This window comes from Benincasa hispida, chromosome 12, assembly GCF_027475165.1.
Source record: "Benincasa hispida cultivar pf3 chromosome 12, pf3_genome.v1.1, whole genome shotgun sequence".
NCBI lineage: Eukaryota > Viridiplantae > Streptophyta > Magnoliopsida > Cucurbitales > Cucurbitaceae > Benincasa > Benincasa hispida.
Window position 1 is genome coordinate 62,476,582 of NC_143489.1, and position 144,179 is coordinate 62,620,760.

General features: G+C 33.2%; 6 protein-coding genes and 1 non-coding gene across 17 annotated transcripts; 4 read left to right on the top strand and 3 right to left on the bottom strand.

Annotated features, from left to right (window-relative positions):
* The first annotated feature begins 10,556 nt into the window (after positions 1 to 10,556).
* On the top strand, positions 10,557 to 16,776 carry LOC120067217 (F-box/RNI-like superfamily protein). Its single transcript, XM_039018728.2, has 8 exons — positions 10,557 to 11,014; positions 11,757 to 11,984; positions 12,836 to 13,242; positions 13,569 to 13,754; positions 14,011 to 14,203; positions 14,735 to 14,811; positions 14,908 to 15,058; positions 16,048 to 16,776. The coding sequence occupies exons 1-8, from the start codon at positions 10,589 to 10,591 to the stop codon at positions 16,342 to 16,344; spliced, it is 1,965 nt and encodes a 654-aa protein (XP_038874656.2). The 5' UTR covers positions 10,557 to 10,588; the 3' UTR covers positions 16,345 to 16,776.
* An 18,574-nt stretch (positions 16,777 to 35,350) lies between these two features.
* LOC120068166 (clathrin adaptor complexes medium subunit family protein) lies at positions 35,351 to 41,778 on the top strand. Of its 5 annotated transcripts, none has more exons than XR_005479113.2 (10): positions 35,351 to 35,590; positions 36,008 to 36,154; positions 37,170 to 37,478; positions 37,576 to 37,856; positions 37,972 to 38,867; positions 39,653 to 39,709; positions 40,523 to 40,570; positions 41,056 to 41,130; positions 41,280 to 41,340; positions 41,692 to 41,778. XR_005479113.2 is itself a non-coding variant. In XM_039019872.2 (9 exons), the coding sequence occupies exons 1-8, from the start codon at positions 35,523 to 35,525 to the stop codon at positions 41,125 to 41,127; spliced, it is 1,878 nt and encodes a 625-aa protein (XP_038875800.1). In that variant the 5' UTR covers positions 35,351 to 35,522; the 3' UTR covers positions 41,128 to 41,130; positions 41,280 to 41,538. The 5 variants fall into 5 exon arrangements, 2 of the variants coding, with proteins under 2 accessions (XP_038875800.1, XP_038875799.1); XR_005479112.2 differs by lacking the exon at positions 41,692 to 41,778 and adding an exon at positions 41,442 to 41,611; XR_016525206.1 differs by lacking the exon at positions 41,692 to 41,778 and adding an exon at positions 41,442 to 41,611 and having other exon boundaries at positions 41,056 to 41,340.
* A 28,608-nt stretch (positions 41,779 to 70,386) lies between these two features.
* Positions 70,387 to 72,145, top strand: LOC120067996 (S-adenosylmethionine decarboxylase proenzyme 4). Its single transcript, XM_039019654.2, has one exon. The coding sequence runs from the start codon at positions 70,533 to 70,535 to the stop codon at positions 71,580 to 71,582; it is 1,050 nt and encodes a 349-aa protein (XP_038875582.1). The 5' UTR covers positions 70,387 to 70,532; the 3' UTR covers positions 71,583 to 72,145.
* A 5,848-nt stretch (positions 72,146 to 77,993) lies between these two features.
* LOC120067189 (putative protein phosphatase 2C 35) lies at positions 77,994 to 82,030 on the top strand. 7 transcript variants are annotated; one of them, XR_016525072.1, is made up of 5 exons: positions 77,994 to 79,882; positions 80,707 to 80,838; positions 81,103 to 81,263; positions 81,391 to 81,451; positions 81,544 to 82,030. XR_016525072.1 is itself a non-coding variant. In XM_090307796.1 (3 exons), the coding sequence occupies exons 1-3, from the start codon at positions 78,962 to 78,964 to the stop codon at positions 81,259 to 81,261; spliced, it is 1,212 nt and encodes a 403-aa protein (XP_090163922.1). In that variant the 5' UTR covers positions 78,132 to 78,961; the 3' UTR covers positions 81,262 to 81,422. The 7 variants fall into 7 exon arrangements, 3 of the variants coding, with proteins under 3 accessions (XP_090163922.1, XP_090163923.1, XP_038874601.1); XR_016525073.1 differs by having other exon boundaries at positions 78,125 to 79,882; positions 81,378 to 81,451; XR_016525075.1 differs by having other exon boundaries at positions 78,132 to 79,882; positions 81,107 to 81,263; positions 81,378 to 81,451.
* Positions 80,776 to 83,215, bottom strand: LOC120067191 (Cox19-like CHCH family protein). The gene is made up of 4 exons (XM_039018675.2): positions 82,973 to 83,215; positions 82,817 to 82,862; positions 82,523 to 82,591; positions 80,776 to 81,975 (listed from the first exon to the last, which is right to left on the bottom strand). The coding sequence occupies exons 1-3, from the start codon at positions 83,090 to 83,092 to the stop codon at positions 82,536 to 82,538; spliced, it is 222 nt and encodes a 73-aa protein (XP_038874603.1). The 5' UTR covers positions 83,093 to 83,215; the 3' UTR covers positions 80,776 to 81,975; positions 82,523 to 82,535.
* A 22,584-nt stretch (positions 83,216 to 105,799) lies between these two features.
* On the bottom strand, positions 105,800 to 105,873 carry TRNAD-GUC (transfer RNA aspartic acid (anticodon GUC)). The gene has a single exon. It is a non-coding gene; the product is annotated as a tRNA-Asp (tRNA).
* Positions 105,874 to 138,806: 32,933 nt separating this feature from the next.
* On the bottom strand, positions 138,807 to 140,850 carry LOC150032120 (proline-rich nuclear receptor coactivator). The gene has a single exon (XM_090307798.1). It carries the CDS (start codon positions 139,910 to 139,912, stop codon positions 139,313 to 139,315), a length of 600 nt encoding a protein of 199 aa, XP_090163924.1. The 5' UTR covers positions 139,913 to 140,850; the 3' UTR covers positions 138,807 to 139,312.
* Between the last annotated feature and the right edge of the window lie 3,329 nt (positions 140,851 to 144,179).

A 144,179-nucleotide genomic window follows, 5' to 3' on the forward strand; every position in this document is an offset into this window, starting at 1 on the left:
ATGTTTAAAAAATCCAATGACCTAAAAAAATCGATTAACCCAACTCAATCCGTACGATTTTGGTCGGATTATCAATTCATTTGTGTTGAGTTAGGTTCAAATAAATGAAAACTTTATAAGTTGGGTTGGTTCACGAGTTCAACTAATTTATCCAAACGAACCTAAACTTATCATTAACTTTAAACTGTATATTTTTTTGTACTCATGGTACAATTATATATACATTTATTTTATAGTTTCATTTAATTATTTATGTTCGGGATAATTCATTATCCAACAACTCTTAAAAATAGTTTTTTAGCAACATGGAAAGAAAATTTTCATTATATAGATTGAAATTGAGTTTTTAATTTTAGTTCAATACATGAAAATAATTAAATCAAACTTTTACATATTAATATTTTACCTTTTTAGAATAAATATTTAAACAAATGACCCGAATAACTTGAACCAACTCAAATATTTAATAGTAGGGTTGGGTTGGGTTCATTTTTTTTATAAGAGTTATTTTGGTTAAAGAAATTTACAACCTGGACAATTGGATTGGGTAAGTCCTTAAACCTTTAAACCCAACCCAACTCATGAACACCTTTAATACTTGTTATAAAAGAATGTTGATATGCCAAATGATATGAAAATCTTAGGACGTGTTTGCCCAAGAAATTTAAAAGTAAAAGTTGTGAACTCTACTCATTGTTTGGCCTAAAGAGTTGGTGAACCCTACTACTAAAATATATTGATTTTATACCTTATTAATTCGTTACACTATGAGTCCCAATATTTCACAACTCCCTAGTTTTCATAACTCTTTACTCCTCAGTATTCCATTCATCACCCCCAAACACTATTTTAATAATCTGAAATTAGAAAACTTTTTTAATTGTGTGAACACATAATTTTTTAACACTAGAGCCCAAAACTTAACCATAACAACTATAAGAGAGAGTGTAAGATCAATAGCATACCTAACATCCCATGAAGCATCCAACCCTAAAGAAGAGGCATAATGGACAAGCCAATCAATTTTATAGTTATCACAATGTCAACCACTCTTGAAGGATATGAACGACCATAAGATAGCTAAAACACGTACATATGAAACAATAGTAGAGTTTTTTTTTTGTGTGTGTGATAGGATTTACACTTAGATTATTTATCAGGTGGTGAAATTTTGCGATTTATATCCAACGATTAAAGAGAAACTAAGATCACTAATGCCCTCCAGACCTATCTTAACAACTGTTGTTTTAGGAAAATGATTGTGAAGGAAATCACAAACAGAGATCTCCATGAGCAGCGGAAGTGGATCGTTCTAAATTCCATTTTGAATGTACACAACGGTTACAGTCTTAAACGGAAACATACATATTATGCATATACAGAAATTATAACATGCTACAATAGGATTCAAGGGATAGAGTATGCATACCTTTGAAAAATCATTTTTCAAGTATCCCTCGATCAGTGTCCAATGGGTCCAACACAACACTCGAACACAACGAACAAAATAGCCACCTCCACGAATGTTTGAATGCTCCTCGAACCTAATCAAGTCCAACTCGATTCACGAACTGAGTTAGAACACTACCACAAGTGTTACCTTGGTATTTTCAGTGTGAGAATTCAGGAGTTGTGGGCTCTGTATGATCTTGGATTGAGGAAGATAGGAGATATGTGATCGAGTAAGTGAGAGAGAAGAACATTGTCTATCGCATAGACGATGTACTCGATCGTTTAGTAAATGAAATCTATCGCATAGACTTTGCTACTCAATCGTGTAGCAACGATCGACGAGTAACTATTGTATAGTCAACTTTGATCGACCGTGTATGCTCTCAACGACTATCATTTAGTAAAAATTATTTTTATTTGATAGCCTTTTTTGTGAGATTCTTTCTAGTGAATCAACTACTAGTTTTGGAAAACAGTTTTCCTTTTATCTCATGTTATCATAAAACTTTCAATAACCTTCCACTCAAATTAGTTATTAGAAAAAAAAAAAAAGAATTAATTAACTTAGAATTAATATATTATAAATAAATATGATAACCAACTTATCATATTATATTTATAACCTGTAGTTTTAATATTTCATCATATGAAACATATAGACCATATTTCTTTTTCTATTTTATAGTACTTAATATAAATCATATTTATATTAAATCCTCCAATTAATGTATCTAATACATCACACCAATTATATCACATATAATTGAATTTCCTCTTGTTAATTTGAACACTTCAAACTAACCCAAAATTTGATTCTCTTGAACCCATTGAGCTACCACGGGGACTTCATGGACCTGTAGCTTAAAGCTCTAACAATACGTGAATAACTAACTAAACTCTTTAGTCACGAGATTCACCATCCGTCAACTGTCAGACACTTCACTAAAGACCAATAGATGCACTATTCGCACTACATATATATTTATGTGTCCATATAACCAATCAACAGTGCGATAACCCTTCACAAATCGCTCGTAAATACATCTGAGCTAATTTACTATTTTGCCCTTGTAGTTACATTTAACTTCTTAAGTACCACTGATTCCTCTAATGAACAATAAGTCATAGTCCTACTATGACTGAGTCATCTTTTCCAAAGAAAGAGTGTGACCACTATGTTCAAGACTTGGAATCAGCCCTTAAGGGAGAAATTTATCTATTTACCCCTGTTTTGAGGAATGAGTGAATTCCGTCTTATGTAATTAAGTTTCCAGCTCCCCAATCAGACGAATCCCTAAAAAGGTAGGCTTGTTGAGTTGGCAATCTGGCCACTCTCACCCATACTAATCAAAGGACCGCTCTCATAAGCAGGAGTTCCCAAAACACTCAGGATTAAGGTCATGTCACCTATGGTCATTTTAGTGAAATGTAAGTCTCAATTATCAACGGCGTTATATAAAGAGATTAATCATCTCGTGGTCCGGTCTTATACAAACTCTTTGTATAGGACACCCCCGCTCGCATGTCTCCACATGAATGGTCAAAATCAGACCATTTGTAGCACTTTACAACACTTGTAAATATCTACAAAGTGGGTTGTATCCGTAATGTCACAAGGATAAGGTATCCCCCTTTTATCCTTATACTACAGACCATTTAGATTATTACTTAAGGCATGATCCACTTATACGTCTCATATACTATTGGGGTTGATTCTCTAAAGTCTCGTGTCCTGTAGTTTATAAACAGTTTATACGAATGCTTGTGATGTATAATATATAATATTTTACTTCACTTCTTGATTTTGCTCAGTTGTTTGTTTTATTTGCTTTGCCACAAACCAATAAACCTAAAATCCCTGGTTATTTGTATGTAACTTAAGCATGTATGTGGTGACATACAAGTGGATCATGTCTTAAGTGATGACCAAAATGGTATGTAGTATATGGATATAGGAGGGAAACCTTATCTTGGTAATGCTACGGATGCGGTCCGCTTTGTGGTATGGTCACAAGTGTTGTGACTTGTCACAGATGGTCTAATCCTGATCATTCGTGTAGGGGACATACGAGCGGGGACGTCCTATACAAAGAGTTTATATAAGACCTGACCACAAAGTGTTAACGTCTCATTATATAACACCGTTCATGACAGAGACTTCACTTCACTAGGATGACCATAGGTAACATGACCTCAATCCTGATTGAGTTGGGAACTCCTGCCATTGAGGGCGGTCCTTTGATTTGTATGGGTGCAAGTAGCCAGGTCGTCGACTCAAACCTACCATTTTGGGGATTCGTCTGATTTGGGAGCTAGGAACTCAACTACACAAGATGAAATTCACTCATTCCCCGAAGCATGGGCAAGTAGATAGATAACTCTCTTAAGGGCTGATTCTAGAGCTTGAACGATGTGGCGCCACACATCTTCTTTTGGCCCGAGAGATGTTCACACATAGTTGGACTATGTTGTATTGTTCATTAGAGGAACCAGTCGTACTTAAGGAGCAAGATGTAACTACAAGAGCAAAACGGTAAATTGACCTAACTGTACTTACGAGCATCTGTGAAAGGTCATCGTACTCATGATTGGTTATATCTGATGAACATAGAAATATATCTATGGTAAGAAGAGTTCAGCTGTTGGTCTTTAATGGAATGCCTGACAGTTAATGGATGATGGATCTGGTGGTTAAAGAGTTTAGTCAGTTTCGTTGTAACATCCCGAATTTCAGAAAAATTTAAGTTAATTATCTAAAATTATTGAGTTTAAATTCCCCCTTCATTTGGAAAATTGGGGTTAAATTGAAATAATTGAAAAAATTTTATTGATTAAATTGAATTTAATTGATTAGGTATTCGAACTGATTATCTTGAAAATATTGAATTTTGCTTCCCTTTGATTTTGGATTTTAGGGCGAACTTAAAAAAAAAATTAAAAGAGATAATTAATCTCACGTGGTTTTGAATTGATTTAAATATTTGGAAGGATTTAATTTGTATCAAATTAATGGATCTTATGCCCTTTAATTTTGGTTTTTGAAGCCTAAATTAAGATAATTTAAAAAGTTAATTGATTTATAAATTTAATATAATCATTAGAGATTTTGGAGATATTGTGATAAAATATTTTATTTATCTTTTTATAATTTGAAAAAAAATAATAAAAGAATTGAGATTTTTTTTTCGAAATTAAATGAGAGTGAAAAGAGGCAAAAAAAAAATTGAGGGAAAGCAATTCGGTTTTTTAGTGACCGCTTCCACAAAATTGTCGATTTTCGAAGTTTGAACAGTTGGATTGTACTCAAATTTGGTCAGTCGATTCAAGACATATAGATTTGTATTTTGAACGGTTGGATCGTTGTTTGAAGCTCTGGTTTGTTCATAATATCTGCTGAATAAAATCTGTAAAATTAGAAATTTCCCTTCTCTCCCACCCTCGCAAACCCTCCTCATGCAAGACCCTCGCTACCAGCCGCTAGCCTAAATAATTTATGTCGTCCGAAAGAAACACCCGTTGCCTATCTATAGTATCCACGAGCCGACACGCCATCTATCGCCACTGCTCGATCTTTGCCAGAATCTTGATAAAAACTTTGGGTAAGACTTATTTTCCTTATAATTTGGGAGGTGAATTTCACCCATTTTATTTTGGGTTAAATTAGTAACCTCTCTTTGGTGTGAAACTTATATTCAAAATTTGGAAGTTTTGAGGCATTGACCATCAAGCTAGAGACCATTTTGTTTTGCAGAAAATTGGTGAAGATTGGTAAGTTTTGTAAGTTGTTGGATGATTATTCTTTTGGATTGAGAGTAATAGTGGAAAATTAAGTTATTGATTTTGGATTTAATTCTTGATCAGTGGCTAATTGAATCAAGTTTTGGAATTTGTCTTGGACCAAGCCACAACTTTAGGTTGATTCAAGTGTGCTAAAGAAGTTCTAAGGAGATTTTGTTTTGCGTTTTTTTCCAAGTTGAGGTAAATGGTACTTATCGGTGCCTTTGTGCCAGGCGACCTAGTCTAGAATTATAAAGTTAACTAATGGACTCTTGAAACATGATTTTGTCATTATGTCTTATTTGTTGCATGACAATTTTAAGTATAATGAGCATGTTCGAATTTCTAATCAGTACTGATATTATGTATGTGGTGCATGAATAGACCAATAGAGCGGTTTACTGTCTCGCCTTGACACATGTTTTATTTCAGAGGACATACGAGTCTAGTTTTATGTTTGACGGTATACTTACTGGCCGCTAGACATGCGTGAGCCAACAGGTTTACGTTCATGTTACTTTTATTTTCATGTTCCATGTTTGACGGTGTGCCTACGGGCCGCTAGATATGCGTGAGCCGACAGATTTACGTTTATGTTATTTTTATGTTTGACGGCGAGCCTATGAGCCACTAGACATGCGTGAGCCGACAGGTTTACGTTCATGTTATTTCCATATTTGACGGTGTTCCTACGGGCCGCTAGACATGCGTGAGTCGACGGGTTCACGTTCATGTTATTTTCATGTTTGACGGTGTGCCTACGGGCCGCTAGACATGCGTATTAAGGCAAGATATTACGTCTTTTGGTTTTTCTTTCATCATAAAAAATCAATGTAGCTGTATGAACCACGGGCCATCATTCTCTGCTTGTGGATGCATAGCCTGATCCTTGTAATGAGATCACTTACTGAGTATTTTATACTCAACCTTTCTTAATTTATGTTTTTCAGGTAATGATAGGAACAAACCGGCGGGTGACGAGAGAGATCTGTGATCGTGCCATATGGGACATGTAAATCGTTTCTGCTCAGTTTACGTTTTCAAGCTATTTAAAAAATTTGATTTGAAACTCGATGTTGGTCAAAATTTTATTTATTAAGTTTTTTTTCACTATTTTAGGGGCCCCGAACAAAGGTTTTACTTATTTGTTATTTATTTTGTAAAACCATGTTTATTATGTTAATGAAATTTATTTTCCTCAATGGTCAAAATATTTTGAATGTAAATGTGTAATTATAAGTAACAACCCTTATCAGAGTATTAAAAGGTCGGGTCGTTACTGATAACTGGTATAAATGCCATTTATTATGAGCCTTTTATTTAGAATTATGAGGGCTAACAAGTAGAAAACGCGATGATAATACTTATAATTTGTGAAAAATTGAGTTTTGCGTCGATTAGCACCTAAATTCTCATTGACCCAATATTATGCGTTACTCCATGCCAAAGTATCTATTTTTGTAGTTATCACAGCAATCAAATGCATGCACTGAAACCGGGCGAACGTAAAGACAAAAGCATGCGCTGAAAACCTAGCTATTGCATAGACGAATGCATGCGGTGATCGAATGCGTCCATCAAATGAAAGTTGCAGTGATCAAGCGAATGCGATAATCACTTGGAGATTGCGGGCACGGAGTGATAGCCATAATAGAAGATCGTAAGATGGGTAGAACGCGTTGATAACTTCAGCTGAATCAAGCTCGAACGCATACCTTGGGAGTATCAACAAGATAAGACGATGTGACAATACCCATATCGCGACAAAAGTAACAGTGAGCCATAATGAAATCATGATAGCTGTCGGCGTTTAAACTTAATAAATAACCCCTTGGATCTTTATTTCAAGACATCCGAACTTCTGCCTCAAGGCAGAGGTTTGCATTCACAGATGAGAGCTTGAGCAAGATTTTCAGTGAGAATTTCTCACCTCCTAAAACCAAACCGAGTGACGACCGGAGCTTTCACCGGAGATAGAGCTCAAGAGAGACATCTCCACCATTCATCCATGGCACCACCGGTAGCCTTGATGCAAAGCCCTTCATTTCCCCTCTAATCTCTGTATTGTATTACATTTTAGCTTAAGATATTAAGACATTTTGTAATCAATGCATATCTTAATTCCTTCATTGTCGTCTTCTTCATCATCTTTATCTATATCATTGTTTATCTTCAGCGTTTATTTATCAAAGGCGATCGTATACTTAATCGTGTAGCCTAAAGATAGGACGCATGTAGCAACCCACCGAGAGGTGTGCGTTGTGCGAGCATAGTGAGTTAATCCTCTTTACTTAGTGAAAGACTGTAGCAACACTTGTCTATGGGTTGTTGCAATGCTTGTCTATAAGTTAATTAGCTGCGTCTAACTGCCTAAGAAGGTAAGAGATGGAACGCACTAAAGCAAAGTATGCATTGTTCCTAGAGATAGACACAATCTTATGCTCGACACAACCATGCATTATAGAGATATAGTCATGCGGCTGACCACCGAGAGGTGTGCGATGCGTTAGTGTGACGAGCTGGGATTACTCGATCGATTAAGATAATAAACATTACTATGCGTTATTGGTTGTTGTGTATCTACCTATTCTCATCGCAAGTCTTCTATTGCTCAATTTTTTTAGTTAGGAGTAGGAGTAGTGTGTAAATCCATTAAACTTTCTTTTTTTATTTTTATTTATCGCCTCAAATGCATTACTTCACAAGCATTATTGAGTGACAAGTCCCTGTGTTCGACCTCGGATTACCCGAGAAACTTGGGTTCGCGTTATACTTGGCGCGAGCGTAAGAAAACTTGTGATAGAAACGCGCGGTCATTGAATACTAGATTAATGCATTTTCATTCCAACGCATGACCTCAGACGCATGGGCGTAAACGCGTAGCTTAAGCCATGTCTAACGCATGAGTGCGTGCGCAACCCCATCTCATAACAATTTCCTCCAACAGTTACACACGTACCGTTGGAGCTTCAAGCCACAGGTTCATAAGGTCCCCTAGGTAGTTTGGATAAAGTCAAGAATCAGTTTTTGGGTCAGTTTGAATGTTCAAATTGGAGTTCGATTATATATGATATAATTGAATTGGTTAATTATATATGATATCATTGACTAAATGTATGATATACATTATTTTGGAGAAAATTAGATACAAATATGATTTATATCAAGTAGAGGAGAAATTACTATAGTAGATATATGATATCAGACTATAGGTTAAGAATATAATATGATTATGTTTATTTATTTATTAATTGGTTGGTTATGTGATAATTGGCCAGAAATTTCTTCTGAATTGTGCGTTAGTGGGAAAATAAATTTCGATTATTGTAACTAAAGAATAAAATGATAACGCCTTATCGCCTAAATGATCGCACACCTCATGTACTAAACGATCGCACACGTTTTCTAAACGATTGTTCACTTTCTCTATACGATCACTTAACGCGCCGAGTTTTCTAATCGATTGCTGACTAATTACTAAACGATCTCTTAGTAAAATTTACACGATCGTGTATTTTTTTTTCTAAACAACAAACATCCGACTATATGATAGCTATCTCCCACTTGCTTGTCGTTCTACACGATCATCTCTTTCCTCCTTCCTCTACCATTACCATCAAAGTCCATTCTTTGGGTTCTCACTCTGAGAATGCCAAAGCTTCAAGTGGTGGTGTCGTCCCCGGTTACTGCTTGTTCGTGTGCTGTCATTTGTGTAGACGATCATGCTGCTAGGCGACTGTTTGTTGGGCGATAAAGACCATAAAGGGTTGCTTCCGTTGGATTGAGTTCGAAGTGAAGACAGTCATTAACTGGTACGTTTACTCAATCTGTTGTTATTTATTTGTCAAAGCATGCCTATAATTAGTGTTAAGTTACATACCTGTTTGTTAGCATGTTTGTGTGGTTATTTGGTCACAATGAAATAGGAAAGATCCGAACGCGCTCATGGATGCTCTTGTTTAAGAGTTCCTTCACATACATGCTTAAGTTACATGAAATAATCACGGATCTTAGTTTATTGGATATGAGTAAATGCAAATAAAGTAACATTTATTTTATTAATAACAATGTGTACAAACTGTTTACAAAATACAAGACTCCGGGAGAATTATGACACCAATCCCAACAAATTGATCACCAAAATCGAACACATCAATGTCCCACACATATCGCTTTTTGGGTCCAATCATAACAATTGAACCCAAACTTTCACGAGACTCATTCTAAGCACCATTTGTATCGAGCTTCCACACATTTGGAGGAGGCGAAATCGACTTAGATTGCAACAAAAGAGAAGCCTTAATAGGTCTATCAATACTATCTCTAGCAAGACTACACGTTTAAAATGTTGTATATTAATGCCCAATAAATTCATAAAAAATGGTTATTTCTAAGATGACTAAATAACAAATTTGGTCCTTTCGAAGAAAGTGGGAATTTAGGGTTTTAAAGGTTAGAATTCAGTATATATGACTTGATATCGTAAGGACCAAATTTGTAATTTACATTTTCTTGTTGAGAAAACAGACTAATCAAACAATTAAACAACATCCTAGCAACAAGTAAAACAAGCTGCAAACCACTTTGAATAAGGAAAAAAAAATAAATAAAAGATATGACTCAGGCTCAATTAAACTCTATTGACAAGGGAGTGCGCCAAGGAATTTTAACTCCACGAGAAAGAAACACAATAATAATGCAACTGAATGAGCTTCGTCGATAAAAAAAAAAAAAAGAAAAAAAATGTCTGAGAAGTTTGAAGAAACATCATTAAGGAGATTGTCCATTTCCCGACAATCAAACTCATTCCAATTATTTTGCATAACGATAAAAATTTGGGCCCCTTTGGTAACAATTTTTTTTTTTGTTTTCGTTTTTGAAAATTAAGTTTGGACATTACTTCTGCCATCAACTTTATTAATTTATTATCCACTTTTCACCAATGACTTAAAAAAACCAAGCCAAAATTTAAGAATTAAAAAAAAGTAATTTTCAAAAAGTTGTTTTTTATTTTTGGAATTTGACTCAGATTCAATCATCGTAGTTAAGATAAATACAAATTATGATAAAAAATGTGAATGATATAAGATTAATTTTTCAAAATAAAAATAAAAATGGTTAGCAAATGAAGTCTCTAACGATTGAATTCCTCACACATGGCTATAGCTTTAAGCACCTTGACCGGACCTTTGTAATGTTGGCAATTTAACATTTAAAAAAACATATAATCAGGCTTAGCCTAAAGAAACAGAAATCGAATTTTCAGACAGAAAACGCCATGGGACGAAAGGGAAATTACGAGGCGAAACACGTGGACACGTCGCTTGAATGGCAGTTATCGACACAGACGTGGGGTATTATGGTAAATCAATTATTACCTCTCCAACGAAACCGCCGACTCCCACCGATTCTCCATCCCCGTCATTTATGGATACTTCTCTCTGATGCCATCAAATTCCGCTCTCAAATTCCGCTCTCAAATTTCACCGGCGAAGAGATTGGAAGTTCTTCAAACAAAATGCGAGGCCATGATTGGATCAATACGGTCCTTCCTGATGAGTTGATCGTTGAGATCTTTCGGTGCCTTGATTCGAAGCTCAGTCGCGATGCTTGTTCTCTCGTTTGCAGGCGTTGGCTCAAGCTCGAGCGCCACAGCCGGACCACCCTACGAATCGGTGCAACTGGTAGCCCCGACCTCTTTGTTCAGCTCCTTGCTCGCCGTTTTGTCAATGTCAGAAATGTCCACATTGACGAGCGCCTGGCGATTTCTTTTTCCCTTCATCCAGTAAGTAATCAACGTTCACTTCATTTTTCTACTTGAAATTCATTTAGGTTTACGGATGATGCTGTTTTTCTGTCTTTATGTGTTCTGCAATGGAATTTGGTGTGTTGATTTGATTTCACGCGTGTATTGTGTGTAATTGAGGAATTTGATTCGCTTATCGAGCACTCTGGAGACTGAATTAGAATACGAGAACATTTTTTTTTGGGGAAAGGTGGTGTGAAATTAGGTCAGAGGATAAGGAGAAAGTAATTGGCAGAGTGGTTCAGTGTTACACAGGGCGATTGTTCGCGTTTTATTTCGGTCATTATATCATTTTAAGCTAGATAGCTCAGGAAACAGTTTTATTCAGGGAGGTGAAAATCATTATTAAGTTGTGTGCAACTTCGAAGTTTTAATTCCATCAAATCAGACCCTGTACTCGAATGAAACTACCTTTGTTAAGTTATTATCTTCTAGATGTATAGCTAGGAGTGGTATTTTCTATTAATTGGGTACTGATTATTGTTGGGGCAAAAAATTGTTTTGATTCAGTTTTGTTTGATCTATTCATTAGTTTCTTCTTTCTTTCTTTCTTTCTTTCATTTTCCCCCCTCATTTTTTAATCTTGATCGTGAGGAAATGATATTAATTCCACTGTTCGTTTGAGTTGAAGATCAAATTTAATGAAATTAAAATTGAAGGGATCAAATTGAATCAATGCATCACATAGATTTATCAGAATTTATTGGGAATGTTTATGCAGGGAAGAAGACGTCGCAAGGAAACCATGCGCTTGCCATACCTTGCAACTGATAGTACTGGGGCTGAAGGTGCGTTGGAATCTTGTCTGTCAGATGCTGGGTTAATTGCTCTCTCCGTAGGTTTTCCGAACCTCGAGAAACTAAGCTTAATTTGGTGCTCTAACGTTTCAAGTCACGGTTTGACATCCCTAGCTGAGAAGTGTAGATTTTTGAAATCACTGGATCTACAGGTAATTCTTAGTTTAGATTCTCATTGTAAGGAAGAATAATCCCTAAATCCATTGATTTTTGAATTTTAATAGAAATGATACCTTGCGATACCTTTAAAGACCATTTTTCCCATTTAAAAACCCATATAATTGAGACATATGTCCCTGGTCTGTTACTGTTGCAAATCTATGGTGTTCAGCAATTATTTTATGGAAATTCATTCCAGTAGTAGGTGTGCCTTGTCCTTTTCCTTCTCTTTTTACCTTATTATTCGCTTAACTATCATGTCCATGCAGGGTGACACCCAAACAATTGGGGATAACAAAGACTAGGTATTAAATATTGTAGGTAGGAAGGTGGCCATCACGACCTTACTTGAACAGGATTTGTTCCATGGATTGTACAATTATGTCATTGAGTTCTAAGGTAGGAAGGTGGCTATCATGGTTTGGGATGTCCATGCCCTTACATTGTGTCATTTATAATTTTAGATATCCAATTTGGCTTCAGAAAAGGCAGATGGCACAACTTGCATATACATGATCTTCACTTGTTCAAGTTCTGGGAATTATAGTACTTGTTCTCTTATGTGGCTAATGGCTTTTATTCTAGTAGGGTAGCTGTGTAGGCAATATATGAGTCGGGCTTTAGACTGAAATATTGTAATGAGACGGGTTTTATTCAGCTGGAATTGCTAGCTGAAGTCGAGCTCAGCTGAATCAAATTTATTTTAAGACTTCCTGTGTCAGGAGGCTTCTATCGATAATAATCATGATTTCCCCAATGTTTAACACCTATGCTTCTTTGTCCCAAGGTTACTTATGATGGGTCAATGTCCTTTATGAGAAGTATTTTTTCAACTCTGATATAGGGCTGCTATGTTGGGGACCAAGGTATAGCTGCAGTTGGGAAATTCTGTAAACAACTTGAAGATGTAAATCTGCGTTTTTGTGAAGGGTTGACTGATACTGGTTTGGTTGCATTAGCCTTTGGTTGTGGAAAATCATTGAAAGCATTTGGTATTGCAGCTTGTGCCAAAATAACTGACGTCTCATTAGAAGCTTTGGGTGTGCACTGCAAATATCTTGAGGTCTTGTCGCTAGATTCAGAAGTTATCCACAACAAAGGGGTGCTTTCCGTAGCTCAAGGCTGCCCACATCTGAAAGTTTTGAAGCTACAATGTACAAATGTCACAGACGAAGCCTTGGTAGCTGTAGGCGCCTCATGTCCTTCTCTGGAATTATTGGCTTTATACAGTTTTCAAGAATTTACCGACAAGTAAGATTCTTTTAAATAGAAAAAATAGGAATTCATAATTTTCCTCAACATGGAGACCTAATTTTTGTGATAGAGATAATTTAACCTTCTTCTGACCAAACGGCTGCTAAATTTGAAGTCAAGGGAATTTGTCTTTTGGGATTTATCTCCTTGATTTAAGATAGGAATAATACAGCCTGTCTTCATTGAACACACAACATTATCTCTGATATTTTTATCAAAATTATGTGTGTATTAATGGTTGACAGGAACTAGCATCATGAAGAATCTTGATCTCAGCATTATTCATTTATTTACCCTCCTACATTTTTCTAATGATGATACAGGGGTTTACGTGCCATTGGAGTAGGCTGCAAGAAGTTAAAAAATCTCACTCTAAGTGATTGCTATTTCCTGAGCGATATGGGTTTGGAGGCTGTTGCAGCTGGTTGTAAAGGACTAACACATCTTGAAGTGAACGGCTGCCACAACATTGGAACCATGGGACTTGAATCCATCGCAAAATCTTGCCTGTATTGTTTCCTTTTAACTCCTTTGAACAGTCTTTTTAGAGTATTCAAATGGATGTACTGTCTAAATTTATTATCTGCAATACTTGCTGGCCTCCTTGTTGTGGGGTGTCTTGTGGAGTTATTCTTGTTCATGGCAATTTGTTTGATTGGTGCATTACGGGTCACTTCCATTTAATCACAATGATTCTTTCCACTGTTGATGATCTAATTTTTATTGTTTTTATTTGAATCTATCTTCATTGGTTCTCTTTTTCAGCCAACTCACTGAATTGGCTTTGTTGTACTGCCAAAAGATTGTCAACTCTGGTCTTCTTGGAGTTGGTCAAAGTTGCAAGTTCTTACAAGCGCTTCACTTGGTAGATTGCTCAAAGATTGGAGATGAAGCAATATGTGGCATAGCCGAAGGATGCAGAAATTTGAAGAAACTCCATATTCGTCGATGTTATGAGGTCTCTTTCTCTTATCTCTCCCCATTTTTTGTGACTTCATCAATCAAATATATCATCATTGTTACAGGTCACGAATATTGCTTCAAAGGCAGGTTTTTATATTTTTGTATGATTGTTATTCTTAGCAACATGGTTAGATTGAGTTTAGCAGGATGACTATACGAATTTGTTGATTTTTGAAAAGGAGAAATAAAGAGCAACTAATATCATTCTTTATATTCTTTGAGTCATACTTTGCAAATTTGGAGTTCCCATCGGTGAAAAGTTGGTGACAATTTTATCTATTGATTTTAATGTTGACTGCCGATGTTAACTTTCAGTTACTAAAGAATTTGATTCTCTTCCATATTTTTATCTGTCTAGTTTCATATGAAATAATTAATAATACTATTTGTAGAAAGCTTCAGCCCCTAACTTGGTAAAACTAGTTGGGTGTGGTTTGGATTTATCAATCTATCTGCCTTAAGTATTGACATTCAAGTGGGAGGGAAGAAGACTAAATATTAATGAAGATTTTTCTTTTGAAGCTAGATTGGGAATGCAGGAATCATAGCTATTGGCGAGAATTGCAAATTCCTCACGGATTTGAGCCTCAGATTTTGTGATAGGTACATTTTTATCTTCTCCAACATAAAGAAGAAAAAGAGAGGGAGAATTTTTTTGTTTTTCCTCCCCTCTCTCAAACCCTATGATTTAATTTTTAGGGTTGGTGATGAGGCGCTTATTGCCATTGGTAAGGGTTGTTCCCTTCATCAGCTGAATGTTAGCGGGTGCCACCGTATTGGTGATGAGGGAATTGCAGCCATCGCTAGAGGTTGTCCCCAACTGAGTTACTTGGATGTAAGCGTTCTCGAGGTATGCCCCTTGTTTCTCTCTTTCAGTGGAAGTTTGAAATGAATATCTCGGGGCATAAAAACCACCTTAAACCTTAATTAATCCTTTTAAACACTAGAAAAGTTATTCTTTCAAACAGGCCCCGACTTTCGTTTGATGTTCACAAATAATGCATTGGTATACATTTGCAATTTCTGCTTTCCTCCTGGTTCCTAAACTAAAGCTTCTCATTTGGTAGAATTACAATTTTACACATTAATAATTTCATTAAAATAGCTGTATAGGCAGAACTTCGTGCTTCAAATGGGTCAAATCTTTCCTACAAGAAAATTTCCTTGGATGCCCGCACCATACCACAACACATTTCTCTTTCAGAGAAAATTTAGGTCGGAAACTTGGAAATGAGTGACCATATTGTATTTTGTTCAAAGCCTATACCATTTTTTTCTTCTAGGAAACAGATGTTTATATAATTATATTCATCAGAAGAGCAAAAAGAACAGCTTAGGGGTAGAAACCCCCTCCCACAAAAGTAATAAAGGAGAACTTCCAATTGTTAGTAATCGTTAGAAGACTATAATTACAAAAGAATTTGGTGTAATTTGTACCCACCACGAGGCTGTATGTTGAACAAAAGCTAAAAAAGAATCCAAAGAGGCAAGCTTATCTCGCTATTTATTTCTTTCTAAAGGCACCACAAAAGAGTATGGGTAGCACATCTCCATAGGATTTTTCCTTTGCCATAAAAGCTTTCCACCATGAAGGCCTTCCAACATCCCATCATCTTGGGAAGACGGCCAGCCAACCCAGAAGTACTAAAAAAATTAAGCCAGCCGCAAACTCACAATGCAAAACAAGTTTGGTTTCTATGTTTGTTGAACTACAAGAAAAAATCCCCACTCAGAATTCTACTAATATTTGCATTTCCTTGATAATCTGCATGTTCTAAAATTATAGTTTATCACTAGAATTGCATCATTTATCCAAACAAATTTAATATTCGTGGACAGAACTTGGGTGATGTGGCAATGGCTGAGTTAGGGGAAGGCTGCCCCTTGCTCAAGGACGTGGTGTTGTCTCACTGTCACCAGATAACCGATGCGGGTATAATGCATTTAGTGAAGTGGTGCACCATGCTGGAATCCTGTCACATGGTCTACTGTCCCGGTATTTCCGCAGCTGGGGTCGCCACTGTTGTTTCTAGCTGCCCCAACATAAAGAAAATTCTGGTTGAGAAATGGAAGGTGAGTGAGAGAACGAAACGACGTGCTGGTTCAGTTATTTCATACCTTTGCGTGGACCTCTAGAACACATTTTCGTGTTCGTGCTCATGCTCGTGTTGGTGATAGTTGAGTCAAGTAAGTCTATCTGAATTTGTTTTGCTGTCACTTTTCAGTTGCCCTTCGTGGTTTTTTTCTTGTGCTGCATCTCTTGTTGTAATTCTTAAATTCAGAAGATGACGACCATGGTTTTGTCAAAAGAGAAATATTGGCTGAGCTCAATTAACATCGTTGATAGTAATAATATTGTATAGAAAGCCCAATAAAGCGACAATTCTGAATTTAAGAAAAATCCGCCGGAATCCCCCGTTGGTATGATGTGAACCCAATTGAGGCGGGGAGGATGTATTTCTTATTGAAAGAGTCATTCGATCATTGAGTTTTCAATATGTTATTGCTTGATGAAATGTATTCGTGTAATCAAACTAAAGTCTTTAACTAGTTCTTTTTTCCCTCTTACTGTCTTGCACTAACATAATACTCCAACGGTAACTATTTAATCTCGCTTTTCTTTGGACACTCAAATGTCTAGGGTTAGACAGGTTTGTCTTGTCCTAGGAGATTCTCGTCGAGATTTTTCGAACTTTAAAGATTCTGTTTTGTTTGTTTGTGCGAAATTTGGATGACTGGCATGACTTATTTTTTGAGGAAAATGTCAAATGGTCATGGTTGAGCGAGATTACGAATGTCATTGATTTATTTCTTCCTCTTGCTTTATTCTTCTTCGGTGCAACCATCAGTCTTTTTTCTTTTCTTTTTTTTTCCCCCTCTTTTTCTTTTGTTTTCTTCTTCTCCAGTGGACTTCTAGTTTTTCCTTTTTAGGATCGAGGGGTGAATAGGATTTATTAAAATTAATAAAATCTTTTTACAAAGTGGGCCCAATTAAACATCTTAAAAAGATACTTTTTGCTAGCAATTAATTTAAACAAGGATTTTATCAACCCAAAATAATCGAGAGTTTGATATAAATTAATTGCAAAATAAAATAGGAGGGAATAGAGAAGCTGACATTGGTTATTTTATAATGGCACAATTAGTCTACATCCATTTTCTAAATTTTTCTTGGTATGTCATTACAAACTTGACCCTTTCTACAACTTAAAGTTATATTGCTACAATATTTTTTTTTGGGTAAGAACGAATTCGATCTTTTTCATGGTTGATGATCGAATCGTTACAATCCTTTTTTTAGGGATCAAGAGCAATCTTTATAATGAATTTGGAAATGATGAACAATATGAGAAAAAAATTCTCCTGAGGAGTAGATATACAAATTTAGAACTCATTGAATCAATTCTCACAACATAAAATCTTGAAAAAAATTGAAGCTTGGGGAGAGAGCAATAATGATGGTTTAGTGAGTTATGGAGGATTGAAAATAATAAAAATTGTTGAAATTTGGAGAAGAATATTAGTTTAAATGAGGAAAAATTGTTGAAAATAACATTTAGTTTGGGTCACTGGATCTTGAAAAAAAAAAATCAATGGTGGAGATTTTAAAGCGGTTAGACATACAAAAAAAAAAAAAGAATTTCTTCTATTTTTAAATTTATCTTCTTTTTAAAAACCAACAAAGAGCAGAAACCTTCAATGTGTTCAAAATTAGTTGGTAGGTACGAATATAAAATAATATTAAATTTATTTTTCTTTTCCAATCATTTTCTTGTTTTCTAAATCAACCCAAAACACCACAAGTTCACCACGTGTTCTTTCTCTCATGTTTCAAGTACCACCTTTTAATTGGTTCATTTTGATGAGAAAAATTATGTAATGTCACCAGTTTGGGATTTTTTTTTAAGCTTGTTTCGGCTATTTTCATCGTTTGAACTCCGATTTGAGTGATTAAAATTGCTTTGGAACCCTTGTTCCAAGCTCTACACAATGAATACTTTAAACACTCGAATTGTTAATAAATAAAAGCAAGTTTGTTATCATCAAAATGTTAATTAATTAATTAATTAAAATAAAATAATTTGAGATTAAAGGTAAAAAGGCGAACAGTCTCTCCCTTTTCTATGATGATAAACAAGTCAATAAAAATGAAATCCAAATAGGTATGTGATATGAAATATGTTCATGATGCATAATTAACACACATATAATTTCAATTCACTTTAATGCAAATAATATATTTAACAACAACACACTTTCATTTTTCTTATTATTTCTCCCCTTTTTGGAATCAATAAAAAATGGAAAATTAAGAAAAATAAACAATAACATGAAAGTTCTTTGTAAAACATGACCGTGCAATTTGTTTCTTCTTCTATCTACATGTTTTCTAAAAGAAATATAACAAGTAATAACATTGTAAATTCTAGAGGCATCATAAAGAATCAACCAAGTTTAGGCTAATTCTATTTAAGACTAATTTCACAAATTTCTCCCAATTTTGAAATCAAGCAATCTCCTTCTAATAGAAATATAATAAAAACCAAGGAGATGAAATCAATCATATAAAATTCAAACAATTGAGATACCAAGATATCATATATTATAATTAAACATCAATTGTTAAAAAACAAGTAATGATATCAAATAAAAGTAAAACAACATTAGCCAATCAATATAAACATGGTATCAACAAAAATGAATTTATACCAATTTTAAACAAAATGCTACCAGGGATTCAAGAAAGTACTAATTTCATAAATGCTCCCCTATGAAAAAAAATTTAACAACTCTTTCAAAATAACATGCTCAGATCAATTCTTCTCAACATAGGACAAACATCACACTCCAAACAATTTTCATGCAACACATTATGAGCCATAAAATATGCATAACTCATGTAAAAAAGTATTTAATAAGAATTTGATCTATTCCAATCAAATAAACATAAACAAAATATATCAATCATCAAAACAATAACAATCTTTTGTAAGACTCAATTTTTTTCTTAAAAAACTTTTCATGAAAAACACAAGGATAGAGTAAACATCTAACTTGCCAAAAAGCCGAATCATAAGCAATAAGGGCAAATGTCATATAAATAGATATACAAAGATTTCTCTTGACATTAAGTCAAATAATGAGCCAAATAATCAAATTCATACTTTTTCAAAATCATATAAGAAATTTAATTTTCATAAAGATACCAAACGAATAAATCTCAATATATAATTCAAAAATCAAAGTTACCAAATAATAAGTTATTTTCCTTTCTTAGATTCAAGCAAGTCATACTAGTTGCTTTAATTTGGATTAAATCTTTATTTGGAGTCCAAGCTACAATTGCTTCTTGAATCATATCTACGAAGAAAGCTCAACTAAAAGGTTTTGGTACCTATTTCTTGGGCGCTTCATTGTTAGTAACCAAGGATTTTGGAGTCCATTTCAAATTATTACCAATATTACTAGTATTCATTTTTCTCAAATAACAAGTATAAAATTTATGGCCAATTTTGCCACAAGAATAACAAACAACATTAGACAGAGCTTCTTTTTAACTAACTTATTTTGTACCTTATTTTTATTCAAGTAATTCTTTTTAGGAGCATTTTTCAATTTGAAGCAATTTGGTCTAATATGACCTTTAATTCCACAAAAATGACATGTAGACACAAATTTGGAATTCACGTAGATTTCTCCAGCATTTTCATGTCTAGTAGTTTTAGCATGGGAATGTTTAGCCATAAACTTTGATTTTTCAAATACATTTCTAGCCTTTTCATGCTCATTTACAAAATTCACATTATGAGCACATCTTGATCTAGTATGAAATTGTTTAGGAACAAATTTTGATTTTTCATGCTTTGACACATATTTAAATTCAACATTAGGCAAACTAGGTAAAACACTTTGAGACATATAAGGAGTGGCTGTAACAAAAATACTTTTAGAACTAGATGAAGGAATTTTATCAACATAGCCAAATTCCTTATTGTCACTACAAGGTCTACCTTTATCTAATTTTTGAGTACCTATAGTCAATTTGTGACTACATTATTTAGTATATTCAAGCACATTCACAAGATTGACCTCTTTTTCTCTTAGAACTTTAACAAGTTCCTTTTTATCAAAAACATCATGCTCAAGAAATTTAATTTTATCAATTAGAGAAAATTTATCTTTTCTAAAGATGTATTGCTATTTTCCAAAATAAGAATTTTGTCTTTCAAACTAGCAATTTCATCTTTCATTTCAAAGAAAAGATTCAATTTTCTCATTTACATTCTTCAAATCATTCAATTCAACATTTATTTCACATGTTAAAGATTTGAGCTCACTATTTTCAATTTCAAGAAACTTAGTTCTATCATTTAAGACTCATTTCCCATCACCACAAAAGTTATCATCATGTAAGATATTATTAGTTGCTCTATTTTCCAAACATATATTTTCATCTATCAAAAATTTATTTTCAATAGATAATGCCATAAACTTCTTTGAAAGTTTTAGATGTTTAGAGTTAACTTTTTCTAAATCATGTTGCATACTTTTAAATGCATCATATAGCTCATCATAAGATAGAGATTTGTAACTTACCTCATCTTCATCAGTCTCATCACCAGAGTCATATTTCAAATGGGCCATCATGCACAAAGAGGGAGGACTTATCACATTTTTCATTTTCCACTTCATGAAACTTTTCTTGATTATTAGAATTATAATTATCCTTCACATCGAATAAATCATTAGTACAACAAGGAGAATTTTCAATACTCAATATATTATCAAGAAAATTCCAAATATCATATGCATACTCAAAATGTAGAATTTTATCACATATTTGTTTATCCAAAGCACAATATATGATATTCATGGCTTTGGCATTTAAAGGAAGCAACTCATTGTTCAATTCTAATTTCGACAAATCCTGCTCGCAAACTTATAAAATGTTAAAATCCATAACAAGCATAAAAGTTTTCATTCTATTTCTCCAAACATCATAATTTCTATTACTGCCAAATAATGGAGATCTATCAACACAATAAACTTCTAAAGTTGTCATAGATTTAGCAATCAAGCTTTTCAAATACTTTTTCAAAATATTAATAAGATACTCTATATATCAAAATCATATTTAAAAAATGATTTATTTAGAAGAACTCCTTGTGCGGTACCATAGGATCGGTATGACAACCCTAAAGGGAGTGAATAGGGCTTATTAAAACTAATAAAATCTTTTATAAATTGGGCCCAGATAAACAAGTTAATACACTTTTTGCTAGCAATTAATTTAGATAAGGATTTTATGCAAATAATATCAACTCAAAATAATCAAAAGATTGGCATAAATAAATTGAAGAATAAATTGTAGCAATTAATTCTATGCAGTGAAATCTATTAGCAAATTAATTGCAAAATAAAATAGGAGAGGGATAGAAAAACTGACATTTATAGTGGTTCGGCACAACCGCCCTACATTCACTTTCCAAGCTCCTCTTGGGTATGACACTACGGACTTGACCCTTTCCACGACTTAGGGTCAAACTGCTACAATGTTCTTTTTCTTGGAGCAAGAACGAACTCGATCCTTTCTTGGTTGAGGATCAAACCGTTACCACCACTTCTGGATCAAGAGCAACCCTTATAATAAATTTGGAAATGAAGAAAAATATGAGAAAAACTCTTTGAAGAGTAGATTTACACATTTAACACTCAATGAATCAATCCTCACGACATAAAATATCTATTTCAAGAAGAAGATGAAAAGAATAAAATTGAAGCTTGAAGGGAGAGGAACAATGGTGGTTTAGTGGGTTATGGAGGATTGAAAATAACAAAAACTGTTGTTGAAATTTGGAGAAGATTATTAGTTTAAATAGAGAGGAAAAATTGTTGAAAACCATATTTAATTTGGGTCATTGGATCTTAAAAAAGAAAAATCAATGGTGGAGATTTCCGTTATACACAAACAAAAAATAATATAAAACTCTTCTTTTTAAAATCATTTTCTTTTTAAAAACCAACAAAAAGCAAAAACCCACAATGGGTTCAAAATTAGCAATTAGACACAAACATAAAATAATATTAAATTCATTTTTCTTCTAAAATCATTTTCATTTTTTAAATCAATCCAAAATCTCAAAAGCCCACTATGTATCCTTCCTCTCATGCTCCAAGTGACATATTTCAATTGATTCACCTTGATGAGAAAAATTCGGTCAAATCATCGATTTTTTCGTTAAGCTTGTTTCGGTCATATTTTCTTCATTTGAACTCCAATTTGAGTGATAAAAATTGCGTTGGAACTCTTGTTTCAAGCTCTTCACAATGGATACTTTAAAACACTCAAATTGTTAATAAATAAAAGTAAGTTTGCTATCATCAAACATTTAATTAATTAATAAATTAAAATTAATTAATTTGAGATTAAAAGCCAAAAAACCAACATTTTTTTTTCTTTTTCCCCTTTCCTTCCTCTCTCCTTCAGGCTTTTATTCATTTTCCCCCCTCTTTCCTTCTTATTGGCCGCATTGAAAAACCAACCTATAGGGCATCGACTATTCTTCTTCTCCATCAATGATGCTCGCAACTTCTTCTCCGACCAACTTTGGCAAAACCAGAGTTGATAGAACGGAAGAAAGCAAGACCCAGAGAGAGCAAGACAGTGAGATTTTAAGTCAGTTTTATGGGGATTTGTTTTAACGTCGGCATTAAAGCTGTTAGTAAGTACAACTCTCAAAAAGCTATAGAGAGAGAACGAGAGATACAGGTAGAGCTAGAGATAGTGAGAGATATGTAGAGAGAGTGAGATATATATATAGAGAGAGACAGAGCGAGAGAGTGCAAGAGATATAGAGAGAGAGAGCGAGAACGATATACTTTTCCGTGTGTGCACGAGTATATTTTGGTAATTTTATCCGAATTTGAGTCAACAAAGAGTCATTAGTTGTTCTTTTTTTTTTATATTTAGATAATTTGACATTTTTTACTCAGTTTTTGGATCATCCATATAAAAATTTGTTAACATTGGCATAGTAATTAAAGTGTAAAAATAGATTAGGTAAATGGTTTTATTGATTTATCTTGAGTTCAGATAAATGGTTTTATTGATTTATCTTGAGTTCAGATAAATGGTAAATAATATATCACAAGTAATGCCAATTTCCTTTTTTCTTTTTTTGACAGCAAGGATGTTTTCTGAACAATTTCGTAGTTATAGGTATTTTTCAAAACAAAATTTAGAATTTGTGGTAAAAATGAAATTCTCAACAGATGGTCAGACTTTTCTATTCACATGTTTAAATTTTATTTTAGGGAAAAATACTTTTTAGTCTTGGGTGTAATTTCTATTTGGCCTCTAAGTTTAATAATATTATATATTTAGCTTTTAATTTTTGAGTCTGGTTTCAATTTAGTTTTTGGGTTTTGAAATGTTACATTGATTTTCTTTTTAAATTTGGTCCTTAGAGTTCAAAATTTACAATTTTAACATTGATTTTTCACTAAATACTTGTTTTCATTTTTAGGATTAATTTCTAATAAGAGACTTGTAATCAATTAAGTTTCACTATTTTTCATCACTATTAAAATTGAATTTAAAATTTTAGTTCATAAATATTTTAAATGAATTAATAGACATTGACGTCATGACTGAAATGAGTATCTAATGAAAAAATTTAAGGTTAAAAAATGTAAATTCTTAAAATCTTAGAACCAAATCGAACTCAAATCTTAAGGGTAAGTTGTAACATTTTGAAATTTATAGTTGTAACATTTTGAAATTTATAGAGAAAATTAAAACTAGACTTAAAACTTTAGGGAGTGTTTAACTCACCAACATGAATTGAGTTGTGTTGGTATAATATACTAACTCAATGTTTGCTCACCAACTTTAAATGTTGGTGGAGTTGAGTTGGTATATTTTACCAACTCACCACAACTCTTGCTTCTTCCAATATTTTCAATGACTCCATCCATCGATCATTGTCGGTGACTCTCGCTGTCACACTCTGATAACCAACTCCGGGCTCTGACAACCACCTTTAATAACAACTTCGTGACCAATTTCGGGCTCTGACGACCAACTTCACGTGACAAACTCCGATGACCAATTTTGGGTTCAAACAACCACCTTCGATAATGAATTTCAAAGATCAGCTCCGACAGCCACCTTCGTAAGCTCCGTCAACCACCTCTGACAACAAACTCGGACTAAAATCACCTTCAATGACACTTTCAAGCGAACAATTCCGACGATTAATTCTAAACTTTGATAACAACCTCCGAAGACAAAACTCCGGCAACCAATTCCAATATCAACTTCAAGTGACCAACTTCGAGCTCCGACCACCACCTCTAACAACAAACTCTGGTGAAAAGCATATTCGATGATCAACTTTGACGATCACTTCGCGTAGCCAACTCCAACGACCAACTTATGACTCCAAAAACCATCTCCAACGATAAACTCCGGCTACAAACTCCAATACCACCTTCATGCGCCAACTTTAGGCTCCAACAATCACATCGATGACTATTTTTGTTTTGAAACATTTTTATTCAATAATTCTATCCATGTATCTTTGTGTTGAATAAAATATGGATTGATTTTTTTCTTTTAATTTTTAAAGTTCTTTTCTTTCTTTCTTTCTTTTCTTTTCTTTTCTTTTTTTTGGTAATGAATAACAATTAACTCACTACATTTCTTGTTGGAATATAGTTAAATAAAATGAAAAACCAAAGAAAAATAAAAACTCTTGATCAATTTTTCTCCATGAATTTCATCACTTCTTGTTCATTTTCTTCTTCTTCCTATTGTTGCTCTATATTTTTACTCTATATTAATTTTTTTTTAATTAAATCACCCCTCATCATCTTAGCAGCTAATGGAATGCTATCACATTTTTTTTCCACAATTTGACTTTCAAGTCTCCAAATTTGGAGGTTCATCAGAGATAAATCTCAAATTTTCACTATTTCTTGTCAGAAAGCGTTCTAGGAAAAAATTCCTGTTTTATGATTTTTTTTTTTTTGTTATGTGTTACATACTATTCAACTGCATACATGTTTTTCCAAATATTATTAACACTAATTTGATATGTGAATTCAATTAAATAAAAAAATATTTTACAAATTTCTACATATCAATATTATACTTAGTGTAGACAAAATACTATTATTTATATAATCAACAACCCTACAACATACTTTAATAATCATCGGTCTAATACTAGTCGAAAGTAAAGATGACTTTCGCTGGAGTTTGTAGTGCACTACTGGAAATTTGGCTTTTCCCAACGGTAAAAAGTGTTAGAAAAAGTCAAAAAAATTGTCGGAAAAGGCATTTCTGATGCCAATTTTATCGTCGGCATAGTCGTCGGGAAAGCCTCTTAGGAAAACCTTCTCCAGACATAAAAAAAATTCGTCTTCGGGAATAGTTGATCTCCCAACGAGAGAAGTGGGGTGGATTTCTCCCGACGCTTAAAGAGTGTTGTCGGCACAAGGCACTTCTTCCGATGCCAGAAATTAGTTTTTTGGCGTCGAGAGAAGTGCTTGCTGCCGACGACACTCTCTAAGCATCGGGAGTAGTCCAGATTTGTGTGGGAATGACTTCTCTTGATGCCAAATTCACGATTTTAGCGTAGGAAAAAGTTGCCTTTCCCGACGTTAACCTATTTTAACGTCGAGAAAGGCTACTTTTCCTGACGACATATTAGAATAGTGTCGGAAAAAGGTAAAAAAAAAAAAAATCAAAATAATGTTTATTTTTCTTGACGTCTTTAAAGTTGGTGTCAGAAATGGTCTTCTTTTTGTTTTTTATTTTTTTTCTTCTTAATTTTCTTATCTACTAAAATGTCAAACCTATTTGAATCTTACAAATTTAGTCAAATAAACTAAAATAAAAAACTAATACATTTATTTAATTTTCTTAAACATGACATAATATCCACAAAACAACTAAAAGTAAAATGATCTTAAACATTACGTTATATCCACGAAACATAAACATCGAAATAACGTTACATAATGCCGATAAAATATACACTGCAAAATACTTACAACATATAAATCTACAACCTAACTTTCATTGACCAGAGATGCATCTTGAACACAAACCTTAAAATAGCTACAAAATACAAATTTAAATGATGTCAATGTTGCCAAATATTCACAAGTCTTCCTTTCTCTACCATTGAATGACTTGAAAGAGAAAAATGTGCTTCTATGTATTTTTAGGATTTATGACAAGAGGTAGTGAACTTCCACTTATTCAAATTCAATATTCAACAATTCCAAATATACATATAATTCAATAATAAATTAACCCAAAATTATTTCAACAATACTCAAATATCTCCACACCTCTCCTATTAATCTCAAGCATATAAATATAATGACTAATCTAAAATTTATCTAACACAACTTGAAATTAAGGAGTATTAGAACTAAAAATAAAGAAAATAATTAACACGTAAAACTAATATCGAGTTCATTTTTTACTCACCCACTACCTACAAACAAATAACAACAATTAACTAAAATATGACAACAATCAAACTATCTCAAACCAAATCTTTCATCTCAACACTCACTTATGCTAAAGGGTTTATATTGTGTTTTTGCTATCAGATTTGTAGTATTAGAATATATCAATTCAAAACACAAAATAAAAGACTACAAAATTGTAAATCACTAAAATTAGTAGACAAATCACTTCAAATTTCCAATACTAATATTCAATCTCATCTAAATTATTTCAAATTTCTAAAATAAACAAGCTAAATAACTAAACTTAGGTAAAACTCTAAAAGAGAAATTTAAAAACAAAATATTCTAAACACAGATATCACAAACATATAAACTCAACTCTGCACCCTAAATATAGATATATGAATTCAGATCAAATAACTCTGCACCCTAAACACAGATATATGAACTTCACACACAAGAATTCTAGATATCATATTTCAACTCAGCATCCCAAATATATACCACTACAGAAATTGGATTACTTGACGTTTTTCCAATGTCAAGTAGAGGATATACTTGATGCTAATAACAGCGTCATCTATTCGACTGTCAAGTATAATGTCATAACTTGATACTGTAAAAACGTTAAGAGAAATAATTCTTGACGCAATTTCCGTGTCAAGAAATATAATACACTTGACATTAATGACATGTCAAGTGTATTAATTCTTGAAACTTATTATTGTGACACATTTCTTGAAACTTATTATTGTGACATTAACGACTGTCAAGTATATATATATATTATTAAAATTAATTTTATTAATTTTTAATATGTTTTTTGTTATAAAAAAAACTAATTTTGGGAGGGAATTTTAACTCCCTCCTCACCTTTTGCTCTCAAACGTGAAAGTGGAAGGTTATCCTCATTCTGTGCTTTTTTGGTGAAAAAGAACATAGAGTTCTCTCAACACACACACACACAAAAAAAAAAAAAAAAAAAAAAAAAAGTGAAAAAATTCATCTTCCTCTTTCTCATTTCTTTCAATAATCTATCACTCTCACAAATCCAAAATTAGGGGGGTTGGGTTGGGTTGAGGTACGTCTTAGACTACCTCAACTCAATTGTTCGGGTTGTAAATTTCTTCAACCCAAATAACCCTCATTGAAAAAAATGAACCCAACCCAACTCAACCATAAAACATTTGGGTTGGGTTAGTTCGGGTTACTTAGGTCATTTATTTAAATTTTTGTTATAAAAAGAAGTAAAATATTAATACGTAAAAATTTAATTTAATTATTTTCATATATGAATTAAGATTAACGACTCAATTTCAATTTATATAATGTATAATCTCTTTTCAAAGTACAAAAAAAAAAAAAAAAGTTGTTGAAGAATAAATATCCAAAAATTGATAAAATTAAAAAGAAAACTAAAATAAATATATGTATATCTAATTGTACATAAGCAATATATATATATATATATATATATATATACATTTTAAAGTTAATAATAAGTTCGGGTTAGTTTGTGTTATTTTAGGTGACCCATAAACCAACCCAACCCATAAAATTTTAATTTATTTGAATCCAACAAAATCCAAAAGAGTTCATAACCCAATCCAAACCGAATGGATTGGTTTGGGTTGATCAGGTTTTTCGGATTATCGGATTTTTTGAACACCTTCATCTGAAATAGCCAGAGCCCCACATCCTCCTGTATTCTCACCCAGAGAATACCGCGAAAGCCATTGTGGTGTTGTCCATTTGTTCGAGAGATTTTTTTCATTTGAAGAATCATTCTTCAAAAGTAAGGATTTTCTAACCCATTTTATTTTTTTGTAATTTGATCAATGCATGCTGTATTTTTTGGATTAAATGTATATTTTCTTTTTGTCTCTATAAAATTTTACATTCTATAAGATTGGGGAAAATTAGGACGATCCGCTTATGTTCCCTTCACAGAGTTTCTTCACCTAAGGCATGTTTCTTATAATATTCACATTATTAGGTTCATAAAATCATTTACATGCCCCTAAATTAATGCATGACTCTATTTCCCAAAAACTTATACTCTGATACCAACTTGTCACACCCTCTCCTAGATTATCCTCTAAATCCGAGAAGGGATATGAAGACAATAGTCATCAACATTCTTATGACAATTACTATCCAACCTGTTCCTGTGAACCTGTCTCCTTCACACTTGTTAAACCTGATTAGTTGTTTATAATCTCTATATCTTACCATAATTTCGTCCAGTTACCAATGCACATATACACACACAGACATACACACATATATATACTGTTAGTTAACTACCAAATCAATATACATTAACAGATTTTGGAAACTTAAGTTTAACACAACAACAGTTTGACATAAGTTCTACCATTTCTCCCATGACATGTACAAACAAAAACCAGGGTCTAAACATAACATAGTGGACCACCTAAACTTCAAAATTCTTGTAAGATCCTGAGTAGTGACGGATTGGAAAATCTGCTAGGCTTCGGGACGTCGACCACTACCTGTGGAGGAAAACATTTGAAAGTATGAGCTTTAAATGCTTAGTGAGTGACTACTTAAAAAAAAAAAAAAAAAAAAAACATGCTTTCCTATATACATAACATAGACAAGCTTATCATAAAACATTAGGTTTGAAAATAAAATTGAAAACATGAAATCATGACATATAAAGTCCTTGAATTAAAACTCATCATTATTTATTGTAAAACACCTCTACTCCTCTACCTGAACATGAGGGAGAGCCTTTTTGCTCAATCCCTAATAACCTTAGTTGAGAGAGAGCTCTTTTGTTCCATCTCATTAATGTCAATAATATGGGTCATACGTGTACGTAAAGCTGAATCGAAACCTGACCACCTTACCATAATTTCGGTGTCAAGGATTTCTTGAAATCATGGTACCAGCATTGAATTAGGGTTGTACAAGGCATAAAATATCTAAAAATGTTAAATGAACATAAACCAAAATACTTATAATAACATGATTAAAGTTTCATGATAACATATCATCACATAATGCCCTATAAACAGTAATATGCTTATAAAATTCCTTTGCTGACATCATCATGCTTCATCTTATAAACATAAATCTATGGAAATCATATGCTAGTTTTTCATTTAAAACCTCATTCATTGATATCACGGATCATGCGATTAACGCATAAGTAAAGCACGCATTGAAGAAATCATGGTATTAAAATAGAATGCTTGTCTTGCTATGTGTTTAAAATCACACGTAAAATTTGTCGATTAGAACTCATTTATAAAACTTGCCACTCACTGTCTTAAGCTACTTTCCAAGGGCTCTGTAAGCCTCTCCAATTTGTGTCTACCCTGAAATAAGGAAAGGTCCATTGGTTAGCATCATTAGCTCCATTTTGAGCTTAACATATAAACTTAATTTCATCGCATACTAGTAATTTCATTGCATTATGACTAAACTCATTGCATAGTTTATACTTAGCCAATTTAACTTCTACTTGGCTCTAGATAGGTAACCCCTGCTATTGGGTGCTCAGAGATTCATGAAGACACACCTTTGTGCCTATGTGATGAATGTTTGTTGCCTACGATCGCATAAATCTTTACTAATTGCCTATGCGCTTTATCACATTCTTTGCTTAGTCAACTACTTGATTATCCCTTGGATGCAACTACCTGCTTATTCATCCAAATTCCAGATTTCAACTTCCACATTCATAAATTTTTAATCCAGTCATTATTTAACTAAATTTCTTCAAGAATTTTCTCATAAACATCTTAACTCTTCTTACCTTAGAGTTTGAGCATTATATTTTTTTGAATAGGCTGGAAATCCCCTTAACCTCTTGGGCTTGCTGAGAATTTCTTCAACTCCTTCTGAGCTTTCAAATGCAACCATACTTCCTCTTAGGCGTAAGAAAATTTTAGCAAAACTGATTTCTTCTTTGCAAATCCTATTTATACTTGAGCTTGTATGTAAACTTTTCTTAATTATACGCCACCTAGCATGCTAATCCTCCATTAGCGTTTCTAAGGCTACCATTCAGCTCACTTACTAATTGATTAAGCTGAACTCTTCAGCTTAACTTTATCACATAGGGCTTGCAATCATTTACTCCTTCCCTGTTCATCGTATAATCTAGCCATCGTCGCATTATCTTACCTTAAGCATTTCTGGTAATACTTACCTAAATAGTCTTCCCTCATTAACTTCATCACATCACATGAGTGACACCATCATCGCATCAGTCGATGGTCGCCTCGTTTGCCAACTAAGCCTTTAGGTCAGTACTTACTTTGCGATCCTTCTAATACACTGCCCTTGCATCCTTTTGGAATGCTTGCTTAGGCAACTTGGTCGCTCACACACTGCCTACATTGACCTTCACCAACCTCATATGAATTTGGTCGCATACTTCTTTACCAACTTCAGCCAACTCTTACTCACACGAGAGCCAGCTTAACTTCTTCTATGGCTTTCACCATACTTCATGGACCATACTTAGCTATAATGTCCCCTTCTTGGACTTCTGGCCACATAACTTAACATGTATGGGCTCATAGCTTGACAACACTTCGTCGCATCGAACTCCTTATTTCCTTTTAAGTGTCAGTTCTTTTCTATACTAACTTAGAGCTCATCATTCCAAACTTAGAATATTTTTCTGCTCTATAAGTACTCGAGAGCATTGCTTTCTAACACTTAGAATATTTTCCTCATTTGAACCTTTACATACAAACACAATAAACCTTCCATATATTTAAACTAATATAAACATCATAAGTACATACTTACAAAAGCTTAAATACATAATCAAGAGGACTTAAACATAATTAACCAATAAAAAAAGCTAGGGGTTTACATTAAGTACTCGTCGTTACAATTAACTTATGGCCATGAGCCAAATATTTCCCATCTAAGAATTTTTGGATGTTCAATTAATGTTCCAATTGCTCCACCACAACGTACTAAGATGGGTCCTCAAATGTTGTTAGGAATATATATTGGCGATGATTCCCCATCAATTATCAAATATCATGAACCCCTAACGGGTGATGTGTTTACTACACGATTTGTCGATTGTTATTTTAATGAGACAAATTTTCCAACATTAGGGAGATGAATTAGGAAGTTGGAAAAAGAAATTACATGGAATGCATCGTTATTGTTTCATTTAGATCCCTGTAAAGATCAATGTAAACTTGAAGTTCAGAAGATAATTCATTAGCAAAATATAACAATCAGTTACCAGATGCATTTATAGATGCAAAGAAAGTAACTAAGTCACATATACCGGTTGCAAATGTTTCATCAAAAATTGATATTCCAACACAGCAAGTTGTCACTAATGAGTCTAGAACACGCTAGAAGCGTGGTAGACTAGTGGGTTCCAAAGATAAAAATCCTCAAAAAAAGAAAAATAACTAATAGTTAAGAAGACTTGGTTGAGGATGTAAATACCTATGAAGAAATTCATGACATGACTAACGAGAAAGGTGGAATACATAAAGATAATAATGAGATATCAATAAACTATGTCATGACAGGAAAAAGATGGAACCGAACTCATGTAGTTATTGATAACATTTTTACGTATAATGTTGCTTTTGATATTATATATGAAAATGAGGATTCTAAACAAAATCTGTTAAAGAATATCGATATAGAAAAGATTGACTTCAGTGGAAAGAAGCAATCGAGGCAAAATTAAACTCACATTCAAGATGTCAGGTTTTTGTACCAATAGTCTGAACATTAGAAGGTGTCAAACTTGTGGGATAAAAATGAGTATTTGTGAGGAAAAGAAATGAAAAATAGTAAGGTTACAAGATATAAAGCAAGATTAGTTGCACAAGGTTTTTTCACAAAAACTCGGTATTGATTATGGGGAGACGTATCCTTCGATGGATGCAATTACACTAGGATATTTAATTGGTCTGACTGTGTATGAAAGTCTGGATATACATCTTATGGGTGTAGTCATAACATATTTATATGGATCTCTTGATAATAATATTTATATGAGAATCCTAGATTTAAGGTACCTGAAACATATAGATCAAATTTCCAGGAATTGTGTTAAAAAAAGTTATAGAGATCGCTATATGGATTGAAACAATCAGGACGAATGTGGTACAATCGCTTGAGTGGATATTTGTTGAAAGAAAGATATCAAAACAATCCAATACGTCCATGTGTTTTTATAAAGAAATCACAGTCCGAATTTGCTATTATACTGTGTATGTTGATGACTTAAATATAAATGAGACTTCTGAATAACTTTCAAAGGCAATGGAATATCTTAAGAAATATTTGAAATGAAAGATCTCGAAAAAATAAAATTTTTCCTTGGTTTGCAAATTGAACATTTAGCAGATGAGATGCTTGTTCATCAATCAACTTATACAGGAAAAGTTTTGAAAGAATTTTATATGGACAAAACACATCCATTGAACATTGTAGTGGAATTTCGTTCACTAGATGTGAAGAAAGATATATTTCGACCTCGAGATGATAATGAATAACTTCTTGGTCTTTAAGTACCATATCTTAGTACAATTGGTGCACTTATGTATGTTGCTAATAATACAATACCAGATATTGCATTTTCAGTAAATTTATTGGCAAGATATAGTTCTTTTCCAACAAAAAGACATTAGAACAGAATTTAACATATACTTCGTTATCTCCAAGGAACGATCGACATTGTTTTATTCAAATAAATAAGATTTTGATCTAGTTGGTTATGCAAATTCTATATATTTATCTGATCCACACAAAGCCAAATCTCAAATAGGTTATCTGTTTACATATGGAGGAACTGCTATATCATGACGATCGGTAAAACAGACCATAATAGCCACTTCCTTAAATCATGTTGAAATTCTTGCAATTCACAAGACTAGTCGAGAATGTGTATGGCTAAGATCAATGACTGTACATTCGTGAAACATATAGTTTATCTTCTAGTAAAAATCTTCCAACGATATTATACGAAGACAACGAAAAATGCATATCCTAAATTAAAGGGGATATATTAAAGTAGATAGAAAAAAACATATTTTACTGAAGCTTTTCTACATCCATGATCTTGAAGAAAATTACGACATCACCGTACAACAAATTTGTTTGAAAGATAATCTAGTAGACTTATTTACAAAGGCATTACATGTTGCAACCTTTGAAAAACTGGTGCACAACATTGGACAAGTGATGTTTCCATGAGAGGGAGTAAATATACCTTTTAAAAGTACCAGATTATATGAAATATGTATTCTTTTTTCTTCACTGGAATTTTTTTCCTAGTAGGTTTTTTCCTAGTAAGGTTTTAACGAGGTATATTTCATATAGACATATAAGAGAGAGTATTATAAATATGTTAAATTAGGTATGATGTAGATGCCCATTATTAGTGTCCATTGGCTATGTGTTATTTATCCATTATCCTGTGTGTTGTCCATGTGTTTCAAGATTGCGTACTATTGGTGTCCATGTAATCCATCTCATACTTGCCAAATTGCTTATAAATAATGACACTTGGTGGGTTTTAAAAGACAAAAATATTGGTAATCAATCTAAAAAGATTGGATAAAGTGGAGAAATAAATTATTTGTTAATTTATTTACCTTTGTTATTTATTTATTTATATATTATATTATATTTATTTATTTTATTATATATTTGTTTGCACGAGGTTTTCAGAGAAACTTGTTTCGCAGAGTTGAACTTGGATTTTGTATTAATTTTAGTATAACGAGCACAGTCTCTAATACATAATCCTTTACTACCTTCAAAATAAATTATAATCTTTAAGCTGGTTGATTTTCTTGAATGATCGACTTTTTGGTTTGTCGATTTTCTTAGATGATCGACCTTTGGGTTTGATGATCTTCTTAGATGATCGGTTTTCAAGCTTGATGATTTTCTTAGATGATCGGCTTTCGAGATGATTTTCTTGGAAGCCTTTCTTAGATGACTGGCCGTAGGCTTAATGATCTTCTTGGATGAGCCTTTAGGCTTGATGATCTTCTTGATGATGGGTATTAGAAGCGTATTTCGTGGAGTTAAACTTGTGTTAATGTAGATTTGATGCGGATGTGGTTCGATTTTTAATACTTTATCCATTGACTCCGCATGGATATTCTTGAAGTTGGAGTCTTGGAAGAATACTTGCTTCAGTAATCATGGGATCTTCTCAATTGGTGACCCCCATAAATGAAGAGAACTCCTCTATTTATAGTGTTCTCAGGTAGGTTTTGTGGACTTGGCTTGGTGGTACATGGACCTGACCCTTGGGCCCAACTAATTAAATTTGGGTCTTATTTGACATTTGGGTCAAATTAAACATATTTTTGGGCTAATATTTAATTGGGTCAAAACAATTAATTTGATCAAACCGTCAAGAAAAAAATACATACAACATCTGGACTCACTAATTTATATATTCAATTTCAATTTGGGACATATGTAAATCTTCAATTGGTCTCAAATTTCATTATTTATATTTTCGTCTAAATGACATTAAAATTTATGATTGGTCCAAATTTTTTTATTTAATAATAATATTATTATATTATATTTTCTCCCTATTTATATTTTCATGTGCGCTTCTCAAATTCATTTTTAAATTTGGATTTTTCTTTTTTTATCTTGAATCGTTTTTACTTTTAAGTTTTATCCCTACCGAGTCTTCCACAAATGAAAAACCAACGAATTTGCCAGTTCCCAAACCAATAGACAGCACCGCTTCCTGGCCATCATCTGCATCCATCTTTCTAAGCCATTCTTCAAACCGATAGTTATTGAACATCCGTCGCGGAGAAGAAGCCATGCCTGACGGTTGCAGCATCAGAGCCATTTGGATCTTCAGCAACTTCGACGCTGTTATTTTCTCCAGGTTAGCTCTTGTTCTTTTGATTTTCCTTGAACGCATGAACAAGAATCGATGTAGTTTGGATTTTTCTTTGGCGTCGCAATTGAATTGCTCGATCATTTCTTTTCATTTTAGAATTCATCCGTTTGTTTTCTTTTCGAATTAGCGATACTTGCTTGATACCGTTTCTTCTCTCTATGGAATCGTACTTCAAATGTAGAACTACTTCCTCACTGGTAATTAACTTTTGGTTTTGATGTTTCTGGTGGATATTTTTGGTGAGGCATTTGAGAGAAGGGAAGTTGAGAAAAATTGCTACAAGGCAAACGATGTGGTTGTATATTTAATAATGCCGGATTCTTCATAATTCAGTAGCCTAATATTCGAATTTCACCTTTATTTCATTCTCTAAGTCCTTCTTCGATTGCCTTTTCTTTACAGGAGGTTTCCAGTGGTAGAGAGGCGGTGGCGAACTGCATGCAAGACCGAGAATGATAGATGTACGTCAGACGACATAACATCTAGCGTGTCTCCAGTACTTCCTAATGATTCGGAGTTAGCTGCTGCATTTGTTGAGAGAAAGAAAAGGTTAGTTGAGATTGTTATTTCTTTCTTTCTTTCTACTAAGTCGATGTCCTAGTTGTAATGTACTTGATTTTAGTGTCACTTTTCTGATGTACATCAAATGAAATATCAATCTCCCACAGATCTTTGTGATCATTAAGTGTTTGGTGTGATCTTAGTCTCACAAAACTTTTTCATTGCTAAATGTTATATCAATAAAACACATACAGTAGATATACAGTAGATTTTCTGGTGTTACAGAATATACTAAATACAAGCCGTTTTCATCACTAAGTGTGTCATGTAATATTGTTCTCACTGGTCTTTGTCGATACTTGATGTAATATCAATCAATTGCAGTAGATTTGCTGGCGTCATTGGTTTCATGATATGGTTGTATCTGTCTTTGTTATCATTAAGTGTGTGGCATGATCTTCTTCCCACAAGTTACAAGTCTTTATCATCGTGAAATGTAATATCAATCTATCACTTGCAGTAGATTTATTAATGCTAATGGTTTCATGACTTAATAAGTGCAAATCTTTGTCATCACTAAGTGTGTGGTTTGATCTTATTCTCAGAAAGTACTCTGTTGTTGCTTTTGATGAAGGCTGACTATGAATCAAATTTATGGAAATATGCTGTTATTACTTGTTATTTCATGCACAATTCAGAAAGGGAAACTTTCACAAACAAAAAAAAATGTCAAATTATTTACAGAAATAGCGAAAAAAACACTGATAGATTTCTATCAATATCTATCACATAGTATCAATAATAGACTTCTACCAGTTTCTGTCACCGGTAGATACTAATAGACTTTTATCATCCTCTATCAGCCTCTATAAAAAAAGTTTGAATTTTGCTATTTTGTGTAAATAATTTCTTTTATTTTTCTATTTTTGAAAATTCCCCATTTAGAAAAAAGGATTTTTTGGTCATAAAAGTTCTCAAGTTTTGATTCTCAAATTTGATGAGTGCTTGGTACTCCTCTCATCCTCCCCCTCTTTATTGCTATCAATTTTCCATCTTTGTACAGAGAGGGATCTGCCCATGGGTTTGGCATTCGCGTTATTCAGTCATCTGAGGGAAGTGATTCTTGGATCGATGACCCTATTACACGACATATCATTGGACTTCATGTGAAGAAAGAAGAAGGGAGTAGCATCTTTATATGGCCCCTAATACTGAACATAAAGAGTCATTATTCCATTCTTGTGTTGCCTTTGGTTGAACCACATCACATAAAACATTATGCAAGTTTGTGCAGAAGATCTGATTGTGGTAGTGCTATTGGAGCAGAAAGTTCCTTATCTTCCCTACTGCTTGATCTTCCTTCCATTACAGGGTAAGGTAAGTTATTTGCTCTATTTTATTAGGAGTAGAATACCATCTCTAATATTTCAATGGCCCTGAAGTGGACCAGTTTTATAATTATTCTACAGGGCATTCGTGGTTGCTCTTGCTATTGGTGATGTAATCACTGGTGATGTGGTTGAACCTGATGTCCTCGTCAGTTCATCTCCATCTGTTGGGGGTTTATTGGATTCATTAACAGGCAGCATAGGAATATCAGGAATCTCTGCTAGGGCAAAACCTGTACCCTCTCCCAGCACATCTGGCACTCCTTCTAGCAATACCGTGGCAGGAGCTCTTAATTCAGATGTCCCTAGGCCTTTGGATAAAGATGCACTTAGATCTTTCATAAGCAGTTCAATGCCATTTGGTTGGTATTTGGTATTACTCTATATCACTTTTTCAAAATTTATTTCTTTGTTGGTGCAGGTTTATGTATCTGACTGGCCTCCTGTTTCTCTCTTTTGGTGCTAATTATATGCTAGGAACACCCTTGGATCTAAGCTATACCAATATATTTTCTATCAAAGTAAATGGTTTTTCTTCATCAGATCTGCCTCCTGCTGATGTTAAACAACCAGCATGGAAGCCATATCTGTATAAAGGGAAGCAGAGAGTGATACTTACGATTCATGAGATCATTAATGCAGCTATGTATGACAGGGATGAGATTCCAGATAAAATATCAGTTTCTGGTCAAGTAAATTGTCGAGCTGAATTAGAGGGGTTGCCTGATGTTTCCTTCCCCTTAGCAGGGTCGAATAAGGCTCGTATTGAGGGCTTATCATTCCATCCTTGTGCCCAAGTTCCTGAACACGGTGTAGATAAGCAAGCTGTGATGTTTTCTCCCCCTCTTGGTAATTTTGTTTTAATGCGTTATCAGGCAATATGTGCTTCTGGACCTCCTGTTAAAGGATTTTACCAATTATCTATGGTCTCCGAGGATAAAGGTGCTTTTTTGTTCAAGTTGTGTTTGATGGAAGGTTATAAAGCTCCTCTGTGTATGGAATTCTGTACTGTGACTATGCCTTTCCCTAGAAGAAGGATTGTATCTTTCAATGGAACTCCTTCAATTGGAACAGTTTCTACCACCGAACATTCAGTTGAGTGGAAAATTTTAGCGAGTGGACGAGGGCTGTTGGGAAAAAGCATGGAGGCAACTTTTCCTGGAACAATTAGGTTTGCACCATGGCAGATCCAAAGATTGCATTCTTCAAGTTCTGTCACTGCTAGTGTAGAAGAGGTAGATAGTGATGTCGAGGCTGAAAGTGCAAGCAACGTGGTCAATATTGAGGAATTTTTAATGGAAAAAATGAGTAAGGATCTTCCTCCAGTCGAACTAGAGGAGCCATTTTCCTGGCAGGCGTACAATTATGCCAAGGTCAACTTTTCTATAATATTAAGAATTGCAACATTTATTTGCTTAAAGTTTGAAGTTAAGTCTTTTTTTAAAACACAATTTGAAGTTAAATCTTATCATAAAGTATCCGTGATTACATTCTCCTGTTAAATTGAACAACCTCATGTTTCCTATCATTATAATTTATTCTCAAATCCTAGAATTCGAATGTTAACACTTGTTCTGTCCCAGTGTGGCTCTATTCCTGTAATACATTTACTCCAGATGGGTGTTTCAGTGAGTTTGATAACAAACTAACTCGAAATGGAAGGAATTGTTGAATTTGTGCAAGGACCGATCATGGTTTTGAAAATATTTTTTTCCCAACACTTTTTAATTTTGTTATCATTTAGTTCCAACCACTGGTATAGCTTGAATGCCATGGCATGAAACCTTCTGCATCTTCTTCTTGCCTAGCTCATATTAAGAATCAAGGCATCAGAAAATGATTTTTATATAATTATCTTCTTGTGGTTAAGTGAAATGTCCCACTTATCTGTGCTGTCTGATGGCATGTTGGAAATTTTTTGTCTACTTACATGGAAATGCTGTTGTGAAGGAAGCTGCTCTGTATGATCATCAATATTTTTCTTTTGTTATTTTGTGTTCAAAAGGCATTTATGCTTATCCCGTAGCTGGGAAAACCTATTTGTAGGATTAATGATGGTTGGCTGGTACCGATTTGAGACATAGTTTATAGCAAGTTGTCTGAAACACTTTGTCTATTGATTCTTATCTCAAGTATTGTCTATTGATTCTTATCTCAGGTATCGTTCAAGATTTTAGGGGCATCGTTATCAGGAATATCTGTTGATCCTAAATCTGTGAGTTTCTGATCGTGCTTTGCAAATCTCATTCTGGTTTAGTAAGCTAGGCCACTTGTAGTACCGGCACTCATGCAGTGGATCAAACTGCTGAATGCATGCATTCAGCAGTAAATATAGATATTAAACCAGTATGGTTTTAGGTGTAGGTTGACGTACATGGAGTTTTTTTCTTGGGTTGTTAGAGCTTGCTTGCCCAGATTTATTCCACCCCCATTTGAAGTACATTTTCAGCATTCTTTGACAGCCACCTCTTATGTTTATATCATTGTTGAATCTCTTGAATCTCTTCTCATTTTTGTCCGTGCCATTCTAATTCAACTAAACCCTAAGGTTACCAGACAAACGATGTACAATTTCTTTTCTCCCTCAATGTTGAATTCTCTGGTTGTCGATGACAAAATTCTTCAATTATTTGTTAAATCTTATTTTGCTCCTTTTTTTTTTTGATGGTTGCTCCTGCTTGTGGGTTTTGTTTTTTTGTTTTCTTTTATTTGCCTTTTATTCTTCATTTTTTCTCAATCAAAGTTGGTCTTTTGTAAAAAGGAGAGGAAAGAAAAACTTTCCTCCCCTTTGATTTAATTGAGTTGTGAAATGGTTTTTTCTTCATCTTCATTCTTCTCCCATTACGACTCTTGAAGTATAACTTCTTGACATCCATTTTGCCTATCTCCAATAATGCCCAGAATATTTATTCTTGAACGAATATCTTCCCCTTCCTTGCACACAGATAGCTTGTTTTGTGTTTGATTTTATACCATATGGAATTGAAATATATGTTCCATAACTACTTGAATTTTTGTGCTCGTTCAGGTTAGCATTTATCCCGCTGTTAAAGCTCCAGTTGAATTTTCAACCCAGGTTTGTAATTTTACTATAGTGGGCTATTTTTTTAAAAAAATATTTTGTTTTAAAAAATATATTTAAAGTGTGGTACTTTTTTTCAAAAGTACATGTATAATAAGAGTGGGGGACTAGAATCATAGATCTCTTGGGTAGCTAACACATTTGTATGCCAGTTTTTTTAAAGTTTTTTCCCCCACCTACTACTATATGAATCAGTCATATAGTAAATAAAAGGAGAGAGGCAAAAAAGAAAAACCAAAATGTCTTTTTTCCTCTGTTCTACAACTCCATGTATAAGCTTCCATCACATAGCACATTCTTCTAGTATAGTCAAATTCGAACTTTGCACTTTAAACATGCAAAGCTTTTAAAAAAAATTTCCCTATAATGAAATGAAAAGCACTTCTTGTCTGTTAGCTATAATATTGTCGGGTTTCTGTTTATTGAGTTTCTAAAAAAATGTGTTGACCTATTTCTCTCATTATCTAAATGCTGCACAGGTAACTTCAGGGGATTACATTTTGTGGAACACCTTGGATAAGTGCCCATCTGTTGCCCCAGAAAAAATATAGCTGGTAAATGCCACTTTGTTACACAATTTTCGTGATTTTCAGTGGCAACCAGTCTATTACGATTTGGTCATCTCTGCACTTTACGAAGATCTTCTATATTTGCTCTAATAAGGACTTTGTATATTCTTATTGAATTATATTATTTGTTCAAGATTTGTCACACCGGTCAACAAATGATTCCCCGCAGCAGAATTCTGCAGATATATCCTTCTGGTGAGCAGAATTTTGCGCTTGTCACTTTGTAGTCTTTGTTACATTATTCTCTTTTGTACTTTCAACAGTCAAATCTTATTTTACATGCACCGTGAAATTAGGGGTCCAAATAGACGATCTTGTGCTTGTTGAAGACTGCCCTTTTGAGATACTATAATGGTTCTAACATTATAATCCACCAAGATTAGTTTTAGAAAACACTGACTATTGTGTTAGGTTACTATTCAATTTTGTAGTATTCTGATTTGTTATGAAGATGAGTTTTAGAAAACACTGTGATCCTTGTGTTAGGTAACTATGCAATTTCGTTGTACTTTGAATTGTTATTTCATTCTCTATATATTTTGATAGAAAAAAAAATATGCTCTTGAAAAAGAGATGACCCAATTCGTCGCTGGAGTTGGGCTGAAAATGGGCGTCGACCATCCAATTAGATTCATGGTGAATTGGTGAGTGGTTGAAATTATCTTCATGCACACGCAGTATTAGAAAAGCAAAGTTACTACTTTACCCCGTCGTATGGTGTCATACATTTTAGTATTAGTAAACACAACACATTGTTCGTCCATGTTTTGAAATTTATTTTTAAATACTTCTTTTGTCTGCAAAATTAGGTAACTCACATTCTTTTGTTATTTTAATAAGAATTGCTATTGGCTATTAGGTGATATTTTTGTCGAATAAAGTCGTTAATACGAGGAATGATTGTTCAAAACTTTTTTTTTTTTTTAAATGTGATAAGAAATTAAATTGAGGATTTTTGAAATTGTATGACTAAAAAAAATTGAAGAAGATAGATAGATGTATGATTTCCGTCATGTCATGCACATAAGCTAATGATTACATAAGAACATCAAAATCATTGTGCTGAATTTTCTTTATATAATAGATTTATATGTTTCTTTTGATATATATATAAATAATTCTTATTTTGAAGCAGTGGGCACCTGCTTGTCCCGATCTCATTATCAGTGCATGCAGAGGAACTTTTTGGTACTCTCTAATTGCACTTGTCTGCCTGGATGGCTATTTGATGCCCCTCACAATCAGCCTCTCTGGCTTTCTTAAGGTACTCCTTGGTACCCTCAAAATCCTCTCTATCAAATCCTACCTTAGACCACCCTAGAGAGAGAGAATCGCTCATAATTCATACACATATTTTTTTAAAAAAAAATAGATAAGGATAAAATATATTTTTTTTGTTGTTTAGTTTCTATTTTATTTATAAGTTTCTATAGGTTACATATTTAGTTTTTTAATTTTGAATTTGGTTTAAATTTAGTCTTTCGAGTTCAAAATGATTTTACCTTTGAAATTTGAGTTTTGTTTCAATTTGGTATTTAGATTTCAAGATTGATACGTTTAACCTTGATTTTTCACTGAATACTCATTTTCTATCTTTAGTGTTAATGTCTATTAATTAATTTAAAATAATTACGAGAATGATGATGAATTAAGTTTTACTATTTTTTATTTTATATTAGTTTATAGACATTATCACTACCGATTGGAAGTGAGTATTTAATAATAAAAAAAAAATGTTAAAAGTGTAATATTGAAACATTACTCAGATTTCAAGGATATAGTTGTAACATTTTGAGACTTAAATTTAAACTAAGTTTAAAACTTCAGGACTAAAAGTGTAACATTTTAAAATCTACTGACCAAATGAAAATTTTTCCCAATACCTAAGGATTAAAAGGATATTTTTTTAGAAAAATATATGAAATTTACCAGAGAAAAGACATCAATTTAAATTTTAAAGAACATTTTATCTAAATTAAAACATTACCATGGATCATTGTTTAAAAAAAAAAATGAATAAATCTGATTTCAAGTTTAAATCTTGTTTTGTTCCTGAACTTTCATAGTTCTTTATGGTTTCCAAACTTTTAAACAATATGTTTTAGTGTTTGTATATTGTATAAAAACCATTCTTATCCTTTTATTAGTATTATTTTGTTAATCATTTTAACTAGAATGTGATGTTCTTTTCTTCTCAAAAAAAAAAAAAAAAAAAGTGATGTGCTTTATATAAAGTAAGAATAGATTTAAGTTTAGTTTGTAATGATTGTTTGGGGAAGCAATTAAAATTGTAGAAATTGAAATAAAATACCTATGAAGTTCAGGCCAAACCAAAATATTATATAAATTTTTTTCTTTAATTTAAAAAAATTAAAACAAATCTTCGTAATTCTATTGATGCAAGTATTTAAAAAGGCACATTTATTTTTGAAAATTTGGTAAATTTCTTGAGAGAATGGAGGGAGGATAGAGATGCGCTTGTCACACTTTCTTATTCTCAAGTTGAAAAGATAGGGAGTAATCATTAATGTTGCTCTAAAGAATCTTATTTGTTACATTAAGAACCTAAAAAGAAAAAAGAAAAAAGAAAAAGAAAAAGAAAAGTATTTTTAGAGTTCCAAGACGTGGGTAATGGCACATTAAAATATAGCACAATCCACGCTTTTCAATGTTAAAAAAATCTGAATTGGGGTTGGAGTTTAGACTTTACCCAAATATTTTTGTAGAGAGAATGTTTTAAGAGGGATAAAAGTGGAATTGATAAAAAGTAATTAAACTTTTGTGTAGAGGGTTTGGAACAGAGGGAACATGATGCCCTCCATGCGTACAACTCCATGCCTTACTCTCTCTTTACATTATAATATTGCTTTCCAATTTCCATATGGTTTCTTGTCACAAGATGGGGTTGGGAGAAGCTTCTCTCTCTCTCTCTCTCTCTCTCTCTCGGGCTTTTGTGGGCCTAAAATAGGGCTTTGAGAAGCAATTGGCTGCCCTTTTTCTCTCTTTTTAAGCTTTGTGGGCCCACTCAAATGGGCCCCACAAAAACACCACAAAATGACAGCATCTTTATGTCAGCAGCTTAGTGAACAGAAGCCTCTAGACTCTAGTAAGCCACGAGAAAATATTCCACCTTTTTCTGAAAAAGTTTCATATTAATCCAACAAAATTTATAAACTTTAATAAATCTCTCTTCAATATTTGTTTTTCCATTAAAAACACATGAGAATGCTTCTTCTTTTTTTTTCCTTCTTTCCAATCTTATCAATTTTGTATTATACATATGTTCTATACATAGTATTAAATTTTCATGAATTCAATATCGACACGAGAAGTGAATTGATATTTCTATTATATCATAGAAAATTTACAAAACATAATAATTAAACAACATCATTTAACATAGATAAAAGATATGTTAACTTATTTAAAAATTATAAAATATTTATTTACTAATTTAATTTTTAATATTTTTCAAAATATCCATCAAAATCAAAATTTTATCAAAATTTTTGTAAAATTAAGATCTCAATATTTCTGTCGTTATCTATATTTAACGTTGGTTCTATAATGCGTTAAAAACACAACCCTAGACTTGGTTAAATGGTTGCAATTTTTACTCGATTCATTTTCTATTGATTGACCTACTAAATTGATGTCTGTAAACTCAACATATTTTGCACCAATTCAAGTTTTGATTGATGCAAATTAACCATGGAAACACCTTTGCTAAAACTTATAGATTTTAATAAAAATCTCAAATATTTTTTTCATTAAAAAGTACACGAGACTGAAAGCATTGAGAATGTTTCAAACTAAAACTTATTAGAGAAAATTGCAACAAATATTTAAGTTTAAGATAAAGATTAAAATATTTATGTTAGATTGAGGTGCATTTGGATTATTAAATTAAAAGTTTAGGTAAAAATGATACAATTTGACAAGTACTTCAAGGGTAGAAACTCTCTTTTTTTAAATATATATATTCTTATTAATTATTTAAGAAGTGATGTTTTACTCATAGTTTGAATATGTGGGATTTTAAAATTATAGTAATAAATTGTAGAAATTTGATTTGAGTAAGTTTGTATTTATTGTGGATGTAAAAGGTGAGTTCCAAAAATCTGGTATCTGACAAATAGATAGTTTAGAATAAGTAGAGGTATACACCAAATGGTCCAACATCTTTAACATAATCTATTAGTCTAAGTGAGAAGTCTTATATATTATATATAAATAACTTAATTAGAGTGGATAATTGGAGGTTAAAAATATAGTGGATATATATATATATATATATATATATAGCATGGTCCTGATGGTATAAGTAGCTTGGTCCAGGTATCCTTGAGTTTAATCTTTCCCAAGCATTCACGTGAAAGGATTTTGAACCATAGCCTTGCTCTCATTATGGCCAAAGATTCTCTTCAATCATCATTGGCTATGTTGTTTGGCTTGTAATCTTGTCCATATTCTACTCTAATATCTAATATCCTCCTTTCAAATACTTTTTTTTTTTCTTTTTTTTCTTTTTTTTCTTCAAAATATGACTCGGTAAAAAGTAGACAATAAAAGAAAAATTTGGAGGTGGAAGAAATAAAAAAAAACGAAAGACGAAATGGTTACAAAAAGAGGACTTAACATTGAATTTTCAGGTTTGGACCTAATTGAAACCTTAAAATTTCGATTTTCTTTCTAGTGGTTCTACGGATTTTTAAAAGATATCGAATGAGTAGAGAATGTATTAATGAGGACAACGAGATTTTCACCTATCTCTACAATGCTATAATATTGTTCAATTAGGCTATAAGCTCTCGTGGTTTTGTTGTTGGGTTTGCTCAAATGACCTTATACAAATATGATGAAAATTGTCCTTACTTATATATCATGATCTCTCTTTTTCCTAATTAATGTAGAACTTTAGACACAATTGAAAATTTAGGGATTTATTGGACACAAAATTGAAAATTTTGAAATTTCATAAATCAATTTGACACGAACAAATTTGTATTTAAATATAATTTTTCAATAAGTTAGGTTAAGAATGTCATAAGAGTATCACTATATGGTATGTATGGTGAGAATTTAAAATTTGAATGTCTAATCGATGTTATTAGTTCAAATTATGAGGATTCATAAACTCATAAGAACTCGTGAGTTTTCGGAGATGTAGCAATTAAAAAGTAAATTTAAATGAATTAGGTAAAATATTAATTTCATTATAGAACAAATTTTATTTTTAGTTTTAGTTTTCTGTTTTAAAAATTAGGTTTATTACATTATAATTTTTTTACGTAGTTTTTCTTTTTCTTCAAAAAAAAAAAAAATCGAATTTTTAATCAATATTTCAAAAATAAAATTATTTTTTAGTTTTCAAATTTTAGTTTGGATTTTCAAAAAAAAAAAAAAGATTACAAACAAGTAAACTCATAGAAAGAATTAATGTTTTATTAGCTCTAACGTTCTTACAAATCACACCACATAACAAATAACAAAGGAACAATGCCTTGAAACCACCCAAAAATAAAATAGAAAAATTTATGTGTAGATTAAAAGATGGGTTAAAAATCAATTAGTCCATGAATTTAGTTTATAATAATTTAGTCCTTTTAACTTTCAATTTTTTAACAATTTAGTCCTTAAACTTTCATATGTAACAATTTAGTCCTTATACTTTAAAACGTATAACAATTTAGTTCAAATTATAGAAATTAGTATTAAAATTTAATAAAATTTCTTACACAAAATAAACTGGTAAACTAATTAGAAACTCAATATTTTTATAAAATACAAAGTTTACATCATAAAACAATAAAAATTGACGTCAATTTTTGATAAATTTTTTTTTTTACGTGAAGGACTAAAGTATTACAAATTCGAAGATTACAAAGATGAAATTGTTACATACTAAAGTTTAGGAACTAAATTGTTACTTTTGTGAAAGTTTAAGAACCAAAAGTGTTTTTAAATTTTAAAAGATGTGCATAAAACACCTAAGATTTGTGATTTAAATTTGAGTGGAACGAGAGATTTTGGGTTCTTTACATAGACTGGTTTGTTTGAGGATCAACATTAGAAATATTAATGAAGTAGAAAAATAGGAAAACAGTACGTATTAATGATTGGTTGTAAGAAAAAGGGCAGAACGTGAAGCTCTAAAAAAGAAAATAAAAAATATATTCATGTAAAAGGAAAGGAATGAAAATAAAGTAAGGAAAAGAAAGGCATGGTGAAAAGAAAACCTTATTGAGTAAGGGAAAGGAAAGGGCACGCTGTTGATGGCCTTCCACACCCCAAAAGTCACACACCAAAATCATACTTCTTTGCGTGGAGTAATTGAGTTTGATTCTCATTTTTAACATTTTACAAATACTATACATTTTTTTAAAAAAAATTAAATAATAAAAAAAAAACATGCATGAGAGAGAAAGTAGATATATGGATTTGGTTGAAAGCAATAGGAGCATTTCGAAAAACGGTATAGTTATAAATTTAGGAGGACGTTCGACCTACTGAGTGAGATTAATAAGATTGGAGTCGGTAAGTTCCTTGATACAAATAAAGACGAGAAGATGAAGTTACTCGATAAATATGTTACTATTGAAGTTGAGTTGTTTATACTAACTTATGAAGTTGGTAGACCAAACGACTCCTTAGTCCCTATGATTTGGAAAAAAAAAAAATTAGAATTTAGATTCTGTGATTTTGGAAGTTGGAATTTAGTTTTTGTGATTTGATAAAACCTCATGAATAGAACACCCACAAATAGTTCTAAGGACCAAATTCTAATTATAAATCATAGAAACTAAATTTGTAATTTAACCTTTAAAAAATGAAATGATTTGGGATGTTTGAGAGAGAAGAGAATTGCATGGTTCTCTTAATTTCGAGACAGATTTTGCATTCTTTTATTTCTAGGAAGCCTCAAAGTCTTGTGGGGGTCTCCTATATATCTTCTTGTGAGTATAACCCTATATCACATCCATATTTATAGAGAGATTATATGGTCAACTTAGGGTCATATCTAAGTTTCTAGAGGGAGTTTTATTGTTATTCAATGATGTAACGTCCTCTCTTAACAATTTCTCATTGTAGTATGTATTGAATTAATTATATGATAGATTATTATAGATTTAAATTTTATTTTGGCACTTAAAATTTTAAAATGTAAATGTTTGATATTTGGATTTCCAAAATGTCTCTACTTTTTGTTTTTTCATGCATGCATTTAAAAAAAAAAAAAATATTTTTTTCAATATTTACAATGCACCATTTGAGAGCATATATAGATTGAGCTTGGTAACAAATATGAGATGACTGAGTAATACTAATAACAAAGAATACATAATATCAATAAAATAGATATAGTCACTAAAATGATTAATTTTAAATTGTACTAAGAAACTAGGGGTTTTAAAATTTTAGATACTAAAGCGAAAAAAAAAAAACTAGAAAATTAAGGGGCAAAAGAGTATGGAAACCATTAATTTATTTTGTTAAGTGCAAAATCATTCTTAAACGTTGCTATTTGTTTAACAAATAATGAATAAAAAGATACAGTATTGTAAACTTTCTTGAAAGGCCAGCTGGGTCATCTTGGATTTTATCTTTAGAGAGATTATGAGTGGGGGTGGATTAAGTTAAACGAGTTATTTATTTATTTATTTATTTTAAAAAATTAAATAATGTTATTTTAGTAATTAATGACAAAAAGATGTAGATGAAAAAATATTTACAAATCTAGGATGGATAAATCGTGGACCCAGTACACGCTTCCTAGAAAGTGTAAGGAGTCTACATTTTTGTCAATGAAGCGTAGATCGGGTCCACGATTTCAGTCCATGTGTTTTTCCACATTACCACAATATCGATGTCACATCAGAGTGGATGATGAGGTGTCATGAGTTTCCGCCCTACTTGTGTATCACGCACTGAAGTCTGATATAGTTTGCACTCTGTGTGGGTGATGAGGTGGAGTATTAAAATCGTGTTACACGATTTTCCATCCAATAAAAACTACCTCAAAATTATCCATAGTTTCCACTTCAAACCCTAAATCAAGAATTTGTTTTTTTAACAACATTATTTTAAGAAAAATTTCACCCTTACTCTATTTTTGACATTTAAAAAAACTAATTATTGTTGAAATTAACCCAATTAAATGACGTATCATTCAGAACTATTTTCAAACATAGTAAAATTAACTAAAATATTTATTAAATATAGTAAAATTTTACTATCTATGTGTGATAGATCGCGATAGACTACGAGACACATATAATAGTATATCTATTATACGTAAATTTTGATATTTTGCTATTATTTATAAATATTTTTTGGTAGTTTCTTTATTTAAAATAAATTTTCTATTCTTTATTTATTTTATTTTTTATGGTAGAAGGTATTATTTAGTTTTTAAAAAAAAAAAAAAAAAATTGGGTATTATTTAGTTATAAGAATATATGTTAGTGGGGACTAAATTGGGTAAGGCATGCAAGATTGTGGCCACCAATATAAATAAAAATCTGACTGACATCTCATATCTTTAGTTTGCCTTTCAAAATCTTTTTCCATCGAACAAGGTAATCATAAGATACATGCATGGTTCTTGTTTTTGTCGTTTTCCATTTACCATTTTTAACTCATATTTTATTACATATTTATATATATTACCATAAATTTAATTAATTAATTAATTAATTACTCTTTTAATTTAATGAAAAAAAATTCATTGGCTGCACAACCAAACATTATCGGGAATGGCCCCAAGATTTTGTCAAAATGGGAATAATAATTGTATCGAATAAAAATGTTCATAAAGTTGTGTGTGTAAAATGAAATTAGTTGAAATAAAGTCTTCCTAAATTGGAAGGTTTTTTTCCCCCTAATTAGTGTATATTGACCTAACTTTATAAAGTTTTTAGAAAATTATAAAACCTCTCAAATTATGTGTGTTTAAATTTGATATCATTTGATGCAACCATAATATATATACTAGATGTATTGTCCCCAGTTCACAGCACGCCCCATTCAAATACTACAATGTATTTTATATTTTAATTTTTAACTCATTTCTTATATATATATATGCAAATATAGACAGTAAATCAAAAGTATTAGCAGATATAACATAATGTAAAAAAAATTATAAATATAGCTAAATTTCAATAGTCTATCAATAATAGACCATATTATTGGTAAGAGTCTATCAACGATAAAAGTCTATCGCTGATAGACTTGGTTATATTTGCAATTTTTTTAAAAATAATGTTATACACTTGGTTATTATTTCTAAAAATGATACTAATTGCAATTACTCATATATACATTTTCTTATTGGTCCATAACGCCCCCTAATTAGAAAAGATAAGAGTGGTTACTTTAAGGCTAGGATGCTGGGAAAAGGTCCTTAGCGTGAAACAAAGTAGGAACAATATTTAGGTGCATTAAAAAATGCATCAATCTTTATACATCTCATTTTCGTTATAGATAAGATTGTAATAAATAAATAAAATATGTCTAAAAAAAGAAGTGGGAAAATTTGTCATGTGACAAATTTTAATTGAGCAATTTGGTGAGATATGCAAAGATAAGTGTTCGGGATGCATCTAACTATTTTTCTAAATTTAGTTGGCAAACTTTTTTTTTTTTTTTTTTAGTTTTGTGTTTATTTAGTTCAAAATTTGTGAAATGTGTCTATTAGATTTCTTAACCTTCAATTGAGAGTCTAATAGTTGCTTGAATTTTAAAAGGTGTTTAAATTCTTAAACTTTTAATTTTGTTTAATATGTTTCTAATTTTCATTTTTGTGCCTAATAAATCTCTAGGCTATTCAATATACTTTTTGAAAAGTGTAAGAACATAATAGATACAAAATTGAAAGTTTAAGCCCCGTTTGGTAATCATTTTATTTTTGAAAATTAATCCTATGGACACTACCTACATCTCCAAATTTCTTTCTTTGTTATCTACTTTTCAGCAATGGTTTAAAATAATCAAGTCAAATTTTGAGAACTAAAAAAAATAGCTTTCAAAAAGTTGCTTTTGTTTTTGGAATTTGGCTATGAATCCAACCATTGTACTTAAAAAAAAGACACATCATTATAAGAATGTGGATATGAAATAGGCTTAATTTTAAAAAACAAAAACAAAACAAAAAAAATCAAATGATTATCAAAGAGGGCCTTAGGGTTCATAAAAAAAAAATTAATTATATATATGTAGGAAGAGATAAATTAATATTAATTTCTTTTTATATTGTTGGAACCCTTACAGACATGATACAACTTATAACTTATTAGATATTTTAAAAATTAAGGGATCTATTAGACACTTTTTGAAGTTGAGAACTATTAAATATATAAACACAAACTTAAAATTTTAGGACCCGTCTTGTAACCATTTGGTTTTTTATTTTTTAAAATTAAACCTATAGACAATACTTCCAACTTCAAGTTTCTTCCTTTATTATCTACTTTTTATAAATGGTCTAAAAAAAACTACATCAAAATTTGAAAACTAAAAAAATAGCTTTTAAAAACTTGTTTTTGTTTTTGAAATTTAGCTAAGAATTTAACCATTGTATTTAAAAAAGATGCAAATCATTGTAAAAGATGAGATGAAATAGGCTTAAGTTTTAGAAACGAACAAATAAAAACGAAATAGATACCAAAAGAGACTTAAGAAACTAAACTTCTATTTAAACTTAAACTTAGTTCATTAGAGGAGCACATGAATTGTGCTTGCAAGTTTGCAACCTTAGTTAGAAATAAGCTTCTATTATCATTGTTTGACCTATTATTGAAGGTTATTATTTAACCATGAGCTAGTTAGTTGTGTTGTCACCTTTTGATGCATACCAACTTGAGAAAATGAGAAATAGGCTTTTAGCAAACTTAGCTTCACAAATATACCAAGTTTATATTGGTAGAGAAAGCAACTTTCATTCACAACATCCAAAAACTTCATTCCTATTTCTTCTCTTTTGTTGTTTGCACTTTTAATGTTTTTTAAAAATTAAATTGTGGGTCCCACAACGCAAATATTAGAATAGCAATAGGCAAAATGTGCTGAACATGAGTGCAATTGGGAGTCACAGAGGAAAGGGGGCTGGCTTACTAGTTATTAAGGAGTGTTTTTTTCCTTTAGGGTACGCAAAAGGTAAAAACCATCCTTGAAATATAGTGATGATTGCAATTACACCTTTAAAATTTCAGTTAGAATTGTTGAATTGACAATATTTGTTTAAGTTGTTGAGTGATATTACTGTAGTAGATGTTAGACGAAATGTTTTAATACTTATGGTTTCTGACAATTTGTTGTTCTCTCAAAATGTGGTTCATGCAAACCTGTTATTTTCTTATCGGGAAGATTTTGTTTTTCCTTCTTTTGAGTTTATTTTCTCCTTTTCTATGGAGTCAAAATTGTGTTAGGGTTTCCTTATCCATTTCGCTGCGTATTTAAGAGTTGTAAATCTGATTTCTAGGATTCACAATTTTATGAAAGCAATAGACGATTATTGCTGTCATGTGTGAATTCTTTAAATTTTGTTTCTTCCGTAGGAGAAGAGTGTATGTTTATTGTCTGAATGTTCTCATTTAGAGAATATAATCCAAGCCAATAGTGAAGTTGAAAGTGGTTCCTAAACCTAGGAGGAACCTAGGTTTATATAGTGAAGTGATCTTCACTTGAAAGCAAGAAAGATAAACAACACGTTGTGAAGGAGTCTCTCACTTAGGGGGAGCCTAAGTGTATGTCCACTATTGTATCAGTTCTTAACACTACAAGAATATTGGGCTTTAATGTCTGGTTTAAAACTGACATTAAAAGGCTTTAATATCGGTTGTCAACCAACATTAAAAGGCTTTTATGTTATAAAAGGTCTTTAATGTCAGCTATCTTTAATGTCGGTTTAATACCGACATTAAAGATCTTTTATAACACGATCTTCAATGTCGGTTGTCAACCGACATTGAAACCTTTTAATGCCAGTTTTAAACCGATATTAAAGCCTAGAATTATTGTCCATTTTTTTCAATTATTATCCATTTTTTTAAATGTCATTGTCCAATCTACGTTTAATGTCGATCAAAAAGTTAAAAATGACATTATAATAATTTATCCACAAATAAGAATTGTTTTTATATACTAAGATCTCAACAAATACAACTAAGTCTTGCTCACAAAATATGAATAATAGTTAGCTCCTAAAGAGAAAAACAAAATCGGCTGCTTACAAAGTAGTAGTTGGTTGCTTATGTATCAAAAAAATCCCAAAATAAAATCTTAATTGCTTTTGTATATACAACTTAACTTTCAACAAATACAAAAAAATAACTAAAGAATGAGAGAGTTGGTTGTCTACTTTGGAGTGTCATTACTATCCCAAAAAAATCTCACTACAAGAATTTTGAGCTTTAATGTTAGTTGGAAAAAACTAAAGCGAATGTACAATATCGGTTTCTTAAAAAAAAAAAAAAAAGGTTCTTTAATGTCAGTTTTAAACCGACATTGTAGCTCTAATTTTCACTTTTTGTTTCCCTCCTTCAATTTTTTGCTACCCTTTCAAATTTTAGGATTTGGTTATATATAGGAAAACGAAAAGAAAGAGAACTTCAACTCTAGCTGTACGACTCCCTTCTCCCTCACGAGTTCTCTCACCTACGACCTTCGTCGTTTTCATCTCCCTCAGCTGCACAAGTGCCGTCGGCCACATCTACGCCGCCACCTTCGTCGATCATATGCAGGTCTTCCTCCGTCACTGCCGTCGATTGCAGTAGGTTTTAATTGGTGTTTTCCTCTCTCCTTCATGAGTTCCCTCACCCACGCCTGTGTTTATATGGAACTTCTTCGCTCACCTTTGCCGCTCGTACGCTTCCCATCCGAACCTTTGAATGCAGTGGATTTTCAATCATCACCTACCTCGAACGATAGGTTTTTGTTTTTCTCTCATTCTCTTAGATTTTTTTTCTCTCTCTCTCTTTTTAAAATCTCCCTCACTACCGCACAGATCTGTGGATTTGTGGTTGCACTGTTCTTTGAGTTGCCACGTATTCTATTGTGGGTGAGAGTTTAGTGAGTTTTTCTTTGATTTTTTTTGTTTGCTCTTGAATACCTACTAAAATTTTGGCCTAATCTTGAACTACCTATAATGTATGGATTATAGATTTAAGGTTTGGAAGAATTTTGAGTTTGGAAGCAGACTGTTCTACAGTATTAAAAGATTTTTCAAGTGTTTTAACAAGTTCTTAATATTTTATAAACTTTTTGGATTCTTTATTAAGGCTGGAAATTGGGTCATGACCCCTAAATATTGTGTTTGGATACACTTGATTGGAGTTGTGTCCTTTCATTGGAAGAAAACACCAGGTACCATCCAATACCTCAGAGCTCCAACTACTGCAAGTGTTGATCTCTTTTTCTATAGATTTTTGGTTGAATATACCTTACCTTGTATGTGTTTAATGTAGCTTTGTGTGCATAGGTATTATGAATGCCTATAGTTGGAGACCATAGAAATTGGAAACCATTTCATTCTAATTCCCACAAGAATCAAGGAAAGAAACAATTCCTCCCTTTTGGTATTGACTTTGAAAGTGGAAGTATTGCAAAAAGTAACCCTCAACTACACCTTCAAGCAACTGACTTTACCAGATGTTTCTTTTACACTGTTTAATGAATCTAAAAAAAGTCTTGTACAAGTAGCTCCTCTATTAGAATAAAAAAAAAATTCTTTTGATTTATTTATTTAGTGCAAATGAACTATTTGATTGTGGTTTTTTATAAAAAATTCTATAAAGGATATTGTATCTAGTTTTTAGATGGTGCTATGCTCAAAGCTCTAGTCACTTATGCAAAGTTAAAGAATCTTTTGTTGTTCCCTTTCTTGTTTTTCACCATTTTTGCTTATACTACTTGTTCATTTGCAAGTATTGTAATTGTTTCGTCACTGGGATGTATTTTCCTGAGTCTTGTTCTTGTCAAATGTGCTTTAGCAACCCCGATGATGTAAATATTGTTTTCCAAACCTTTCTATAATAATAGTTTTTCTATTTATTTTTCCTTCATGTCCAAGAAAGCACTCCATATTTCATCTATTATTCTTGTAGGTTCTTGAATATATGTACTAGAAGAGTTTTATAGGGGAATGAGAATAATCAAAATGTTTGACATTGTAAGCCTCTATTTCGTTTGTTTGTTTGTTGAGAGAGGGAATGCTTTGGTATTATAAGAATTTAAGAGAATTGTGCCTGTTTCAAGAAAACTCCTGCTTCCTTAGTTATACTCCTACAAGTTTAGGTTTAGTTCATATTGATTGAAGTTGCCTCACATTTGTGTTCTCTCAATCTCTTCCTCTACCACAACATGATGTATATTGAAACTCTTCTTGTAGGTTGGTCTTGGAATTCAAAAGAAGGTAGTTTTGTTATCCATTATATCATCTCCCTCACCTCACTCTAAATTCTTAGACTTTCTTTTTAGCATTATTGATTCATCGTTCGCATATGTTAAAATTGAGATAAGAATTAAACTATTTCAGAGTAAGGTTCTTTTGGAAACTAGTTGGATTCGAATTTTTGAGCTAGGTTCTTTTGGAAACTAGTTGGATTAGAATTTTTGAGCTAACTCATTTGAACAATAATGAAATAATTTTGAGTGAAGTTTTTCATTTTGTTAGGTTCAAGTTTGATGTATAAGACTAAATTTTGATTCTTGGGGATTTGAAAGGAAGATAGGAAGATTGCATTAGACATGTTTTAAGAAGTTGACAAGTGGAGAAGGTGCACCTAACACAAAAAGAACTTCATAACAACATTAATAACAAGTACAAGGTAATATTTATAAGATGTTTATCTTAAAAGTCTATTTGTTCTAAAATTTGGATTAGATTCAGTGTTGGAATGATATGATTATCATGGTAGTCATAGTTTAGTTGTTTATGAATTCCATTGAGTGGTTTATAGTAATGGAACTTCTTAGACATCCTTTGGTAGTTCGGTTGCACTATGGTAGTTTTTGGGTTATTCATGCATTGTGGGTTAGGTTCATTCTTCATTATCATCGTTGAATCTTTTGTTATCTCTTGTTTAACCAGATATGTGCTTCTTCGTGAAAGTTGTCCCCACAAACCAACACGGGTCACCCAACATAGGATTGCTCCAAGCTAAGCACACTTAACTTTGAAATTCTTATGATTGAACCACCGAAAAGGAAGGTGCACCTTGTTGGTATAAGTAGTAACTTTCAATTCTTTTAAGCCTTTCTTAACCATACTTTCATGTCCTCAGGATCCCTCTCATTCAGATGTGATATTGGTTCATTCATGTACCCCTCATGAACTCGGGTCGTTACAGTGTGTGCATTTTTTTTTTTTTTTTTGGGTGGGTGGGGGAGGGAAGGGTATTTACAAGTTTTAGTTTGTATTTTATAGTTTAAAAGTAAGTTCTCGCACTTTTTTGATACACCAATAAAAGTTGTTTGAATCTAACAAAATTTAAATTTTGCTATGTAACCCTTATGAGTTTTGGTAATTTGTTGATTACCTTGGTTTTAGAGTTAAATTATTATCCAATTCCTCTTTTGTGACTTATTATTATGGATTTGTGAAAGCAATTAAGAATTTATTTTGTGCATGGACGGGTTGATTACCTTGTTTTAGGGACATGTCGTTTTTAACTTTTTGACCGACATTAAAAATGGATTGGACAATAATTATATTGAATACATGGACAATAATTGAAAAAACAGACATGGTATTTACAAAAAACGCATAATAATTGAAAAAAATGGATAATAATTATGGGTTTTAATGTCGGTTTAAAACCGACATTAAAGATATTGTTATTAAAGCTCTTTAATGTCAGTTGACAACCGACATTAAAGATAGTGTTATTAAAGCTCTTTAATGTCAGTTGACAACCGACATTAAAGTTAGTATTATTAAAGCTCTTTAATGTCAGTTTTAAGTTGACATTGTATACCCTCTTCAATGTCGGTGTAAAGACAACCGACATTAAAGAGGTTTAATAACACTATCTTTAATAACATTAAAGCCCATAATTCTTGTAGTAGTTGTACTCATGCGAGCGATGTCATATGAGAGTGTATATACAAACAAGTATAAGTTATGTTAATATAAACAATTTATAAATAACAAATGAAATGAACCCAACCCATAAACAACTACCATAGTTGCACAATAGTCATTGTAATGATCTCAAATTTCAATGCTAAACTAAGGAACATTACCATATTTTAACCTGCAACTAACTTTATAACTCTTATGTTTTAGAAAAATTTCGGCAATATGACAGCATTACCGCAACAATACAAAAAAAGTTTTACTTTAACACCTGTTCAAAGAAATGCACTTCCAATAATATTCAAACAACAATATTCTCTCAACAGAACAAACAACATAAACAATAATGATTTACAAAACTCAAATCTGATTACTCACTTAACTTCAAATCTCAAAAGTTGTCACATGGGCATTCGATCTTATACCTCCAAATTCATGGACTTAGTTCCTATCAATGAAATGAAAAGCCAAAAAACAAAAACTTAATAAAATTCAAAATTCCATCAATCCAAACAAATATCACAATAAACCACAAAATCTACAGAAAGAAGTGATTTCAAAAGGCAACAAACACAAGTAGTTAGCATAAGAAATGAGAAGCAAGCAAGCATTGGAACAATAAATACTAAACAGTAAGCTAAATGAATGATAAAAGGAGAAAAGAGAAGAAAAGTAAAAATGAGAGAAAGAGAGAGAGAGATAAACCTTGCAGAATGTTACAATAAAGAAGTTTGGAAAATGAATGAACTCTTAATCTTTTCACATAGGGTCCCAGGCCACGGATCTGACTAAGGGTATGCTTTGTAGGCTCCGCAAACCCTTCAAATAAAACCCTTTTAATCTGTAGGGAAAGTCTTAGAAAAAGAAAAAAAGGAAAAAACCTCTGTGATATTGTTGTAAATAGATCTTCAAGATCTTGAACAAATGGGAGTTTGAACAGATCTTAGTCGGAGACTTATAATTTTATCCCTAAACTAAATTCCAAGTAATATCAAAGCAAACTAAAAAAACAAAAAACAAAAACCTCCCCCAAAATTCCTACACTACCCTACGTGAAGAATGTCTAAAGAAACCTCCCCCAAAATTATATATACATACAAAATTATTAAACTAACATTGCCAGACTATAAGTTATAGCTTGAAATAAACATACTCATGTACTAAACTAGAACAAAAATCTTGAAGTAAACAAACCCAAATACCCATTTTGCCTCTTTCTTTTTCCACTTGTTCAAAGTGTCCACTATAGAAACATACCCATTTTACCTCTTTCTTGATGTCTTTTCTCTACAATCAAACAATATAGAAACTAAAAAAAAAAAAAAATCCACAGGCAAGTTTTAGGGATAGAAAACAAGAACAAAGAGACATTTAAGCAGAAAAGCACCTTTAAGAACTGTTCTTTAGCCAACTACGCTAGTCCAATGCCCTCTAGACCCAATTGATACTACAAACGTGTACTATTGTCCTACAACAGAATCAACTAATAAGCAAAACATCCAAAAACATGTCATATCATAAGCACACACTCTTAACGAAGGGACATTCAAGCAGAAAAGCAAATGGTCCTATTAACACTAAATATCCAATAGAATGAATATAAACTATTTTGTTGATGTCATAATGGATAACCAAATTACCTTTTTTAAAATTCAATAGATCATGGAGGTGAGGGAGATGACATAATGGATAACCAAACTACATTATTTTGAATTCCAAGACCAACCTACAAGGAGAGTTTCAATATACATCATGTTATGGTAGAGGAAGAGATTGAGAGAACACAAATGTAAGGCAACTTCAATCAATATGAACTAAAGCTAAACTCGTAGGAGTATAACTAAAGAAGACGTGGATAATTTATTTAAAAGTATAAAATTAAATATGAAATTGATTTTGGGTCAATAAAGATGTATTCTGGAATGATTTTCTACACAACAAGAATTATTTTAATCTAAAACATGCACTTTGTGCCCTTCATGCAAGACGTGGATAAATCATGGATATTTAGCTACTTGACCATCATAATTCAATCATAGCATGCAAGAGTTTTACCACAATAATTTACTGCTACTATTTTTTATATACATAAAAAAGAAGGATAGATATTGTGTTAATACAGAACAATAGATATTGTGTTAATACAGAACAATACTATGTTATATTAAGGGTTAATATAGATAAAAAAACTAGAAAATTTGAAAGCTTATAACTTAACAAAACTAATATGTTATTAATAGTAAAATAAGTATTAACTGCTACGCATTGCAATTACTCTCTCACAATTACCTTTGCAATCAACAACAGTTGGGATGTGAATGTATAGTCGAAACCGATGGCGTTCAAGCCGGAGAGATTCTTGAATGATAGGTTAGAGGGAGGGATTGAGTTGGAAGTTGATATAACAGGGACTAAGGAAATAAAGATGATGCCATTTAGGGCTGGGAGGAGGATATGCCCAGGATTTACATTGGGGTTATTGCATTTGGAATATTTTGTTGGGAATTTGGTGTGGAATTTCAAGTGGAAGGCTGCTGGGGAAGTTGATTTGTCTGAGAAGCAAGAATCTTATATTACCATGAAACATCCATTGTTTGCTTTCTTGTCTCCTAGTGTTGTTGCCTAGTTCTTTTACTTCTTCAGATGTTTGGAAGATATATATTTGCCTTTACCCATGAGGTTGCAATAAACTTCTTTATTAATGATTTGAACACAAGTGCTTACTTTGAGTTTGCTTGAATTTTTCTTTGTTTCTCCATTTTCTTTTATACATATTGGAAAACTTCATCTATTATTGTGTGAGAGGTTTGAGATAGTTAGAGATATTCACAAGGTGGAAATAAGAATGTTGGTAAACGTCTTCCATTTGATTCTTCATCCTAGCTTAATTTTTCGTAGGATCAAGATAGAGATTTCTGACGTAATTTAAATTAATGATGTGGTAATTCTGATTGGTTGAAGTTTATAACATTGACAAGGTTGAAGACATTGTATTTCTAAAAGTAGGTATTCAGACAAAAACAGTGACAACTAGATGAAAATATGCAAAGAGTAAGCTTCCTTTCTCTCGTGTTTAATTTAATTGTTAAAAGTAAAAGAAGATCACATTGAAAGACTCACAATGAACAATAATATCTTCTGGGTATGCCTTCAAAAACTCCTCCGCTGCATATTTCCAATCTTTAGTATATTGAAAACTATACATACTTTATAGTCCTCTCCAAATTTCCAACACGATAGACAACATGAAGCAATCTCCTTTTATCCTTTTTTACCCACTCAAGAATATTCTCAGAAGTGGTTGTTGTGCTAGCCTGTGCTGCATATCCATTTATGATCACCCTCATGGTGTTATTACACTTCTTCAACAACTTCGAAGAGTTTAAACCAAAGAATTGTGCCTGTGGAATAGCTATATAACAACTTAAAATCATTCTCCCGAGACATTTGTTTATAAAATAACATAATATTCATATCGTCGAGAATCAAAGTTTGCAAATGAATGAAAACAAAACATATACCAAATCTCAAAACAAAATATTCATAGCTTTTTGTTCGTGAGCATCATATAGATAGCAAACAAGACAAGCTTAATTTCTCTAATGTCGTGTCTTACTATTTTTGCTATCATTGTACCAGAATTTCATATGAAGATTAATAACAGGCAAATGATTGAACTATCAGAGAAATGCTTCTGAGTTCTTGTTCAAGACACTTGAGTTCGGTGAGAATGCGATGCTTTCCTCTGGAAGCTTTGGAGACGAGCTATTCATCCAGAGACGATGCCATTACCGTAAACCAAAACGGGCGATGGAGAGCTTGACGAATCTGACGAACGAATAACACCTGATGGATCTAATGAACGAACCATGGTAGATCTGACGGAGCCGGTGGAGCTTGATAGAGTTGATGGAACAGATGGTGAGGGCAACGTACCGACGAAGATAGTGGGGCAAGGGTAGAGAGTTTTAGGGGAGAGAAAATTTATGAGAAAGGAGGGAGAAAAAGAAATTTTGAGAAATGAAATTTAGGGTTTTTACTAAAGGGGAAGAATAAATGGGGTATAGCTACAATGTTGGAAGAGAAAATATATTTTCAAAAATAAATGGGTATTTACAATGTCAATTTTAAACCGACATTGTAGCCTATCTTCAATGTCAGTTTAAAACCGACATTAAAGATCCACTTTTTTATTAAAAAAAAAAAACCGACATTATACATCCAGTTTTCTTTTTTTCAACCGACATTAAAGCCCAAAATTCTTGTATTATAAGAGGGGCCTAAGTAATATAGAGAGGGAGCCCAAGTATTAGTTTGAGAGTAGAGCTATACATGTATCACTATTATTGTCATAATCAACAAATAAGTATAACGTTGTAATTGTTTTACTTTACATTAGTAGATTTATCGTTTTTTGGGCACACTGCCTCCTGAATGTAGGTGGTATTCACCAAACCAGGTTAACAATTTTTTGTGTTTGATATGTCTGATTTATTCTTTTCTCTGTGTTGTGTTAAAAAGTGTTAAAACATCTTATTTAACATCTTCATCTAGCGTAGCATTACCTTCATGTATTTTTCACTTTCAATTACATTAATTAAGCTCGCAAGTTTGTATAAGTATAAACTTGAATACTCAAATTTACAATAATTGTTGAAATTGAATCTCTAAAAGATAAAAAAAAAAATTGAACCTTCAAACTTATACAATTTGTATAATTTCTACCGTTATGCAAGTTTGATGGCTCAATATATATATATATTTGAAAGATAAATGACTCAATGTTTACAAATGAAAGTTTTAGATTATAATTATAACTATTACGGTAGGAGTGGTTTTTGTAATTTGTTAATTCTCAATTGTTTTCTTTAAATTTTTTTTGAATGGGAGCAAATCGGCACATGTGTGTGTTGTTGAATGGTGTTTTAAGGCGTGCAAAACCCAAATCCATATATGGCGGCTATCAGCTAAATTGTTGTTAGCACTGTGCCGATTGTCGCACAAACACAAAAGTGTCCGAAAGTGGGGACGACATGTCGAAGTGCAAAAAGACAAAACAGGGGCGTCTGTGGGCCCACTAAGTTGAGCTGTTGGGACACACGTCGGATGATTTGTGGTTATCTGGGCCCACTTATGGTGGTTGTCGGGGGCACATAAGGCCGATTTGTGGGACCCAATCATAGAGTTTGGAGATGGGAAAATCCATGATTTTTGAGTGTGCTAAATCCTTATGCTGTTCCCAAAAAGCCAAAAGTATGCCTTGTGGGACCCACCACCCCCTCCTTCACAAAACCCAAATTATATTATTATATATATATAAAATCTATAGGGTGAATTTGAGAATAGAAAAACTTAGGTGGCGTCTACACGAAACTTAGATAATTGTCTCATAAAAAATTTTCACATAACAATTTTTTAAATAATTTTTTTCTTTTTATAATTATGCTTAAAGGAAAGCATGAATTAAGTGTAACCAGTAGAATACAAATTTTATTGTTTTTTTTCCTTTATGTTTTAAGATTTAGTGTTTTTTGGAGTTGGACTTTTCATGAAAAAGATTGATAACCAAAGGTGGTTTTTAGTTGACCACTTTTTGAAAAAAGAAAAGGAAAAAACAATATTATTATATATATTTAAAAAGGGAAAAGTCCACTAAATATTTCACATTATCTATATATGCTAAATCAACAATAACATGACCTTAAAGTAAATTGACATGTATGATATAAGTTTCATTCTTTAAAAGAAGAAGAGAGCATTTAAAAACATTGGTTAATCTTTTCTAAAAAGAGGTATACACACTTTTATCTTAACAAAATTGGGTATATTTTTTTTTTTTTTGTTTAAAAAAAAACTAGAATATATAAAGTATGTTGGTAATGAAAAGTAAAATCATTAGAATTAAATGAATTTGAATTTATTTAGTTTAATGGGTTATAGAAAAGAAAGGGGTAGATTGAAGTAGAAGTGGTTTGGGTTGGATTTGAAGAATTGGAGTATTGGCATTTGAGTTTGGTGGGTGCGCATGCAGTTTCAAATATCAAATAAGATGAAATTTGTGGTCATAATGGAAGATGCCAGCCACACCCCATCTCACCTATTCATCACTCCATACATTTTTGCATCATTCCCCCAAACCTAACCAATTTTTATTCTATAAATTTAACACTCAATAATACTTCTTTTTTTTTCTTTATTAAATGACATGTAAATTATTCAAAGCAAAGTTGGGGGCAATTATTTAGATTAATTTAGTTTTATTTATATATGACGTACGAGTAAATCTAGACTCACTCCTTCAACTGTCTCTTAAATGAATAATGGTCTTCTCTTCGAAAATTTATCCTTTTCATTGTTGTGTGTTAAATCATCCATTGACATAAAAGCTTAAGTTGATGGGTAAAAGGGTTTGAATACATTACCTCTTACTTTGATACTATAATAAATCACATATTGACCTAAAAACTTAAGTTGGTAAATAAAAGTAAATTTAATATTATATTTAATACTTCATATCCTATCTCAATTAAACTTTAAGAAATTATCTCGAGTAAAATGTTTTATAAGACATGTAATAGACAAGTAAATCACGAGTCATGTATAGATCCACTTTATAGTTCCCTAAGTGTCATTTGTTTCTCCCTCGAATGTCTTCTCAATCTTTATCCAAATATTTTTATATTCTCTCATATTATGAAATCAACGATTAAATATAAACAGAAAATGTAAATAATAGATAATCAACACAAAGATTTATATGGTATACAAAAGTGTCTTATATAGCATACATCTCAAAACCCTGAAATTAAAAACGTAAATAACATAATTACGAAAACAACAATGTTTTCTCTAGATTTATGACATAAATATGTTATACATAACAATAATGAATGGAAGAAGAAGAAGCTTGTTATTTCCAAGGAGGGGTTTTTTTTTTTTTGATGATGGTGGAGAGAATAATTCAATAATTGACCTAATCTTTGTGTGCTATAGTCTTAAATTAAAAGCTAAGAATTAATAGGAAAACGAAATGTCAAGTAGTAGCACATTTTTGACGGCACTCAATAATCTTGTTCCAAAAGCTCTTCAAAAAAACACACTCATTTTACTTCCTTTTCGCTCTCCCTTCTCATTTACACTGTTCCCCTCCCTTAATAACTTCTCCTCTTTGTTTAATCAGCTTTTTAGAATCATTAAACTCATTGCTTAATTAATGAAAAATCTCCCCCACCATTTTAATTAACCCATCAGTTTATTTTGCTTTTATAAACCCCTCCTTTAATTACCCAAAATATATCATGTGTGTTTGGATTGCATGGGGAAAGAGAGGAGAGAGAGAGAGAAAAAAAAGGAGAAAAAAATGTTTTTTTTGCTTGTTTCATTTGACCTAATTAATTGGATGTTAATTAAATGGATTAATGTTGTTTTTATGTTTCCCCTTTGGTGGGATATTTGTTATGTTATTTACATATATATGTATATAAAGAGAGAGAGAGAGAGAGGGCATGCATTTTGATAATGTTTTTGGGCACGTCTTGTTTTTTTTTTTTTTAGTGAATTGATAATATATATATTCTCTTTGCTTTCTTAGGAATAGACAAACATATGTTGTCCCTCTGAATTTAGGTTCCTTTCATGAATTTGTACTGTTCCTTCATCACCTTGTCCCTTCCTCTCTCTCTCTCTTTCTTTCAAAAGGGCATAGCCTATTCTATTTCATTATTGATTTTTCTTTTATTTTAAAATCACATATATATATGTGCTCATAATTATTTAGGTTTTGATTCTGATTTTGGTCTCTAGATTTCCTACTACTTGCTTTTTTTTTTCTTTTTTTTTTTAAGTATTAAAACTGCACGTTGTTAGATAAGTCCATATTGTTAGAGATGTCCATTTAACTTTCATAATAAGAGTCCCGTGTGACCTACCTTAAACCGGATAGGGAATCTCCAATTAGAAGGAGAATGGGAGGAAGTGAGAAGAATCTTTCCCTCATTGGTTAAAGGTGGATGGAGACGGGGAATATTCCCCGTCTCTGTCTCCTGCATCACCTCGATTAAAAAAATATAATGTATATATACTACTTTGAGAAGTTATATATATATATATATATAAAAGCCTACTGTGGGAGTGGAGTTAAATAACTTATAACCCACTGTTTTTTCTTTTGAAGCTCTATATATACCCACTGTGAGAAACTATATATATATAACATTACTGTGAAAGTTTTTTAAGTAAGTTATAACTGACTTTATTACGATTTATATGTATAGGGAATAAAAAAGATTGTTGTAATATTTAAATTTTTAATTCTTAAAATTATGAAAATTAAACATTTTAATTATACGATATCTATCTTTGTCACAAATTAGAGAAAAATTTAATTAAAAATTTTCCATAGTGATTTAAGTTTTTTTTTTCTTTTTTTTTTTTTTTTTTTAAAGTGGGGAACAGTTGATCCTCGTAAATTCCATGTGAAGAATTTAGCGAGGATAGAAAATGAAATGGTTGGTAGGGATGTGATGGGAAAGCCATCTCCAATCTTACCTCACCTCATGGACATCTCAATATATTGTATCGTGAAATTTATTAGGGAAAAACCAATTTAATACCGTCTGAGGTCATTTGTTTTTTGGAAATGTAGATTATCAAAATCTTTAGATGTCCAGAATTATAGACATTCAAAATTACAGGTGTCTGATATCTTTAGATAAGTATATTTGTTTTGTAGGAATGTTTTTTTACAGATATCTAGAAACACTTGGATAACTATGTCTATTACGTAGTATTTCTACTTAAGAATATCTCATTTACATAATGGCTATTCATTAATTTATAATTAATTTAATACAATATGAACTTATATAATATATCTATTTTTATTAATTTGAATTTATTTTTAAATTAACGTAATTTATATATTTTTATATGTTTTTTTCTCAAGAAAATAATATATATTAATTTAAGATCTTTTTATAAAATTAAATTTGAATTTGAATATTTCTAAAAAAAAATATATAAACAACAATCATATAACAAAAAATAGTGATAAATATGGTTGAAAGTATTTATTTTCGTTATAAAATGTAAATAAAAAATAGTGGTATATATAGAGAGAGAGGGAGAGAGAAAGAGAGGAGCAAAAAGTTTAAAAGGGGCTGTTTGTTGGGTTTTGGTAAAATATTAGAATTCGAGTTGTCTCATATTTATAGAAAGATTAAAAAAAATCATGGGCTCAAAGCACTATAAAAAGAAGCCTATACCTATAAATACTTTAACTTTAAGTATGCTAACTGTAATTAAACTTCTTTTTGTATTCTCTAGTTTAAGAATGGAAAAAAAATGTAGTATAAAAACTTTGAGAGAGTGCTCTTATAATTGGAATTGGGAGAGAATTATTCTATGTGATTGTAATAATTTTTTGTACATAGTGAATGTCTTTCTATTGGGTCATGGTTTTCCTCACAGTTTTGGGTTTTCTATGAAAATTTTTGTATTTCTAGTTTTATTACTTTATTTTTAATTTCTTTGTTATTTTTTTGCTCATTCATGCAGTAAAGTGGGAGGTTGTTTTTTTTTTCCCCCCCTCCAATAAGTGATATAAAAGCCATGCCTCTAACTTAACCAGGTAGAATCTTCAAGTGTTGAACAGAGATGTATGGAGCCTTGACAATAGTCATGGTATGATCCGTGGTTGAACATTATCGAATAGGCAGGATACTTCGTTGAAGAGGGGTTAGCCTAGATAAGAGTTAGATAGATGGATGACTGTTTGAGGGGAGGCTTGATGGTCTTTTGTTCGAAGAGAGGATTGTTGGGAATGCGACCAAAGTCCTATATTGGTTAAGTAAAGGGATGATCATAGGTGTATAAGTAAGGAAAACTATCTCCAATTTTATAAGATCTTTTGGGAAGAAACCCATAGCAAAGTTATGAGAGTTATGTCCAAAGTGGACAATATCATACCATCATGGAGGTATCACATGTTAATCTAGATATCCACTCTATGAGAATCTTGGATTCCCACGAAACAAAAGACCACTTATACTTTGACGAGTTGTATCAAATAAAATCTCAAATTAATAATTGTATTAATTTAAGCTCTAAACTTTCCTAAATAAATTAATTTAGACCCATTAAAATTTCGTTTTAAAATTATCCATGCATGATTTTGCCATGATTGTTGTACATTAGAGACAAATGAGGAAAAAGAGAATCCCAAATAGATAGTAACTGATTTTTTAGAAGAATGTTTTTGTTGGGGTGATTTGAGTTTTTTTGAAATGGAATTAAGTAAAAATATACCTATAATTCATTAATGGAATCTAATTTGATTTATTGATAATTTTTTAAATGATTAAACTCTAATCGTTTCTTAATTAACCAAAACAATAAAAACTAAAATACATTTTTTTTAAATGTAAGATTGGGGATAAAATAAAACAATTTAAAACTAATAAAATACAAAATAAAACAAGTCCAACATTTTAGAAATTAAAATAAAATTTGAATGTTAATTTTTCATATTTTGCATCTATTAATCCAATTATAAACTTATTTAGGAAATGTATTTCCCCTATCATTTTATTAAATTTTCAACTTTGTTTTATATAACTTGGTGAAAAGTCTCACTTTCTTAGGGACCCCCGAACCCCCCCCCCCCCCCCCCCAAAAAAAAAAAGTATGAATTATACAAACTACTTCTAAAAGGAAAATTTTGATCATGTTGTTTTGAGACACAAAAACATCAATTAAGCTCTATTTTATAACATTATATTATCAATGTTTGTTCTTTGAACATCAATTCTCATGCAATTTTAATATGAAAACTAGATCCAAATTTCTAGGGCATTGATAGAAAAAGGAAGAATATGTATGATATTGTCACATTAATCATCACAATTTTTTTTCCCTTCACACAAGTTGAAACAATAATAAATATTTTATTCAAAGGAAATTACTTATAACCAGTACCATAATTAACTAGCTACACATCACACATAAAATAATTATAATGTAAATTAGTTGTTGGGTATTGGAAAAACATGTTTCTGTTGAGAAATATAATTGAGTTAATCCAATTGCCTTAACAAAACAAAACCAAAAAGGTGAGTGATTAATCTAATTTAAATTAATTAAATTACTAGCTAGGCAATTTTGGATGCATATATGATGGTTAATTAGTAATAGTTTAAATTAATTAATACTAATCAAAGAAACTAATGGAGTGATTAGTTTAGTTTAGACTGTCCACTTTGATCTAATATCAATCATTAATGGATGGTTTATGCATTATAGTGCTCCCAAAGAAAACCAATTTCCAAGTTTGCCTAGAATTTTTGTTCATAATTAAACATTTACTAAATGTAATGACTTCCTTTTAAGTTAAATTACAAGTGTTTAGTCTAATCAACTTTTAAGATTGTATTTAAAATGTCTAAAAGATCTATATCATTTTAATTTTGTGTTTAATAGATCAATGAAGTAAAAAAAAAAAACTTTACTTAATATATACAAACTATAAAAATAAAAAGGTAACAACGTATAAAATAGTTTAAAGAATAATATAAATAGAAATTTTAACACAATAATGGTAAACACTTCTTAGAATTCAAGAAGTTTGTAAGCACAGTCCAAAATTAGAAAACAAATTTATAATTTAACCTAAAAAAAATTAGGAATTAAAATAATTTTTACTAGGCTCTATCAATTTGAACCCTAAATTTAAATCAATATTAACTTTGACCTTTATTTCAATTTCTACTAACTTACTAGCTAATTAACCACAAAAAAGTAGTGTAAAAATTCTCCAAAACTCATTAATTTCTATAAATAAAGTTGTGCACACTAGATAAGTTTAACAAATTATGCCCAAATTTAACTATTGAATGGGTCACAATTCAATATATACACAAATTATGTTAAAGTGAGTTTAGCTCAATAGTATTGACATGTACTCTAATCCAAGAGGTTGAAGACTCAATCCCCCACTATGTAATTATTGTACTAGAAAAAAAATCAATATAATATATATAATTCATTCAATACCTAAGAGAAAACTTTTTTTAATAATTTTTGGATCGAGAACTCATTAAAGGGTTAAATTACAATGCTTTTTAAACATTTAATGTAAACTTATCTAATTTTGATGTGCAAATTTCTAAAGTTGAAAGTTTATAATTATCACACTCCTTATAAGATAGATGGATCGCCAATTAGTTTTGAGACGGAACCCTATACTATCGAATATGGTATTAAAGCCCATAAAACTCAAACAAGTGTTTAGTTCAATAAAAAAAAATTGAGATTAATCAAGAAAATGGTGAACCCAAAAGAGGTACCATCTTGGAGGGGCATGTTAAGAATATCATATTGGACAAATCAATTAGAGATATTACACTTCTTATAAGATAGATAGACTATTCCTCCCATTGTCAATTGAGTTTAAGATAAAACCCTATACTATCAATTAATAATGGTAATTGATACAAATTCACAAGTTTAAATGTCAAAATTGAAAATTTCCTCTCAATAAAGAAAACTCTTTTTTTTTTTTTTTTTGTGTATGATGAAAGTGAGATATATTAAGATGGATATCACAAACTCTCCACTCTTTCTTTGAATTGTTTTGGTCATTTTACCCTCTCTCCCTTTGCTTGTGTATAATACATAACTAGAGAAATATAGAGAGATCAAATTTGTCAAAATGCAATACACACGTATATATCATTTAACACATAAGAGAAAACAATTTTAACAATATTTGGAGGAGCAAGAACTCATTAAAGAATTAAACTTGCAATATCTAAACGCAATCTCTTGACACTAAATAAAGTATAGTTTAACCGACATCAAATATATACTATCAATCCTAGAGTCATAAGTTCGATCCGTCATCTTACGTATCGATAAATATATATATATATGTATATCAAACTCTCCACTGTTTGAATTGTTTTGGTGAATATTTTTCCCCCCTCTCCCTTTAGTTGTGTATAAAAATAGTCAGGAAGCAGAGAGAGATGAGATTTTGTGTGTTTATTTTAAATGTTTTTTGTTCATTGTTTTGTAGTTGTAGCATTATCATCTCTTATTTTCACTTCATTATAATGCCCACAATCATTATTCTTGGTTGCCTCATCCGCATGCTCTCTTAAACCCAACCCCTTCCCTCTCTCTCTCTCTAACCCTTAACCCATTTTCCCCTCCATCCCCTATAAATTTCCCTTCTCTCCCTTTCCTCTCTCTCTCACCCTAATTTTTCCCATTCTCTCAATTTCCCCCCCTCTTCTTTTCTTATTTTACCATAATGGCCCTTTCCGGTTTCGAAGGCTTCGAAAAACGCTTAGAACTCAATTTCTCCGGCGACGACCCAATTTTCTCCAACATGGGCCTCCGCCAACTCCCCTTTGATTCTCTACAACAAGTCCTACACGAAGTCCAATGCACCGTCGTCTCCGCCGTTGGTAACCATTACTTTGACGCCTACGTTTTATCCGAATCAAGCCTTTTCGTTTACCCAACCAAAATCATCATCAAAACCTGTGGGACCACTCAACTACTCAAATCCATCCGTCCATTAATCCATCACGCTCTTAATCTCAACCTTACACTTGTCTCCTGTTGTTACACTCGCGGTAACTTTATCTTTCCTCTATCACAGCCTTTCCCGCACACTTCCTTTCACGAAGAAGTTGTGTACTTAGAAAATTCCCTTCCTAACCATCTCTGTTACCGTAAAGCTTCCGTTATGCCTTCTAATCTCCTCCCCTCACATGCTTGGCACGTGTTCTCTGCTTGTGATCAAACTCGTTTCGTTCATTTCTCGAGTGATTTTTACACCGTCGAAGTTTGTATGACGGAGCTTGATCGGAATTTGGCTAGGAAGTTTTTCCGTCGTCCTGGTGATGGGAAATCCGGCGATGCTGCTGGAAAAGAGATGACGGAAATTTCTGGGATTAATAAGATTAATCCTAATGCTCTTGTTTGTGATTTTGCTTTTGATCCTTGTGGTTACTCGATGAATGGAATCGACGGTGATCGGTATTCCACGATTCATGTTACGCCGGAGGACGGGTATAGTTATGCTAGTTTTGAATGTATTGGTTCGATTTACGACGGCGATGATTTGGTTCGGACGTTGAAGAGGGCGGTGCAGGTTTTCCGGCCGGCGAAAGTGTCGGTGTCGACGACTACGGCATCGAATCGGGTTTGGGCGAGGGTGGCCGGAGCGTTGGAGCCACTTGGGTTGAAATGTCGGAGTTGTACGGCGGATGAGTTTCCGGCACTCGGAAGCGTTGTGTTTCAGACATTCACCGCTCGCCGGAAAAAGACAGGGGAATGCGGCGGCGCGCGGTAGATAAAAAGAAATATTCTAGTCAGGGAGTTAGATGGAATTATAATTATGTAGGCCACGTGGCAAAAGGGAAGATGATGATGATGTGGAGGAATTCAATTGGTTAATGAGAGTGAATGAAATGTGGGGTTGACTTGTTTTTTTTTTTTTCAATTTCTTTTTCCTCTTCTCTTTTCAATTAAAAAAAATCAAAAAAATGAGGAGAGAGATATAGGGATGATGACGTGGAAGTAGCCAGAAGCTTGGGGGGGCTTGAAAAGAAAAAAAGAAAAAAAAAAAAAAAACATAAAAACAGAGAGATCATAAATATCATGATAATGCACCCCACTTAGGCTTGTCACGCCTAAGATTTTTGAAGCATTTTGTGTAGTGGAGGAAAAAAAAAAAGGAAAAAAGATTTTAGAAACTTGAGATTCAAAGTGCGAGTATTCTTCTACTTCGTCAGCCTTATATCAAGTAATTTTTTTTTCTCCTCTTCTTTATGTAATTCTCCTTATTTTCTAGCATGTTTATTCAATAGAGATTACAATAAATAAAACTTTTAGATCTCTTTTTTTCTTTTTTGAATTCAATGAGAGGCTAAAAGCAAGAAAATCGAATTGTTTTGTTTTGTTTTTTTGTTTTTTTTGTTTTGTCGGATGCATGTATCTTAACGATTTAAAGAATCTTTAGATTGGAAAAAAAAAGTTTTAGACTTTGATCCTACTTCATCAACCTTATATTAAGTACTTGTTGTCTCCTCTTTCCTTATGTTATTGACCATATTTTTAGCAAAGTAATTAATTTGATAGATATAACAATAAATAATTTTTTTTCTTTTAAAGATTTTTGAGTTTATTGAAATATATTCATGTGTCAAGACCAATTAAGTAATGCTTCTATCGAGAAAAGCTTATAGACTCGAGTAATTTCCTTCTTCTTTCTTATGTAGTTCCCTCTAATTTCTAGTAAGTTTAATCGATAGAGATTATAATAAATAGAATTATAAGGATGGAAATATCCGAACATCTAACATTTTAAAGTCGTTGAATAAGTTGAACTATGCTGAGACTAACGATGGTTTTAACTTGGGAGGGAGTTGAATTTAATGATTTTCATTTTTGTTTGGAAATAAAATTGATGGGTTATTTTAGTTATGGTTTTGGATTGGATGATGAGTTTGAAAATGTTTGCATGATGAAGGCTGGCGTGGAAGGCACCCACCTAAGGCAGCGGCATATGATGATGGAAAGAGGGAGAAAATAGTGAAATATATGGTTTCCCTTTCAGACATTTTACCAAACAGATTCTGCACGTGCCCATTATTCCTTTCTAATGCTTAACTTATTTTCTGGCTCGCCCACCCATTCCTATTACCCAATACCCTTTGCTTAAAAACCCCTGCATCAATGTAGGGTACAAAATTTGTGTACCATGTAGGATCGGATATTTGAGGTATTTAGTTTAATTATGAAATCTAGAGTTAATATGTTGGAGTTACAAAGTATATATTCGGAGTGCCAGAAGCGTTTAGTTGAAATTAGTAAATATGTGTTTCGAATACAGAGTTGAAATTCTTCGATAATTGTTCAAAAGAGACAAAAAGAGAAAGATGAAGTTTTTTGGTAAATTTACAAACTTCAACGGTAAACATAATTGAAGTTGGTGAAGTTGAGACACACTCCCTAAAAGTTTCTTTTCGTAAATATTTGTTAATGCTAATGGATACTACACTATGTTTAAAAGCATGTGTTGAAATGCTTTGAATTTATTTGTTGGCACTTCGAACAACCAAGTACGGGGGTCTCGCTGACCAGCCAACGAGTCGGGGTCCAGGGGCGGCACGCCCTGGTGGGGGGTTCAGCATATTTATTTATTTGTAGTTATTTACGGTTATGACCCTAGGGTTTAGAGTAGTGCGCTATATAAACTCTCTAACCCTAGAGGCGTCGTTTTGATGTAATTTTCTGAAAACATTCTCTCTAATAATACTGTTCTCTTTCTGCCCGTGGACGTAGCTAACACACTGTTATTGAACTACGTATATCTGTGTGTCGATCTTCTTTATCTCTACGTTCCTTTTTGTGTTCTTTAATTGTCAATTTTGTAACAACATGCTAACATGACGAGTAATACATAGATTGGTAATTTTCTTGTTCAAACTCAAATTTCAGCAGTAGTAATTGACCTAATTCAACTTGTTACGAAATCAACAAGTAAAGAAGACAAAAGAACGTAAAAGAATAAAGAAGATCAACACACAAATTTACGTGGTTCACTAACAACTAACAATATGTTAGCTATGTCCACGAGGGTAAAAGGAGAACAATTTTATTAGAGAAGATGTTACAGAAATACATAATCTATAGAATGAATAATGCATATAGGGTTAGAGAGTATATAGTGGAACTCTTTAAATCCTAAGTGGAGAAAGAAAAGAATTAAATAATTAAATATATCAAATACCAATTCTAATCAGGTTTAGAACTATATTTAAATTCTATTTATGGCATATTAGTCAAAGTATGAAATTGATAAACAGCCGATTAATAAACAATAATTGGTTGGGCATATTCTTTCTCTATTAAAAAAAATAGATATTCAAATATCTCTAATCTCATATGTTGTTGAAATAAATAAAACACATTCGATTAATTTGGTTCAGGTAGATTTAGTTGGCTAATTGATTTTTTCTTCTCGAACTATATCTACATCGATTTTGGTCAAAAACAAACCTAACCAATCTACTGGTACCCCAAATAGATATACAAATTCAGAAAAACTTGAGTGACTAAGGAGATTTTGATATTCGTAGTAAAACTATCTGCACTGATTGACTCGAGTTGAATGTCTAAATTTCAAGAAAATCACTTCGATGGATGTATCTTTTTTCTTTGGTGTCATTTTTCTTAAATAGATAGGATAGTTTTGGTCCCCAACCAACCCACTCATAATGTATGAGGCAGAAGGAAGAAAAAAAAGGGGGGATAGGGACATAGGAGAGGAATCAAACACCAATTTTCAGTGGGAAATATTTGGGAATTGAGATTGGCTCAGAAATTGGAGCATGAAATGAATTTCCATTTACCTTCCATTTTGTCCTTTTGCTTTTGGACAGTCACTCAGATTCTAATAGGGGCAGCCTTTTTATAAGCAACTAAGCCAAATAAATGCAAGGGCCAGAAAGCACCAGCCTTTACCCACTTCCCTAAATCTTTTCAGATCCAACACTCCCCCAAAATATAACAACAACAATAATAATAATAATAATAAACCCCTTTTTCTAGGGCCAGGCTATTCTAGCCCAATAAAGGCTCTTTATTTGGGCCCATCAAATCCTCAATGGGCCTAAGAGCCCTGAACCAAAATAGCTTTTGGGTTTACCAACTTCTCGATACGAGTGGGCCTGGCCCAAGTAACCTCACGGTAAACTATACTGTTTAATCACCCTAATATATTTTTCCAAAGAGATAATACATAAAACTAACAAGCACCAACAACCTGAGATGGCAACTTAAGAACCCCAAAAGTCTTCCACAGAAGAAGACCTACATAAAATAATATCCTCTCCGGTCTAGGATCGATTGGAGCAAGGTGATGCACAATAGAATTGCTGAAACGGTTAAAAAAATTAAATAAATAAACGCACCCAAAACGTTGAACTATAACAAAAATATCATCCATGATTTAGGGTTATAGAGCTCAATTTATTAAATATTTTATCTACTATGAGTAAGTTAGACGTTAAAATCTCATATCAATATCATTGAACTAATGTTAGAACATTCAACTTATAGTTAAAATTATAGGTCCCTCGATTGTTATGTGTTAGCAATATAAAACAATAATAGAGGACTTTATTCTTCAAATTTTCCATTGATCTTCTTTATTTTTTAGTTTAATAATAAATATGGCTAGAGGATGAACCTTGAAAGTATGTGTTTTATCCATTGAATTATGTTCGAATTGATTTTTTTTAATCATACATATTTACACATTCATACACTTAACCCTAAAGACTATATATTTGATGTAACTAGATTGGTATTTTTTTGGTTTCATTTGGTCATGGTTTTTTTTTTTTTTTGAGATTCATCTTTATTTTTGGTTCATCAATGAGTAGGAAGTGAGAGATTCAAATCTCTAAACCTCTTCGTAGAAAAGATATGGTTTAACTAGTTATGCTGTGTTGATATGGACAAATTAATCCGTTATTCGTGAGAAAAAATAATACAAATAGTACAATTTTATGAGCCATAAAAATTCTTCAAATTAAATGGTTAGAAATTGTACTACAGAAATGGTTAGAAATGCACAATCACATTGTCCCTTTATGGGAACAGATGTAGTGGATTTTGTGAAGTAACACACTCAAATGATTGGGGTAGAAAAATAAAACCTTTAATTCAAAAAGGGTGAAAAGATCTAATATTCAGAATCTTTTTAGAGATTTTTATTTTGGATCATATATTTGGTCTATCTTTGAGCTATAATTTTCCACCCAATCAATTATATATATATCTATATATATATACACATTTTTTTAATGGATATTTCTCAATTTTTGTGATTCCTCTCTTACAGTTTCTCTTCCATATTTGTCATTTGATTTAAATTATCCACTTCTATTTCAACAACTAACCATGTTGATTTGATAGTGTCAGATTTATCCAAACATTAAATGATCATAACACAAAATATTGTGTAATAATAGAGGAGAAGAACTTTGATGGTCAATCATATAAATTGATTTTCCCTTGTAATAATTAAAAGAAAAAAATTTGATTCATCCCTAAATTACAATTTCTCTAAATATGTAAGAGTGTAGAATAAATATAAAGATGAATATCAATTTTTACTCCTAAACTTTGGAAGATGCATCAATTTACATCATAAATTAATAATAATGTCAATTTAAACTCTGAATTTTTATAAGTGTATCAATTTGTACTTTCTTTCAAATTTCATTCAACTAATATTATATGAAATTTATTATTTAAAACGATTAAACTCTTCAAATTTATAAGCGAAACAATTTTGGACCCTTCATTATAATTACCATCGAAAATCATCGATGTATTAATTCTCAAATGCATGTAGACTTCTTCAAATGTCGACTTTATAAAATGGATGATTAGAGTAAATACATGGACGATTTTCAGAGGAAATTTTGTCTAAATCGATCAATTTATGAAATTATGAGTTTAATTGATACAATTATAAGTTTCACAATATTTTTTTCTTTTAAATAAAACATAATGGAGAATGTAAATTGATGTACTTAAAAAATCCAAGATTTATTATTAATTTAAAGTTTAAATTAAAATAAGCCATAAATTTTAGGAGTATAAATTCTTTTGCATACTTGAATTAAAGAAACATCACAATTTGGAGGAATAGTTGAAATTTAGGGAATGGGTATAAGAAGAGCATTATTTCAATTTTATAGGAAGTGACATGTTTCTTAAAAAACAAGACCATAAGATTTTGTTTTGTACTTCAAAAAGAAAAAAAGGGTTAAGATTACATATCTACTAGGTGGATTATTGTCCACAATAGTCTAAGTTTGGTTGTTCCACAAAATTTACTTGAACATAAATGAGGCAGAGGAAGAAGACTCCAAATTTTCAAACCCTCCTCCCAAAAATCCACATTTGCCACACAATTTGAAGGAGAGAAAAGGAAAAACCCTCAATTATAGACTTTTTTCTATTCAAAAGGGAACAATGACCAAAATTTGGTCATACAATACAATATCTATAGGAAGAAAATTAAAAACACCTTGGAAATTCCAAGCTTCAAGATGGAAAAGTAGAGGAAAGTGGGAGGAGGAGTTCGCCAGTTTGGACCATAAATTTTCAATTGACCCCTTTTCACTTTGGCTAGTCGTTAGTTTTTACTATTTATCAGATTGGTTCTTTTCTTGATTGCAACTCAACTTGTCTTTCTTGAACACTCTTCATAATGTATTAGATGATACAATGTCCTTCTCCATTGTATCATAACACTTTTCTATTGACCCCTAATTTGGCTAAACGAGTAACACGAATCTATTCTAGCATGGTTTTGACACCGTGCAATTAGATGTCTGTCTTCTCTACTCTACTCTACTTTACTAGTGGCACCTAGTGTGGGTGTGCCAGTGAGCTCTCCCTTGGGATCTATTCTCATGATATTTGTTTTGTTGGAAATGTGACCAGAGTGCCTCATTGGTCAAATAAGAAGATGATTGTGGATATATAAATGAGAACAACTATCTACAACGACATAAAACCTTTCATGTGAAACCAAAAGTAAAGTCATAAACGTTATAATCATAATAGACACTAGACAATTTCAAACCATTGTGGACATGTTTAGGCGTTGTTGTCCCTAATAAATGGTAGTAGAGGCATGCCCCTACTTAGCCCAAAACCTTTTTCATTGTGTTGTCCTGTCTTTATTGATCATGTTTAGTTTGTACTATGTTCTCAGGCTATAGAGTCCATCCTTTCTTAAATAGTCAATTCGATAATAACTCAACGACCAGACACAAATATATGTTCAAAGAATCAAAGGTTCTAACCTACTATCTTCACATGTGGCTGGGAAAAAAAAATAGTTTTCAGTTTCACAGTTCACGGGAAGCTCTGTTGAAAATTTTCTCCAAATTCCAAGTAGAGTATTCTCCATTACAGAAAAAATTGAGGAGTTTCAAGATTTTCAATTTGTGAACAAATTTTTCTTACTGTTTTTGGGTCACTTCGATGTCAATCTTGTACCTTTTCCTATGCCCTCTTCTTCTCTTTTCTCTGTCGCTCACTGAAAGCCTAGACTGTATTTTCGTTACCATCAAAACCCCACATTCTATCAACGCTTTCTACTCCAAATTTTGTTCTTAGGGTTAATTTTTCTCGATTACTTCGCCTTTTTCTATCTCCTCGAGCTGTGATCTTTCTTTAAAACCAAAAAAATACTTTCCCCAATCCATTTTCCCTTTCCCTTTCCCCTTCTATCTGTTGTTTTTGTTCTAAACTTACTGTTATAATATATATATATATATATTTGGTGCTTCCTTTTGCGTCAGGAAGAATTTTACTCAAAGCAAAAGCAATCTTTCATTTTGCACAATCGTTTTCTGAGTAGGGGGGGAGGGGGAAGAAAAGGCTTTTCTCTCTGTCTTCTTACATAGGTTTTGCTGTTCATTCTGTTTCACCCTCTGTTCTTCTGAAAATATGGGGTTTTCCCCCTGGAAAACTGATGGGGTTTGGTTAGATTGTGTCAGAAACATCTGGGTTTTGCTACAAGAGTTGAGTATTTTATAGTTCAACTTCAATTTATACTATTTCTTCTTTGAAGACTTTCATCGAACACCTTGTTGGTAAGTTCAAACCCTCAGCTTTTCTACTTCCATTTGAGAAATTATGGGTTGTATCCATACAAAATGTTGCTGTCGCTACCCAAAATCGTTGGTTGGAGAATCCCAAGACTTTCGACAAGGGGTTCCTTATTGTCTTCAAGATAAGAACAACACTGTGATTGAGAAATCCTTGGAGTTGATTCCTGTTGCTTCTCACAACTATCATTTGGAATACTTGGTACTGGCTCAGCGGGGTTACTACCCTGAATCTCCTGATAAAGAAAACCAAGACAGTTTCTGCATTAGAACAAATATTCAAGGTAACCCAAATGCCCATTTCTTTGGTGTTTTTGATGGGCATGGTCAATTTGGAATGCAGTGTTCAAACTTTGTAAAGGATAGATTAATAGAAAAGTTATGTAATGATCCCACATTGTTAGATGATCCTGTACAAGCTTATAATTCAGCATTTTTATCTACCAATGATGAGTTACATACAAGTGAGATTGATGATTCCATGAGTGGAACAACTGCAATTACAGTTCTTGTTGTTGGGGATACTCTGTATGTGGCTAATGTTGGGGATTCAAGAGCTGTAATTGCAGTTAAAGAAGGGAATTGTGTTCTTGCTAAGGACTTGTCTAATGATCAAACACCATTTAGAAAAGATGAGTATGAGAGAGTTAAACTTTGTGGGGCTAGAGTTTTGAGTGTTGATCAAGTGGAAGGACTTGTGGATCCTGATATTCAATGCTGGGGCGACGAAGAAAGTCAGGGCGGCGATCCGCCTCGACTGTGGGTTCAAAATGGATTGTATCCTGGGACTGCATTTACTAGAAGCATTGGTGATAGTACTGCAGAAAAGATTGGTGTAAATGCTGTTCCTGAGGTTTTGGTTCTTCAGCTTAACCCCAATCATCTTTTCTTTGTGGTTGCCAGTGATGGAGTTTTTGAGTTCCTTTCAAGTCAAACTGTTGTTGATATGGTATGTAATGTGATCAATTTCTAGCATTGCATGATTTAGCAAACCACATTTTAGCCATCTTTTTCTTTCATGAGTTCTTCTTGGTCATGATATCCCGATTTCCATGTCGAAGATTGGTAGATAGAGGCCCTATTAGATAGCTATTTTGTTTTTGAAAATTACCGTGGTTCTCTCACAATATTTTGACGATATCTTCACTGAAGCCACCTTTTGGAGAAAGTTAGAATTTAGTCTCTATAGTTTATAATTAAAATTTAGACTCCACATATTGATAAAACTCTTATAAATAGTCCTCTATGGTAGGCACTATTTGTGAGATTTCTATCCAGCTATGAGTATTAAATTCTAACTATTAAAATCAAATGAACTAAATTTTAACTTTTCTAAATTATAGAGATTAAATTTGTAATTTATCCTTCAAATCATTTGAAAACTTTTTTCTTTTAACATTTCAAATTTTGGTTTTATTTTTTAAAATGTTTTTAGAAAGTAGGTAATAAAGAAAGAAAATTATAAGTAGAAGTAATGAAGAAAATTATAAGTAGAAGTAATGTTTATTTTTTCAAAAGAAAAAACAAAACAAAATGATTATTAGACAGGCATACTTTGTCTGTTTAGTTGTTGTTGCATATTACTTATGAACTGCTGAACTCAATAGGAAAGACTTTCACTAGCCAATTTGTGAACATATATGTAGTCGTGTTTGTTTACTACGTTTTAATCATAACTACAGTATCTTAGAGCATTTTAGATTAATTTGTTTCCCTCTTTTATTACTCTCCTTAACAAAATTTCTAAGGGTTTTTTTTAATCTCTCTATATAGGCATCAAGTTATGCAGATCCTCAAGATGCATGTACTGCCATTGCTGCCGAGTCGTATAAACTATGGATGGAACATGAAAATCGAACCGATGATATAACGATCATTGTTGTTCAAATCAAAGGCTTGTCTAATGTATGAAATTTACAAGAATTATTTCGGCTACATTTTCCGTGCTCTTGAATATGATGATGATATAGTTTTCAACAGCAGAATGCAGGATGCTGTTGGACAGATTAAAAAAAAAACACATTTTGTTCTTATATCTCTGTTATCCCCTTTGAGATAAGCCTATATTTTGAATTGAAAATTGATGGTTCAATGCTTAGTTTTCTCATCTCTCATCAATTCATTAGCTTTGTAAACCTTGTTCCTCCCTTGTTTGTTTTGTTGCTTTAGTCAGGTGCTGAGCATCCTTCCAGCACTGGGATGGAGACTGCTTCTTCGAGAATCGATTTCTCAGATCTACCTTCCAAACCGAACTCTCAACATGTTGCTGTGACAAATCGGAACCCAGTGATCGTGGTTCCAACGCTGAATAATCAGACACCTTTATAATGGTAGTCTCTCCTGCTTTATGACGTTCTACCGCTAAATTTAGGATTGGAAAGTCATTTCAAACATGTCTTTGATCTTCAAAGTTAAACGTTTTTTTATTTTCTCATGGAGAAAAGCTTGTTTATTCAGACTTCAGTGTTACTATAACATTCCTCCACCAGCAGAAGAAACTTGTAAGGCATCCTGAAAGGTAATACTACTGACTAACAGACATATCAATCTTAATTTTGCTTAGAAGAATTACCTCTTAGTTTCTGACTTCACTTTGTTTATACTTTACAGTTGAAACAAATACCCATCTTCCAGTTCAGCATTGGACCAACTAAGTTGATAGAGACAGTGGGTTGGTATCTTAGACGTGGAAAAATGGATGGATTGTTCTCTTGATGGATGCTTGCAAATTCATGATAGAGACTGAAAGTGAAAATCTACAGTTACATAAAAAGGACAAGACAGAGAAGGGAATTTAATGAGGTGGTTAACTTCAAAGCTCAATGACAAACAAGTTTGAGACCCCACTTTGTTACCTTGTCTCTTCAATTCTGGCTGGCATGGTAGTAAGGTAGAAGATGTTGTTAATAGAGAAAAATAATACCCTTTCTTTTTGTGTTTGCTTAAGGTAGATCCATTGCTTGAAAAGTGTCATGTCAATGGTTTAGTTTGTTGTGAAGTAAACTTGTGGCTGATTATCACATGTTGTTGGTCAGAGGGACCCTGAAAAACATCCAACTTCAATGCATTTTCTCATTTCAATGTTTTATGATTCAAATTCTCAGACCCCAAATCACCCACATGTATGTCTTACATTAACTTTAAGAGACAGAGTTAACATGAGCCCACATGTATATCTTACACTAACTTTAAGAGACAGAGTTAACATGAGCATAGTTCAGTGGTAATTAGCATGTATCCTTTCTCTTGACGTCAGATGTTCAAATTTTCATACTCCACATTATGATTCGAATTCTCAGATATCGAATCACCAACATGAATACTTGTGTTTAACTTTAAGAGATAAAGTCAACATGAACATAGTTCAGTGGTAATTAGCATATACTCATTTCCCTTGACGTTGGAGGTTCAAATTTTCACTCTTCATTTGTTGTAATACACAAAGCTATAGAAGGTAGGGGTTGCCCAGGTCTCGATATAATGACAAACACTTTTAGATATCTCAAAACATGTTTAAACAAGTCTAACACAACAAAATTTTGAATCAAGTAAAGCTAAAATCTTAGATATTATTTGGTACACTATGCACCTTCCCAGAACCTTCACTTGCGTTGGCCAGGTTTCCTTCTCTCACTGCAAGACTTCAAAGCTTGAACTTCTGCTAGACAAAATCATTTGCGAGGTAATGAATTAGAACAGTCATTTTAGATGAAAATTTCAAGAATTGCAAAATTTCAGCAGATGGCCATAACCAATTCAGGTTCAATTTAAGGGATAGATCTATACAATTCAAAGATGGAACCTATAAACAAAATTAGAATTTAGAACAAGAAGACATGATTGAATTTGTGTAACGATTGTCACTGAGAGATGAGCGGCATACCAGCCTGGCAAGCTTTCCAGTTCCTGTTAGTTTTGATAAGACAATCCTGAAAATTATGGCGATCAAGACAATAAACATCAATTTGCATTTCAGGGCTTAGGGTTTTAGCAGAACGTAAAAAAAAAGAAGACGATGAACAGAACGGCCACGAAGAACCTGTAACGATAAGTAGAAGGATGAGCATTCATTGAGCTGCTTCACGTTCTCGTCGTCGTCTTCGGCGTCGCTCCGGTGAAGAGGCGGCTGATTCTCCGGCGAATTCGGCGGTTTCCCCATTTTTTCTTCGTTCAGGTTCGACCCAAAATTTACAGGAAATTCAAACTTCTTAGTTCTCTTCTTACCGTAATAAGTTTGAACTGCTCAAGTTAGCGAATTATTATAGAATTTCTTCTATTTCTTTTCATATTAAAATGACTCTTTTTAGATTTTTTTTTTTAATACTTATTTTAGATTAGGGTTTGTATCTCTGTTCTTAATTGAACATGACAATCGTTACCATGAGCATCGACTGATATAATGTTTGTTATCTCAACCAAAATATTAGAACTCAGAAGTTTGAATTTTCCTTTCTGTGTTTTGTTTGATCTTAAAAAAGTAATTATACTTTTATTGCTATAATTGTTTAACTTAAAAAAAAAAAAAATGAAACAAGCAAATAGAAGAACAAAAGAATTTTAGGCTAAAAAATACTTTAGATGCCTGAACTTTTTGAAAATAAAATATTAACATAACGATTTAATTTCTATATTTTTAAAATTTTAACTATTTTATGGGTACGAAGGTCCAATGTCAAAAGCCCCTTTATTGGTGCTTTTCAAACCTAGCTACGAGCCTCAGTTTCCCACACTTTTAACCTCTCATATCATGGATCCAAATATTATATCCAGTCCATTTGCACCATCCATCAAGAGTTGGATTATCAAAGGCCCAATGTTAACTGTGAACGAAAATTGAAGGGTTGAATCGTTGAAAGTAAAAAGACTAAAATTAAATAAGTCTCAAAGTACAAAGATCAAAATAGTATTTTAATCTTAAGATAATATATTTATATCAACATTATGTATTATCTTAGTCTTATAAATGAAAGGATTGATTCTCGTAACGGAAGCGTTTTATCGCTTTTGTCTTTGAATTAGAAGAAGAAATTTTGCAGAATTAAATACAGAACATCACAAGTTATTAAATTTACAAGGTTAAGCACAAAATTGGGTCGAGAAGTATTTTGTTTGAAGAATTGTTCTTTAGTCTTCTCCAAGTATTCACAATACAAAATAGTACAAATACCATTTCTTCTCTACACGTTGGACACCTCCACTCGATCTTCTCTTCTATTCTCTGACAAGTATCAATTTGTAGGAACCTTGTGAAAAAGAATATGAGAATTTACATTGGAGAGAATTTTCTTTGTAAGTTTAGAGAGAACTTGGAGAATGAGAGAGGAGAGAGGTTTTCTTCTTGTTTCATGCATGATCAAGAGAAAAACCAACCAACCCATGTAGAAAGGGGGAGGGCGAGTAATACAAACAAAGCATAACCTTGCAAGGGAGTTAATTTATTATTTAATTTAAATTAAATAATAATTTATTTTATATAATTAATTAAATATTTTATATTTAATTAAACATTTTTTTGAATTATATTCAAATACACTTCTCTCTCATAACCTATGTTTTAACATGAATCTCATTCATATTCATTTTAATTTGTAGTTTTAATATGAATCAAATTCATATTAATTATCATTTGAATCTCATTCAAACATATTAATAGTCTTATATTATATAGTTTAATTTTGAATTTCATTCAATATATCTAAATACATTATATTAGTTGTATCATACACAATTAACATAAACTCCCTTAGTCAATTTGCACATTTCAAATTCTTTCAAAACTATTGATTTACTCGTTATGAGCTAGCATGGGATCTAATGGACCTATAAATTATAAGCTTCAATGATCCGAAATTAACTAATTGAACTATTTGATTAAATTAATCAACATTCATTAACTATGAGATACTCCACTAAAGACTCATAGCTGCACTCTTATTTACTGTAGAACATATTGTGTCCATGGATATAACAATTACAAGTAAGTCGATCTTTTATGAGTTGTTCGTAATTACAGTTGGGTCAAATTACCTGTAATGACCTGACTCCCTAGAACTTGTGCTAGGTCGTTACTATGTACATGTATTCACTTCAAAACGACACTTTTTATGAATTGGTAAAAACCAGCATAAATACTAAAGAATTAATAACTTTTATTAAAAGTAAATAATGTAAATTCATTGAACAATGTACCTTTATTTAAATAAAAGAAACAAGTAAAGCATCACTAGAAAATTTCATCTAAAACAACCAACAGTGCAAAAACTGAAAATTCTCTAAATTCAACGTTAAACTTGATTTTAAAACATGAAAACATAGGAAAATACATGAGCAAAAGCATCTGACTAGTCCCAATGGCATAGTCACGGTTTCCTCCTGTCATTCACTGTCATGTCCTTACCCTTGAAAAGCATAACATAATAAAGAATGAGTATAAAATACTTAGTAAGTAACTCTACTATCAAGGTTAGACTTGAAGAAAATCATATTCTCGTAGAAGTGTGATCGTCGTGCAATTTGAAAATTGATTTTATAAAACATAAAAGTAGTGAGCAAATTTACACAAAAATAGGATAAACATTAAATAAACCTAAGCATATTCCTATTGAAGAAAAAGAGAAGAAAGTGAAGAAGAAAACTCACCCTTGAAGATTCCTCTTTCTTCACGATTTCCTCTCCTTTGCACACGAACAAATTCGAATCTCTCAGTGAACACAGACATCAAGAGCTTCTCCGTTACACACTAGAATTCCAAGGAGCTAGATGTGTGGGCTCTAACACCTTGGAAGATGGAATGAAGGTAGAGGAATTGTTCTTGAGAGAATATGAGAGTGGAGACTAGGGCAATTTTTCACAAAAATCCCTTACCATAAAAGGGTTATAATGGCATACTTGGAGAGGATAATCCCCTCTCCAAGTCTTCACACTTTTCATCATTTATTAATTGATTAATTAATCGATTAACATATAAATTAAATAACCATATATTCAATCATATTTAATATAAGTTAATTAATTAATATAAATATCATATATTCATACTAACCTCCATTCTCCATCATTTGTTAATTAATTAACCATTAGTTAGTCAATTAACATATAATTTAAATAACTATATAATAAATTATATTTAATATAGGGTTAATTAATTAACATATAAATATAACATATTTATATGCATACATCTCTTTATGAATCCAATTCAAATAAATTTAATATTTGAATCTCATTAAAATACACATCTTTGATATTGTAATTCTACATTAACCCAATTCATATGAATTTAATATTCGAATTTCATTAAAATATATCTCTCATATATTGTAATTCTATATGAATCAAATTTATATGAATTTAATATTCAAATCTCATTCAAATATCTATCTCTTATTTAATTTAGATTATGGATCATATCTATAATTAACTATATTCTATAATGTATTAGAATATAGTACATATTAATCATATTAATATAAAATTCCTTTAAGTAATTTGAACAATTCAAATCATTCCTCATTACTATCTTAACAAGCTAACAGAGAAACCTTATAGACCTGTAGATAAGAAGCTCCAATGATAATCATTAACTATCAGTCACTCCACTAAAGACCGATAGTTGTACTTTTCACACTACAGATATTTTTGTATCCATGGATATAACCAATCAATAGTGAGTTGACCTTCACAAATTGTTCATAACTACAACCTGGTCAAATTACCGTTTTACCCCTGTAGTTACATATAACTCCTTAAGTGCCACTTATTCATATCATGAATAAACAGTTTATAGTCCAACTATAAACACCTCTCGGATGAGTGAGAGGTTGAGGCCTTATTGTTCAAGACCCAAAATCAGTTTTTAAGTGAGCAATTTATCTACTTTTTTTAAGGTCGGGAAGGAGTAAATTCCTTCTTGTGTAGTTGTGTTCCTAGCTCCCTAATCAGACGAATCCCCAAAATGGTAGGCATATTGAATCAATGAAACTGGCTACTCTTACCCATACAAATTAAAGGACCGCCCCCATAGGCAGAAGCTTACAACTCACTCAGGATTCATGTCAAGTCTGTTGGGGTATACCCGAAATCTCGTAGGGCCCTTTAGTTTGTAAACACCTGTATGAACAAACATTTGTGATGAAATAATATGAGATATTTTATTCACTACAATATATGAAATATGAGATATTTTAGTTGCATTAACCACAAACCAATAAACTAAGATCCTTGGTTATCATTATAACTTAAGCATATATGTGGTGACATAAAAATGGATCGTGCTTTAAGTGATAACCTAAATGGTCTGTAGTATATGGATAAAAGAGGGAAACCTTATCCTGGTGACGCTACGAGTGTGATCTGTTTTGTAGATTTTACAAGTGTTGTAAAGTACTACAAATGGTATGATCCTGACCATTCGTGTATTAGACATGCGAGCGAGAATGCTCTATACAAAGGAGTTTGTATAAGACTGGACCACGAAATGTTTAGTCTCATTATATAACGTCATTCATAACAAAGACTTTCATTTCACTAGGATGACCATAGATAATATGACCTTAATCTTGAATGAGTTGGGAACTCCTGCCTATGTCGACGGTCATTAGATTTACATAGGTGCAAGCGGCCAGATTGCTGACTCAAACCTACCACTTTTGGGATTCGTCTGATTGGGGAGCTAGGAACTTAGCTACACAAGACAGAATTCACTTCTTCCCCGAAGCAGATGTAAGTAGATAAATTTCTCTCTTAAAGGCTGATTCTGGGGCTTGAACAATGTGGCGCCACATATTTTCATGACCTGAGAAGAGTTCACTCATAATGGGACTATGATATATTGTTCATTAGAGAAATCAGTGGTACATAAAGAGTTAGATGTAACTATAGAGGCAAAATGATAAATTGGCCAGCCGTACTTACAAGCGATTTGTGAAGGGTCATCGTACTGTTGCTTGGTTATATCCAATGGACACAGAAATATATCTGTAGTGCAAAGAGTGCAGCTATAAGTCTTTAGTGGAATGCCCGACAATTAACGAATGGTGGATATCGTGATTAAAGAGTTTAGTCAGTTATTCACATACCGTTGAAGCTTCAAGCTACAGGTTCATAAGGTCCCTTTGGTAGCTTAATGGATTCATGTTGAGAATCAGTTTTTGGATTAATTTGAAGTGTTCAAATTAACAAGAGGGAATTTGATTATATATGATATAATTAAATTAATTAAATTATATGTGATATAATTGACTTGATGTATTAGATACATTAATTGGAGAAATTAATATAAATATGATTTATATTAAATGCCATAAAGGAGAAAAAAAACTATGGTTTAAATATTACATATCATATGATATTAAAACTATAGGTTATAAATATAATATGATAAATTAGTTATTATATTTATTTATAATAAAAAATTATAAGATAATTGTTGGTGATTAATGGTTCTCCTTTAATTAGTCTTGATAACTGATGGATAAAAATGAAAAAGGTTCTCTTTTTTTCATTATTACGCATTGCAATCGTGTAAAGAAAGTAGCTATACGATAGCTTTTGAAAGAGTGAACGATCAAGCGTTGAGTTTGCTATACGATAGCTCCTCGCTACTCAACGATCAAATATCTAAGTCTATACAAATAGACTATCTCATTTTCCCACTTACTCGATCATTTAAACGATCATTCAGTTCCTCATTCGCTCAACCAAATCCACACAGAGCCCACACCTCCTGGATTCTCATACTGAGAATACCAAGGTAGCCTCTTGATAGTGTTGAGTTTGCTGTTCAAGGATCGAGTATCGAGTGTTACTCGATTGTGTCTGAGGATCTAACAGTTCATGTTATTCACTAGTTGTTCGTTGCGTTCGTGCACTTGATCGAGTTTGCTTGAATGTTGGTCTGGTGTTGAACGAGGGAATACTCGAAGAATAGTTCTTCAAAGGTATGTCACTTGATTCCCTTTGTATTTAAACTTGAATGCATGTTGTAATTTACTAAATGATGCATAACTGTTGTTGTTTGATTGTAAATGTGTTGTTCTTTCACAATAGGTTTGGAACGATCTGCTTTCGCTCAACGGTTCTCTTGTTTAAGAGTTTCTTCAAAGTCACCTATGGTCATATATAATTAATTTAATTAATTATATCACATATAATTAATTTCCTCGATTATTTGAGCAATTCAAATTAATCTAAAATTAATTCTCAATAATCCCTATTGAAATACATAGGAGACCTTATAGACCTATAGATTGAAGCTCTAATGGTACTTGAATAATTAATTAAACTTCTTTAATTAAATTATTCAACATCCATTAACTATCGGTCACTCAACTAAAGACCGACAATTTCACTCTTCGCGCTATAGATATATTTCTATATCCATTGAATATAACCAATCAACGGTGCGTGACCCTTCGCAAATTGCTTGTAAGTACAGCTGGGCTTAAATTCCTGTTTTGCCCCTGTAGTTACATCTAACTTCTTAAGTACCACTGATCCTTCTAATGAATAATAAGTCATAGTCTAATTATGACCAAATCACTCTTGGGCCAAGAGAGGGTGTGACCACATTATTCAAGCCCCGGAATCAATCTTTAAGAGAGCAATTTATCTACTTACCCCGACGTTGGGGAATGAGTGAATTCCTTCTTGTGTAGCAGTGTTCCTAGCTCCCCAATCAGACGAATCCCCGAAATGGTAGTCTTATTGAGTCGACGATCTGGCTATCTCTCCCATACAAATCAAAGGACCACCTTCATAGGCAAGAGTTCACAACTCACTCAGGATTCAAGTCATGTTACCTATGGTCATCCAAGTAAAATGTAAGTCTATTATGAACGACATTATATAATGAGACTAAACATTTCGTGGTCTGGTCTTATACAAACTTCTTTTTATAGAATACCCTCGCTCACATGTCTCCACACGAATGATCAAGATCAAATCATTTGTAACACTTTACAACAATTGTAACATCTACAAAGCAACCCATACTCGTAGTGTCACCGGGATAACCAGGATAAGGTATCCAGTCTTATCCATCTACTATATACCATTTAAGTTACCATTAAAACATGATCCACCTATATATCTCTACATACATGTTTAAATTGTATAAAATAACCCAAGATCTTTGTTTAATAGATTGAGTATATGCTCATAAAATAAAAGAGATTTTAATAATAACAATTTGTTAAACTACGAGAATACGAGATTTAGACACCAAACCCAACATTTACAACAACTGTAACAACTACAAAGCATGTCATATTTGTAGTGTAACCAGGATAAGGTACCTAACCTTATCCAACTACTACAGACCGTTTAGGTTATCACTTAAACATGATCCACCTGTATGTCTCGACATACATGTTAAAGTTACAGAATATAACCTTAGATCTTAGTTTATAAGTTATATAGGTTAATGCAACTAAATGTCAAATAAAATACTCTTATTTTATTAGATAAATAAAAAATTTGTACAATACAATTACAAACTACAAAAATACGAAATTTAGGGCATCAACCCCAACACCTAGGACTTGTACTAGGTTAGTACTATGTTCATGCATTCACCTCAAAATGACACTTTTCATGAATTGGTACAAAACCTGAATAAATGGTAAAGAATTAATAACTTTTATTAAAAATAAATAATTGAAATTTATTGAATATGGTATCCTTATTTAAATAAAAAAAAAAACAAGTAAAGCATCACTAGAAAATTTTATCTAAAACAACCAACAGTACAAAAACTGAAAGTTCTCTAAATTCAATGTCAAACGCAGTTTTAAAACATGAAAACATAGAAAAAGACATGATTGGAAGCATCTGACTAGTCTCAGTGGCATGGTCACAGTTTCCTCCTGTCGCTAAACGATCAAGAAGAGGCGTTAAACGATCGTGTAGATTGTCCGACACTAGACGATGGCGTTGCACGATAGTGTTAGACACTAAGCGATCGTGTAGCATTGTCCGACACTAGACAATGAAAATATATGATAGATCAAAGGCACTACACAATGGAGCTACACAATCAAGCAAACACTAGACGATCAGCCAGTTACTAGATGATAGTCGTCAATGCTACACGATGAGCCTCAGCAAGATTTCGAGCATGGAGCGAGAGCAGCTGATTCAACCGGTTCTTTTGAGGTCCGGTCCGGTTCAGATGGTTCGGGTCCGGTTCAAGTTGTTTGGGTATGGTTTGGAGCGGTTCGAGCGGTTCAGAAGCTGTTTTGTAATAATTAGGATTTTGTTTGCTTGTTTATGCCAAAACTAAAACCATATTAGTTTGTGTTTAATTATTTATACATTTGATGTATGTTATAATTAAATAAATCTTGCATGTACATACAGTATGCCATGTAGATTTAAAATCCTACCGTAGAAAGCATGTTACATGCATTGAAAGTATGTTATAATATATAGTACGTATGTTAGGGTTTCTTGTATTTAATATAATAGTTATATTAAATATTGAATGCCTTTGATGTATGTTGTGGATGTTTAACATATCTAAAATTTTGTAAGTTGCTATAAAATTGGGTTAGACGTGTAAAATCCATAACAAAGAACAGTTGCATGCTCACATAGGTTAACCACTTATTTTAATAGTTAAAATAGGTCGTTAAACTTGTAAAACTCGGGTTACAAACTCAACCAGTAAATAATCCTGTCAAAGGTTGAGGGTACTTAAGTTGACGGTCTACGGAACATCTTCTACCTGGGGATTATGGCCAAATTATTGAGCGTTGGTAACCAGTTTTATGAGCATACGTGAGGTAATAAAACGGTTTATCACCTAGACATCATAGGTTTAAATCCATTTAGAAGTGTTATACTTGGATAAACAACTTAGACTTGGGGTCGTTTTTATTAGTCGAAAAGAACCTAAGTATAAATTTAACCTTTTACTTAATATATTGCACACTATCATGCAAAGAAGATGGTTGCATGAGATGCAACTCATGCTTGGGGTAATTGAAGCCTAAAGATGGTGGATTAGGGGTGAGCAACGTGAAGATGATAATGGAAAAACCAAAATTCCATTATTTGTGTTTTTCCATCTTTTTTTAACTTTTTCAAATTGATTTTAAAAAAAATTGTTTTCAAAAATGAAAATATTATTAATTTTATAAAATTAATTTCATAAATTAATTTTTCTAATAAAAATAATAAATAATCATTTAAACAATTTAAATAATTCTAATTAATTTTATATCAAATATTAAATTAATTTTATGTAAATCCACCTTCATATATTTAAATCATATTTAAATATTGATTCTCTAATTTCGTTTAATTCTTAAAATTAAACGTGTAATTATATATCATATAATTACTAATTACTTTAATTCTAATTTGAACGTTTCAAAGTAACTTATCACGCTACTCTAAGCTAATCCATTCACGAGCTAGTAGGGGGACCTCGCGGACCTACAAATCATGGGCTCCAACAATCCGAGATTAATTGGCTAAACTTATTAGACCGAATTAACCCTCATTCGTTAACTAATGGGTCAATCCACTAAAGCCCATAATTGAACTCCCCTCATGTAGATATATTATGTCCACTCGATATAACCATGATTAGTAAGTTAACTCTTCACAAGTTGTTTGTAATAACGGCAGGGTCAAATCTCTGTTTTACCCCCGAGATTACCTATTTTTGGACTGTATCAGCAAGCAGCGGAAGTAACAAGATCAATAAATACTCTAATTTATTAATTTTGGCAGAAACTAAAGCATGCACTTGCATAAAACAAATGGGTTTCAAGTCATACCTTTGTAGAACTCTTGAAATCTCGATTTCCAGCTGCAAATTTCTTCAAATCTCATTGTAGACCACCTCGTGATCTTCCCTACTATTCTCGATGCTCTAGATTGAGTTGTGGGACGCAAAATAAGCTTGAATTAAAGGAACTTGGAGAAATACTCACAGCAGCAACCCACTTGAAGAACACCTTCTTCACACTAATTTTTCAACAAAAATTCTACAGATTGTATGCCTCAATTTCACTCTAATCTACTCAATATATTGTAGACTATCATGCAAAGAAAATGGTTGCATGAGATGAAGCTCATGCTTGGAGTAATTGAAGCCTAAAAATGGTGGGTTATGGATGAGCAACTTGAACATAATGGAAAAACTGAAATTCCATTATTTATGTTTTTCCATCTTTTTTTCAACTTTTTCAAATTGATTAAAAAAACCAATTTGTTTTCAAAATTGAAAATATTATTAATTTTACAAAATTAATTTCATAAATTAATTTTTCTAATGAAATTAATTTTAAATAACTCTAATTAATTTAATATCAAATATTAAATTAATTTTACACAAATCCACTTTCATATATTTAAATCATATTTAAATATTAATTCTCCAATTCCGTTTAATTTTTAAAATTAAACATGTAATTATATCTCATATAATTACTAATTACTTTAATTCTAATTTGAACGTTTCAAAGTAACTTATCACGCTATTCTAAAGCTAATCCATTTACGAGCTAGTAGAGGGACCTTGCGAACCTACAGATCATGGACTCTAATGATCCGAGATTAATTGGCTAACTCACTAGACCGAATTAACCCCCATTCGTTAACTAATGGGTCACTCCACTAAAGCCCATAGTTGAACTCCCCTCACTATAGATATATTATGTCCACTCGATATAACCATGATTTGTAAGTTAACCCTTCACAGGTTGTTCGTAATAACAGTTGGGTCAAAACTTTGTTTTACCCTCAAGATTACCTTTTGTTCCTTAAGTCCCACTAATCCTCTAATGAACAATTGATTTTTGATCCAATAAATAAACCGATTCCATCTTAGGCCAAAGAGAGGGTGAGGCTCCTTGTTCAAGATCAAGAATCAGCAATTAAGGGAACAACTGAAGGAAATCGGAATCTGGATTTCCGTGAGCAGCGGAATAAGACTATTCCAAATTATAATCATGAATCAACAAATCATTTATAGTCGACTTCAAAACAAGCGGTTATACAATTTACAGAGAAATTACAGCATGAAACAACAAATGTACAGAGGGAGAAACTATACTAACAACGACAGAAGTGTCTCTATGCTCCGATGCGCACTCTGATCGAACAACAACAACCACGAGCGCTCGATCTACACGAACACAATACCGCACGAACACTTCGCATTCGTTCTCAACGATCTCCTCGGTCACAAACACCTCCACAACAGCGAACGGCCTCTGTAGCACCACGCACGGCCTCCGGAAAACCTCGACGGTGTCGAGTTGAGCCTGACACCACCAACAAGGCGACCTTGGAATTCTCGGTGTGAGAATCTAGACGATGGGCTCTGTTCGGATGTGGTGTGAGGCAGACGAACGGAGGAAACAACGATCGCGTATACGACTAGGCAAGTGAGAGAACTCGGAGACCTATCGTATAGGTCGATGCCCAATCGTTTAGATAAAACTATGCGATCGTTTAGAAAAAGCTATGCGATCGTTTACCTCTATAGTTTAACTCGGTCAATTCTACACAATCGTTTACCTTAGGCCAGCGATCGTCTAGCAAAGCTATGCGATCATTTAGTAAACACTGCACGATCGTTTAGCTAGTACCTGCACGATCGTTTAGCTCGTCCAGCCGCCGTTTAGTAAATCTGTATTTACTTGACGAATTCCGTGAGTTTCTTTTTGTCAGAGAGAAAACTCAAATTCTTTTCAAACTTTTGTGAAAAACTTCTTTCAAAATAGGAAACCGATTTCCTTTTAAACTCATGGTTACCATGATCCAATAACCACCCACTACTTTGGTTATTTAAAAGAAAAAGTATTAATTATCCAATAATTAATATTATTATAAGTATAAATGATAACCAACTTATCATACTATATTTATAACCTATAGTTTTAATATTTCATCTCATGAAACATATAAACCATAGTTATTTATCTATTCCATTGTACTTAATGTAAATCTCATTTACATCAATCCTCCACTAGATATATCTTATACATCATACCGATTATATCACATATAATCAAAATACCTCTTATCAATTTGAACATTTCAAATCAACATCAAGAACTGATCCTCAATAGAATTCAAGTTACCAAGGGGACCTCATGGACCTGTAGATTCGAAGCTCCAACGGTACGTGAATAACTAACTAAACTCTTTAATCACGGGATCCACCATCCATTAACATTCAGGCACTCCACTAAAGACCGACAGCTGAACTCTCTTCACTACAGATATATTATGTATCCATCTTAACCAATGAGCAGTGCGACAACCCTTCACAGATCGCCCGTAAGTACAGCTGGGCGAATAACCGTTATGCCCCTGTAGTTACATCTGTCTCCTTAAGTACCACTGACACCTATAATGAACATAAATCATAGTCCTACTATGACTGAGTCTTCTCTTTAAAAGAGAAGTTGTGGCCACTATGTTCAAGCCCCAGTAATCTCTCTACTTATCCCTGCTTCGGGAAATGAGTGAATTCCATATTGTGGATTGAGTTCTCAGCTCCCAAATCAGATAAGTCCCTAAAAAGGTAGGCATGTTGAGTTAGCAATCTGGCCATTCTCACCCATACTAATCAAAGGACTGCCCTCAAAGGAAGGAGTTCACAAAACACTAAGGATTGAGGTCGTGTTACCTATGGTCGTTTAGGTAAGATGCAAGTCTCTAGTATCAATGGCGTTATATAGAGAGTCTAGTCATCTCGTGGTTCAGGTTTTATACAAACCCTTTGTATAGGACACCCCTGCTCCACGTCTCCACACGAAAGGTCAGGATCTACCATCTGTAGTAGTTTACAACACTTGTAAACTTCTACAAAGCGGGCCGTATCCGTAGTGTCACCAGGATTAGGTATCCCACCTTAATCCTTATACCACAGACCAATTTAGGTTATCACTTAAGGCATGATCCACTTGTATATCACATATACATGCTTAAGTTCACATAAGATAACCAAGGAGCTTTGTTTATTGGATATAAGTAAATGCCAGAATTAAATAACACTTATTTTATTCATTGAACAATGTGTATCTTTACAAAACAACGAGACTCCAGGAGAATTAGGACATCAATCCCAACAATCTCCCACTAGTCCTAATGACTCAGGAGACTAATGTACAATACAATATAAAAATGTACAATATATAATAAACTAGGGCATACCCCGGTATCATCTTCCACTTACCCTGGACAAGATGTCGCATGTCCCGCAGACCTAGACTCTCCAAATGACCCTCGAACACTTTAGCCGTGAGGGCCTTTGTAAAAGGATCAATAATGTTATGCTCCACCTTACCATGATGCATAATCTCCCTGATCACCTTACCACGATGCATAATCTCCCTGATCAGATGATATTTCCATTCTATGTGCTTACCTCGACGATGACTCCGAGGCTCCTTCGAATTTTCCACAGCCTCGCTGTTATCACAATAAAGAGTGATAGGCAAATCCATATTTGGAATAACTTCCAAATCTGTAAAGAACTTCCTCAGCCAAACAGTCTCTTTAGTTGCTTCAAAAGCCGCTACATATTCGGTTTCCATTGTGGAGTCTGCGATGCATCCTTGCTTGATGCTTGGCCAAACTATAGCCCCTCCATTTAGATTAAACACTGACCTCGATGTCTATTTACGAGAATCTCGATCGGTTTGAAAGTCAGAGTTCGTGTATCCTGTAAGGATCAGATCCTTATCTCCATACACAAGCATGTAGTCCCTCGTTCTCTAAAGATACTTGAGGATCTTGTTGACCGTCATCCAGTGATCTAATCCTGGATTGGACTGATACCGACTGACAATCCCTACTGCATAGCAAATATCGGGTTTGGTACACAACATTGCATATATCAAGCTTCCTACAGCAAAAGCATAGGGAATCTGTCTCATCTTCTCAACCTTTTGAGGTGTGTTAGGACATTGATTCTTAGACAAAACGATTCCATGCCTGAAAGGTAACAAACTCCTCTTGGAATCTTGCATCATATACTTGATCAACATTTGATCAATGTACGATACCTGAAACAGGGCTAACTATTTATTTTTGCGATCCCGAATGATCTAGATCCCAAGAACACCTAAATCTTTCATTTGGAACTGGGCAGCTAGCCAACTCTTAATGTCAGTCAGATATCCTACATCATTCCCAATGAGTAGGATATCATCCACATATAGTACTGGGAAAGCTACTTAGTTATTGATGATCTTCTTGTAAACACAAGAATCATCAACATTCTGGTCAAAGCCAAACGACTTAACAGCAGTGTCAAATCTGATGTTCCAAGATCGAGATGCTTGTTTCAACCTATAAATGAACTTATTAAGCTTGAAAACTCTTTGCTCTTGATCTGGAACTACGAACCCCTCTGATTGAGTCATATAGATGGTCTCCTCAAGATTACCATTCAGAAAGGCAGTCTTGACGTCTATTTGTTATATTTCATAATCATAAAATGTGGCTATGGACAGGAGAATCCTTATAGACTTCAGCATGACAACAGGTGAGAAAGTTTCCTCATAGTCAACTCCTTCAACCTAGGTATAACCCTTTGCCACGAGTCTACCCTTAAAGGTTTGCACCTATCCATCTATACCTCTCTTTCGCTTATAGAACCACTTACACCCAATAGGTCTTACCTCATCATGTAAATCAACAAGCTCCCAGATGTTGTTGAAGTATATAGACTCCATTTCCTAGTTCATGGCCTTGACCCATTCATCTTTGTCAACATCCTCCATTGATTTCTTAAAAGACAATGGATCCTCGACCCCATCATTCGTAATGACGTTTTGAGCTTCAGTCAAACCCATGTAACGATCTGGTGGGTTTAAAAGCCTCCCACTACGTCAAGGCAATCTCAACTCTTGTTGATCTGTCGACTAGTTCAACAACTCTTGTTGAACCCTCAGCAGTCTCAGTATCACTTGAGATCTCACATAAAACAAGCTTACTTCGTGGCTTATGATCCCTCATGTGATCTTCTTCTAAGAAGATAGCATTAATGAAAACAAACATTTTGTTCTCACTTGGATCATAGAAGTATCCTCCTCTCGTTTCCTTAGGATAGCCTAAAAAGAGGCAAACCTTCGAACGCAGTTCCAAGTTCTTTGGGTTTATCACCAACACATGTGTCGGCCAGCCCCAAATTCTGAAGTGGCGTAAACTACCTTTATGGCCTCTCCATAACTCAATTGGTGTTTCAGAAACACTTTTTGTGGGAACGTTGTTCAGGATATAACATGCAGTCTGCACCACATAACCCCAAAATGAGTCTGGAAGATGAACATAACTCATCATAGACCGAACCATGTCCAACAAGGTTCTGTTTCTCCTTTTCGATACACCATTCTGCTGAGGTGTACCTGGGGCCAAGAGTTAGGATGCAATCCCATGTTCTATCATATAGTTCTGGAATTGAAGATCCATATACTCTCCACCACGATCAGATCGTAGTGTTTTTATCTTCTTACTTCACAAGTTTTCAACTTCGGTCTTATACTCCTTGAACTTATCAAGAGCTTCAGACTTACATTGCATTAGGAAGAGATACCCAAACCTTGAATAATCATCTATGAAAGAGATGAAATATCCATACCCAGCTCGAGCTCTAACATTCATCGGACCACAGAGGTCTAAATGTACATACTCCAAGGCTTCCTGGACTCTGTAACCTTTTCCAGTAAAAGGTCGTTTGGTCATCTTGCCTTCGAGGCATGATTCACATATCGGCAAGGAGTTTTCTTCTAAACTCTTTAGAAGTCCACTCTTCACCAACTTCTCAATCCTATTGAGGTTGATGTGACCTAACCTTAGATGCCAAAGATGGACGTTTTCCTTTGGAGAAACCTTTAGACTTTTAGCTGTTGTTGTTGTACTGAACATTTCAATGTTAAACAAAGCTTTTATGAATAAAGGCCTTAGTATATATAAGTTATTTTTCCATTGAACCGGAACCAATGTCCATTCCATTCTTGAAAATAAAAATTTTATTCTCATAAAAGGAGACAATATAGTCTGGTTCAATGAGATAAGAAACCGAGATTAAGTTCCTCTTAATATAAGGAACTACAAAAACATTATCCAGTAACAGATAACATTTTTTGTCAACAAATAACTTCAGTCTGCCTACAGCAACAGCTAAAAATGCCTCACCATTACCGACTCGAAGAGTCATCTCTCCATGTGGCAACGTTTGCCAAGAACTAAATCCTTGGTAAGAGGAACTGACATGGTTGGTAGCACCTGAATCTAGGATCCAGGAAAAGTCATCATTCTCTACCATAAATGTCTCCAAGACCAATAAATCATATTTACTGTCTTGTCTCCTCTTTTGGAGAGTATTGCCTCTTTTGGAGAGTAGTGGGATAGAGGTCGTTTGCCACGAAATTCATTTCACACGATTCTTTCCACTGTAATAAATCGATCATTTTTAAAAGCTTTAAACAAAAATACTCACGAGTTTCTAAAAAGAAAAACACATTGACCTACGTTAGGTTTTAAGGAAATACCCGTTGTAAAACAAAACAACATCCAATAAGGTTTTAGCAAAACGAACATGAACCCTGTGTGACATCTAGTTTTGAAATGACGCTTCAAAGGCTTTGGTGTGAGGCAGACGAATGGAGGAAACAACGATCGCGTACACGACTGGACAAGTGGGAGAAGTCAGAGACCTATCGTATAGGTCGATGCCCAATCGTTTAAGTAAAACTATGCAATCGTTTAGCTCTATTGTTTAACTCGGTCGATTCTACACGATCATTTACCTTGGGCCAGCGATCATCTTATGGTGATCCTTTTGTCAACGGGTGCTCCTATTACACTCGTAGTCTCTGAAGGATGAGAACCCACTATGTAGCATCTACATCGAGAATTCCAGTATTATATACGTTATTAGTCCGATCCTTTGTAGGAACTACCCGTAATAACGAACTTGCAAAATGAATTTGTTTATCATAAAGAGATTCGTTGTTCCTGACCCTGCTTCATTTTAATTGTTTGTTATTTGAACAAGTCAAAGTTATGTCTTGGTCCGACGAGTGGGTCTCGTCTTTCTCTTCTGCATGTCCATGAAGTTTTGAAAAATCCAAACATCTCAGATCTCGATAGAGAGGCAGGAATTTCTCGAACGAACCGCACTCCTTCGTATACATCAGGAGTCCATTGATGAGATGGGGCTGGGGAAAGCTTGAACCCAATTCCTATAGTGATGAATAATTGTGCAATTGAAATTCCTGGGGAGTGAGACATTTGTGTATTGAGAGGACCATTTACTATTTCGTCGAAGCTCGATCTCTCCCACGAATGAACCATATAGCCAAGAGAAAGCATTCACCAGAATAGAAGAACTTGCCCCACCCATGAGTAAATATTTCGTAGTAGCCTCATTAGACCGTACATCTTTCTTGGTATATCCAGATAATAGGTAAAAGCATTAACTGAAACATTCTGGAGCTAGAAAGCTCATTATTAACTAATTTTCACAGCATAAAAACATTCCTCCGTTAGTCGCTATTAATACGAATAATAGAAACTCTGTTATAGCCATTTCTGTACATTCAATGTACTCTACGTCTCGAGGAATACATAGAGTTGAACAGAGTCAAATAAGAAATTGAAAGATTTCGTTGTAGTTTCAGAAATTTGGAAATTTCTCAGTCGAAAAGATGAGTTATTCTCTCCATCGGAACAGGCCGTTATGCTCATTACTAACTTGTTGAAGAGATGAAATATAACAAAGGTATATCTTTTTTATCAGAGGTTGAATCGATCATCAGAAGAAGAATTTGGCAAAAATTGGGATACATTTTGGGAAAATCAAACTTCCATCGAAGAGAAGCAAATGAAAGGCTTTCATCAAAATTCTCGTAGAATCGAGAATGAAGTTTTCATTCTGTACATGCCATATCATTAATTAGTAACTGCATCCAATCTCCAAAAAAATCCCAATTGTTTCGAACTTTCTCTTTTTGGAATGGAATATTTACGAAATCCCCATGAATAGGATCAAACCTTATTCCATGGTCTTTATGAGATTCCTCTTTCTTATTCTTAAGCAAGTACCAAAGAGCGCTTAGTTGATCCATGATTTATGTTTTGTCTTTCGTTTCCTTTTCATTTGTTTCGAGAAATATATCGATCAATTTCTTTTTCAATTGATTCTTTTCCGATTGAGATGTATGGATCCATGGGCCTATGTGTCGAGAGGGATCCTGTTCATGGATTAACGAAAATATGCAAAAGCTCTATTTGCCTCTGCCATTCTATGAGTCCCTCCCTTTTACGTATGGCATCGCCACTCCCTTTGGCAGCATCCACTAATTCAGAAAAGAATTTAAAAGCCATATTTCGACCCGGACGTTTTCGGGATGCCCCTAATAACCAACGAATGGCACGTGCTTTTCCTTGTGTGGATCCTATTGAAATGGGAACTTGATGAGTTGATCCGCCTACATGTCTTGCCTTTACTGCTATATCGGGAGTTACTCCACGTATTGCTTGAAGTAAAACATCTCGTGGATTTGTTTCTGTCTTTTGTTGAATCTTTTTAATGGTGATAAGCCAATGATTTTTTCCGTGTTTCAGAATACAATTAACCAACATGTTAACTAATCGATTACGAGAAATTGGATCGGATTTTTCCATTTTTTCTTCTACAGTACCTCGACGTGACATGAGCGTGAAAGGGGTTCAAGAATCCGTTTTCTTTTTATTTGAGAAGGGCTAAAATAATTTATTTTGGCCTTTTGAACCGGGGTGGATCTTGAAAGATCTCCCTCCAAGCCGTACCATACGACTTTCATCGAATACGGCTTTCCACTGAATTCTATATCGAGATATGAGATCGAGTATGGAATTTTGTTTACTCACTTTAAATTGAGTATCCGTTTCGCTCCCTTTCCTGCTAGGATTGGAAATCCTATATTTTACATATCCATACGATTGAGTCCTTGGGTTTCCGAAATAGTGTAAAAAGAGGTGCTTCGAATCATTACTATTTGACTCGGACCTGTTCTAAAAAAGTCGAGGCATTTTGAATTGTTTGTTGACATGGACAAAGTCAAGGAAAACCTCTAAAATTCTTTCAATATTGGACCTTGGACATAGAATATTTCCGAATCGAATCTCTTTAGAAAGAAGATCTTTTGTTTGTTTTATGGTAGCCTGCTCCAGTTCCCATACGAGAAACTTTCGTTATTGGGTTAGCCATACACTGAACATGTTTCTAGCGATTCACATGGCATCATCAAATGATACAAGTCTTGGATAAGAATCAACAACGCACTAGAACGCCCTTGTTGACGATCCTTTACACCGGCAGCATCTAGGCTTCCTCGAACAATGTGATATCTCACACCGGGTAAATCCTTAACCCTTCCCCCTCTTACTAAGACTACAGAATGTTCTTGTAAATTATGGCGAATACCAAGTATATAAGCAGTGATTTCAAATCTAGAGGTTTCCCGTACTCGAAAATCTCTTCCCTCTTTCAGGGTTACCTACTTGAGTGCTTATAAATGGCTTTGGCACAAAGCTTCTCTCCCTATCAGTCGAGAAGCTCAAATTAGTAAACGAAAAAACAGAAAAGAAGATGCAAAAGCTTTCGCACTTACTCGTATACACTCTTTTTATCAGTATTTGGTACCTGTACTCTATGTCAGTCTTATTAGAAAATAATAGAGCTCAGTTGGACTAAGTGAGGCTGCCATATCTGAGACCATTAGCATGAGTTCCCCTCTAACCAAAGCTTCCGAACTTGCCAAGAAGTGGCCTATTCCTACAATACAGGTTTCTATCAACTAACTCAAGCGCTAAAGAGAGGTGGGGCAGGACATCGATAGACAATAGACCAAGGAGCGAAAGCCACTCAGCTACTTGCTAAATCGAAGAGAGCAGAAGGCACCTCGCCTAACATTATAGGAGAAGGGGCTGAAACCACTCAAATCTTCTTTGTGAAATTGAAGAAGAAATGGGCGGGCAGCTTAGACTCTTTCCCGAAGAGAGCTCCAACCAATAGATGAGATTCAAGACGCTAACATAACAGAGGCTGGAGACATATCTTTAAGAACCAAGAACGGGATATTCGCATTAGCGGAATGGAGGAGAGCAAAGAGATGAGCACTTTTCAAGCAACTTTCCTTAACGAAGTCATCTATGTGACCAATGCACGCTTCAAAGAAAAAGTAGGGAAGCTCGCAAGAGCTATAGCTAGTCTCCTGGTTCTATTAGAAGTGCGAGATCAAAAAGATATAGAATATATAAGTCCCCGCATTGTACTGTAGAAGTAAGCTCACCAGCAAGGAATAGTGAGGAATTCATTCCAACGGGAAAAAGAAAGGAAGGTTCTTTTAAGCCGCTGACAAACCGGCTAATCCAGTATACCCTACGTAGTAAGCGAACCCTGTAAGCAGACTTTTAGTTAGTAATCCCAACCCTAAAACCTCGTCCGAGAACTTGTATCTGTAAGCAATAAATAAAGCAAAGATAGAATAAGGATGGGATAGGAATCCCCTCTTTAACGTTCTAACCTCTAAGCCAGTAATGAGTCAGCCAATGGGATAGAAAATCTCATAAGTAAGGTAATAGAGTAAGCCAGTTCTATTTTTGAAAGTCCCACAGAAGAATCTAAATAAAGGGTCAGGGAATCCTAAATAAGCTCGAGTCAGCGTGCTAGTTATAGTGCTAGAGCAAGAGTCAGTGTGGGAGATCTCACAAGCCTATATTTCAATATGACTGCAACGAAGCACTGCAAAAGCTAAGGAGGCTTTTCTGGTAGCTAATTGAAGACCGAGACAATCTGAGCATCTGGCGAATCCAATCCGTACAACCGGTAGTTGACAAAGAAGTTCTTATTCAAAAGTCCCAGACTTGCCTACTTACTTCTGTCAATCAGTCAGACATGCCATGTTTAGGCTAATTGCCCTATAGATCAACAACTATGAATAGAATAGTGTCTGAGCTAATAATCGAATTGGCTTAAATAGTCATGATCTTGCCACTATGTCAGTTGGATTCGTGAAAACAGAACGTCTTCTTCTTTTACCAGTTACCCGCTTTTGTCAAAAAAGTCCTAAGACTGGTAATGCAGCATCTAGAGAGATAAGCGGAATAAGGGCCTAAAGACTGTTTGTTACCAATAGCAATAGTCAGTTTTAAAGAAAGAAGTTCCTTAACACAACTCACTCATATCATTCTGCCTTAGGTCAAGGCTCCATTTCTCTGGAAATGGAATTCACTTATTCTTGGGTAAACAATGTACGACTTCTAGCTTCAAAAAGTTCTATAACATCTCTTCACATATAAAGGATGATGATGAGGCCTGGAATTCTGTTCACTGCTTGAGTTGTGATTGAGAGAGTTCCTTATAAAATGAAGACCATAGGGCGAGTTTCACTTTCACATCATGATCGAAAAGGCAAGTAAGAAAAAAGATTACGTCTTATTCGTGGTGGAGTGCTTCAAAAATCCATGCATGGGGTTATGTTACGAATGAAGAGAGTGCTACTAGAATAGGAAACCCGGGGATGATGTAAACCATGTACGTTCGGATTACAATCGGTAAAGAGGTCAGAGATAGTTTGACTTCACTCTTTCTGATGGTCTTCCGTGGAGGATGTGGTTGGCCCATTTCGGTTGATAACTCTTTCTCGTACAGCTTTCTATGGAGAGCTTAGTTTCCCATCCCTTCGTGAAGAGATCAACAAGGGATGTCCACTTCTAATGATTGGTGTTCTGAGACGATTCCGGCAATTACCCCGCCCTAAGTAAGTAAGGCAATTTCTACATGCTTTTTTTCTCTCGTAGAAGACCTAATGTTAAGCTATGTGGGTAGCATGCACACCCAAGGGTGCCCCAAAGTTCCTTCGCCGAATTGTAGTACAGAATCATCTCCAAAAATCTCGGTTAGAGCAGGGCATATGCCAAACGTGAATACCACCAGAAGCCACTGGCAGAACACCTGGTAAAGAGACCCAATCTTGAGTGAAATAAATACCGCGGCTTCGGTCTTTTTCAATAAAATCATCACGTAGTAAATCAACAAAGCCTAAAGTGATGTCTCTTTCCCCTTCGATGTTTACCTACTACGGTACCAGTGTGAATATGGTTTCCACCAGACATACGTAACACTTTAGCTAGTACACGGAAGTGCATACCATGATTCTTCTTTCTATCAATAACGGCATGCATTGCACGGTGAATGTGAAGAAGTAGACCATTATCTTGGCAATAATGAGCCAAGCTAGTATTTGCAGTGAATCCACCTGTTAAGTAGTCATGCATTACGATAGGAACTCCCAATTCTCTGGCAAATACAGCCCTTTTCATCTTATCATTTTTTCGCATGTACCTGCAGTAGCATTCAAGTAATGTCCCTTGATTTCACCTGTTTCAGCCTATGATTTATAAAAGGCTTCCCCACAAAATAGGAAACGGTCTCTCCAACGCATAAATGGTTGGAATTCACGTTTTCATCATCTTTGGTAAAATCAAGTCCACCACGTAGACCTTCATAAACTGCTCTACCATAATTCTTTTTAGTTCCACGGCCTGGCCTGGTCAGTACCTAGCCGGGCTTTTTTTGTTCCAATGAATCGTAGATAAAATTATTTATTTGATTTGAAAACACAAAATGTTTTTGAAACAAATAAAATCGAAACAACAAGAATCATAAGAAGATTTATTATTTCGATTCCTATGATACAGAAGACCCAGTACGGTATTCCTTCGAATCCTGACTATGATGCTACCAATAATTGTGGTAATTCATATATGGCACATATGTCTTTCTTCCATCAATTAGTACTCGTTGAAGAAATAAAAATTCCCATATTTTTTTTATTGGATTTGGATCCATCGGGACTGACGGGGCTCGAACCCGCAGCTTCCGCCTTGACAGGGCGGTGCTCTGACCAATTGAACTACAATCCCAGGGAAATAAAGTGTACAATATAGAGTAATAGATTGATATGCGAAAAGCTGAGACATGTACTTTAGTGCGAGGAGCATGGATTAATAGTCATTTTTTCGTTATTGTCAAATTGATTGATAATCAATCTGTCAATGAATAAAAAAAGATTTTTTTTATTCTTTCATATCAAGTCAAGCATTTCTGTAGAAGGACAAATAGGTTATATCATTTTATGGTGGATACGCGAATTATTGGGCTGAGCTGGATTTGAATAATTCCGAAAACTTCCAGGGAAAAAGAGGCATTCACCTATTACAAAGATGGTGCGATTTGATTTTTTTTTTCAATTTTCTTTACCGCTCTCCGTCTTAGTAGAAAGACACAATATTCGGGATAGAAAGAAAACAATAATTGAAATAAATCTACGCTTCTCTTAGGTGCGATTTACTTGATGACATCCGTGAGTTTCTTTTCGCCGGAGAAAAAACTCAAATTTTTTTCAAACTTTTATGAAAAACTTCTTCTTTCAAAATAGGAAATCGGTTTCCTTTTAAACTCACGATTACCATGATCCAATAATCACCAACTACTTTGGTTATTTAAAAGAAAAAGTATTAATTATCCAATAATTAATATTATTATAAATATAAATGATAACCAACTTATCATACTATATTTATAACCTATAGTTTTAATATGTAATCTCATGAAACATATAAACCATAGTTCTTTTTCTATTCCATGGTACTTAATGTAAATCTCATTTACATCAATCCTCTACTAGATGTATCTTATACATCATACCGATTATATCTCATATAATCAAAATACCTCTTGTCAATTTGAACATTTCAAATCAACATCAAGAACTGATCCTCAACAGAATCCAAGCTACCAAGGGGACCTTATGGACATGTAGATCCGAAGCTCCAACGATATATGAATACCTGACTAAACTCTTTAGTCACGGGATCCACCATCCGTTAACTACCAGGCCCTCCACTAAAGATCGACAGCTGAACTCTTCTCACTACAGATATATTATGTATCCATCTTAACCAGTGAGCAGTGTGACAACCCTTCATAGATCGCTCGTAAGTACAGTTGGGCCAATAACCGTTATGCCCCTGTAGTTACATCAGTCTCCTTAAGTACTACGGATTCCTCTAATGAACATAAATCATAGTCCTACTATGACTGAGTCTTCTCTTCGAGAGAAGTTGTAGCCACTATGTTCAAGCCCAGAATCAGCCCTTAAGGGAGCAATCTCTCTACTTATGCCTGCTTCGGGTTGTTGATTGAGTTCCCAACTTCCAGATCAGACAAGTCCCCAAAAAGTTAGGCATGTTGAGTTTGCAATCTGGTCATTCTCACCCATACTAATCAAAGGACCACCCTTAAAGGAATGAGTTCATAAAACACTCAGGATTGAGGTTGTGTCACCTATGGTCGTTTAGGTGAGATGCAAGTCTCTAGTATCAACGATGTTATATACAGAGTCTAGTCATCTCGTGGTCCAGGTCTTATACAAACCCTTTGTATAGGACTCCCCTGTTCCACGTCTCCACACAAATGGTAAGGATCTAGTATATGTAGTAGTTTGCAACACTTGCAAACCTCTACAAAGCGGGCCATATCTATAGTGTCAGCAGGATCACGTATCCCACCTTAATCCTTATACTACATACCGATTTAGGTTATCACTTAAGGCATGATCCACTTATATATCACATATACATGCTTAAGTTTACATAAGATAACCAAGGAGTTTTGTTTATTGGATATAAATAAATGCCAGAATTAAATGACACCTATTTTATTCATTGATGTGACCTACCCAAAAATTTAGGATGTCAAATTACCGTTACCCAAAAATTTTTAGGATGTCAAATTACCATTTTACCCCTATAGTTATCTCTTTCTTCTTAAGTATCATTGATCTTCTAATGAATAATTTGTTTATGGTCCAATAATAAACCAAGTCTCGTTCAGGCCAGTGGGGGGTGAGGCCCCTTTATTCAAGATCTAGTACTAACACTTACCCTAAGACATGAATGAGCCAATTCCATCTTTTATAGTTATGTTCCCCAGCTCCCCACTCAATCAAGTCCCTAAAATGGTAGGCTTATATAGTCGATGATTCGAGTTGCTCTCTCTCATACAAATCAAAAGACAATCCTTCATGAGTAGGAATTCATAACTCATTCAGGATTGAGATCGAGTTACATATGGTAATCCGATAAAATATTAATCTCATCAGTCCACGATGTTACAAAGAGATCAACTATTTCGTTGTCCAATCTTATACAAACTCTTTATATAGGATACATCCACGTCTTTATGTGAATGATTTAGATCTCATTGTTTGTAACTATTACAAAATGGATCGTGTCCATAGTGTTAACAGGATAAGGCACCCAACCTTATCCATATACTATAGACCCTTTAGGTTATAAGTGAACATGATTCAACTGTATGTCAACTACATACTGTTCAATTCTCATGTAATAACCTTGGATTTTTACTGTAATAAATTCATTATTGTATATTTAGTAATTAAATTAAATACTATATTAAATAATTAACTGACTATAGGGCTTTAGGACACAAATAAATAGTTAATTATGGAAAGCCTAAGTAACACTTTTATTCTACACTTCGTTACCGCCCATAGAGAAAAAAATGACCCTTCCACCATTTGAGTGTCTTCCAAACCCGCCCTTATTTCATGAAAAAGAAGAAGACATCCTTGGTACAAACCAAAAGTGTCCATCACATGCATCTGGAGGATCTAAGAACAACACCAAATTGACATTAGGGGAGAAAAGTAATTTGAATTTTTAAAAATTAACACTTTTTCCCAAAGACATCTTAAAGAGTCCCAAAGTCTACTTTAACGGCAAATTTTTTTTAATTTTTTTAATAAAAGCCTTAAGGAAATGTGACTAGGGATGTACATGGGTTGAGTTAGATTAGGTTGTAGCATATTTTTTTTGACCAACTTGAAAATTCAGGTTGGTCAAGTTAGCAACCCAAATGACCAAAATATGGTCTCTAACCCAACCCAACCCAACCCAACCTTCAAAGTTTGGGTTGGGTTGGATTAGGTTGGGATGTCGGGTTATTATTTATCTTTTTTCTTAAATTAAAATACTTAAATTTATTTACAACACATATCTAATAACTAAAATCTCATAAAACTCAATTCTTATATACCAAATATCTATAATATCTATTACAAACTATATACAAAAACAAACATTTTTTAAAAAGAACATAAAGAATTTACGAATTCGTCAATTTTAAAAGATATATATATATATATAATTCGAGTTGGGTTGGGTCAATCCAAATATTTTTTATTTTCAACCATAGACCCAACCCAACCCAATCCAAAAATAAAAAAATAACCAAACCTAACCTTTATAGTTTGGGTTAGGTTTGAGTTGAGAAGTCTGAGTAGTTGAGGTTGTAAAAAAAATGCGAAAAGGGTTGTTCCACCGTTGAGAAACCATTTCCCTGAAAGCAATTACAGCGCAACCTTGGCGTCAATCACTATGTTAGTTGCTCTCCAAGATTAACATTGCATCAAAATTTAGGCGTGCACTCGCTAAAAGATGGATTGGAATCAAGGGAAAAATTATGCTCATAATATAATGGAATGAAAAAACAAGTAAAAGAGAGTACAGAAAACAATATTGGAAAACTCTAATTTTTCAAATCGATGTTTCTGTGTTTTTAAAGAAGAAGTTGATCAAAACGAGAAGAAACAGCCATAGACGGGAAGAAATGTTTACTTTTTAGGTTGAAAAAAAATAAATGGATAAGTAAGAAAAGCGGTTGAAAAAAAGTTGTTTCTTTTTCGCGCAAGTGTCATTACCTGAACCTATTTGCCCGCCCAACCGATCAGATGGACGGCAGCGGTGGCACAAACATGAGGTGAAAGGGTTATACTTCCACTACCATCATACTTTGAAGTTACCTGCAACATGGCTTGGTGTTTATACCTTTATGGTAATGCTTGATTCTCCAATGTGAGGTTCTTTTTACTTTTGCTATGGGCATACGCCCAAAAGTAATTTCCAACAATCCCCCACAAATGACTGCTATAGCAAAATTAAAATAAAATAAATTATTGAAGAAAATGTTTTGAGCAAAGATAGTAGATGAAACTTAAACACAATATCTAACTATTTAAATTAATGCATAATGAAATGGAGCAATAACTTCATTTCAATAACATTAGTTGAGACCCCCAGCACATGTTTTACTCTAAGTATTTCTCATTGGTTCTGCGATATAAAGTGTGCTAATTAAGGCCATGTACGTAAACCTCGAGTTTTGTGAAAGCTATAGAAAGAGACTATTAAACTCTTTCATAGAAGACGGTCACACCTTCACTATCACATCAAATGCTTCATCAAGTCTGTTATAAACAAACCACTCAAAACTAAACTATAAAGACTTCGTCATCTAGTCCGTACCAGAACCAACTTCATCAAGTTTGTCAGAGACAAACCACTCAGATACTGAGCTATGAAGATTTCAACATAATTCATATCAGGACCCCCCAAAGAAAGGGTTATGGATCATTTAAAGGTTTTAGTTTTATCCACAAGTTCTTTCTAGGACCACCCAAATAAAGGGCTATAGATAATCAAATCTATCACAATAGATCTCTCGAAAAGAAAAGGACTATAAACCATCAAGTCTATCATAATAGGCCACCCAAATGGAGGGCTATGGACCACTATAAGGGTTTACACTCCATATTCACTGAGGGTTCTAAAATTATTTTCCTTGTTAGTCCTTTGGTAAAAGAATCAGCCAGATTCCTCTCAGGACTCAACAATTCTAAAGAAATAACTCCTCTTTTTAACAACTATTTCACAACTCCATGTCTAAGACGGATATGCCTCTTTTTGCCATTATATACACTATTTTTGGCAATTCCTATGGCAGCTTGTGAATGAATCACAATGTGCCGAAACTGATACTAATACCCCTCATAATGGTAAATATCCTAATAGACTTCTAAGCCACTCAGTCTCTTGTCCTACTAACTCTTGAGCAATAAATTCAAATTTCATGGTGGATCAAGTTATGCATGTCTATTTTGCAAACTTCCATCATATGGCTTCTCCACCAAGTAAGAATACATATCCGTTGGTAGAATTAACCCCATAATTATTAGTTACCCAATTGAATCACAATAACCTTCTAACACAACAGGGAATTTATTGAAATACAAACAATAGTCTATTGTGCCTTCAAGATATCCCAACAAACGACAAAGAGTACCCAATGATCTTTATTAGGATTATGTGTATATCTACTCAATCTACTCATAGCATATGCAATATCAGATCTGGTATAGTTCATTAGCAATATAACACTACTTATGATCTTTGCATATTCAGATTTGGATACACTACCTCTTTTATTTTTTTATTTTTGAGACTTATACTAGCATAATAAAGTGTTCTTACAGGATGATCATCAAAGTAGCCAAATCTCTTTAATAACTTCTCAATGTAATGTGATTGACACAGAGAAAAACCATTTTATGTTTTCCTTATTTTAACACCAAGAATTATGTCAGCTTCTCCTAGGTGTTTCATTTCAAAGTGCGATGATAACAACAACTTAGTATTATTTATTACCTCTATGTTTGTTCCAAAGATGAGCATATCATCAACATACAAGTATACTACATTCACACACTCTGCTTCAAACAATTTTGAATAAACACATGTATCTAAGTATTGTTGAATTTTTCATACCATTGTTTGGGAGCTTGCTTAAGACCATAAAGAGATTGTTTAAGTTTATGTACTTTATATTCCTGGCCGGCAACTATAAAGTCTTCAAGTCGTATCATATAAATTTCTTCTTCTAGATCACTATTAAGAAAAGTGGTTTTGACATCCATCCAATGAATTAAAAATTCATCGATGGCAGCTAGTACTGTCGAGGCTCTAATTGTAGCCATTTTTGTTACAGGGGAATATGTGTCAAAGTAGTCAATACCTTGTTTTTATGTATACCCTACTACTACTAACCTAGCCTTGTATCTTTTAATTGAACCACTTGGTCTTATTTTCTTCTTGAAAGTTCCAAGTTCGGTTCATGGTTAGAGAATCTAGTTCACTCTTAATGGCTTCCTTCCATATGCTAGAGTCTAGAGAGCTCAATGCTTCTTAGTAAGTTTTAGGATCCTCATCTATTAGATACATATATACAAACTACCAATCAATATCATCTTGCCTCTCAACTAAAAAAGTAGTCAAGAAATCATGACCAAAATTTTTCTCAGTTCTCTGTCTTTTACTTTTTCTAAGTTCAATTCAAGCATTCTATCAAAGGTTCTAATAACTTTAGTTTCAAGCATACTACTAGTAACTTTATCATTTTCAGTTTCATGCATACTATTAAATGAAGAAGGCATTGAATTAGATACATTATCAAAACTAGATGAACTATCTAATTCATATTTTTCCTTTTTCATCGGAAATATATGTTGAAAGACTTCGACATCCCTATATTCACAAATGGATCTATCATTCAAGCACATAAATCTATATGCAACACTATTTTGAATATAATCAATAAACACACAATCAAAAGTTTTAGGTCCGACCTTAGGTTTTCTAAATGTAGGATATGCTACCTTAGCTAAACATCCCCACACCCTCAGGTAATAGAGATTAGGCGCATAACCTATCCAAAGTTCGTAAGGTGTCTTATCTAGTTTTTTGTGAGGTGCCCTGTTAAGAATAAAACAAGCAGAAAGTATAGCTTCCCTTCACATATTATCAAACATTTCAGAACTTAACAATATAACATTCACCATTTCCTTAAGAGTTCTATTTTTACATTATGTTATACCCTTTTGTTGTGGTGAATAAGGTGCAGTAAATTCATGAATAATGTCGTTTGATTCACAAAATTCTTTAAGGGAATTATCATTGTATTTACCACCTCTATCTGCCCTTAACCTTTTAATATTTTTCATTTAATTGATTTTCTACTTCTATTTTATATTTTAAAAACATACTACCAGCCTCATCTTTGGTTTTTAAAAGATAGATTTTAGTATATAGAGAAATCATCAACAAAAGATATGTAGTAATTTTTTCCGCCTCTACTTGTAGTATTTTTTAAATCAGCTAAATCAGAATGAATCAATTTAGGAAATCCTGTATTTCTTAGGTAATAGGTTTAAATGGTTTCTTGTTAAATTTTGCTTCCACACAAATAGAACATTTACTAATTTCGCATGTTTCAAATGCATTGATCATTTTTAATTCTTTAAGTTTCTTAACCGATGCAATATTCACATGACCTTCATTCCACATATCAAAAGACTCAACTATGTAAGTAGAATTAGAAGCACTTGCATTCATCCTATTCGTAACAGGAACAATATTCAAAATAAAAAGATCATCAGCTAGATACCCCTTACCAACAAAGTCTCTATTCTTAGTGAAGATAACCTTGTCAGCTTCTAGTACAATTTTAAGCTCAGTCCGATTCAGTATACTTCCAGACACCAAGTTCCTACGTAAGAAAGGTATATACAACACATTACTTAAGGATTAAGCTTTTCCAGAGGTTAATTTTAAAAGTGTTGGGTTGTATGCCCTAAAACTTGCAGTTTGTAAACATTAAACATATTCTATTCTGCAATAAAAATGTTACTGAGGTATATTCAGTAAAGTTATTATTGAATATGTAAATTTCACTTGTTAAAGCCTAAATCCAATAAACTAACGAACTTCTGGCTATAGCATGAATACTTGAACTTTATGAGGAGACATAAGAGTGGATCGAGTTTGAGTATATAGCCAAAACGGTATATAAGTATAGGAATAAGGATGGGTACCTTATCCTGGAAATACTATCGATGCGCCCCACTTTGTATTTAAGACAAACGATGTGATCCTGAATCATTCATGTAGAAACATGCGAGTGGCGGCATCCTATACCAAAGATATTTTTTTGAGACCAGACCATGAAATAGACACTTTTCTTTATAATGTCGTTTACTGGTAAAACTGACTATTTCATTTTGATGATCTAAGGTAACTTGATTTTAATCCTGAGCTAATTATGAACTCTTGTTTATTCGAGATTGTCCTTTAATCTGCATGAGTGAGAGTGGCTCAACATCGCCACTTAATAAGCCTCTCATTTTAGGGGTAGATCGGGTAGATAGCTGAGGACATAGTCCTACAAGATGGAATTCACTCCTACCTGATTTTAGGGTTAGCAGATAGATTGTTCCTTTAAGTATTGACTCCTAGTTTTAAACAAGGGGTCTCGTCCTCTCTATGACTTAAATGGACTCAGTTTATTGGTAGAACCATAAACTGATTATTCATTAGTGGAGCAGTGGAAACTTAAGGAGCAAGACGTATTACAGGAGTAAAATGGTAATTTTGACCCAACTATAAATAGGAACAACCTGTAAAGGGTCGACTTACTGATCATGGTTAAATCAAGTGGATAGAAATATATCTACAGTGAGAAGAGTGCAACTACTGGGCTTTAGTAGAGTGTCTCAGTAGTTAACGAATGTTAGTTAATTTGGTTCAAAGAGTTTAGCCAATTAATCTTGAATTGTTGGAGCTCATGATCTGTAGATCCATTAAATCTCTCTGCTAGCTCAATCGAACTAAACCTTAGAATAGTGTGACAAGTAAATTTAAAGTGTTCATATTCAAATTAGGGAATAAGCGTTAAATATATGCGATATATTTAACAACGTATCATTCAATGGAATTGAATGATAAAGAGAGAGTTAGAGACATTTAAATAAGATTTAAATATCAAAACTATAAAAAAGGATTCATCAGGATTAGTTTTGGATTTAATAATTGAATATTAAATTAATTAAATTGTTTAATGAATTATTTAATATTAATTTGGTTTTAAATTAATTATCTGAATTAATTTTGAATTAAATGGAATTAATCAAAGGTGGTCAAAGTCAAATGTTGACTTCACTAAAGTCAAATGTTTACTTCACTTAGTGGAAAGATCCAAGAATGGTTTTCAGTGAAAAAATCCAACTTTTAGTGAACTGGTATGTAATTCATTTGACAAAATGTTGATTATACAAATGTCAAATTGAGTGCATTTTGAAATGTCAAAATTTAATTAACTCAATTTTGTATGAATTGCATGTAATTGCTCTATAAATAGGATGCTTTGATAAAGATTAAAGTTCTTGGTCATTTTGGTGATTTTCAAGTTAGTTGAAAAATAATTGTTTCTTGGCAACTTATAGATTCTAAAAGAGCTTTAGAATTTAAGTAATCAATTCTCTCTAAATTTCTATTCTAAATTCATCGCTAATTTAGTCAGTCACCGAATTGAAGGAAATCGAATACGAGGACTTCCATGAGCAGCGGAAGGATCATTCCAAATTACAATCGTATAATCACAAACGAAAATATACGGTTATACGAAATACAGAAATTACAGCATGCTATATAATAGATCAAGGACAAGAATCAACATACCTTTTTAGACTCATCTTCAAGTTCCTTGATCACGAACGCTCGATCACGATTGCACAGCAACACACAAACGTTTTTCCAACACGACCTACATTACACAAACACCGCGCACTCGAATTAAGCGATCGCCAAGGTCACGAACACCGCGAACAGCCTCCAAAGAACCTCGACAGTGTCGAGTTGAGTATGACGCCACCAACAAGGTTACCTTGGTATTCTCGGTTTAAGAATCCAGAAGGTGGGCTTTGTGTGAACTTGGTTTGAGGCATAAAATCAGAGGAACCACAACCATGTAAATGATTGAGCAAGTGACAGATGGAAGAACCTATCGTATAGGTCGATGCCCAATCGTTTAGGAAAAGCTGTGTGATCTTCTAGCAAAATCTATGCGATCGTTTAGCTCATCGCTTAGCTGAGTGTCTATCGTCTAAGAATACTCCACGATCGTTTAGCTCATCCAAGTTGTTGCTTAGTAAATCTAATTTACTTGAAAACTCTCCATGAGTATTTTCCGATATTGGAAATCTCAAAATCGCAATTTTCTTCCTTACCTTACTAAAATTAGGAAAACATTTTTCTTTTTATCTCACGGTTACCATGAAACCACCAATAACCTCCTACTCAATTGGTTATTAGAGAAAAAGAGATAATTATCCAATAATTAATATTATTATAAATATAAATGATAACCAACTTATCATACTATATTTATAACCTATAGTTTTAATATTTCATCTCATGAAACATACAAACCATAGCTCTTTTTCTATTTTATGGAACTTAATGTAAATTTCATTTACATTAATCCTCCACTTGATGTATCTCATACACCATACGGATTATATCATATATAATCGAATTACCCACTTGTTAATTTGAACATTTCAAATCAACACCAATAACTGATCTCCAACTTGAATCCATTGAGCTACCAAGGGGACCTTATAGACCTGTAGCTCGAAGCTTCAACGGTACGTGAATAACTAACTAAACTCCTTAGTCACGTGATCCACCATCCGTTAACTATCAGGCACTTCATTAAAGACCGACAGCCGAACTCTCTTTACCACAGATATATTATATGTCCATCTTAACCAATCAACAGTGCGACAAAAACTTGGCCAATAACCATTATGCCTCTGTAGTTACATTTAACTCCTTAAGTACGACTGAATCCTCTAATAAACATAATTCAGAATCCTACTATGACTGAGTCCTCTCTTCGAAAGAGAAGTTGTGGCTACTATGTTCAAGCCCCGGAATCAGCTCTTAAGGGAGCAATCTCTCCACTTACCCCTGCTTCGAGGAATGAGTGAATTTCATCTTTTGTATTGAGTTCCCAACTCCCAAATCAGACAAGTCCCTAAAAAGATAGGCATGTTAAATTGACAATCTGGCCACTCTCGCCCATACTAATCAAAGGACCGCCCTCAAAGGCAGAAGTTCCCAAAACACTCAGAACTGAGGTCGTGTCACCTCTGGTCGTTTAGGTGAGATGTAAGTCTCCAGTATCAACGGTGTTATATATAGAGTCTAGTCATCTCGACGTCCGTTCTTATACAAACTCTTTGTATAGGATATCCCCGCTCGCATGTCTCCACATGAATGGTCAAGATCTACCATCTGTAGAAGTTTACAATACTTGCAAACCTCTACAAAGCTGGTCGTATCCGTAGTGTCACCAAGATCATGTATCCCACCTTAATCCTTATACTACAAACCTATTTAGGTTATCACTTAAGGCATGATCCACTTTTCACATATACATGCTCAAGTTTACATAAGATAACCATGGAACTTTGTTTATTGGATATAAGTAAATGCCATAATGAAATAACAATTATTTTATTCATAAAACAATGTGTATCATTACAAACAACGAGACTCTGGGAGAATTAGGACACCAATCCCAACACGAATAACATCATCCCGTTCTAAGGTCAAAAAATAGTCGGGAAGACCCTCGTGGTGGTTTACAGTCGGTTTGTGAGAAGATTGAAGTGGAATTTGTGGTAAATTTGGAGCTACAAAGGTTGTAGCTCAAACCCTAATTTCAAAGTTATTTGCATGCATGTTTTATCTTGAAAATTAATGAAATTTAGAGTGCTTAAGATCCAAATTATTTCCGCATGCACATTGTTTATTATTACAAAAAGAACCTTATCTTTTCTAAGTGCTTTAGCAGAAGTTGTTGTCGGTATGGGAAACGTATTCAATTCTTTGATCCATTTCATGGTGCGAAATCTATTATTGGCTAAACAATCATTTGGTTATACCATTTTGGGCTTTGCTCTAACCGAAGCTATTGCATTGTTTGCTCCAATGATAGCATTTTTTATCTCATTCATATTCTGATTGGAGAAAGTAGGTTTCAGTCTCATGAATACACACTCTTCATCAGTAGAGTCTTGGTAGTCTTGGAAGAACTCTTGGTTTGAACAAAAGTGTCTTGTGGGTCCATTATCAAGAATCTAGTCGATTTTGTTTTCTACCAGATTGGCTTCCACAACAGCAGCTATTACGTCATCTGTTCAGCAAGATTCGCTTGTGGGGTGGATCGTTGATCTGGCCTTCCTTTCCTTTGATTGTATTGGTAGGATTTATGCTCAGGCTTCCCACAGACATAGAAAATTAATTTCTTCTTATCAATCTTCCCACCAGCAAATTTGTGATATCCTTTCTTTTAAGAGAAACTATTCTTGGCAGACTGCTTATTGTGATTTTTGAACCTATCTTTGTTAACAGTATAAGATTTAACCAAGCTAGCACCAAATGAATTCAGATTTTCATAAATTAACTTATCTTTTAGCCTGTTGGCTTCTTCTGTGTGCATATGACTGCCAGCTCTTGAAGTATTAGATCTTTCTTTTTATGTTTCAGATGATTTCGATATTCACTCCAGGATAAGGGAAACTTCTCAAGCAGCACATTTGCTAGGAGTATTCCACACATCTTTATACCTTCAGACAAAATGTTTGCTACTAAATTTTCATACTCATGGATTTGTTCAACAACAAGTTTCTCGTTGATCATTTGGAATTATAGCCACTTTCCAACGATGTATTTTTTCTGTCCAGCATCATCTCCTACATACCAAGTCTCTAGTATGCTCCAGATTCTGTTAGTTAGTTTTTGGACCAGGAACAGAGCGAACATGGGGTCTGTCATATGGTTGAGCAAATGGCCATGAACTGTTTTGTTTTCTTTCCCATATTGATCATATTCGATTTGGGAGGACTGCCTTGGTTGGTCAGAAACAGCGATGGGTTCCCTGGAAGATTCTGGATTAGTGACAATAGACACCTTCTTGATAGCAAAAGGTGCTTCTGTGGTAAGGATATAATCAACCTCCAGCTGCTCGACAAAGATCAGTAATTTTTTGGACTAGTGGCAGTAATTTGCGCCATCGAGTGGTTCAAGCTTGGACAGATCGGGGGTACCTTACTGTTCTTGGTTAACATCTATTCGAAATCCAATTGCTATCAGAATGTAAAAACAGATGCGAAAGAGTTGTTGCGTCATAGAGAAACCGCTCCTCTTAAAGCAATTATGACACGACCTCGGTGTCAATCGTTGTGTCGGTTGTTCCCTAAGGTTAAAACAACCTCTAGATTAAAGCATGCACTCATTGGAAGATGGATTGGAATCAAGGAAAAAATGATGCTCGATAAAAAACAAGAAAAAAAATAGGTAGATGAAAGTATAAAGAACAATATTGGAAACTATTCACAACGGGAAGAAACAATCACAAACAAGAAGAAAAACAATCACAAGCAATAAAAGATAAATGGGAGAATTTTTCTATTTTTACGTTGAGAAAAATTAAATGGTAAGTAATAAAAAGTTGTGTCTTTCCACGTAGGCGTGGTTACCCAAACCCGTCCATCCGTCTGTCGGGTCACGGCGCATGCATGTGGTGAAATGGTTATACTTCCACCACAACCTCACTTTGGAGTTACCTTTAGCATGTCTTGGTATTATACCTTTAAGGAAATGCTTAATTCTCAAATGTGGGATATTTTTTTACTTTTATTATGGGTCTAAGCCCAAGGGTCATTTCCAACATTGTCGAGTCATCGGAGGGGAGGAGCTCGAGATACGAATCCTAGAGATATTCTCTCGAACTAACACCATATTTATCAAAGTCGATAACTATTTTGTTGGGTTTTATATCCTAAAACTCGTGGTTTGTAAACAGTAAACTTATTCTGTTATTCAACAAAGTTATTAGTGAATATATGAATTGCTAATTTCATTTTAGAAAAAACCTAAATCCAATAAACTAAGATCCATGACTATTACATGAGTATTTGGACTTTATGTGGAGACATAAGAGTGGATCAAGTTTGAGTAGATAGTCAAAATGGTCTATAGTATACGAATAAGGATGGGTACCTTATTCCGAGGACACTATCAGATGCAATCCACTTTGTATTTAGTACTAAGGATGTGATCCTGATTTGTTCATGTGGAGACATGCGAGTGGGGGCGTCTTATTCAAAGAGTTTATATAAGATCGAACCAAGAAATAAGTCACTCTTACTTTATAATGTTGTTTACTATTTAAGACTGACTGTTTAAAAGCGATGACCTAGGTAACTTGACCTTAATCCTAAGCTAACTATGAACTCTTATTTATTTCGGATTGTCCTTAGATTTTCATAGGTGAGAGTTGCCTCAACAGCGCCGGCTCAATTAGCCTCCCATTTCAGTGTTAAGACCGGGTAGATAGCTAGCGGCATAAGGTGCAAGACAAAATTCACTTTTACAGCTTTTAGGGATAGTAGAGAGGTTGTTCTTTTATGTGATGACTCCGGGTCATGAAAAAGGGGCCCACCTTTTCATTGGCCCGAGAGAGACTCGGTTTAATGATTGGATCACAAACCAATTGTACATTAGAGAATTAGTAGGACTTAAAGAACAAGATGTAATCTTGGGGTAAAACTAAAGGATCTCATACCGAGAGTTCCATGAGCGGGTTCAGATCGCTCTGATTTAACAGTGACCGAAATATAAAAGATATACATTCAACACTAAGAGTTATGCAAATAAACCTAATTATCGGCATGCTCAAAACACAATAAATAACAGGGAAAGGGTTCGTACTAGTTGAAGACTCTCTTCGCACGTCTGAACCCTAAGCAGTGGAAACCCTTCAACGGATCTACCAACACCCGGCTATATGTCGACTACAAAGCAGGATCAGTACAACACGAACACTGTAGCAGGGACGACACCACCACAAGTGAAACCCAGGTATCCTCGGAGTGAAAACCCAAATGGTGGGCTTTAGTGAGTTTGATAGAGGACGGAGGCAACGCGTCGTGTAGATGATATGCAAGTGGGAGATGAGGTTGTGCTATCGTATAGCGGAAGTGCTTATCATATAGAAGAGCTACACGATCCTGTATCAAAAGCTGAATGATCGTTTAGGAAAAACGTATACAATCGTTCAAAGAAAACGTGAGGCAGATGATTGTTTAGACATACAAGCTTCTATCATATAGGCTCTCGCGATCACTTTCACGAATTCTTTTGGGCGCGGAATAAAAAAATATGAATGCACGATTGTGAAAAATGAAAATGATTTTCATTTTTAACCCGCCGGTTACCATAACCAACGCAACCCACTTCCCACGTCCGAACGTGGACAATTAGTTAATTATCATATAATTAATTAATTAATTAATTAATTAATATAATCATATTATATTTATATCCTATAGTTTGATATCACATATCTACTATAGTATTTTCTCCTCTACTTGATATAAATCATATTTATATCTAATATCCTCCAAAATAATGTATCTCATACATTTAGCCAATTATATCATATATAATTGAACTTCCTCTTGTCAATTTGAATAATTCAAATTAACCAAAACACTGGTTCTCAACATTATCCAAACTACCAGGTGACCTAATGGACCTGTAGCTCGAAGCTCCAACGGTAAGTGAATAGCTGACTAAACTCTTTAGCCATGAGATCCACCATCCGTTAACTGTCAATAATTCCACTGAAGACTAACAGCTGAACTCTTCTTACCACAGATATATTTCTGTGTCCATCGGATATAATCAATCATGAGTACGATGACCCTTCAAAGATGCTCGTAAGTACAGCTTGGCCAATTTACCCTTTTTTCCCTGTAGTTACATCTCACTCCTTAAGTACCACTGATTCCTCTAATGAACAATACAACATAGTCCAACTATGTGTGAACACCTCTCGGACCAAGAGAAGGTATGTGGTGCCACATCGTTCAAGTCCCGGAATCAGCCTTTAAGGGAGCCATCTATCTACTTACCCCTGCTCGAGGAAGGAGTGAATTCCATCTTGTGTAACTGAGTTCCCAGCCCCAAATCAGACAAATCCCCAAAATGGTAAGTTTGAATCGGCGACCTGGCCACTCGCACCCATACAAATCAAATGAACGCCCTCAATGGCAGGACTTCCCAACTCACTTAGGATTGAGGTCATGTTACCTATGGTCGTCCTAGTGAAGTGAAGTCTCTGTCATGAACGGTGTTATGTAACGAGACATTAACACTTCGTGGTCAGGTCTTATACAAACTCTTTGTATAGGACGCCCCCGCTCGCATGTCTCGAACACGAATGATCAGGATCAGACCATCTGTGACAAGTCACAACACTTGTGACCATTCCACAAAGCGGGCTGCGTCCATAGCATTACCAGGATAAGGTTTCCCTCCTTTATCTATTTACTATAAACCATTTTGGTTATCACTCAAGACATGATCCACTTGTATGTCACCACATACATGTTTGAGTCACATATAGATAACCAAGGATTTTATGTTTATTGGTTTGTGGTAAAACAAATAAAACAATTAACTGAGCAAAATACAAGATGTGAAGTAAATATCATATATTAACAACACAAGTGTTCGTATATACTGTTTACAAACTACACGACACGAGACTTTAGGGCATCAACCCCAACAAAAACAGCTCTTGACCCAGCCGTTATTACGAACAAGCTGTGAAGGGTTGACTTACTGATTTTGGTTATATCGAGTGGACAGAGATATATCTATAGTGAGGGACTACAACTACTGAGCTTTAGTAAAGTGACCCGGTAGTTAATAAATGTTGGTTAATTAGGCTAAAGAGTTTAGCCGGTTAATCTCGAATTGTTGTGTCCCATGATGTTTAGGTCTATTAGGTCTCCCTACTAGCTCACAAATGAATTAAATCTTAGAATAGTGTGATGGGTAAATTTGAAGCGTTCAAATTCGAATTAAGGGAATCTATAATTATATACGATATGATTACACGTTTAATTATCGAATTAAACGAAATTGGAGAATTGGATAATATTTAAATTTGATTTAAATATTAAATACATGAATAGAGATTCATGGTTATGGATTTGGTGTTTTAATAATTTAATACTAGATATTAAATTATTTTAATTAAATAAATAAATTTTATTTAAAATTAAGTATTTGAATTAATTTTATTTAAAATTTTCAGTTTTCAATTTTCAATTTTGTTTTAATTTAAGTTTTGGAATTTTAAATTAAAATGAAAATTTGATTTTTAATTAAAATTGGAATAAAATTGATTTTAATCAATTTTTCAATTTTAGTGGGTTTATCCCACTTTAAACACTCAAATTCCCACTACAGATTGAGTTACTTGGTGTCAATCTATTATGCAATTAGATTGCATGAGAGACTTGAATAAAATTGAGTCAAATTCAGCTGAGATTGGAAGCCATGCAACTTGGAATTTTTTTGTTTTTGGTTGAAGAAAAAGTTCTTCATCACTTGAACAACAAAAACCACTTTTCCTCCATAAAAATTCCTTTGAATTCAAACTCATTTTGGATCCCACAATCCAATCTAAGGTCCTAGAGGATAGTAGGAAAGATCAATTGATGGTCTACAATCATTTGGAGTGAAGATTCAAGCTGGATTTGAAGATTGAAGAGTTCTTCAAAGGTATATCTTCAAAACCCTATTTTTAGTTTATGAACTTGCATGTTTCTATGCTAAAAATTATAGAATTACAGTGCTTAAGATCCTAATTGTTTCCGCTATTTGCATGCTAACTCCAACAATTCGTATCAGAGCATGATTTAAGTACTCAATTTGTGTTAATTTTAGCTTGATGAGTGATTTTCATAAGTTGTATGAAAATGGGAGCTGATATAGATAATTTCAGTTTTGGCATTTTAATCCTCTTCAATTCGGTGATAATTTTTGTAATTGGCTCTATGTTTATGGGTCTCAATGTGTGGTTAAGTGTTTGTAAATTTTGTAGAGTCAATAGAGTTACAATTACGTTGTAATTGAAGAAAGAAGCAAGAAAGGTTAGCTGCAGAAAACCATAAATGAAGCTATTGTGATGTAGTGTTGCAATGCTACCTATGGAGCATCGCAACGTTGCTCTTCAGACAGCCCAGAAACGAGGCAAATTCCTGTGGCTTTGCAACGTTGTTCATCCCAGCCCAAAATGTATGTGTGCGACCCGACCAGCAGTTCAAGTGAACCGGTTTGGCCTGTTTAGGTCTTTGAGGTCCTGTTCAGCCTAATTTTGGCTGGTTCAACCCATTTAGAAGCCGTAGAGGTCTGGTTCAAACGATTCGAGTCTTGTTCTGGTCAATTCGTGATATCTAAAAGTTGGTTTTTATTATTATTGTAATAATTTAAGTTGTTTGCTTGCTAGGATGCCAAAACTAGTCCATATGAGTGTGCGTTTAATTATTTATGCATTATGAATATATATTATAATTAAATAAATCTTGTATGTGCATATAGTATGCCATGTGTTGGAATGTACCATCGCACAGCGGAAGTGACCAGGATCCATAAGCACTCTAATTCATTAATTTTGGCAGAAATGAAAGCATACTATAGAAGCAATAAATGGGTTTCATGACATACCTTTGTAGAACTTCCTCAAAGCTTGAATTCAACTGCAAATCTCCTCTGAATCTTGTTGTAGACCACTCCAAGATCTTCCCTACTATCCTCTTCGTACTCTAGATTCAGTAGTATGACTCAAAATAAGCTTGAATTAAGGGAATTCAGAGACATGCTCACAGCAGCAACCCAAATGAAGAACACCTTTCTTCTCACGAATTTTTCAGAAAAAATTGATCGGTGTCCTTACCTCAAAATCACTCCAATCTCTTCAATATATTGCAAATGATCATGCAAAGAGATTAGCGGCATGAGATGCAACTCATGCTTGGAGTTAATGAAGTTTTAAGATGGTGGGTTGTTAGTGAGCTACTTGATGAAGACAAAGGAAAATGTCTATTTTCCATTTTTGTGTTTTTCCCTTCTTTTTCAATTTATCAAAATTGATTTCATATATCAATTCATTTAATAAAATTGAAAATATTATTAATTTTATAAATTAATTTTCTTAATAAAATTAACAAATAATTCTAATTAATTTAATATCAAATATTAAATTTATTTGTACACGATTCCATCTTCAAATATTTAAATCATATTTAAATATTATTTATCCAATTCCATTTAATTCTAATTTGAACATTTCAAATTAACTTATCACGCTACTCTAGAGCTAATCCATCTACGAGCTAATAGGGGGACCTCACGGTCCTACATATCATGGGCTCCAACGATCCGAGATTAATCAGTTAAACTCATTAGACCGAACTAACCCTCATTCGTTAACTGATGGGTGATTCCACTAAAGCTCATAGTTGAACTCCCCTCACTGTAGATATATTATGTCCACTCGATATAACCATGATTAGTAAGTTAACCCTTCACAGGTTGTTCGTAATAACGAATAGGTTGAATCTCTGTTTTACCCCCGAAATTACCTTTTGTTCCTTATGTCCCACTAACCCCCTAATGAACAATTGATTTTGGATCCAATCAATAAATCGAATCCCTCTTGGGCCAATGAGAGGGTGAAGCCTCTTGTTTAAGACCCAGAATCAGCACTTAAAAGGAACAACCTCTCTACTAACCCTAATCAGGTAGGAGTGAATTATGTCTTGAACCCTATATCCCCCAACTATTCATCCGATCTTATCCCCAAAATGGGAGGCCTATTGAGCAGAGAAATTAGTCTATTCTCACCGTTTACAGATCAAAGAATAATCCAGAACAAACAGGAGTTCATAGTTAGCTCAGGACTAAGGTCAAGTTACCTAGGTCATCGCTTTGAAATAGTCTGTAAAGACCCGAGTTCAGGAGGGGTACATGAATAAACCGATATCACATCCGAATGAGAAGGATCCTGAGGACATAAAAGTATGGTTAAGAAAGGCTTAAAGGAATTAAAAGTTACTACCTAAACAAACAAGGTGCACCTTCTTTTTCGGTGGCTCAATCATAAGAACTCCAAAGTTAAGCGTGCTTAGCTTAGATCAATCCCATGTTGGGTGACCACGCCTCCACTGTTTACATATACCACGAGTTTTAGGACATAAAACCCAATACCATGTAGATTTAAAATCCCACCATAGAAAGCATGTAGCATACATTGAAAGTATGTTATAAATAGTTATAATGTATAGTATGCTTGTGTTAAAGTTTTAAGTGTTTAATATAAATAGTTATACTAAATGTTGAAATGTTTGATTATGTTATAGATGAAAAGCATGTCTAAAGTTTTATAAGTTGTTATAAAATGGATTAGACATTTAAAATTCATAACAAAGAAAAGATGCATGGTTACCTAAGATTAACAAATAACAACTTGTTTTAATAGTTAAAATAGGTTGTTATCTTGTAAAATTCTGGTGACAAACTCAACAAGTCTATAATCTTGTCTAAGGCTAGAGGTATTTAAGTTAACAGTTTACGGAACACCTACTACCTGGAGATTATAGTCGAATAATTGAGTGTTGTTAAGTCAGTTTTATGAGCAGCGTGAGTGAAGTGAGGTTTTCAAATTGGTTTATCACCTAGACATCATAGGTTAAATCCAAATATAAACGTCATACTTGGAAAATAACCTAGATTTATGTTATTTTATTAGTCGGAATATACCAAAGTAAATATTTACCAGAAAAAAATATAACACTTCAATGGGAGATTAATAACATATACGATATATTGTTCTTAGCTCTCACGTCCCTAATAGTTCACACCGTGAGATTCATGTTCAACTTCGTATCACCTTGGGAGTGACCTCCATTCGAAAAGTGTTTGCATGGGTCAATAGCAAGGTGAATAGGGAAAGTAGTTCATAGTAAGTGGGTGAAAAATGTATTTCAACGTGTCCTGCAGTCCTTCCATTAGTTTGGATTGTGAGATTCATATGTTGCGTCTGCTTGTAATTTTTAGGCGACATAAGCTAGTCATTTTACGGCGACCATCCCCTCGGAGGGTTGTAACATGGCATTCGGAACAATTCGAACTCCAGAAATGGATATGATTTCTTAGGTCCATTCCCAACCTTGACTCTCTAATTTGATAGCACAGTTGGGGCTGACCTCTGAGGTCTTAAAATAGAGGTTACACGTACAAAATACTAAGCGTTAGTGAGTTCTTAACCAAAAGTGGTAACTAAATGACTATAGGAATAAGAGTTATTCTGAAATTAGTATTTAGTCAAGAATGTCTTATTTTAGTAAAGGAGTATTTGACTGCCCCTTAATAGCATCTAGTCTGACTCACTAAAGTATCGTTGCAAATAAATAATGAAATTTGGGTACATTATTACTTAAAATTTGATTTAATTTAAAAGAAATTCACTAATAAGAAATTGTTTATACTTTCAGCATGATTAGCTCATTAATATAGTTATTGGCTTCTGAGAAACTTAATGGGGATAATTACGCTACATGGAAATCAAACCTGAATACAATACTGGTAATCGATGACCTAAGGTTCGTTTTAACTAAGGAATATCCTCCAAACCCTGGCTCAAACGCAAACCGAACTATCAAAAAACATATAATAAGTGGACAAAGGTAAATGAAAAGGCCAGAGCCTTTATTCTTGCCAGCATATCTAATGTTTTGGCTAAGAAACAAGATCGCATGTATACCGTTAAATAGATTATGGAATCTCTATGGGGGATGTTTGAACAATCGTCCTTCTCCCTTAAACATGATGCCATCAAGTACGTTTATAACTGCCATATGAAAGAAGGGACCTCTATTACAGAACATGTCCTGGACATAATAGTCCATTTCAATGTGGCAGAAGTAAACGAAGTTGTCATAGACGAGAAAAGTCAAGTCAGTTTTATTATAGAGTCTCTTCCGAAGAGCTTTTTATAATTTCGCACAAACACAATGATGAACAAGATAGAATATAAATTGACCATTATTCTCAATGAGCTTCAGACTTATCAGTCCCTCTTAAAAACTAAGGGATGGGAAGCAGAGGCAAATGTTACCATCACAGATAAAAGAGGATTGTCCCCTAAGATAAAGTCTGACTCTTCTTCCTCTTCTTCTTCTAAGAAAAAAAGTGTTCCGATGAAAAACAGTAAGGGAAAAGGAAGATTCCTACTGACTACAAAGGCAACGCTAAAGTTGCAGACAAAGGAAAATGTTTCTACTGAAACGATGATGGGCACTGAAAAAGAAACTGCCCAAAGTACCTTACGGAAAAGAAAGCGAAAAAAGCAAAACAAGGAAATTAGTTTCTGAAGAATGCCTGCAAAAGAAGAAACAACTCTTAGAGTTGTGAACAGGGAAGGTTGTCTCAGTACGTGGGAGTTACTGAAGTTGTTATCAAAAGATAGATATATTATTCAATAATGTACTTCTTATTTATGAAATGAAAAGAAGTATTATATCTATCTTTAGTAAGAAAAATTGTATAAAAGTATTTTTTGACTTAAATGAAGTGTTCATTAGCAAAAGAAGTATTTTTATTTGTTCTACCAGAAAATATGTTAAAACCAACCAAAGCAAAAGCCATTTTAAATATAAAGATATTTTAAAATGGCTAAAATGGGAAAACAAAAGACAAAAGGTTTCTTTAAGTATATATCTTTGGCACTTAATATTTGGTCACATAGGATTGAAAGAATGGTTAAAAGTGGTCATCTAAATCAGTTAGAAGACAATCTTTTACCACTATTTGAGTCTAGTCTTGAAGATAAGATAACCAAAAAAACCTTCTATAAGAAAAGGTCTTAGAGCCAAAGAACAGTTAAAGCTCACACATTCAGACCTCTATAGTCCAATGAATGTCAAGGCACGAGAAGGGTATGAATATTTCATCAGTTTTATTGCTGATTATTCAAAGTACATTAATATTTACCTAATTCATGATAAATCTAAAACACTCAAAAAGTTCAAGGTGTATAAAGACTGAAGTTGAAAACTTGTTAGGTAAAATAATTAAGACACTTTGATCAGATCGTGGTAGAGAGTACATAAATTTAAAATTGCTAAGACTATTTGATAGAACATAAAATCCAGTCACTCTCTACACTTGGTGCCTCAACAAAACGATGTATCAGGAAGAAAAATAGAACGGTATTAGACATGTTGAAAGATAAGCTACGCTCCGTTGCCTAAATTTTTTTGCGGATCCGCAGTAGTGACTGTTATATACTTTTTTAACGTCATTTCATTAAAAGCTTTTCTAAAACTCCATATGAGGAATGGAAGGTCGTGAAAGCTGTTTATGACACGTAAATATTGTTTACATTATTTCAAGAATTTAGGAACGACTGACACATGTGTTGGTACAAAACCCTAAGGAATTAAAACGTTGTTCAAACAGTATGCCTTTTCATAGGCTACCCAAAAGATTATGAACTTCTTCGACCCAGAAGAAGAATACATGAGAGATCATCAATTTTTGTGATAAAGCTAGTGTTATGTCAAGTTTACATTGTAGCTATAGAAAATCAACAAGAGTTATTGATTAAGCTCAACCTAAAATAAGAGTTGTTAAGACTGGTCAGATGCATCTTTCTCAAAGAGGTTAGAGTGTCTCGACATAGTGGGAGGGTTGTGTGACAGCTTACCCATAACATGCATTTTGTAGAAACTCAAGTCATCAATACTTGGTGATGGCATCGAGAATCCATTGACCTAAAGTTAGACAATAATGTTCAAAGGAATCACACCTCAAGAAGTTGAGGATATAAGATTCATTCCTTATTTGTTGATAGTTAGCAATCTACTGTATCTGATGTGTTTACAAGGGTCCTCTCGGTTAATGTGTTTTAGGGTCACCTAAAGAGTCTAGGACTACAAAGTGTATAATCTAGGGCAAGTGGAAGAAAAATCCATAGGTATATGATACTTAGTGAAGAATGGGTATGTGATGCCCTAGTTTATTGTATTTCTCTTTAAAAACTTAAAAACTCAACATTATGTGTAAACATGTGTTACCACTAGAGTTTTAGTCCAAGTGGGAGTTTGTTCGGTTTATATCCTAAAACTCGTGGTTTGTAAACAATAAACTTATTTTGTTATTCAACAAAGTTATTATTGAATATATAAACTGCTAATTTCGTTTTAGAAAAAACCTAAATCCAATAAACTAAAATCCATGACTATTACATGAGTACCTGGATTTTATGTGGAGACATAAGAGTGGATAAAGTTCAAGTAGAAAGTCAAAATGGTTTATAGTATATGGATAAGGATGGGTACCTTATTCTGGGGACACTATCGGATGTAGCCCACTTTGTATTTAGTATAAACGATATGATCCTGATTCGTTCATGTGGAGACATGCAAGTAGGGCGAAACCGGACTAAGAAATAAGTCACTCTTATTTTATAATTATGTTTACTGTTTAAGACTGACAATTTCAAGGCAATGACCTCGGTAACTTAACCTAAATCCTAAGCTAACTATGAACTCCTGTTTATTCAGGATTATCCTTAAATTTTCGTAGGTGAGGGTTGGCTCAACAGCGCCAGCTCAATAAGCCTCCCATTTCAGGAATAAGATCGGGTTGATAGCTGGAGACATAGGGTGCAAGACGGAATTCACTCCTACTCGTTTTTAAGGATAGTAGAGAGGTTGTTTCCTTAAGTGCTAACTCCAGGTCTTGAACAAAGGGTCTCACCCTCTCATTGGCTCAAGAGGGAATCGGTTTAGTGATTGGATAACAAACCAATTCTTCACTAGAGGATCAGTAAGACTTAAGGAACAAGATGTAATCTCGAGCGTAAAATAGATTTTGACTCGGTCGTTATTACGAACAACCTGTGAATGGTCGACTTACTGATTATGGTTATATCGAGTGGATAGAAATATATCAATGGTGACGGAGTGCAACTACTGGACTTTAGTAGAGTGACCCGATAGTTAACAAATGTTGGTTAATTAGGTTAAAGAGTTTAGTCGGTTAATCTCAAATCGTTGGAACCCATGATCTGTAGATCCATTAAGTCCCCCTACTAGATCACAAACGAATTAAACCTTAGAACAGTATGATGAGTAAATTTGAAGCGTTCAAATTTGAATTAAGGGAATTTATAATTATATACGATACAATTGCACGTTTAATTATTGAATAAAACAAAATTGGAGAATTGAATAATATTTAAATTTGATTTAAATATTAAATACATGAATAGAGATTCATGGTTATGGATTTGGTGTTTTAATAATTTAATATTGGATATTGAATTATTATAATTAATTAAATAAATTTTATTTAAAATTAATTATTTGAATTAATTTTATTTAAAATTGAAGTGTTGAATTTTATGAAATTCAAATAATAAAATCAATTTTGTTTTAATTTAAGTTTTGGAAATTTAAATTAAAATTTGAAAATTTTATATTTAGACGAAATTTCAATAAAACAGACTTTAAATCAAATTTTCAATTTTAGTGGGTTTATCCCGCACTTTAAACACTCAAATTCCCATTATAGGTTGAACTACTTGGTGTCAATCTATTATGCAATCAGATTGCGTGAGAGACCTAAATAAAACTGAGTCAAATTCAGTTTAGATTGGAAGCCATGCAATTTGGAATTTTCTTGTTTTTGGTTGAAAAAGAAGTTCTTCATCACTTGAACAATAAAAACCACCTTTCCTCTATAAAATTCCCTTGAATTCAAACTCAATTTGGATCCCACAATCTAATTTAAGGTTCTAGAGGATAGTAGGGAAGATCAAGTGGTGGCCTACTACATGAAATCACAGATCTCCCGATGCATGAAATCGTTCGAAAATGGTGGACAACGTGTTGAGAGATCCTCACCCGACGACGTACTGATCGTCGAAATTTTGGTTGAGAGAAATCTGTCAGGAGTAGAACTCTCGACGCCAAATATAGGGCGTCGGGAGTTATAGGAACTCCCAACGAGTAATATACGTCGTTGGAAGTTCCATTAACTCCCAACGATCACTTCTATACGTCGGGGGTTCCACTAACTCCCAACGGTCCACTAGTTCGTGGGGAGTTCCAGAACTCCCGATGGACTCTTCCACTCGTCGGGAGATCCACTAACTCCTAATGGTACCTTCTTTGCGTCGAGCATTCCTTCAATGGTTGAATATTGACTTTTAAAATTTTTTAATTTTTAATTTTTAATTTTTTTAATTTGATCTGAATAACCTGTAAAGCATCATTAACCAACTCAAACAGATTCACATAACAAATAAAACGAACAAAATGAAGTCCATACTATAACAAATAAAAGAAAATTAGAAGATAGTTTATTAAAGAATTTTGTCTTCAGAAATACATGACAGAAATAAGATGAAAACAACGTCGAGAAATATGTATTCAAAAATACGGAAAAGAAAACGTCTGGAACACGACATCTTCAACAATTGTCCAACCTCATCTCCGAACAGCATCCTACAACAAAACAAAAACATTCAAATGTCATAAACTTCCGAAAACAAACCAATAACTCCAAGTTCAACTCCAAAATGAGTATCACGAAACTCAACTCATCCCTCACAACATATTCAAACTTCATAAATAAGAACGAACACACAAAAAACCCCAAAACAATCTAAACCAAACTCGACCCACCCCCCACAACACGTTCAAACTTCATAAACATCCATAAACAATTATAACCGAACTCTACCCATCCCCACAACATTCAAACTTCATAAACATCAACAAACACACAAACTTCATAGGAAATTTGTACGGATGACCCATTTTTTGGGTCCAAAATGTCAAATGACCCATTTTTTAAAAATAATGTCAATTGACCCTTTGCTAATATCATCGTCATACCAGATTATAAAAATGCCCTCACCTCTTTGTTTTCTTACCCTTTTACTGAAAACCAAAACTACACTAAAACTCTTCCATTGCCACCAACAAATTGAATCTGATCGATAAGGGAATGCAATCTATGTCGATTGTGTCTTAAACTGATCAGTAATGGGGATAGGGTGGGTCGTTCTGGTGTTTAGAAATATTGTGAACCTATGGTTTTTTTTTTTTTTTTTTTTTGGTTTTCGATGTGTTCTAAGGTTGAAGACGAGTAGAAAGAGAGAATGTGAGTGAGATAAGTGAGAGCGAAGTCGGCGAGAGTGACACCAGAAAGAGTGACACTAGAAAGAGTGAGACTCGCAAGAGCAAGATTAACGAGACAATGTATAAAGAGAGAGAGAGCGTGAGAGAGAAAAAACATAAAGTAAGGGGGAAAAAGCATTTCATCAAAAAGCATCAAAATTTTGACCGAAGGTGGACATGAAATTATTTTATGACAATATATTAGGTCAAAATTTTCTAGCTTCTCTCGCTCTCTCTCTCTTTCTCTCTCTCTCGTTCTCTCTCCCCTTTGCTCTCTCTCGGTCTCGCTCCTTTTTTAAGAGAAATTTTCTTTAGACATTGTCTCGCTAGTATCGCTCTCGCGAGTCTTGCTCTCTCTAGTGTCACTCTCGTTGGTGTCGCTCTCACTTATCTCACTTACATTCTCTCTTTCTACTCGTCTTCAACCTCAGAACACATCGAAAACCAAAAAAATCATAGGTTCACATTATTTCTAAACCCTCGAACAACCCACCCTACAAGTTCACTCCAAAATGATTATAACCGAACTCAATCCACCCCCACAACATTCAAACTTCATAAACATCAACAAACACAAAATTTCATAAACATCTATAAACATACAAAAACTCCAAGTTCAATGGCAAAATGAGTATAACCAAACTCTACCTACCCCTACGACATTTCCTACGCTAATAGACAAGCACACAATAACGACAAAAAAACACATCAAAATCCAATTGTTTGGCTACCATAACTATAGGATAGCCAACAATTCTTTATATAAAGCTACTAGTAAGACATAACTACTTTGCTACCATAACTGTAGGATAGCAATATATTAGACAACTGAATAATGAAGTAAGGGATTATCACCACATGCCACATACTATAAGACATGAAGAAGTTTGTTTCCTTCATTCATTTCCAAGGTGACAAATTTTAAGGGATTATCACCACAGGCCACATAATATAAGAAGTACTCATATTTCCAAACGGATTAAACCCATCCGAAGCTAATCCTAAATGAACATTTCGAGGATCTAAAGTGTAATGAGGAAATTCACGATCTAAATGTTTCCACCCCTTTGCATCAGCTGGATGTCGCAATACACCTTCTGTTTCAACTCGTTATCTTTATGTCATCTTATGTCAGAAACGCCTTCTTTTGATGCAAACAATCGTTTTAATCTTGATATCAATAGAAAATGACGCAATACCTTATGTGATTTTTTTTTACCCTTGCCATCATTAACTTTGTACCGAGACTCACCACAAATAGGGCATTGTTGTAAATCTGTAAATGCTTTCTGATACAATACACAATCATATTTGTATGCATGAATAGACTTATAACCTAGGCCTAAATCACGCATTTTTTGCTTAGCTTCATAAAAGGAAGTAGGTATAGCGGTGACAGCTGGAAACGCTACTTTTAACAATTTCAGCAACATGTCAAACGATTGTACTCTAGCCGTTGAGAACTTTGATATGCATCAACTTCACTAAAAAGTTCAAGGACAAAAATTGCTAACAACCAGGGTATAGTTCATTACGTGCTTCGGTCATTAAATCCTCGAATAAGTTTGTGGTATCTCTTTCTTGACTATTAGAGGATATTTTATTATCAATCCCTTCTTCATTTGCATCTTCTATTTCAATTGGAACTTGTAGATCATTTATAAGATTCAACATCTCATTTTCTTCGACAACATTACCCTTTATACTATCTACTTCAACATTGTGTATTGAATGAGTTATATGACTTTCAAAACCTCTAGATAAGTTTACTGGCTCTCCATGATATACCCATTCACAGTATGAGGGAGATATTCCATATGTTAATAGATGTTGTTCCACGATATCTAATTTTTTTCAAATTGAATTCATACAATTCTTGCATGGACATCTTATTCATCCGGAATCATTAACATTAAACTTCGCCACATCTAAAAACTAGAATACTTCTTCTCTATACTCCATTGATAACTTATTCCTTATTTTAATCCATTCTTTATTCATCCTTAAAAATAAATCTTTTCTAACCAACTTGTATTCCAAAATAATAACCTGTATTATAGGATAAAGTACAAAGTCTTTATTAAGCATGAATTTTGATTAATTTAATAAATAATTTCAAGTTCGTTCGGAGAATTTAAAATTTTAAATAACCTCTAATAGGTGATTTGACTTGTGTATACACAATATCCGTGGAATATAATTTATATCAAACACAACCCATTTTCTCATAGGTATACCACTTGTCAACTACCTCATAACATTCAAACCAAATAATAAACCTCATACTCTAGGCAAAATTAACTAAGCATTAATTCAACCACCTCAACACACATTTCCACCCAAATAATGACATTGTGATCTCCAATAAAACACTTGATATGCCCTAATTCATTAATTATTCCTACCCTTTAGACTTTCCAAATCTCCAAAGACTCCGTTCATGTCCTCTTTCTCATGAAAGATATATACACCTACATTCCCTACGACCCTTGTACTCTAAGTTAAACTTGTTGTGATCAAAACGCATCATAACATTTTCAATTCAATTTCAAAGTACAACAATGCACCATAATTTTTCCTCCAACCACTAGCGTTGCCTCTGCCAACAATCTCCCACCATATTCAAACTCCCAAAACAATCAAATCAAACTTTCAATCATAATATGTATATTCGATAACAATAACAAAATTAATATTTATATTCAAAACAATAACAAAACAAATATTCGATTTTGATTTTGATTATGCCACCAAAACAATCAAAGCAAACTTTCAATCACAATATGCATATTCAATAACAATAACAATAATAATAACAAAATTAATGTGTATATTCAATAACAATAATAATAACAAAATTAATATGTATATTCAATAACAATAACAAAATTAATATGTATATTCAAAATTACAATAACAAAACAAATATTGGTCTTTGATTATGCCACCAAAATAACGAAAGCAAACTTTCAATCACAATATGTATATTCAAGAACTAAAACTTGTTTTCTTGCTATTTCTTTATCTTGTGTTTTCCAAAAAAAAAAAAAAAAAAAAAAAAAGAGAGATATTTTAAGAGAAAAAATTTTCAAATTACCTTTGAGGGATCTTCTATCGGCGGTGAACGACGAGAGCGACATGCTAGGGTTTCAAATTGGGGAAGAAGAAAGGCGGTCGTAGGGACTTCTGCCCAATATGGGTTTTATACCAGATCTCCCGACGACTATCAAGGGCTGTCAGGAGATCCAAGGAACTCCCAACGAATAAATAACTCGTCGAGAGTTATAGTAACTCCCGACGGGTAATGTCCCGCCGTTGGGAGATTAGAACTATCTCTCGACGAATAGTATACATCGTCGGGAGTTTTTCATAATTCCCGTCGGGTCTCTTACGTCGTCGGGAGAGACCCTATGTCCCAATGGCGGATTTAAGCGTTGGGAGACCATCTTTTTCTTATCGTGGCTACAAGTTCTTAGAGTGAAGATTCAAGCTGGATTTGAAGATTGAAGAGTTCTTCAAAGGTATATCTTCAAAACTTTATTATTAGTTTATGAACTTGCATGTTTCTATGCTAAAATTGGTAGAATTAGAGTGTTTAAGATCCTAATTATTGTTTCTGCTAATTTCATGCTAACTCCAACACATTCAGCACAACAAAAATAGATAAGGTGAGAGATCGTCACCTTGCCTAAGACCTCTAGAAAGGAAAACCTCGGTGGTTTGGTACCATTAATCAATATCGAGAATGACGGAGTTGTGATGTAGTCCATGATCAAATCAACCCAAAGCTGATTAAACCTCATCGCTAACATAAGGTGACATAAAAATGACCACTCAACTATGTCGTTGGCTTTGCTCATATCCCTTAATAGCATGAAACCCCATCTTACGCTTTTCATTTCATTTTCAAGAAATGCAAACACTTGTGACTGATGATAACATTGTATGTAATAGAACGACCAACCTATAAGCCAAAACCTTGGTCACCAGTTTATAATAGACATTGCAAAGATTAATAGGCTGATATTCTGTCACAAAACGGGCTGAGCAACCTTCGGAATAAGAACAATATTGGTCTTGTTCCATTCCTACATAGAGGCCTTGATAATCTCATCTCTTGTAAAAGACTCAATAGCTGGGAATTCATCAAATCTGTAACAATCCTTGAAATAACCTCCAAACTTTATTATTGTTTTGAAATGAACCAGGATCAAAAGATGTAAAAAGGTCCTTGAAATAATGAGAAAACATATTTAGAATAAAAGAAATTACCAAAAATTTGATTACGTTTTCGTGTCCCTGTATTTGTTTTGAACTTTTAAACTTAGTTTTACATTTATCGCTAAATTCTTGATTTAATTTTAGTTTCTATTTGTTTAAAAATTTAGCAAAGTTGTGTTTAATAACAATTAGAATTCGTTGATTTTCTAATTTAAGTCTATTTAATCTTCATAAGTCAGGGTTAAATATTCACTCCACCAACTTCAATCTTTACAACTTTACATTCTAACCATAGACTTTTTAATTTCAATATATTAGTTTCAGATACTTAAATTATTTTTTTTTTAAGATAAAACCTATCGGGTCCTTAAGTTTTACTCAATAGGCACATTTGGAAAAGTTGAAAACCATTAAAACATGAACACTTATACTTCAATTGAATTAAAAATCATTTCAAATTTTTAATGCTTATTTCTTCTTTTGATATCAAAAGTTCCACTAATAAACGTCTATTCCTTCTTTTGATGTCAAAAGTTCAAATAGCCAAAGAAAGAATCAAATAAAAATTATTTAAAAAACAACTTATTTTATAATTAAATCCATTAAAAAATACAATTCAACCACAAAAGTCATGTCAAACTTGCCTCACTAATTAGGTAAGGATAATTTCAAACTCCTGTTGAATAACCTACCGGACTATACTAATACTATTATGAAATTATTTTTTTAACTATTTTCGAATATAAAATATGAGTTAACCTATTCATCAGAAAAATACTTTTATGTTTGGTTTACTTTTCTAACAATTAATCAATCCATTTTGAAAAAAATTAAAATAATACTTGAAATTTTATAAGTACTTGAACAATTTAATTTAAAATTTCAAATACTTGAACAATTTAATGGAATACATAAATATAAGTAAGATGCAACTAAAAGGATATAAATGGATTGATTAAAGGAAAAAAAAATGTTTTTCAAAAAAAATATTTTATTAAAATTTTTTTGATAAAAAATTATAAAATTTCAAGTACTATTTTGAATAATTGTGAATTACTTTACTTTAAATTTTATAAGAACTTAATTTTACTTATATTTATGCATTCCTTTAAATTGTTCATTCATAAATTATTTTTTGAAATATTTTAATTTTTTTATGTGAATAATGAGATGAGCCGATGCACTCAAACATCAAAGTTATGTTACTGTTCATGTTAGTGATAGTTTTTAATGTCTTATCACTAACAACAAAAGATATTTATTAAGATTAGTCTTTTATTATATTTAAAAACAATTAATTAAATATTTATTTTTAATTTGAATAAATAAATCAATAAAATAAATGAGTACGAATTATTCTTTAAAAAAACTAATAAGTACGAATTCTTCATTATTATCGTGCAGCCAGCTTTTTAATTCTTTTAGAAAAAGAAATATCTTTCCCGGAGATTCTGACCCTCCACCAACCAATCTCACAATAAAGAAAACCCTAATCTTCTCCTTCATGTCTCCCATGTGCCGCCTTTTTTCCTGTCTAGAAAGCAAAACAAAGGCGGTGACCATAATTTCAACCAAAATTACATCAAATTCATCTGTTTCTTTCTTGGCTTTGAATTTGATTGATTATCTTTGAATTGTGAATTTAGGGACTGAAATGAACTCAAGATGTTCTTTAATGGCGAGAATCTTAGCCATGGAAGAAGAATGAATTAAGGAGTGAAGGGGTAAGAGAAGAACTGCAAGAACCATGGCTATGGATATCAGATCTACAAAATCTTCATCAGATTTGTTTTCTTATTATATTAAGCTTCACCATATCATACAGAAAGAAAGGAAAAAAAAAAAACTAACAAAGCCCTTGACTCAAAAGAAATTCACAACAGAGCAGAAATTTAATCATTCAAAGCGCAAACTACTTTTTTTTCTCCCAATATTTGCAGAAATCAAACCCATACCCACCCAAATTACTGTTCTTCCGGCCTAGATTTTTAGCTAAAAACTTACAATACACAGAATATCTTCCCCGTTAAACAAACCTGGATCATCATAAATACACGATATTATATGATATACTTCTTGTTTTAATCTGATTTACCTGTCTCGTTGGCTCGATTTTCCGATCAACCACCGTTTAAAAAAATCACGGCGGTTCAGATCTGGACAGATCGAGAGAGACGTTAGAAAGATGAGAGATGAGAAAATGGACGCGAGAAGATTTTTTGTTTCGTTTATTTGATGGATTTCAGATCCAAATTCAAGATCTGGTGAAGAACTCATGCGTCGAGCCGAAGCAAACGCCTCAGATCTCTGGTAGCCGAGTCGTCAACGATGGTGGATACATGTTTCTTCTTCGAGAACGACGGTAATGGAAGAGAACTTGGTGACGGCGACATCGAAAACGCCGATCCGGCGTATACATCGGCTTTTCCGGCTATCGGACACCTAACGTCGACAATCCGGATCTGTTTCGGAACCATTTCTGGTGCCGGCCCCAACCTATCGGTCCCACACACGACAAGATTATCACCTTCCTTCTTCAGAGCTTCGCTCTTGATCTTCGAATCGAGCGATTCACCTCGCCTAAGGATCGTAACCTTCTCCATCACCAAACTATTTTTCATCGCTTTCAAATCGTCAGAACTCGATCTCTTCGAGACCGACGGCTCGGAGTGATTCGAAACATAACGCTTCCGCTGCTCCGGCCGCTCCGAACGCTCCAAACGAGCCACCGACTTCCTGTTAGATCTAGGATTGTAGTTATAGACATTAGAATCATAGTTTCCATAAGAACTCCTCCGACGACAAAACGCTGCCGGTGGAACTCTGATCCTTTCGATCAAGCAATCCTGAGGCCGTAAGATCTCAGTCCCCATGAATGAAAGAAGACAAAATCCCTAAGAAATCTCCCAAAAAACGAAAAAGAAGAAAAAAATGGCTAAAAAACCAAAGAACAAAAGCTACGGGGCTGATGAGTTCCTTTCTCTGAAACTAAGAGCTTTAATCCTCGTCTCTTCTTCCTCACACAGGGGACAAACAGCAAAACGGGAGACTAGAACAAGAAGAAGAGGAAGAAGATGATGATGAAGAAGAAGAAGAAGGGTATTATAGTCTTTTCAACTCTGTTTTCTTTTTTCTCTCTATTTTTTTTTTTCTCCCGGATTCCCTCTTTGTATTTCTGCTCTGTAAGGCTTTGTTTGGTCTTCACATCGCGTGAGGAGGGATATATAGCGAAAGAAAATAAAAGAAAGAGAGAAATGAGGATAGACGAAACGGTGTCGTTTCGCCGAAGGTGAAAAAAAAGAAAAAAAAATAATAAGAGCGTTGGTCTGATCTTAATCTCACCGACCCCTTGCAAAATGACGCGTGAAGACAGAAAGCGATTGGCCGCCTTGTTTGAGCGAGAAGAGAGAGAGAAAGAGTGTTGGGTACGTGGCAGAATATGACTCGGTCTTGAAAGGTGGGCCCAACTCACACGTACCCTGTTTTAACGGGAACCGTCAGGTCGCGTTACGGAGTTTCGCTTTCACGTCGCTGGCTTCAACTATTTCCTGGATGACGCCGTTGGGGTTATGAAGAGTGTTAGTTGTCGTTTTGTGATCTCTTACGTGGAAATTATTTGTGTGGGTCCCACGTGGGTGTAGTTGGGCTGGCCAAGACGTTAACTCCCGCATCATTATTGCTTTGGTTCGGATACGGCGAGACTGTATTTACATTTGTTCTCAATTACTCGCCAATTCATCGTCCCCGATTTCAATCATTCACGACGATTAATTGTGTTTAGTTAATTAATTGGACACATGGTAAAAACCATTTAAAGTACTACGTTACTTGCAATTATATCTTTAAATTTTTAATTGTAAGAATTGAACTCTTAAACTTTTAAAAGATTAAAATTTGCCTCTCAAAATTATCGTGATTGTAAAAATTGAACTCATAAATGATAAAAATTGAACCCACAAATAGTAAAAATTGAACATCCAAACATATACAATTATATAAGTTTGATACCAAAATTCTAACATGTGGATAAGGTTGAGGGTCTGATTTTTTTAATTTAAAAGCTTAAATGTATAATTACAACTATTATCATAATTTAAGAGTGATTTTTGTAATTTACCTTAATTAATTTTATGCAAAAATGAACTTAATTGGCATCAACTAACCCACTTGCGGTACTAAAAGAAATATTAACATTTTATAAACTTCCAAGCAAGTTATTAAAAACAACAGAATGTTGTACTAAAAATATGCTTCAAAAAAAATGTTGTACTAAAAATAAATAAATAGAAACAACAAAAATGGGATATATCTTAATTTCTAATTCTACGAATCGTAACAAATTTCTAAAATAATAACAAACGATTACTATAATGAATATAATATAAATAAATAAACATTTTAAATTATTTAAAAATGATACGTTTATTTATTAGTATGGATATATTTTTTACATTTTTTTTATAGTTTTCTTTTTTATAAAATATTCCATAGACATCGATATTTTAATAAAACGAGACTTTAATGCTTTTGGCAACATCAACATTTTGAAATTTGTTTTTAAGTTTTAAGTTTGTCTACCATAATCTTGTTTTAAAGAATATATAACAAGCCGACCACACACAAACACACACGCATAAAATAAAATTAAAAAAAAAAAATCCTTTGTTGGTATTTTGAAAGATGTCTCTATTTTTCAAATTTATGATATTATTTGATATTTTATATACGTTTCAAAAATATCATTGAAGTAGAAGTGTGTCAAAATATTGAATAAAATAGAACAGGAGTGGAAGATTCGATTCATCGACCTTTTGGTCGCATGCATTTTATATCTCATTTGACTTATGCTTGTCTTGTTATTTTTTTATGTAAGTTAACTTGAAGTCTTTCTCTATATAATGTTCATGTCATACACGTAAAGATGACCAATTTTCCTACGGGGATGAGATCCGCAGACCCCGTCCCGATTCCCCGATTAGGCAGGGAATGCATTCTTCGTCCCCGCCCTCGCCCCCGCCTCTCCGGTCAAACCAGGGATTCCCTGCCCAGATCGGGATGAGGACCTGCGGGGATTTTTGTCAACCCTACTATTTTGTAGGAATTGAGTAGAAACAAAGTTGTGTTTCATGTCTTCATATTTGTATTTTGTAACATATTCAAAGTTTGGTTTCTAATTTAGAAAATTGTTTTAAATGTGTTTGTTACTATATTAATAAATAATAAAAGTAGTTGTAGTTAACCACTAAATATTAGGTTGACTATAATTTATTATTTAATTTATGAACTTGACTTGTATTAAGATTTTTGTGTATATTGCGTAATGCATATTTTAATTTTAAAAAATGAATTGAGTTTGTAAAATAAAATACTATGTTTCTAAACGTTCTTATCTGCCAACTACATATTTTTGGGACTCGAAAGATCTGAAAACATAAAACATATTTAAGATTGTCTACCAAAAAGGCTCTTGGTAATTTACAATAACATAGTCCATAAAACTTTAACATGTAACAACTTAGTATATGATACTTTCGAGTTTGTAATCATTTAGGTCTCATGCGACAACGGTTTCATCTTTTATTTTGTGTTTTTTAAATTTATGACCGTTCTCTACTAATTTTTCAATCATGGGTTTCACGTTCCTTAAAGAAATATTTGAACACCTAATCAAATTCTGAAAATAAAAATAAGTTATTTAGGATTATTTTCAAATATAGAAAAATGAACCAAAATATTTACAAAGATATGATAATTTTATTGTCTATTTGCGATAGACTACTATCTGTGTCTATCTAATAGACACATATAGTAATTATTTGATTTAAAATACTATTATATGTAACTATTTTTAGCAGTTATGTCATTTAAAATAAATTTTCAATATTTATGCTCGTTTGATAACTATTTGATTTTTGAATTTTTATTTTTGAAAATTAAGCTTATAGACACTGTTTCCATTTCTAAATTTATTCTTTTGTTATATATTTTTTATCAGTGGGTACAAAAATGAAACCAAATTTTGAAAACTAAACAAAATAGTTTTTTGAAACATGTTTTTGTTTTTTGAATTTGGCTAAGAATTCGACTATTTTTCCATAAAAAAGATGCAAATCACTGTAGGAAATGGAGAAGAAATAGATTTCGTTTTCAAAAACTAAAAATAAAAAATGTAGTCACGTTTGGTAACTACTTCGATTTTTGTTTTTGTTTTTGAAAATGAAGTCTATAAACACTACTTCCACTTACAAATTTATTCATTTGTATCTACCTTTTATCAATTGTTTAAAAAACGGAGCCAAATTTTAAACACAAAAAGTAGCTTTAAAAACTTGTTTTTGTTTTAAAAGTTGGCTAAAAATCCAATTATTATACTTAAGAAATATGCAAATCATTGTATAAAACGAGAGGGAATGTACTTAATTTTCAAAAATAAAAAATAAAAAATAAATTAGTTACCAAACGGAACCTCATTTATTTAGTTAGTTCTTGAAATTTTTGAGGTGATTTTTTAACACATCAGTAAAAGGTGGACGACAAAACATAAACGTGTATGGATGGAAGTAGTGTTTACAAACTTAGTTTTCAAAAACCAAAACTTTCGATCAAGTTATGTTGTCGTCCTTTTTTTTTATTAGGTTACTGGTCAACATATATAAAGAATTTCGTCAAGTCTTAGTAATATTTTCCACGATTAGTTTAATATTTTATTTTTAGTTATTAAAGTCGAGACATTAAATTATAAAAAAATTTAAAGAACAAAAACTATCATTGCAAATTAATGTTGAAAGACAAATCTTTGAATAAACTTCGGAGACTAGAAGTATTTTCTAACCTATTATACATTTTAATACCAACTAGATAATTAATTAATTAATTAAAACGACCACCACAAGTAAATTTAACAATGAAGATATGTACCGTATCTTTTGAGATGAGTGTTTATTTTTTATTTTATTATTTTTTTTTAGGGGAGAGAGACCAAAGTTTTAATTTTTATCTTAACATTTGTTATTATAAAAAAAAAATGATTTTATATATATCACACACATACTTAAGCAAGGGTTGTTTTCACGTGACCTAAACCAATGTAAGATTCAACTGTTGTCTCTTATTCTCCATCCATTCTTAAACAATATATAA

What these genes read in the sequence shown, in the direction of transcription:
- LOC120068166 (XM_039019871.2), top strand. Translation starts at nt 35,523, where the DNA reads ATGCCTGACGGTTGCAGCATCAGAGCCATTTGGATCTTCAGCAACTTC. An exon ending in AAGCAGTTCAATGCCATTTG is followed by an intron (nt 37,857 to 37,971) that starts GTTGGTATTTGG and finishes ATTATATGCTAG; the next exon opens with GAACACCCTTGGATCTAAGC. An exon ending in AGGCGTACAATTATGCCAAG is followed by an intron (nt 38,868 to 39,652) that starts GTCAACTTTTCT and finishes TTCTTATCTCAG; the next exon opens with GTATCGTTCAAGATTTTAGG.
- LOC120067189 (XM_090307796.1), top strand. Translation starts at nt 78,962, where the DNA reads ATGGGTTGTATCCATACAAAATGTTGCTGTCGCTACCCAAAATCGTTG. An exon ending in GTCAAACTGTTGTTGATATG is followed by an intron (nt 79,883 to 80,706) that starts GTATGTAATGTG and finishes CTCTCTATATAG; the next exon opens with GCATCAAGTTATGCAGATCC. An exon ending in AAATCAAAGGCTTGTCTAAT is followed by an intron (nt 80,839 to 81,102) that starts GTATGAAATTTA and finishes TTGTTGCTTTAG; the next exon opens with TCAGGTGCTGAGCATCCTTC.
- LOC150032120 (XM_090307798.1), bottom strand. Translation starts at nt 139,912, where the DNA reads ATGGGGACTGAGATCTTACGGCCTCAGGATTGCTTGATCGAAAGGATC.
- LOC120067996 (XM_039019654.2), top strand. Translation starts at nt 70,533, where the DNA reads ATGGCCCTTTCCGGTTTCGAAGGCTTCGAAAAACGCTTAGAACTCAAT.
- LOC120067191 (XM_039018675.2), bottom strand. Translation starts at nt 83,092, where the DNA reads ATGGGGAAACCGCCGAATTCGCCGGAGAATCAGCCGCCTCTTCACCGG. An exon ending in CCTTCTACTTATCGTTACAG is followed by an intron (nt 82,863 to 82,972) that starts GTTCTTCGTGGC and finishes CATAATTTTCAG; the next exon opens with GATTGTCTTATCAAAACTAA. An exon ending in CTGGAAAGCTTGCCAGGCTG is followed by an intron (nt 82,592 to 82,816) that starts GTATGCCGCTCA and finishes TTTGTCTAGCAG; the next exon opens with AAGTTCAAGCTTTGAAGTCT.
- LOC120067217 (XM_039018728.2), top strand. Translation starts at nt 10,589, where the DNA reads ATGGTAAATCAATTATTACCTCTCCAACGAAACCGCCGACTCCCACCG. An exon ending in TGAAATCACTGGATCTACAG is followed by an intron (nt 11,985 to 12,835) that starts GTAATTCTTAGT and finishes ACTCTGATATAG; the next exon opens with GGCTGCTATGTTGGGGACCA. An exon ending in TTTCAAGAATTTACCGACAA is followed by an intron (nt 13,243 to 13,568) that starts GTAAGATTCTTT and finishes ATGATGATACAG; the next exon opens with GGGTTTACGTGCCATTGGAG.